General features: G+C 44.6%; 1 protein-coding gene across 1 annotated transcript; it reads right to left on the bottom strand.

The window, feature by feature from the left end:
- Positions 1-46,217: 46,217 nt before the first annotated feature.
- LOC146867289 (group IIE secretory phospholipase A2-like) lies at positions 46,218-102,507 on the bottom strand. Its single transcript, XM_085604046.1, has 6 exons — positions 102,480-102,507; positions 102,214-102,326; positions 73,909-73,957; positions 61,162-61,306; positions 58,108-58,214; positions 46,218-52,450 (listed from the first exon to the last, which is right to left on the bottom strand). The coding sequence occupies exons 1-6, from the start codon at positions 102,496-102,498 to the stop codon at positions 52,113-52,115; spliced, it is 771 nt and encodes a 256-aa protein (XP_085460172.1). The 5' UTR covers positions 102,499-102,507; the 3' UTR covers positions 46,218-52,112.
- Between the last annotated feature and the right edge of the window lie 41,672 nt (positions 102,508-144,179).

The following is a 144,179-nucleotide window of genomic DNA, read 5'->3' as shown; positions in this document are numbered from 1 at the left end:
CAAAAGCATGCTTTGGAGCATGCTATATTCTTATGAGATGCTTGAGCGGAAGACGTGAATTGTGCTTATAGTCAGGATGGCCATATTGGTCATTGATCTTAAGAGATAACTGCAATGAATGTAGCAGCAGGCTTTTGGAGTGTAGTCGTGACCATGATCTCCCTCTGAAAATGTGGGTGAGGAAGGATTGTCGCCAAGGAGAAAACATCATCAAGGAACAGAGGTGGAGTGTCAACTCACAAAGTTTATCAGGTGTAAAAAAACGAAGTACATGAAAATATAACTTAATACAACCAAAAAATGAAAGGATTTTGTACCCTAAACCCCTTCTTTCCCCCTATCTACCCCACCCACCCATCCATCCACCTCACCCCACCCTGAACATTGAATGTGAGGGAGACAACAGCGCAGTGACAACAAACAGTCATGGCATTGCAATGACTAACAAACCAAATGACTAGGCAGTAGGTGTGCAAGCAAGAAAATCACAGTAGTTGCAGAGGTCACGGAATCGGGATGCAAGTAAACAACTAAGGGTCAAAAATTGCACCCAACAAGAGTCTTGTGTAATGTCTCAGTTTTGTGACAAGGAAAGAAAGCATGCCAGGAAGAGATTGGTTTTAGACTTGTGCTAACCACAGGAGACCGCTGGTGGTAGAGGTAATGCGCATTGATGAAGGCTGTCTACAGGTGAACATGAATTGGTTATGGTATCATGGTAGGACAGCCCATGAGGCTGAGGAATATATTGTAACATAGGAACTCTTAGTGCTTGCGGATAAGCATAAAGGAATGGTAGCAATAAGGCGATCTCAATCCTTTTATGTGAAATATATATATAGTGAAACTGATGGCATCCTATGTTGGAGTCATGAAAAAATGGGTACCAGACATGTAAAACAGTGAACAACCAGTGTATTAAAACCAGTAAAAACAAAATCTGACAAACCTGGTAAACCTGGTAAATCTGGTACTTATGGTAAGGTGACCCATGAGCCTGAGGAATATATTGGAATGTAGGAACCCCTAGTGCTGCCTGGTAAGCATAAAATATTGGCAGAAGTAGGTACAGCTCACCCCTTTTATGACGAAACATATTTGTAGGGAAACTGGTGGGATCATATATCCAAGTCCTAGAAAAAGGGTACCATACGTGTAAAAGAGTGCACAACCCATGGATTAAAACCAGTTGAGGCAAAACCTGTAATACATTGTTAACCCTCATGAAGGACCCAAAGGGGCCGATTACGAGCCTGGTCGTCCTCAGACTACCAGACTCGTGGTGGGGCAGTGGTGGCAGTCTTGCGACCTCCAAATTATGACCCTAGTGGTCGTGCTGCCCTGGGACCGCCCACACCGCCTGGGAACCGCTGTTCGCTGGAGGTGGTGCGGTGGTCCAGAGGGATCCATAGGCTTGGCGGGACCTACAGGCCCTACAGGTACCCCTTGTGGCTCACGCCCTGTGGATGAACATTTATGCTCCCTTGTATGCATGCACAGAAGTTCCAGCACAGCATGGACTTTTCAGTCCATGCCATGTTGGAACTGTTTTTGACGTTCCCATGGTGGCGCCTATTTTATAGCCACCACAACGGGTACGGCAAAGGAATAGGCTGCCAGTGACTAAAATTGATTGACTAAAAAAGTCATAATACGGCAGGTAGTTTTCAGGCGGGTTTGGCGGTGCAGCAGTGGGGCGGTCCTGCTGCCACACCGTAAAACTCGCAATCAGCCCCAAAGTGTGCAGAGCACATTGAAGCTCTTCCGCTATGTTAATAGGGAGAGCAAGTGTTCCTAGTAGCAAAGCGAACATGTAATAAAGGAGATGTGCATGGGTTAATGGCATTTGCAGAGCATTATAACTTCGGCTCGGCAGAAGACGTTTGATGGGTGTCCATTAAAATGCCATCCCTTTTATCTAGAAAAGATTGTAGATCTCTGAAGTCACTGAAGATATGATGTCTTTCATCAGCAAAAACTTAAAATTTTGCTGGACCGATGAAGGAGAACTGAAGATTTGAGTTGTTAAGTCGGGGTCTAAGGGCAAACAAACCCTTTCTGGCTTCAACTGTAGGCTTGGAGCAATCCTGTGAAACTAATATGTTATGGCCTTTCCTCATTAGATGGTTATTTTTACACATATGACTGAGGATTAGTTCTTCATGTTGATATCTTAGAGGACGGCAGACAATCTGGTGATGTTCCTGTTATCAGGTTTAAACGATGCGACATGATGCTTCCTTTACAGTTCAAAATCTTTCTTGAAGGAGAAGCCTGTCATTTGTGGTATCCACCTTTCCAAAAAGGCAATGCAGGAGTCTGCTGAGTTCTCTGATCCTTCAGGCACTCTGAAAATACGCAGGTTTCCCCTACTGTTGATGTCTTCCAACTCAGCTATATCCCTTTGTAAGGTCTTGATTCGAGTCTGTAGTCTCTGGACATCCATGGTTGAGAGGGCAGTTTTGTCTTCTAAAGATTCGCAGCTCTGTATTGGTCACTTTGGCGCTGTTAGTGCTAATGTCAGATCTGATTGCGCACCATTCCTGTTGCATCATATCCATGTTAGTTTTGGTGGATTTAGCCAGGTCATGTACCTCAGCTAGTTTTTTAAGGATCATATCCATGGTATTGTTTATTTCTATTTTCCCTTTGATGGGTGAGTCCAGAAGCAGTGACTCCACTTTGGAGAGTTTGTAGTTTGGTTTGTTTTCTTTTTCTGCCATAGTTTTGGCAGTAGAATGACTTTTTAGGGTGCACATCAGGCTTGTTCTAAGTGAAGATTAGGGTCACAGGCGCCAAGTCTCAGTGCTGTTGCAAATGAAGGTGGGACAAATGCAGGTCGCACTATAGAGCCCACAAAAAGCAGAAACCAGTTCCCAGGAGTACCTTTTTGCAAGTTGTTTGGAGTTTGTCAAGGGTGGAAAACTAAAGATCCGGTACTGGAGAAAGTAGTCACATTTATAGGCAATGTAGGCCAGCTGAGCTCAGAGGGACATATGTGTTTAAATAATGAAGATTAGATCAATGTTTGGATTGAATCACAGCCAGACAGATTGAATCATAGCCAGACAGGAAGACACAGGGACCAGCAATTCAAGTGGTGATGCATGGATTAATCACTCCCAGCCACAAAGTGACAGGGACTAGCCTGTCACGAAGAGTCAGGGGCTAGCATCATTTTGTATAAAAAAAATTTTTTAAGATTGAGTTTATTGATGAAATAAAGAAGGGAAGGAGAAGGGAGGGGAACGGGGTATAATCATCATGATAAACATATACAAAAAATAAGCAATTCAATAGAAACTCTCATTAAAAGCAAATATAACAAGCATGAAGCTTACATGAACAGAGCCTACGTATAGGAATGAAAAATACCATATAGTATAGTAGAACGTAATATCATAACAAAAAAGGCATTAAAGAAACAAGAAAATCATGGTGGTTTACGCACCTCAACTCTGTTAGGGTCTGGAGAGGCGTGCGCTGGAGCAAAGGAGGAGAGATAGGATACCAAAGGGAGCCAAATCAGGTCGCGTTTAATTGCTAGGGAAACGGGAGATACGTAATTAGTATCGAGGCGATGATGGAAGCAAACTGCATTCTACCAAGATTGGTAGGAGATATTTGCAGCCTGTTTTCAATTAGAAGTAATGGTATGGAAAGCCACAGCAACTAGAAGGTCAAGTAGTAGATAATGGGAAGGAGATTGCGGGAGTGTCGGTGATAGGGAACCTAGAAAAACTTGCGAAGGGGAAAAGGGAATTTGAAGTTGGAATATCTTTTGTATTTGCGTCCAAACTAGGTGCCAGAACTTGGAGATAGGAGGGCATTCAAACAACATGTGTTTGAGATCTGCAACGGGACAGGAACAGGACCAACAAATAGGGGATGTGTCAGGTGAAAACGGGATAAAGCATGTGCAGTACATAAAGTTCTGTTATAAATGAAATATAAGGTTTGGGTAGTATTAGCAGCTCTAGAGGCTTTATGAAGCTTAGCCCATATTTTGTCCCAAAAAGGTATTGGCCAATCCTGAGAAAGATCCAATTCCCATGCATTCTCGATTTTAGATTTTAGTCTGTCAGTGGAGTACCGGAAAGAGTTATAAATAGCAGAGGCTGAGGGAGACGTCTCCAATAATAAAGAAGAAGCTTTGCGGTCCAAAGGAATATCGGTAGATGGCGCCAAAGAGCGAAGATATAAGATCAGGACTGGGAGAAGGGCATTGTATTGCGATCGAGCAGAAGATGGCAGTGAGAAAGAGGATTGAAGTTCCTGGAATGAGAGAGGGGTATCTTGGGAAATTAATTGAGAGATCCAACACAATCCTCGAGAATGCCATGTCTTCCAAAAGATGGTGCGATTACGAATTTTGAAAAGAGAGTTGTGCCATATCGGTTGTTCGTGAATGGAAAGGAGGGAAGGATAAGATGATATTATGTAAGGGAGAAGGAGAGTACGGGAATGAGAAATAACAGGCGTACGAAAGCGAACTAAAGAAGACGTGAAGGATAAGAACTCGCGAAAGGTAAAGGGGGATAGAAAGGAAGATTCCATACTTAACCAGACGGGCGGATAGTGCGGAAGATGAGAAGAGAACCAACGGGTCGATTGTTTCAAAGAGAAAGCTCGATGATATTGTCTGAAATCCGGAAAGCGCACACCAGACTGAGCCTTATCCTTGCGCAATGAAGCCAAAGCTATCCGAGACCGCTTGCCATTCCATAAGAATTTCAGCAACAAGGAATCAATCCGTTTAAAGAAGGAAACTGGAATGTGTACTGGAAGCATGGAAATGGTATAAAGAAGAAGAGGGGATAACATCATTTTTATAGAATTGAGCGGACCCCACCAAGACAGAAAGAGCTGGTTCCAACGTTGAATAGCCGTGTCCATTTTCTTGAAGACAAAATCAAAATTAAATTTGAGCGTATCAGACAAGAGAGGAGCGAACCAAACACCCAGATATTTGATCCTAGATGGTTGCCAGGAGAAACTCGTTTGGGAAAAAAAATGCTTTTGACAAATAGGGTTTAAAGGTAGAATCTCGCACTTATCAGCATGTAGGCGATGACCAGAGACCGCGGAGAAGGAAGACACCTGCTGGAGAAAAGAGGGAATAAAGGAAACAGGATCAGAGCAGTAAAAAAGAATATCATCAGCATAGACCGAGAGTTTAACCTGACGAGAACCAAATTTAAATCCAGAAATACTGTTGTCCAGACGAATTTTGGTAAGAAAGGGTTCCAAGGCTAAAACAAAAAGTAGGGGGGATAGAGGACAGCCTTGTCGCACTCCCCTGTGTAACGAGAAATAATCCGAGGTCATCCCGTTGACAAAAATGGAAGCCTGGGGATTAGAATAGAGTAAAGAAATAATAGAGATGAATTTGGAAGAAAAGCCGATCCAGCGCAAGGCCTGAAACATAAAATCCCATCCAATCCTGTCAAAGGCTTTCTCCGCGTCTAAAGAAATAGCGCGAAGGGAAGTGACAAAGAGGAAGCCTTGCTAAGTATATTAAGAAAAACACGGGAATTGTCAGATGAGAGACGGCCCTTGACAAAGCCTGATTGTTCAGGGCCAATGAGATCGGGTAAAAGGGGATCCATGCGCAATGCCAAAATTTTAGCCAGAATTTTATAATCCGTATTGACCAGGGAAATTGGTCTGTAATTTTTGCATAACGAGTGGTCCTTATCTTCTTTGGGAATTAAACAGATTAAAGCCTGTTGGAAGGAGCCGCTGGAAGAACCCGCTGCAAGGAAGGATCGGAATAATAATAATAGTTTAGGGAGAAGTAAAGAGGCGAAGTAGCTGTAAAATTCAATAGTGAAACCATCAGGGCCAGGAGACTTACCGTGCCGCAATTTAGAAACAGCATGGGAGATTTCAGAAAGCGAAATGTCCCGTTCTAGGGCAGTAAAATCAACGTGAGAAGCCGGGGGGGGAGGGAAGCGAATGAAAATATGAAAGAAGATCCGTAGTCTCCGGGATGTGTTCGGGGGTATAAAGATTGTCATAAAATTTAACAAACTCAGAAAGAATGTTTTGATCTTTAAAGCAAGAGTTCCCAGTGGAAGTCTTAATGGACTCAATCTTTGTACGCTCCTTTCTTATCTTTAAGTAATTGGCCAAAAGTTTCCCCATTTTGTTCTTACCCCCATAATACCTGGAATTACATTTTAGCAAAAGGTTAGAGGCAGCATCAGTTGTAAACTTATTGAAGGAAATTTTCGCATCAATAAGCTTTTTAAGAGAAATCTCAGATCTAGAAGCATGATAATCAAGCTCTAAAGTCCTAATATTAGCTAAAATGCGTTCGGATTTGGCTTCTCGAAGTTTCTTTCGTCAGGCTACAAAATTAATAATAAAACCCCTAGAGGCTGCTTTAAAAGAATCCCAAACAGTAACAAAAGAGGAATCAGGGGTATGATTGAAAAGGAAAAATTCAGTGGCAAAGGCAGTAAATTCGGAACAAAAAGTAGGTTCCAAAAGCAAAAAGCATTGTTGAAAAGGGGCTAGCATAATTTTGATCTACAGCTTTCATCAGGTGTTCATCAAATGTTCATCAAGGGATCATCAAGTGTTTAGCAAGCGTTCATCAAGTGTTGTACTGTCAAGTGTTATACTTTAATGCTGACTGCGTGTAGGCGCCTCAGATAGCAACTGATTGTAGCCTTCAGAGATATCTTTTAGAATGCCTCGGGCGGCCACCATCTTAGGGTCAGGAAAGGTAAGATAAGACCCTCAGGGAGATCGAGAAGGCAAATAAACTGCAGAGCCTAGTAACATGGGTCATTAGCTGGTAGGTTTTAGGTGATCCTCTGTGGTAGCAATAATTTCCTACAACAGAGCTTACTTGCATAGTGAAGCTCAAGCTTGTCCCTGTGTCAGTACCTGGTTTTGTCCGATACGGCGGCCCCATGAAAATCAGCACATGCTCGTTTCACAGATTTGGACATTAATGGGAGATATTTGCTGGAAGGTAATTCTACAAATGATTGTGCCTCCTGGGTGCCCGCAATGTTCCGACGCTCGGATATGTCCAGGGCCAGACTGGTTACCGGGCTTTCCTTAATAAACAATGCAAAACAAATGTTTAAAAAAGTATGCTTTAAAGCTATTTGTTTTGCATTGTTCATTTAGAAGCACTGGCAGCTCCCCAGCAACAAAATCAGCCCCTCAGCCGTGAACCTGGACCCCACCCTGCCACCCCAGCAAAACCGGTAGCCAGTCCGGCCCTGGATATGTCGCTCTTGTTACATGGAGAGAGCTGCAGACCATGCTATAGCTCGATTACAATCTGCAGTGGCAGGAACAGCACAGTTAAGCTGTCATTCATCGCGCTGTCCAAACCACGACCCTGGCTCTTTTACTTTTCAATAAATATAGTAATGGTTTAAGATAGATTTTTATTATGAAAGGGTTTTGCCCACAAATAATGTTTAAAGTGTTCTACACTCTATGTGCAAGCTATTGACTCACATGCAATAGTTTCGATAGTGGGATATCTTTTTTGAGCTGAATTTAATGATCACTAAACAAACGCTATCTTTTTTCTTTGCTTTTTCTCTCCTCAATAAGCCTACCACACAATCTGTCACAACTGGCATCTGTAGTTATAGTATTTTCATCAGTTCATGACAAATGGTGCAAAGTGTGGACACCAAAAATGGCTTATTTTTATGGTTCCAAAAGCCATACTATGTCTTTCAGACCGAACAACTTCTTTTTCTTGAGCAGACTTCTCAAGGGACAAGTTACCATTGAAAATTCTCAACAAAACGTTAATAGTATTCACAAAGACCCAAATGTGATCTTAATTAATCTTTATTCTGAAGCCATCTCCATATCTCCAATGTCCTGCAACAAATGTTATTTCTGCCTGAGGCTCGGCTCAAACCCACCTATTGGTTCCTGCCCCCTATTATCCATCTTCGTTAACCGCTGCGCGGGACGCGCGCGGGACGCCCAGGACGAAGCCCGGACAAAGGGCGGACAGTCTGTGACAGTCCGGGACAGGAGGGGGCTGGAGGGGGCTTAAGATCATTCATGCTGCTGCATGACGTCTGTCCAGTAGGTTGTAACGTCTAGCATTACTGCCACTTGGTTTGTAAACTGTGTTGTGGACTAATGTGTTTTTCCAAGGAGAAAGCCAACAACAGTTAAAGGAAGTAGGTTTGTGCTGTACACCACGGGGGTTTTCTTGCTATTATTGCATTGTTGAGTCAGGCAACAGGGTTAGGCCCGGCTCATAATGTCCAAAGCCAAAACTGCCCTAGCGACTGCTACTATGGATAACTACTTGGTCAAGATGGTAGACAAAATTAACCAAGAACGGAGGAAGTCTTTGGGGCGGCCGGGGCCCCAAGTCCCGACTCCCCCCTCACCTAATCGATCTATTCCTCTGCCCATCCCCTATCAGGATGCTAGCACTCATTCTAACTATATGGATAGTTCTACCTCGGTTGTCCCAATAGATCAAGTGAGCCCGGTTAGTACAACTTTAGGGGTCTCTAATGACTTGGAACCTAGTCAGGCTATTTCTTTAGATCCATCGATTCCAAGCATGACGGCTCAGAGGTCACAGAGATTATTGCGTTCATGTAGGAACAACAGCAAGAATGTTCAGTTAAAGCGTGGGGGGAGCCGTCCTTTTAAGAGAGTTGATTCTTTATTGACCAGTGCTGTTCGTGACCAAAAAACAGCACTGAATGGTACCACGGTTACTTTAGATAGTGAGCAACTTGACTTCTTGATCAGTGCTATAGATGCTAAGTTTGATTTACTTGTTAAACCTTTATTGATCAAACTTGATACAATTACAGATGATGTAGTCAGACTGGGAGGTTTATTGGAATTACATATTAATGCCTGTACAGGACCCCAAACCAAGAAAAAAGACCAGGGAGTTGTTAAGGCCCTCCCTAAAACTTCTAGTAAGGCTATATCAATGGCTATGTCTACTAATCCTAACCCATGCTCCGGGGGTATTCACGAGGAGGTAATTGCTGCACCTAACCCCCCGCAGATGTCGGGTCGAAATAAATCTTTTTCCAATTTAGCCCCAAGGAATCTGGCTGGACATAGTGCTAAAAGTCCTAATAGCCCACAGCTTGATTTACCACCAGCTTGTGCCCCTTTTGTAGCAGTTTTAACCAACGTCCCCCCAGTTAGAGAGACTGGAAGCAACAAGAGCTATAGAGAATCCCATGCCTCACTAAAGAATAAGACTGTGGATTGGCTCTACCGAGAGTGTGGTTTTCCTGTAGCTTTAGCAGATGATATCTTAAGCACCAGAAGAATCAATTGGATAGGCAGCTCACGTAAGAACTGTGGTGGAGATTGTATAGTTGTCAACTTCCGAAACCCACAACTCACCTCCACTGTTTGCTCAAAGCCGCATCACTCCCCACCCGAGATCAAGGGATCTCTCTACGTTCCCTAGGGTACTTTTATAGGGACCTCTATAATCAACCTAATGTTGAACCTATCAGGGTGGGGGACAGAGATATGAATTTGTGCGCTGGCTTTACTGTTACCACGTCTAATAGATTCCAGTCTCTGAGTGGACTTGATTCCAATGACTGACTGGAATCTGTTTTGGTTAAATCAGGGACTGCCGCTGCTTCCCTAGGAGAAGGGGGGGCAGTGCAATTCCTGGGGTACTAGATACTGTGGGTTTTAGTGGTAACTGTAGTTCCATGGTTAATTCCAATAATGATCCCGGTTGTTGCGAAGCAGGGAGATTGGTCCTTGATGGCAGGGGAGGGGACCTTTTTATTAAGACCACTCTTCCTGCCCATAGTGGATTTACATCTATGACCAATACTTCCAACAAAGGTCTATGTTCGATTGCCTGTTGGAATGTCGCAGGACTTTTATCAAAGGATGCCTGTTTGGGTTGGCCCGAGTTTATCAATACTTTTAATATAATCTGTTTACAGGAAACCTGGTGTTTGGACCCAATTAATTACAATGGTTTCGTTTCGTACCAATTACCGGCTGTGGCCTCCCCTTCGGGCAGAGCAAAGGGTGGGCTCCTGGTTTTGATTTCAGTGGAAGTACCTATCATTGTAAAAAAACATGTATTGGTTGGGGTCCACTCCCAGATTTTATGGCTTTATCAGGAGCAAGGCAGAAACATTCTTTTAATAAATTTTTACAACAACATTTTTGACAGTTCTAGGCACCAGGTAGTGTTTGCTTTGGAGTCCGCATTGGCTGACATTATAATGAAAAATGATATTGATTTTGATTTCATTTGGCTAGGGGATTTTAACACTGTTGCGTGTTCCTCTTCCGCCCAAAGGGTTTGCGGTTTTACAAATAGCTTTGGGGAGGGTGCCCCTCACTTTCCCCATAACCCTTATGGCGATTCATTGAATAAAATCTTGATGACTTACGATATGGAAATGTTGGTAAATATGAAAAGTGCCTCTGGAGTAATTATTCCCACATTCACGGGTAGGAATGCAAATACTGTGATCGATTTTATTTGCATGTCCTCTAGCCTTAGTCCATGGTGTACGGCCCCTGTGGTTGTGGATAATTTACTCAGTGATCATAATTGTATTACTATTGAGGCTATACTCTGGAAGGTGAAGCAGGGCCCTAAAATATGTTCAATTGCCAACATTGAACCGCACCGTCCGAATGGAACCAGAATCAGATGGAAAGGGGATAAAGCGGATATTTTGTCTAACTCCATTGTTAAAAATTGTTTAACTGACAGTATTATCATTTTAGAGAGCGAGAAAATAACAGATGAAATTGTGCCTAAGTTTATTAACATTAATCTTATAATTGATAATAAATTTACCAATTTTTTAAGGGCAAGACATGTCAACAAAGGGGGTGGTTTGACCATGCTAGCACTACTGCGCTCAAGGGGCTTAAACCAGCATTGGCAGCTAAGCAAAGAGATAGAATTGTGATTAGGGAGCTTAGAGCTACCTATCAGGCTGCAGTCAAATGTAGGAAGATTGAACTAAGGCAAGAGGCCTGGGACAAATTTGATCAGGCAGCCGAAACTTCGGATTCCTCTTTATTTTGGGCTACAGTCAATTGCCCTTTTTTAAAGGATGACAAGATGCCCGAATTGACGGCTAACGTTAGTGCGGAAAACTGGGTTTCCCACTTCTCTACGATTTTCGACTCGGACAAACCAAGAGATGTACGCGGGGACGGCTGGCCTGTCGTTCCTCTGGACATTTTCATTGCCGAAGTGCAGTGAAGAATTACTGCTAGTAGGGGTGGGAAGGCCCAGGGGCCCGACGGGGTGCCCGTTGACGCGTATAAAAATGAACCGGAGTTGTGGGGCCCGTTGCTAACTAACGTGTTTAATGCTGCTGTTTGTAAAGGTGTCCCATCTACTTGGGAGGAATCCATTATTATTCCTATCTATAAGAAGGGAGACAGGGGGGACGCAAAGAACTACCGTCCGATCTCCCTCCTTGATTCCTCAGTGAAAATTATGAGTAGGGTGCTTTTGGTTAGACTAGAAGAATGGGCCGAATCTAACAACATATTGGCAAATTCTCAATTTGGTTTTAGGAAGGGACGTGGGACCGTTGAACAGTGTCTTAACCTTGAATCATTAATTGGAAAGTATACGAAGGCTAAGAAAGGTTCCCTTTTTCTCTGCTTTGCAGATTTGAGCAGTGCCTTCGATATGGTGAACCATAACATCTTATGGGCGAATTGCTTGAAATGGGGGCACCTGAGGGCATTGTCTATTTTCTGGCCCGATTATATGCCAATCTAAGTTCTAGTGTTCGCTATGGTCCGGGTGGGGAGCGCACCCCAAAGTTTTAATATTAGGCGTGGCATTAGACAAGGGTGTGTGCTTGCCCCTTTACTTTTTACTCTTTTCATTAATGATGTAGACTCCGTTTTAAAGACTGTTGCGGCAGATGCACCTAAAATTAATGATTTTAACGTCCCAGTATTACTTTACGCGGACGATGCCGTGATCTTGTCCAGGACCCCTATTGGCCTACAACGCCTAATGGATAGGTTTTCCCTGTTCATTAAGGATAGAAAGTTGTTGATCAATAAATCAAAAACGTACGTCATTTGATCGCTCTAAGACCATTAATGTTGTGGCGTGCAATCTGGATAAAGGAAGAGACCTCCCTAAATAGAGCCATCATTAAAGATTGTCTTTCTATTGATGACCATCTAAAGATCCCCTGGATCAAATTTGTTACCTGTTGTTTTTTAGAGATTTATGTTTTCAATTTAAGAGAGGATTGTTACGTTGCCTTCAGCTTGTCTAAAAATGAGATGAAGACTGTTTTTATGAGCCATAAGTCAGAGAGGCGTGGGAGGGTCAGTGGTAATTTAACTACATGTTTGCTCTACGGAAGTTTTTGTGAGACGGTAGGTTATCAACCGTATTTGAGCTTTGTTACCAGAGCATCCCATCAGTTTGTCTTAACGAGATTAAGGTTTCGGATCGTGCATCATTTGGTGGCCTTCCCATGCACTAAAAAACACCCGATTGGTCCATGTCCATGTCCATGTGACAATATCTCTGCACAAAGCACTATGCATTTTTTACTGTTGTGTAAACTTTATGGTAATTTCCGCTCAGCTTTTTTAAAACCTATTTTTAAGAAGTATGTAGTTAGAAATGTACATGATTCTATGAAGCTGTTTTTAAATCCCCCATCTGACGTATGTTTCTTTACCGCTATCAAAGCAAGGCCTAGTATGCTTTTTTAACTGTTTTTTAAAACTTTTTAATTGTATTGTACTTCCCATGATTGCTGTATTTGTAGTGTAAAGGTATGTGCTTCTAGGGATTGTTATTTTTCTTTTTTAAGTTATCAAAGTATTGGCCTAGTATGCTGTCTTATTGTTTTTTTTTGTTTTTTTTTAAACTTCGTAATTTGTACTGTATTTATATGACTGTTGTATTTGTAGTGTAAATGTATGTGCTTTTATGGACTTTGTGTTTAAGCTCCGAATAAAGCCTTATGAAATGAAAATCTCCCTCTTAAATTCGTGTAGGCAGGGTGCACATTTTTTATAAAATTTCCCCAGGCTTCAGTCCATTCCAACCGCTTTCCCTTTTGGAAGTGAATCAATTGCCCTCCTTACATCATCTTTCGTTATTGGTTATCTAACAACTCTTTCTCCTCGAGGGACAGACTTTCCCCTGGCAGGCCCCTTAGATAGTCCTCTATTTCTTTCTCCTCATGATAAGTGTCCTCAGTGTATAACAGCTGGTAGAACCTCTGAAACGAGGAGCGCACCGCAGCAGGCTCAGAAATTAGGCCATCAATCGGGTCTCGAATTTCAGCGATGCCCCCCTGAACTATCTCTTCCCTTGTGCGTACGGCCAGTAAATGACCTACCCTTTCATTGTTTTCATATATTTTACTACGCCAGGCCATAAATCTCCCAGCAGAGTTTTTTAGCTGAAAGATCAATTATTGCAGATTTCCCAACTAAGACTCTAGATTGTGCTTTCTCCGTGTCTCCCCCTCCTACAATTGTCTCAATCAGTTGCATTTCCGCCACCGCCAATTCCTTGTATAGATTTTGCAGAAGCTGCTTCTCCTTTCTCTGAGCCACCCAACCATATCTAGATGTCGCCCCCCTTATCCCAGCTTTGAGGGCATGCCAAACTACGTTGATACTGGCGCTCCCTTTATTGTCCTCTGTGAACCTATGGCTCCAAACCTTTATCTGCTGAATAAATCCCTCATCACAGAGCAAAGCCCTATCAAAAGTCCATCGCGCCACCGGGGTGTGGTTAGCTTGGATGTTCAGTTCCAGTACCAGGGGGTTATGATCAGACATGACCCTTGGATATTTATATATCTTACAGGACTGTACTAGTTCCTAGGAGACGTAGAAATAATCCAGCCTACCATGCACTTGGTGCGGGGCAGAAAAGTAGGTATAGCTCGGGTCCCCTGGTTCTTGCATCGCCCAAACGTCTAAAAGCCCATGAAGCGCATATAGCTGTGATAAAGATTTTAAAACTTTAGGTTTGCGGCCTTGGTATCCTCTTCCCCCTAGTTTATCCTTTTGAGAATTACTATTTATATTAAAATCTCCACAAACTATTAGGGGGAGTGGCAACCCCACTAGTTCGACATTCAGCCACTCAAACAGCGCCGGGTCATCAAGTATTGAGCCTAACACGGAACACAAGGTGAACATACTATGACACGTACTACATTGGGTGTTCACCCATCTTTTTATTTTATCCAAGCTAGATCGCGGAAATCTGGCTATCTGGCTCTCCCTTACGTGCCATGACCGCCAACCCTCTCGTTTGCGTCCCCTGTGAACTGCTAGAGATGAGCTAAAAACCTGCCAGCTCCGGCTACATCCCAAAAACAAAAACAAAAAAAAATCAAAATAGAAACCATAAACACAAGGAATTGGAGGAGACACATTCCTCCCAATTAGCCCTAGCCTCGAAGGGACCTAAGCGCTACTATTTCTCTATATTCACAACATTTCCTGCAGATACTCTTGGGCCTGTATTTCTGAGGAAAAAACCCTGGAGGTTCCCTTATGAATGTCCTTAAGCCGTGCGGGGCTCATTAGATATACCTCACAGCCCAACTTCTGGAAGGGGGTGATTAGCTGACAGAGCCTCCATCTCCTCTCCACCGTAGCGTGGCAAAACTCAGGCCTAACAAAGAACGTGTGTCTCTCTGGTGAGCGCCTGGCTTCAGGTCTAGCTTTATCAAAGACTGCCTGCCGTAAAAGAAAATTGCCAAAAAGATAAGAATAGCCCTAAGTTTGACATTCTGATTGCTCTGCCCCCTTTCTTCTTTCACATCAGAGGGAATCGGTGTACCCTCTTCACCTCCAAATACCAGTCCCAATGTGTCAGTTCTGGGAAGGCCCCCTTAAACAGCCGAAGGACAAATCTGCGAATGTCATCCACTCCTGCATTTTCTTCAATGCCTAGGAGTCTCAAGTTATTCCGCCGTTTACAGTTTTCAAAATCCTCCAGTTTCCGTAACACATCCGTCATTCTGGCTACGTTCGCAGTGGCTTGCTGACTGGTAGCCTCAGACCCTGCCTCCAGTACCACGATCCGCCCTTCTAACGCTGTTGTGCATTCTGTAATCTCAGAGCATGCCTTGTTGACTTTTCGAATAGCTCCCTGCAATTTTTTTGTCGCCAAATGAGCCCTCTTGTGCTCTTCCGACATTCCCCATTTCTTCAGCCTCTATCCCGAAGTGAGTAGTTGAATAGCCCCACTTCATCTGGCTCAACCTGCTATTATCTGAATCTGACCCCCTGCTCTTCCCAGCAGTGCTTTTCCTTTGTTTCCAGGCAGATGCGCGTTTCTGTGCAGTTGGTTTTATAGCAGGACTGTCAGTGTCCCCTTCAGAGGTTTAGAGATCTTTATCACCATTCTCACTGCTGCTAGAAATTTCCAATTCGTCCATGAGGGAATAAAATGTATTCCCTTCAGGGGTCCCTACTGCCTTCATATGTGCTTGAGTGCTATTCAAAGTACTTAAGTCTAGAGAGTTTGCAACATGAAACTCTCCTTTTGTCGCCGGAGTTGTTTGCATCAGCTGAATCAGATCTGCCCCCAACTTCCAGCCCATTTCCTAGCGGTAGGATCAAGGGATTTGTCTTACTGCCTGCCCCCTTTGGTGTCTCTAGCGACAGCGTTTCTTTGTTTACAGTGCTTCGTAGCATGTGTTCACCAGCACTCACCGATTCCTTCAGAGCCTTAGAGCTTGCCCCGTCCTTGTTTGTCAGTTTCTTTCCCCCACCTGGTCTGCATCCTGAGAACATCCCAGGGACCGTAGGTTGCTTGGGTCATGCCACCAGCTCGGCGGTACGCTGTTTACTCACTTTCAGTTTGCAGCTTGTCTCCTCCTCCTTGCAGCCGGCAGTGTGAGCAGCATCTTCACTCTTCCCATCAGCCAGCGTCTTCCGGGCAAGCAGCAGCCCTAGAGTTCCTCCAGTCGCTCCGGTCTCCGTTCGCTCCTTCAAAAGTTTGTTTTGTTTTGAGGGGTATTTTGGTAAGCAGCGAGAAGAGCCTGTCTCTCACAAGGGGAGCCAGAAGCTTAGCTACGCTTTGAGCCAACAGGTATGTTCTTTGCTTCGTTCCTTCGATGCCTCGATATAGTGCCAATATCGGCAACACTCACCATCCCCCATACAGCAATCTCCTAGAGAATAACCAGACAAGACACCTTCTTTGTGGAGAAAAGTGCTGCAGGTTTATTAGCATTACAAATATGCCAACATGGTGGGTTATCTTACGGGCTATCCCAAGGCAGGCAGTCCCTCGCCGCCTGCCACCTGATGAGCCAAACTACACCGTGGCCCTAGCCAATCGGTGTTTGCCACATGTGGGGGAGGGGAAACCCCTCCCACCGGTGGACTGCCAGTCCACCCCCCTGCTCATGCCCCAAAAGGGGGCGGAGCCTGCCAGGCAACCCCCGGTTGCTCAGATCCACAACCGCCCGTAGGACTAACGGGGCACCGTCGCTCCTCCAGGGTCCAACACGAGGACCTCCCAGTGGATATTTGGCCTTTGCACCCTTGTTGTGCTCCTGCAGAGGGTACCCATATGTACTTTACAGCCTCTGGATCGCCCTGTTATTCCGCCTGCAACACAAAAGAATACATTAGATACACAAACCCCCCCACACCCTGCCTGTACGCCGGGTAAGCTGGAGGGAGTGAAACGGCGTCAGGGTAGTGGGCAAAGAGGGTGCCCAGAGGGCGGGGAGAGGTATAAGTACCTCACCGCCCACCCCCTCTACCCAGCAGTGACGCAGCGCACCGGACCCCTGAGGGTTCCAAACGCTGGGAGGCTGCCTCCTGTGCCCTCTTGTGGCACTAGGGTGGCCGCCCTCTTAGCGGGTCTCCTTCGTGGACCCTGGGCAGTCGGCATAATGCCAATATTGACAACACTCACCATCCCCCATACAGCAATCTCCTAGAGAATAACCAGACAAGACACCTTCTTTGTGGAAAACCGGTGCAGGTTTATTAGCATTACAAATATGCCAACATGGTGGGTTATCTTACGGGCGATCCCAAGGCAGGCAGCCCCTCGCCGCCTGCCACCTGATGGGCCAAACTACACCGTGGCCCTAGCCAATCGGTGTTTGCCAGATGTGGGGAAGGGGAAACCCCTCCCACCGGTGGACTGCCAGTCCACCCCCCTGCTCACGCCCCAAAAGGGGGCGGAGCCTGCCAGGCAACCCCCAGTTGCTCAGGTCCACAACCGCCCGTAGAACTAACGGGGCGCCGTCGCTCCTCCAGGGTCCAACGCGAGGACCTCCCTGTGGATATTTGGCCTTTGCACCCTTGTTGTGCTCCTGCAGAGGGTACCCGTATGTACCTTACAGCCTCTGGATCGCCCTGTAACTCCGCCACAGCTCTGGGTGTGTCCACCATCACCCCAGAGCCCCCTACCAAGATAGCCTCCTTTCCTACACCCTGCTGTCTCCAAGGCATCCCCCAGATCAAGTAAGAATAGGTCCATACCCACATGGACAGGTGTACCCCATCTTCATCAAAACACCCTGTGGCCTTAGTGTGCAGTAACCCATCACGGATGAAGCAAAATCCCCTTTGCTCAATGAATTTCCTCATCTGCCGGGGGGTTATCTCAGACCACCATATTTCACCGGTCCCCAGCTAGTTGCTCAACTTATACATTGTGACCGTAATTTTTTAAAGCAGTGCCCTTCTCCCCAGAGATGCCAGGTCATTCCCTCCCAGGTGTAAGACCAACACATTAGGAGGATGAATCCCCCCCAGTCTCTGCTGCAGCTTCTTCAGCAAGCAGGTCCAGCACATGCCTGGGTATCCTAGCCAGAAAAAGTCTGTGGCCGTGAGGCCGTGCCTCCATTTCCTACTTTCAGCCTACCCTGTGGACTTGGAATGCAGCAAGCCATGCCTTAAAAGCCAAACCCCACTGAACAGGGTATTTACACCAGTCACTGTTAGCTCTTTTGCACGAGGTGACCACCGCCTCCCCAGACCGGGCTCCTCACCACCCTCAACGAGGGGTATTTCTGCCCCCCTAACTCATATGCCCCCACATGGGTGCTACTTATACCTGGCGGACTTCATTTATTGCAACTGATCCCTCTTCCCCCCCAGAGAATCAGAGCAATGCCTCCCAGGTGTCGGACCATGATGTTGTGAGGGGAGACCCCCCCATTCTGTGCTGCAGCTTAATCAGCAAGCTGTCCCAGCACCTGCCTGGGTGCCTCACCCTGTTGACCTGGTGGCAGAAAAGCCCTGCCTCCATTCCCTGCTTTCCGCCCATCGTGCTGCTCACAAGACGCCCGTATGGCCAATCAGCCAGATCAAGATCCTGGCAGAAAAGCAACGCAAAGTTGACAAACCCTTTTCTAGACTCATTGTAAACAACACATACTACTCCTTACACCTGGAGGAAATCCTGCTTTGCAGCTGTGCCCTCCTACCCTGGAGATTCAATAATTGCTTCCCAAGAGAGTGCCCAAAATATTGGGAGGGGAGAACCACCCCCTAGCCTGTGCGGCCGCATTCACAGTAAGCTGTTCCAGTGCATGCCAGGGACCACCACCCAAATTAACTCTGTGGTGGAAATACCCCTGCCTCCATTCCCGTGCCCCTCTGGAGGCGCAGGAAAGCCATTCAGCCAGACCTTTGATCCTGGCACAAGCAATGCCGGGTTGCCACACCCATTCACAGAATCACTGCCCCGCCTTCTATCCCACAACTAAAGGTTGCCATAATTTCACGCACTAACACTGCACCCCACGAAACCTGTGAGGCCTCACTGGGTTGCCTTCGGTAAACTCAAAATTCACCTTGTACATAACTCACCGAGCCTATCCTACGGCCGCACCTTTGGGCGGCTTACAGACGGGAGTACCATTGCACTATGTTCCTTCACATGGTCCCGCCCCCTCATATAAGATGAGCCTATCTCCCGGCCAAGCTGGGCTGGCTAATTGGGCAGGGGAAGATAGTAACTGAAGCCACTTGTACCCTGGCCTCTGGCCTGTCATAATGTATACTAGGGCTTAGTCAGTGGGCGGTGAGAACGGGCGAACCGTCTGAACAGAATCCCATCCCCATCCAACTCTCGACTATAACTGGATGCTGTGTAGCCGTACCGGTGCCCTCACCTCGGTGGGATTACCAAGCACCCAGCTTGGAAGTATTGCTGGGGTGCCGGAGAGGAAAAGGGGTAGCTGCCCTACCCTTGTCAGCAGGCGTCCTCCCTCCAGTGTACCCCACACCTTGAGGCCCTGCCCCCCCTATAAGGGTCAACCAATCCTACAACCCCTGGCAGGCCCAGCTATGTGGCAATAGTCTCATAAGAGAAGTGAAGTGTTCCTTCGGTCCAGATTACCTTGCCCAGACCCCTCCTCTGCCCTTGGAGGTCACCATAAACAACCTGCAAGTAGCCCAGAGGTAGACACCCAGTGGGACCTGCCACTTACTGGTACTAATTATATCACCCTCACTGAGTGAAAGAATGCACTATCTCCTTATCCCTGAACATTACAGATAGGCTTTACAGCAGGCACCTACCCCAGCGAGCTCTCTTGTTAGAAAAGGACCTTGACCTGAAGAATCCATCTCAAACTCTCTGCCAATTGCAAGAACTCGTCATGACATGTACTAGTATTCAACTCTGTGACCTATAGATTATGCACAGAGCCATGCAGGAGCACATGACCCCTGTCATCAACTTTACAAGCCTTGAAAGCAACCTTTGATGGGTAACCACAGATCTTTGCAGTGCACGCCTTAACCCACTGAGCTCTTACTAAATAAGTTAACACAAGGAGACCGAAAATCAAGTGGCATATAACTGGGCATTTGAAGTCCTGCCAAATAAAAAAACCTCTTTTACAGATAACATACATCAAATAAATTAGAGGCACAGTTTGAAAGACCCTCCCCCATCCCAAGGTCTCGAAAGGCCAGATGGAAAGTGTGAGTCGGATTCGATACGCCGACTGCTTATTTAACCAATCCTGTAGTAAGATGGCCAGCTGAGTCCTGGGAATAAACCTAGGGACAGCTTGGCGCCTTGCATCTAGGGCAGGGTACCATCTGTTACACCCGGCTCTGGGGGAGCGGGAACAAATAATGGACAAGGGCAAGTCAGACAAAGGCCAATCTTCCCTTCAAAATTACAAGACGTACAGATTAACACGGCATCCATGAGACTAACTCGTACGGATCCTACACCAAATACCACCATACTAAAAGGCCTAATTAGCATGCACAAAACAACTGTGCTACCTGCAGGTTCAAACTTATGGAGTCATGCCCCTTGTGGCACTTCAACCCCTATTGCTCCAGTTAATATACAATGAGCGTACGTGTCCATCTTCCCTGTGGCACTTCATCCCCTATCGCTCCCGTTCGTAAACCTTGAGTGTATATGTCCTTCTACCGTGGACCCAAAGACATGTATACGTTAGTGACTGTCTCCCACAAGATCATTGCCTGCATAGCTTCAGAAGCAATTCGGAACAAGTGGCCTTGAGCAATGGAGGTCTTGCAATGGAAACCATAATAAACCGCAATGACCCAGGACATGTCTCTAAATGTGTGAGGTGATGTTATTGGGGAACCCAAGACAGGCAATATGCCAGAGACTGCAGATGCCAAGCAGCCATCCAGGTAAGGAGGACCATCACTCTGGAAACAACCCCTTTGAGGTATACGAAAACCACCCCTTTGAGGTAACCCAGCTGCCCCAAAATCTGCTTCCTCCGGATCCTGAACTGGAACCTATGTATTTGGCTATAGATATACATTGAGATGCAAACACTGACCAGCAATACAACAAAAATAGTCTTCATCAGGAGTTCCAAAAGAAGGCTTCCTCTCACATACTGCCCGTTAGGACAAGGGGTCATTGAAACAATTTGAGCTTGTACAGATTGGTTTTAGTAAAGAATGTCATGGAAAGTGGGGACCTATTGTAGTAATACTGTATTTTATATGTTTCTATTTAAATCGCTGGTATAGTGCAGAAAACAAGGATAATCCATTTAAAGGTCTGTTGATGATCTGACGAGACCCGGGTTAAAAATTGTTCCTAAATTAATTGGAGGAAAAAATATGATACGGTGAGACCCAGAATCTTCGAGCTTGTAATTTGGATCAAAATAATAAGGCACTGAAAGCGAACTGTGATCATTTTTGATGTGTAATGGTTGTAGAAAACTAAACTTTTTTAAAGAAATTATTTCTCTTTAATTCATTAAAGAGATTTGAAGCAACCTTAATGTCCTCACCTTAATGGGAGAATCTGCATATATTTTTTACGTTTTTGAGTTTATATAGCATGAGGTGAGTGCTTATTAAAAATTGGTTAGTGTATCAAATTACAGATCATCTGTTTATTGGTATGTCGATGGGTGTGGTAGATTTTTGGAACATATATAAAATACCCACTTTTTATCTCCCCCTTAATCCGAAGGGGAGTAAATTTGCTAAAAAAACAGACAGCAGTATAGAAAATACGGGATTAGGTGGTTTGGTAGTGAGGTAGTTATAAGAGTCTGAAAATATCAATCAAAGATGTCATTTTAAACCAACAAAGCCACTGAAATTCATCAGTTATAGTTACTGAAGTACTATAACTCGCACACCCCCATGCACTACTAATTACTTCTCAAATTACATCACTCATGACGTTCTATGAGATCAATGATAACATCACTGCACCATCTGAAATTACATCATTGATGACAGCACTGTGCATGGCGGGGCATGAGTTAAAGTTTCATTAAAGTATGAGTTATAGTTACATGAGATAATTATAAATAGTGTGAGCGATGATTTTATGAAAAAGTAAAAGAGCCCTACGTTTTGAGCTTGTGCTAACATTAGTTTGTGTTTACACTGTCTCAAAGTCACAATATATCACATGAGGACTGTTGTTGATTCTGTTTCTACACAAAACTCGTCTACTTTTCACCTGAATAAGCAGAAAGTGTTCTCAGAGAAATGTCCTCCTTGTACTGAATCAAGAACAGTTCTTACTGCCCCAGCCTATGTCAACAATGTATCTTCTTAACTGTAAAGCTAAAACTGTGAGAATGGGTGAATCTCAATTTCCCCCCATGCAGAGAGAATCTTCAAATGTATTCTGTAGTAAAATGTTTCTTCGAGAATGTTTCCTATTGGTCCAATACCATGGGAATCATGTACTCCCACAGAATGTATGAACATCTTTCTCTAAAGCACTGTATAAGAGTGTGGATTTTGCTAGCAAGGGAGACCCCCTATTCCCCATCTAAGAAGGCAAACCTATGCCAAATTTCATTTAGAACTGAACTGAGTTCGTTGTACTTATGACTTATGTTTTTCTGCTAAACTTGCTCATTGCACCTTTTCTGTATTTTGCCGATTAATTCTTTTATAAAGCATTGAAAAGAGAAGTTTTGTTTGTCATTCTTATGAGAATGTTTTCCTAACTAAAAATACGGTTCCAGTCAGGGAGCAACAAAGTCCATATCAGGACCACACCACTCCCATTCCTAGATGTTGGCACGTCCTATGGGTTAGAAAGTAATATAGATTTCCACGCTAACGGTTCTGGTAGCAAAGGTGATGGTTCGGATTGGAGCCGACCCATAGCTTGAAATGAATTGGCTGTAGAAATGGCTACAGTACCTTCATGGTCCGGACTGTTCCCCTGAGATTAAATTAACCAATCCGATCCTGGTTTTAGAGAGGCAAGGTGGCTGACAGAAAAAAAACAAGCATTGGCATAGCCAATAGATCTCGCCTTTGGGACCTTATAAGTGTTTAGTTATCCAGCACAATATCCTTGGTGCAACAAAATCAACTGTTGCATGGCTGAACACTTATGAGGTCCCAAAGGTGAGACCTATTGGCTATGCCAATGCTGGTTGTTCAGGCTATGGAGACAATGGCCGAATGGATAGGCAAGGATGCAATGTTTTGGGGAAGAATGAGTTGTTCTTTATGCGGATAACCTGCTCCTTTTCATTAAGCACTTTACTTAGTGAGTCCCCATGTCTCACAGATACTGTCCCAAATGAAGAGGCTTCTGGTCTGAAGGTTGGCTGTAGAAAATCTGCTCCGATATTCTTAGCAGGGAGGTTGAAGAGGCACCATTACAACCACAACTGGGTATTAGCTCATGCAGAAACTCTCCCTCCACCCCCACTTTCTCCCCAACTAGAAAGAAAACTGATCTGAGGAATAACGGTGATGCCTGCACCCATACAAGACTATGCATATAATAACAATAAAACAATTCCTAAGTCATACTATGGAAAATATTACAAGATATTATGCTACCAGTACGTGTAGTAACGTTTTCTCCAGCCTTTACACTGCTTGTGACATTTGCACTAACCTATGCATACTAACCCTACCACACACCAATGCACTGCAACATGAACATATTTAAAGACATCACGTTCAAAACATTTATTCCCACCCTTTCACCATTGATAGTTTTACAATCTAATTCAGTGCATGGAGCGTGCATTAAGCCTGTACAAATACAAAGTTGTGTGCAGGGTAGCCTTTGGATACATGTGCATGGCACCTTCTTCACAAGTCAGATCTACTGACTCTTCTTTAATTCTGTTGTGGCTTGTGAGAGGTAGCGATTTATGCAAGGGTTTACCAACGACAAGGAGTGGGAGTCCCTAGTCAGAGCGCGATATAACAGCTGGATGAAACCAACTTCAACAACAAGCACTAACACACGCTTTTTGGTGACTAAGAAGTCCGTGACATTCTACTGAATACCTTCTTAACGTTAACACTGTATAGCTAACCCCCAGCTATACAAATTTGTCAAACCACATGCTGCAAAACCAACCTGAATAAATTACATTCTAAAGTGCCATAGTCCATGTGGGTGCCTCCACATTCAAGTTTAGCAAATAATGACCGAGTTACACATTCTAGCCAGCTTACAGCCAACACACCAAGAACTCAAGTTGGCCACTGCCTTTGTGTGAAGTAGCATCAATCACACAAAAGCGGTGGGGGGGGCATGTAGTTACATCAAAAGGACCCACAAACGTAGTCTTGTTATGAATGCAGGATCTGTGTGTACACAGATTAGAGAGGACATGGAAGAGCTGAATCAATCAAAAGTGGCGAATGAAAGCTACTATGAATAACCGTATTGGCAAAGCTAATAAGTCTGGGTTTAATGTGCTAAGAAAGGATACCTCATTTGTGCATGCCTGTGTCTTCTCGCATCAGCACATTAAAGCAAGAACCATTATATAAACGCATCTACAACAAGGACTAAAGACATACAGTGACAAAACACAGCTGGGCACCCACGAAGCCACATAGGCACACACAGAACACCTATATAGGGCATGAACATTCTGTAAGGTTACCACGCATAAGGAAGAAGGAATGGGAGGGTGGGGTCAGCTGCAACACTTAAGGCCATTGTTAGAGCAAGTATTTCCACTGAAGTCACGAGCTTTCGCTTGGCGTAGTACTCATAAATAAATGGAGCTCAGGAAGAGACCACAGGAGGTAGGCGAATGCCTAGTTATTGGGGTATTCATTTAGGGCTGCAGACAATTGGTGATGGGTGGCAGGACGCAGGTAAGACAGACAAAAGAAGAACAAGCGGCCAGTGGCAGGACGCAGGCAAGACTGACAAAAGAAGAACAAGCGGCCGTGAAAGTAATCGCGGTCAAGCGCGGCGCGTGTGCCCGCGCACATGCACTGTAGCTCTAGGCTGGCCTGGTAGCACTTTTTGGAGCCCTCTCAATAAGTCTCGCCAGACCAGCGCATGCGCTAGGTCAGGCAAGACCTAATGACATGAGTATCAATAGGGACTGCATGTTAAATGAAGGGATGAAGTAAGAGGCACAGTGTATGCTGGAAGTTGTAGTAAGCATACAGACTAAGGAATACAGTGGATGATAAATGAGGACAAATTTTGTGTTGCTTGGATTGTCAGATTTGTTGGAGTTATAAGTATTGCGGTTCTGAAGATGCTTTTAAATTTTTGACAAGAGGTACCTCAAGTTGAATACTGAATCAGTAAACTTGCCTGTTAGGGGAGGTGTACTGTGAGGCGCTATCACATACACAAAATTAGAAATTTCACTTTCGTGTGTAAATGTAGTAACAGAGCTCAGTGGTGATTTGTTCCTTAGTGCAAAGGTAATGGACATGCTGAGTAGTGGCTTTCGCAGATCGAGAGCTCGCTTTAGTGCAAGAGGAGGTAGCATTCTTGTTTTTAGAAAACATCTGTGTAGTAGAAGCAGGCAAACAGAATAAAAGCTCAAAATGGGCTTCAGAGCGATTGGAGTATTGAGTCAGTACAGAACCACACTGCGATTGGCTGGTGAACCGTGAGTCTGCGTTGTGATAGGATGTCCTTTGACAGGGACGCACTAGAATTGGTGAATGGATTAGAGTTATTGTCAGTGTGAGAAGTTTAAAGCCGGACTGCTTGCGATTGCTGTTATAAAAAGAGAGAAGGATGTAAATGAGATAGAGAGGTTTCCTACTGAAGGCACCCCAGCTAGGGAAATGGTGGTGAAGCAATGGTTACACACACATGCATGTGACTTAACCAATGGCACAAATATATGTCCAAAGATAGGGAGCTTCAATTTTCCCTGAGTGTAACCTTTCATATTCTTCAAATAGAGAATCTGAGGAGAAGAATGTATGATCTAAAACTGCAACACAGACTCACATAATTGGAGCCTGCGAATCTTTGGGAACAAATGGCAAGTAAGAAGAAGAGGAAGAAAAGTAAATTTAAGATTCGTAGTAGGGTTCATTCATGGAAAAAGGAGCAGGATGAGGAAAGGCCGAGAAGATGGAGGGAGAAGGTCATTAAAAATGTAAGAGCCTAACCTTCTTTAGAAAAGGAAGAAAAGGAAAAGGAAAAACCTGACAAAGAACCAGATATAGAAAGTCAGGCTCATGGATGAGCTTCACAGTGTTAGAGAGCCCCCATACAATGCCATAGCTCGGGAAGTGCTGCTGCACCCCTGCTGCCTGAGTTTGCAGTGACCCCAGGATCCTCATTGGAGTCCCACGCACCCCCGAGTTATACAGGGACATCTGTTTCGTCCTCTACTAGGACCTCGTATCAGTCACAATAAGTACCATACCCTTGCCGAGCATGATTCCTGTTCCCCTATTTGAGACCTCCTCTAGCTTATCACAGAGACAACCTGCGCCAAGTTTACCAAAAGATTAAACACAAAGCACAGGAAACATCGCTATAGTTCCTTATCAGGGGGGAAGTGTGATTGACAGTGGCATTTTGGGTCGGACAACCACCTCAGACTTGTCAGTTAGTTCACCCCGAGCAGGTCAAACCATCCCAAGGATAAACTTATCCCAGTTAAAGACAGAATTTGAGGAGCTGGCTTAAGCAAAATTGAGGAAGGGATTACTTAGGGTACTATGGAGAAAAAGTTGCTTTATATGTGCAAGGAAGCAGATTGGCAAAAGAGGCCCATGCCAAAATGGAGAAGGTGGTGGATGAATGTGGTATTTATATAACACAGCGAAAGATGTTACGAAAGAATGCTAGGATGGATATGAGTGAGAAGAAATTGCAGATGTTGAAACTGAGAAGTTTAAGAAGACATGTAAAAGAATTGATTGAAAGCCTTAGAGAGTGGAGTGATACCAAGAAGCTCAGAGAATTGTGGTCAGAGAAGGAATGGGTCAAAGTTAAGCAAAGGGGAAAAGAGGGGGAAGTCATAGTTGTTCGGGAAGAGGTAAAGGAGTTTCCCTTACGAGAGGTACAAGGAGGAGTGCATGTACATATCCCATGGTCTCGATCAAATCTTTTCCATTTGATCAATTCCCTTCCAAAGCTTAGAGAAAATCCTGATAAATGATACAACCAGATGGAACAGATTATGACCATTTCTAAAATGTTGTGGGAAGATATGGATGTGCTGTTTAAGGTAGCAGTCCCAAATAATCGGGGGTGGAATTTAAGAGAGTTGCTGAATGGTCCACACAGGAACCTCAGCGGGTGCCAGGGACTAATGCTCTTCCATCTATCATGGGGACCAAATATGAGGAAGTTATAAGACACCTAAAAACTAAGGTTCCCCAAAGAGAGATTAATTGGGCTAAGATTTAGCGCAAACTTCTCAGGAGCCAAAGGAATGGATGAACACGTATTTTGAGAGATTAATGCAGGTGTATAGAGAACACAGTGGGATGAATGACCCCTTAGGTGAAAACATAGGAGGGTTTCTTGCCTCTTTTGTAAATGGATTAAGGCAAGAAATCAGCATCCAACTTATTCAAGGCATCCCCTGTTGACATAGTAAATCAGTTGAAAAGATCCTATAGTATGCAAAATATTGCAATGAGACTTTAGAGGCTTAACAAAAGGGAATGAAGGAGAATTTTATGATTGCTCTAAACCAGATGTCACAGAACGTAGGGACTTTAGTGCCTGTCCTAAGGGTTTGAATTAGATCCTATTTCAGGATGTTAATGCAAGGAGTTTCCCTGGATTACAACATGAATGTACCTGGAATGGGGAGAGGTCGGGGAAACGTGGCAGTGACTAACATAAGTGCCCTAAAGAATGTAACACAGTGCCATATTTGTAACAGGGTAGGGCACTGGAAGAACAAAGTGTAGAAGCAATTTAGACTGAATTGCGACAGAATCCCAAAGGGTGACTTTGATAGACCAGGGAGAGTATCCCCCAGTACCTAAACCCCACTTGGGTATTCTGAAGGTTTAAACAACTGGAGCATTGCCCAATAACCTTAACCCAATGCCAATGTAGGGAGGTGTCCTACTCCCGCAGCCAGACCCCACGGTCCCTCAATATCCAATAATGCTGCACAGAAACCCTGTCCCCATGTTGTTTCAAACTTCCATAGATCAGGGTCAATTACATTGCCGGAGGGAGCAGGAGGAGGAGAGCATACTTGGCGCTGTCCAAGAAGGTGATCAGAGTTGACCATATGTGGATGAAGAGGTAAACAGACATCCTGTATCTTTTCCAATAGACACTCTATTCCAATAGACACAGGAGCCACTCGTTCAATGGTTAGACCAGTTGAGGTCCCTAAGCTACCTCTCCTGGGAAAAGAAGTCCAAGTTGTAGGCCTGACAAATCAGCAACGCACTAACCAAGTTACTGCCCCAGTATCAGTGAAAATAGGAGACGTTAGTGAGAAGCACCAATTTGTAATCCTGTAAATATTTTGGTCAGAGACCTTCTCTGCAAGCTTAACTGCTTCATATATTGTCTGTAGGATTGAGAGAGAATTGAGACTGAATCGGCTGATGCTGAGTTTAAGTTCCTGTCATCAGAGCCCGTTGTTAGGCTATACCCAGTCCTCACTACTGAGGACTTGCCAATAGATTTAAGGGAGACTGCCAAAGAACAGCTTTGAAATTTTACTGGAAAAGAAATTGGGCTAATCAAGGATGCCAAGCCCCTAAAGATACGCCTACAGCCTACTGACATTTTTCCTCAGACTCGCCCATGCAAGGTGACCCCCGAAGCCATTATAGGGATTACCCCCTGTCATTGAGAACCTGATAGAGCAAGGGATATTGAAGGAGATTATTGGAAGCCTTTTTAACTCCCCTATTACCGCCTTACAGAATTCAAATAAAAAGTGGAGGTTCGTTCAAGACCTCCAAAAGATTAACCAAAGTGTTGTTCAATGCTATCCTAAGGTACCAAACCCTGCCATGGGCCTATTCAAAATCCCCCCAGAAGTGGAGTGGTTTATGATCATTGATCGTTGTCAGGCATTCTTCTCAGTCTCATTGAATTAAGAGAGCCAGTTGCTCCTTTGTGTTCGGATTCCAAAGGAAGACCCTTGTGTTGTGTTGCGCCTCACAAGGGTACACCGAGAGCCTATCCTATTTCAACCAGGTTCTTAAAAAGAACTCAGACTCCTTGCAGTTGTCATGCAGCTCAACACTAAGGAAGCTTTGAAATAGGACACCATTGCTTTACTAAATGATTTATCTGAGAACGGACATAAGGTCTCGCCTGAAAAGCTGCAATACTGTCACAGGGAAGCCATGTATCTTGGACACCAAATAACAAAGGGAGTGAGGATTGTGTGTAATGAATGTATAGAGACAGTTTTTAAAATTTAGTTCCCAACTATTCAGAGAGAAGTGAGTATATCTTTGGGCATGGTTGGCTACTGCTGACAATAGATACCAAACGTTTCCTTCGTGACAATGCCTTTGATAAGGCTCATGCACACTATTGTCGTTGACCCAGTACCAAAGGATGACAAAAGCATGGTAACCTTCCAGGAGCTTAAAAATGTACTTTGCTGAGCACCTGCTCTTGGAATGCCAGACTATAGAAAAATGTTGTGCTCTTTTGTCACAAAAGAGATGGATGTGCACTGTCCATACTAACACAAGCTTGTAAAGTCACCAAGTGCCCCATCGGCTATTTTTCAGTAACTCTTGATCCGGTGGCTGAAGCATTGCCTGGTTGTCTCAAAGTGGTTGCTGTGGTTTGCTTTAGCATTCAGCTAGCTGTGGGGGATCTGATGGGCTATCCTTTGCTTATGATGGTGCCACACTTTATCAAGATCCTCATGACTCTTACCAGAGCTCAGTATTTCATGAATAGCTGCCTAACCCCCTATGAGAATCATTTTGACAGCTAAGTATGTTTCAATCCGGCGATCTAACACACTAAATCCAGTTTCCTTGTTACCAACTCCAGAGGGAGATGATGAGAATGTCTTCGACCATGACTGCATCCGTGTAACTGAGTTGTACACAAAGATAAGGCCTTTTATACTGGATGTCCTCCTTGCCGAACCTGATCATACTCTTTTTGAAGATGGCTCATGTTTGAGAGACCAACGTGATATCTTAAGGGCTGCTTATGTTGTATGTACTTTGAGTGGGATAGTGGAAGCATCTTACTTTTGCTATGTTACGTCTGTGGAAATTGCTGAATTGATAGCCCTTAAAAGAGCATTCTGTACCTCAAAAGGATCGCAAGTTATAATTTACACTGACAGCCAGCATGGGTTTGGAGTTGTGCATGATTTTGTTCATGTATGGTCACAGCAGGGATTTTTGACTTCAACCCGTACCCGGATCCGCAATGGGTTGTATGTTTCAAATCTGTTGAATGCCCTGCAATTACCAACAGAGATCGCCAGAGTGAAGTGTGCTGCACACAAGAGCGGCAATGATTTTGTCAGCAGGGGTAACCGCTATGCAGATGAAGGCACCCGACACTGCGGTCTTGAATACGGTACCTTTCACCTAGACTAACTGTGTAAAACAGAGGGAAAGACTGTGACCAATATGCTATTAAATACTGTACATATATTCAGTGGGTTGAGGGAATTACCACATGCTGCCTCTGAGATGGAAAGGCTTAGGGGGAGAGGGTGGGTTGCCCAAAGGATGCCAGTCACATCTGGGTGCCAAATGAAGGAAAGCAAGTTCGCCATATTCTCTCCTACAAGCAATGATGAGACACATGCATGGTTCAAATCATGTGAAAATAGATGGAATGGTGTCTACTTTCGTTCTCACTGATTTAGTCCATGGTTCAGAACTAAGGCACAAGATTTATGCCTAAGATGTATGATCTGTCAAAAGCAAATTGTGGGTAAGAGAGTTGTGGTGATTATGGGTCACATGGGAAAATCTGATGGTCGATTTAATCGCCTTCAGCTGGGCTTCATGCAAATTAAGGGTGGGCAGATTTTTAATTCCACCAGCGTAATTGGAGGAATTTAGTTTTCCCGCGTTACTCTTGAAACATAACATTACTAATGAGTTAGCCACTCCACTCCACCGGCGGAATTAATCATTCAGCACAACTTCGTACAATAGTAAAAATACAAATCACAATAGGTCAAACCAGGCAGTTTGAATAGGGGCTCCACTTTTATTATTATAAAGGAAGAAGTTGTATACCTGGGCACATTCTTTGATCACTGCTTGTAGTGAAGCTGAAAGTTTTGTTAACCTGGGCTCTTTTTTCCAGTTTGGTGTGCTGCAATTTTTCATAGACATAAGCAGTGTGTCTCTGGGTTCTTCTTCCAAATCAGGTGCTCTGTGTACAAATCTGTCTTGGGATGGTAACTCTCGCAGCGGGCTCATGGCGGACGAGCGATGACAACCAAAGATTCTGCTTTATGCAAGCAGCACGGTTGAGGACAATAAGGGTTGTGTGCAGTGGCAGCTCCTCCGCTCGGTGGAGGAGCTTCGCCCCACTGCTTTCAAGCAGTGAGAGACTCATCATTTTATGTTTGTTCTGCTTTGCGGGCAGGAACGGGAGCTGCGCTGCTCTGCTCTCGAAGCAGGGCAAGGGAGGAGTGGTTTTCCCACTCCTAAGTGCGCAATGACTGTTTGGTCGGCCCTCTAGGGTCGACCAAACCACACATGCGCACTTTTCCCATTCTCCATGCAGATTGTATTACAGCCTGCATGGTGAACATGCCCAGTCTCCCATTCCCTGACTGAGCGTCCAATCAGGATGCTCAGACCAATCACAATGCTGCACTGCAGCACTGTGATTGGTCAGGGAGCCTGGGTGCTTACTAATCACAACACTGCAGCGACGTGGTACCGGCGGCAAGGCAAGTTATTTCTTTTTTGTTTTGTGCACTCCCTCCCACATTTGCTACCTCCTCTACCACCGTAGCCCATGACTCATGCCGGCTGCCACTGATTGTGTGGTGTTTTCAGTTGCGGGTTTGGCTTATGTAGTAGAAAAACTTCTATCACAACGAGGAGACTGCCTGCAGAAACCCCATGCTGAATATGAAGCCAAGGCGCCATTGAGGAGAAAAAGGGTGAGTGCTGCTATCTATTTTACCTAACATGTGAGCAGGGTTAGTTTACATATTAACGGATGTGATGCAGCGTGATGGTGCTCTTCCCTTTGTACGAGTGCTTTATAATCATGAGTAGTTCGCAACTACATTTATTCTTTTGTCATGCTAACATGTGACAGTAGAATGTGTACTGTAATAACGTGAAACGTGATGTGCTTGGGATATTTTTATATAAACGAAATGACTGTCGCAACACATGCTTGTTTAGCTGAAACATTAACGTGTAAAATTGCACTAGACTCTTGCAGAGATTCACGCATCTGATGTGGTCATGTAACATGTTGATTTAGAAACGCTCAGTATAAGAATGCATTTAATGTATGTTCATGAGGCCTATGTGCTATTCTCTTATGTTGGCCAATTTCTCTAGCCCTGAAATGCATTCTCCATGCTGCTCTCAAGTCATGGAGTTCGTAGCTAAATTTCAAATTTCTTATGCATGTTAGATTTGTTTCTTTCTCATGTTTCTGTTGTAGGTGGAGAAACCTGTCTTTGTTACACAAGAAGGCGCTAACAACCTGGGATGGTGTTCTTTCTCACTGGAGAAGGCCTGGGAATCAATGAGGAGAGAAGGAGAACCAGAACGAGCTCTGTAGCCTTTGGCTACTTGACCCATAAAACGTGAGTGTACTTCTAAGGAAGTCTTCACGCGCTCACACCTATTCCTGACTTGCCTGGGAAATGCTAAGCAGAGATGTCACGTTAGTGGTAGAGTAGTGACAGACTAATGCTTTTTACCTACGAACCTCCAAAAAAGACCGATCCAGATGTGGGGGCACTTATTGCCTGTGTTCTGGTTTTGGAATTTGTCATTCTTTTCATGTTCCAGATGCTAAATTTCGGTCGTAGGTTTGGTTTTGTATTAGTCCCAATGTATTTTTACAACCTTGTCTTGAGGTATTTTTGGCTTTGTAATAAACCCACTAAACTTGACAACCTGGAGTCTGTGATTCTTTGGAGTCCCGATTCTTTGAGCCAGTGATTCCAACTGAATGAGTTATTTTTCCCCTCTACTTCTTTCAAAGGTCTTCCAAAGGTCCATCGGCGGAGGGTTCCATAATAAAATCAAGAGGGGACTTGGCTCTTTCAGATGGATTAATGGAGGCGAAAGAGAGACTGACAGCTAACTTAACCCGAGAACACATGTGGTGTACTCTGATGAAGATATTCTGTGATCTTTGTTTTTGATTTCAGGCTGTTACTCTATATTGGTGTGAACTCGTACAGGGCACCACGTGTGCTCAAGCACTTCTATGCACATGAACACATTGCTTTCAGGTGGCCATAGTAACATGGGACTCATTTGTCCAGTTCTGACTGCATGTCTACATAGTTGAACCTTTTTTAGGTCTCGCCTGAGCCAGCGCATGCGCTGATCGGAGAGACATTTAGTATACGGGTTATGAAAGTGCTGCCACAGCCGGCCTAGCGCGCAGCCACCATCTGCCTCCCTTCCAGCGTGATCACTGCTGCGCGTGCACCACTCGCATGATTAAAGTGTTTGCACAGCTGACTACACGTGCTCACCACTCGCAGGCTCACCCCCTGCTCCCCCTCCCGCCACAGAGTGCGCCTCGCGGCCGCGCGTTGAGCTCCCGCTTCTTCCCCACCACATATCGCGTATACATGGACTTGTCGGCCTTTGCTCCCTCCTCTTTAATTAGCCCTCCTTGCGCCCCATTCCCGCTGCAACACACCGACCTCTAATTTATGGTTCCCCTCACCACATATCGCGTATACATGGACTGTCGGCCTTTGCTCCCTCCTCTTTAATTAGCCCTCCACGCGCCCCATTCCCGCTGCAACACACCGACCTCTAATTTATGGTTCCCCCACCATATAAGAATTTTGCGCCCGTAGTAACCACTCCTGGAGCCCCGCTTACTCTACGCCACTGTGCACATCAGCGGTAACTTGGAGAATAACTTTAAATATCATAAAATCGCCACATTCTGTGTTGTATGTGACTTTGCTAGCCAGGACTTTTCAAGAAAAGAGACCCAGTTCTCAAAGAGAAAGTTCCTTCATAATGAACCTTCTCCCAAAAAAGTGTACTTTGCCTTTGCTTAATATGCGCACCCTCACCAGAGAATAATGTGCATTCAGCTCAAGAGCATCTTAAGCGAAAAATGCACATTTTACACACCTATGAAAGTAGTAGTGAGCACTTTGGGCGTAGCATTTTTAAGAATCTGCAATAATGCTAAACTCTTGCACTGACATTGGTGCAAATTTGACAGTAAGGCCAACGAAGTGACAGGTATAAGCATCATCTATCAGCACTAGCCTTTCTGAGGACTTAAATACTAACACTTCTTGCTGCTGGGAGCCATCAAAGAAGACACTGTAGCCAAAGTGTTCCCACGATAACTGTTAAAATTATGCATTGAAAAATGCCTTACACAATGCTCAATCCACATACGGGTCTTTAAAATTCACAAGCTGACTTTCCGTAACTAAAATCTGCAGTCAGTCTCTTTTCTTGTTCGTCTGTTCAATTTCCAAGTGTAAACTCGAGAGCATTTTCATCCAGACAGCTGTTTAGGGACTATCGGACTTTCAGCCCAAAGTTTCTCTTACCTGGTTCAAGTCCCAGCGTCGGCTCAACATCCTGTGATTCTGGGCAAAATACCTAATCTCCCCGTGCCTTAAAAAAACCTGACTGCAATCTGGTCCTCATGTAAAGTGCTCTAATGCCCTTGAGCCAAGTTCACATTATATAAAACTGCAACCAAAAATATGTATAGGGCTGGTGTGTTAGTGGTGCAGAAATGATACCTGAGCTCTACAATTATTGTGAATCAGTCTTGAGAGCTTTATACACGTAATCACGAGGCTGTATTACGAAAAAGAGACAGCCACACTCAAGCAAGTCAGCTATAAATGCTTAGGATTGAAGCAATATACTATACTCATGAAGTGGATGCCTGTGTGGAATCCTCAAGCTATCTGTGAGGGACAGTTTTCACAGTGCACAGGGATAGTTACCGGCACTGAGCAGTATACCAAAAAGCTTCATCACTTGCTATACATCACATGACAGAAATATTGGATACACTGCATCTCCTAATAGTTGTATCACAATGTAAGCCTAGGTAAGCAGATGTGAAGTCAAGAATGGTAATTAAGTACTTACCTTGATGAAGTAATGGATGCAATATTTTTGCAGGTTGATATTATCAAGATTAATGTAGTGTGATGCATCCCATTGAGACAGTGAGAGAGTAAACAAAAAAAGTGATAAAGAGAAATGCTTGCAATAAGTATAACCACTGGCAATCGCTCTAGGTAGCCTTCCAATGCATTGATCTTTTACCACCTTGGTTTCAACCCAGCCATATGCAAATCAGTCTTGACCATGCACCAATAGGAACAATCCAGCTCGAACTGCAAGGCCAGGCCCTCTCTTAACCAGCACACATGCAACCCAAGCCCATACTTTCACTTGCTCTGCCTTTGCTACCTCCTCTTTAATTAGCCCTCCTCGCGCCCCATTCCTGCTGCAACACACCGAGCTCTAATTTATAGTTCCCCCACCACATATTGCGTATACATGGACTGTCGTCCTTTGCTCCCTCCTCTTTAATTAGCCCTCCTCGCGCCCCATTCCCGCGGCACACACCGACCTTTAATTTATGGTTCCCCCACCACATATCGCGTATACATGGACTGTCGGCCTTTGCTCCCTCCTCCCCCTTAATTAGCCCTCTTCGCGTCCCATTCCCGCTGCAACACACGACCTCTAATTTATGGTATACTGAAATATATTTTTTAATTTTGCGCCACCGTTGACTGCGGCTGACCCTATGCGTGATCTTGGTGTCTGTGGCGCTGACACTCTGTGATATTCGTCTAACAGTGTGTGATCTTAGATGAACACGGCACCTCTCCCCAGCCCAGCACAGCGCTCAGAGAACATGCAGGGTCTCCTCCAGCATGCCTCCACAGCGACCCTAATTTTACTCAGTGGTGTAGCAGATACAATATGAGACTCTGCCACTGTGTGTGATCCTGGTGTCTGTGAATCCGCCTGTCTAATCTCTAACAGTGTGCTCTGTCACTGTGTGATCTTGGTGTTTGGTGTTTGTTGCTGTCTGTTCCTGGTATCTATGCGCGTTATACCGTGCCTGATCTTGAGTTCTGTGCAGCTGACGCTATGATCCTATCCTGTTGACAGTATCTGTGATCTTGGCATCTGCACGTGGTCTTTGTCTAGCAGTGGGTGATCTTGGCGTTTGTGACCCTCACTTCGATTGCCCTTGTGTTTTCTATGTAGCTGACGCTATGTGTGATATTCGTCAGTATTGCTCTAACACTGTGTGATCTTGGTGTTTGCACCTCTGTTTCTTGGAAACTGTACAGCTTACAGTATTCATCAGTGAAGCTGACACAGCGGGTGACCTTAGTGTATGTGCAGCTAACACACTACATTTGATCTTGGTTTTGCAGTGTGTGATCTTGAGTGTCTGTGACTCCCACTGAATATACTCACTTCTATTCAGCTGCCACTCTGTCTGATCTTGGGCTGAGATCTGCGTCTGGCTGTGTGTGATCTTGGTGTCTGTGACTCCCATTTTTATACTCATTTCTATGCAACTGACACTCAGTGTGATCTTGGGCTGAGATCTGCATCTAGCAGCCTGTGATCTTGGATGAAGCCAACACCTCTCCCAACCTGGTACCGCGGCGCTATGACAGCACATAGATCTGACCTGCTTGCAGTACCGCAGCGCTATGACAGCACACAGATCTGACCTGCTTGAGGTACGCATAGCCAATAGGTCTCGCCTTTGGAACCTTATAAGTGTTTATTCATGCAACAGTTGATGTTGTTGCACCAAGGATATTGTGCTGCATAACCAAATACTTATAAGGTCCCAAAAGCGAGACCTATTGGCTATGCCAATGCTTGTCCTATCGTAGCCATAGGCATAAACGACCCAGTGGGTATGACTATGAATATGGCATTTCTATTTCCTTTCTGTTGTAACCTGGTGATATCAAACGTTTCTTTTTATTCCTCAGTGCACCATATCAAACTACAAAAAGTCTTCATTCTTAAAATGAACAATGGCCATTAAATGTATATTCTTATTTGTAGTCTCTACTTGCTTTAAATTACATGCACTAAAGATTTTTATTTTTTTGTAGTTTAATCATTTTCACGGAAAGGTATATGGCTTTCGAATTTTGATGTTGTTGTTCCTTATTCATTTGTGTAGTTTTTAAACCTAAGTAGAATATTTTACACAGAACTGATTGCGACCTGGCATGCACACACAGGCACAAACACAGACGTGACATACAACTATAGGTGCAGGTTCTCTTTCACTGCTGCCTTCCGCTGCTAGTCCGATCAAGGTTGATAAAACAGAGGGTCCCTTGGTTATAGCGATTTAACAATAACTGAGGCGTTGTAAAGGACCTTGGCATCTACAGAGGTTGCAATAGAGGAGAGCAATTATAGGAGCAGGGTTTTAAACCTTTGGGTTTGGGACAGGAACAGTAATTTCCAAAAGCATCACGTGATGGGTGAAGGCAGAATCTGGCAAACATGCTACATTGTGAGCAGGAGCTGGATTCTGCCAAGCCTGCCTGGCATGAAAGCATCTTTAAACCGGTTCATGCTGTTCGCGGAGCCTCCGACTGACTTCAAGATGGAATCAGCGGCGCCTGCACCACCGAGACTAGCTCAACGGGTTTCAAACAATTCCAACTGGCACCAACAAATGTGGACTGATCTGTCTTTGGGCTGCCGTAAGTGCTGCTGGCACAGTTTGCACAGCACCTGATCAAGGCACAGTTGTGTTGTTTACCCTGTCCTCGTAAGTTAAAGCATTATGAAGAGAAATAATTTGCATGAAAAGGTAGTGTTGCTATAAACCAGTGTCTTGCTGACACTGAACCCCTTAGAAATGGTTCCTCAACTCCGCGATATCACAGTTGGAGCCCGGGGAAATTATACTGATATCGGAGCCACATGGTGCTGTCTTTAAAAGAAGAGAAAGAGCAGAGTAGCAACAGAGTTTAAGTAGAAAGATTTGGGCAGAACTCTGCGTAACCTCGCAGAGTTTATATGTAACTCCGTGGAATTCCACAGAGTAAAACTCCGCGAGTTCCACTGACCCCTAGTGGATATACCACGATGTAATCAGATGAGGTATACCCTCGTCATTGTGTGCGTGTTTTTACTACGGGTCGAGAATTATCCTATTCGGAGATATGACAGTCTAACAGTTGCCAAACTATTGTTGCGGGAATTAGTACAACATTTCGGGATGCCAGCTAGTCTTGAATCAGATCAAGGGACACACTTCAAGAGCAAAGTGATGCAGTTGATATGTACAGCTCTAGGAATTGACCAAAGATTTCACTGTAGCTACAGACCAGAAGCATCAGGAATTTTAGAAAGATGAACAGGAAAATCAAACCTAAATTGGCTAGAGCATGTGCCTCTTCATCGCTTAAATGGCCTCATGCCCTTCTTTTAGTGCTCATGAGTATCCGCAGTACCCCATGTAAAAGAACTGGATTATCGCCAGACGAAGTGTTAATGGGAAGAGCTATGCACATAGCCTCTGTCCAGGCAGCTGCCCTTGTGAATATCACACATGACATGGTCCTCAAGTACTGTAAGGGCTTGTCTGACATGGTGCGTTCTATCTCCCATCATGTCGACATCACTACTCCAACAGTCCAAGAATCCGCAGGGTATGACTTGAACCCTGGTGAATGGATCCACATCAAGAAAAATGTCCACAAGTCTTGCTTGAAAGAGCTCTAGCTGGAATCTATCAGGTGATCCTGGTTACAAACACTGCTGTTAAGTGTGCTGATCTGCAGAATTGGACACACCTCTCCCACATCGAGAGGGCAAGGTATGAAAGTGAAGATGCAGAGCCAACATCTGCCAATTCCTTGAGTCGCCCCAGGTTTGAGGTGTCGAAGCTTCGGCGGAGGACGAGAAGGGTCAGACTGGAGATTTGTCATCTACATCAAATTAAGAGCCTGCAGAACCAGAGAATGATGGGCATGCTGTCAGTCCAGCAACCACTGTAAAACCCACAAGTGGACTGAGACTAAGTATACACCAAGAATTCATGGAAGGCTGAGACTAATCTACTGCAACAACATTCCCGAGAACAGGAAGCTGCTGCTGAACTAGGAGACTCCACCTCAGGGAGTGAATCAGCCCTATCGGAGCCAGAAATATCAAGCACTTCGAAGGAAGGTTGGCCAAGAACAACTTCTCATAGAAAAAGACTGTTGACACCTAAGATGAGACCTGAGACAATTATGGAAGATAGTGAATTAGAAGATCAGAAATCAATCGGACCAGATTGACGTTCATGATCTTGACTTGGCGCTGATCAATACTAAGCAACCTAAGAGCGAAACAAATGTGAATCGAAAGTACTAAAGTCGAGACTTGATGTACCTCACCAAAACTCAGATGACTGCCTGACAGATTCAGACAACCCTCCTTGAGATCAAAAGACTTAGGATGACAAAGATGCTGTATGCCAACAACTGACAAAACATTAAAAGGACAAATAGGGAGCAAGGGTAACGGTTAGAGGATGATAGCCATCAGCTGACACAGAATAAAAATCCTGGTAGATTTTGAGATAGGGTCGAGACAATAGGATAGCAACTAGAGGACTAATTCTTTATGAAAGGTTCCTTGATTTGCTTTAAGTTGAATATGGGGCAGTCACACTGTAAACTTATGATTGTGAGTTTGGCAGTTGCTGTTTCAGTTTCTATGTTTGAATGGCTGTTGAATGTTCACTTGCTGGGAGGGGATAACTTTCATGGTCCAAATATTTTCACTCTTGCTCCCTAGACCAGACCTCCTTTGCTCAAGAATAAGGTTTCACACCTCCTACAGTATGAGAGTGTATACAGCTATAATTTTTACTATCTGATGTTGTTTGAGTATGTAAATGTCATGGTCTTATCTTCCTGCTTCAGCAGCTTACTTTCATCTACCTTTGTCCTACTATTTCTCTTGTTCTGTCTTGTTAAATCTCTTTTACAACTAAAATACAATTCAACTGCTTTATTATGATTGTGATGGTTCTTTAACCCCTTCGCCGCGGCAGGAATTCCGCTGCGGCGCTGGGGGGGTTTGGGGGCAGTTGCGGGTCCGCTGTGCTCGTGACGGAACCACTCCGTCACGAGTCACGGTTGAGCTGTGCTCATGACGGAGTGGTTCCGTCACGTCTCCGCCCACTGCGCTATTCGCCCGCACAGGCGGGGAATTAGCGCCGCGTGGGCGGAGCGGCCGCCAACGGCCGCAGCATGACGGAACCACTCCGTCATGAGCACAGCGCAACCGTGGCTCATGACGGAGTGGTTCCGTCATGAGCGGGGAAGGGGTTAAAGAATGTGCCTATTGTCAATGGAGAAAATCTATCTATGGAGTATTAAACACATTTCTCGCCCTCACAAAGGGTCAAAATCAAGGGATCAGCATGAGTATGTGATGACATTGTTTACCCCTGTGACCTACATGAGCAGTACTAATCATAGCTTGCATGATGTAACCTGCAAAGTTAACCAAGATGAAATGATATTTGTAGATGAATTGAATAAAAGAATAAAATTTGATGAAGAAAGAGGAGAAGGTAAGACGAGTACAGAGCATTGTATTGGGAAAGGAAAGGAGATCTTAAAAAAACGCCCCCTATGTTCATCATTGAAGCCTCCAAGAAGGGAGAATTGTGCATGATATGACACCCAGAAGGGAATGAAATATTTGAAAGGCTGGGATGAAGAAAGTGTGAACATAATTATTTAGTAAAATGAAACACTTTTTTTAATCTAGATGTCAGCATTAAGGGTGTTTACTATGTAAATCGGTTTATTTACAACCACCGCACAATTAGGTAGGTAGCTGCTATGCAGCCTTAGTTTTCCCCTGGACCTATCATACTAATGAGATCGATTGTCCTCTTGAGAACTATATTAGGTGAAGTAATGCGAAGCTTTAAGCAGATTCTTAGCAATATTTGTGGAGCACTAATAACCTCCATAGGTGTAGCCCTAAATGATGTGAAGATTAGAAAACTGTCTACTTTAGTTGATTAACTTGCAACTAATACGGTGGGTGCATTGACTGTGATTAGTAAAGAATTGCTTGAAATGAGAGCTATGATTATACAAAATTGCCTTGCATTTGACTTTCTCCTCGCAGAACAAGGCGGAGTTTGCAAAGTCATTCATACTCCTGAATGCAGTACATACATTTCTTGTATATATAATCCAACTTCTCAGATGTATTGCTAACATTACAAACATAACATATGAATTAGCTAACCTGGAAGAAACAGGTGCCTGGGAGGAATTAGGATCATTCTTTAGCTCCATTAGTAAGGGGTTTGCTTAGATAGGAGAGTGGCTGGGTATTGTGGGATGAAGAATTGTTAAGTTGCTCTTAACTCCTCTTTTGATCATACTAATCAGACATTTCATCACTGAAGGGAACCAAATGAATTGAGAGTATAAGAAGCTGTCAGCATTGAGAGGAGAATGAGGAAGAGACTCGACGTAAAGGTTAAAGAAATGCAAAGCTAGCTTTATGACACCTTAAAAGATCTAGGAGAGAACTAAGCAGAAGAATCCAAAATTGATGACTGATGTGTTGTAATAAAGAATTTGGGTGATGAGTAAAATCATCAGAGATGGGTTGTGAGCGTTGATTTTTATGTCAATAAAAAGGGCACTCCGAATTGAGCTTGTGCTAACTTTAATTTGTGTTTACACTGTCCTCCATCTTGCCTGAACATCACAACATATCACTAGATCACTGTTGCTGATTCTGTTTCCAAACAAAACTCGCCTACTTTTCACTTGAATACGCAGAAAATGTTCTTAGAGAAAACTTTCTCGTATTGCTGAATCAAGGACAGCTCTTACTGTCCAAGGCTATGTTAACAATGTATCAGCTTAACTAGACAGCCAAGACTGTGAGAATGGGTGAATATCAACGTACCCCTTTGCTGTGAGAATTTTCAAATTTATTCTGTAGTAAAATGTTTCTTCTAGAATGTTTCCTATTGGTCCAAACCATGAGTATCTTGTATTCCTACAGAATGTATTAACTTATTTGTCTAAAGCCCTGTATAAGAGTGTGGCTTTTGCTAGCAAGAGAGACCTCATATTCCTCATCTAAGAAGGCAAACCTATGCCAAATTTCATTTTAAACTGTTCTGAGTTCTTTGTGCATATGATTCATGTGCTTTGCTGCTAAACTTGCTTATGCCACCTTTTCTGTATTTTGTCGATTCATTCTTATATAAAACGTTGAAATGAGAATCTTTGTCTGTCATTCTTATAAGAATGTTTTCCTAACTAAAGAGACGGTTCCAGTCAGGGAGCACCAAAGTCTGTTTCAGGACTACATCGCTCCCGGTTCTCTAAAGAACTAGGAAAGTACTAGGTTCACCCCAGTGGAGCCTCAGCTGTCTACGCCATCATAAACCAGCCATCATAAACTGGCCATGGGGCGGTCAGTCACAGTTACAATTGCACCTCCCTACTCAGAAATGTGTGAACATCACTAGATTTCCCTGTTCAGAACCACCATGTTTTGCATGGTGCTTTGGACAGGGAAATCCATCAATGTACTTTAAGTGTAAGGAGAAAACCTCCTGTATGTCAAGGACATTTTTTTTTCATGAACAAACTCCAGCTTTGCGAGTTTTTCTTGAAAAAGTAAAAAGCTTAAAGAGTAGGTGCAAAAAACATGGAGCCCACTCTGCAAACATTTCTGCCTTCAGAGTCACTTCCTCATCTGCATTTGCTTTGATGAGTTTAGAAATCCATGTCAGGTAGGCAGTGATCTCTATATCTTTGTAGGCAGTCATTCATTTGGGGATAGAAGACACATAGTCTTGAGTAAGGCCACGTACCAAAGTGGGCCTATTTAGATGTCTGAAACATGTTGACTTGGGTGTATTTGGAAACAATAATAATCCCTTAGATTGCCAATTATTATTTTTAATATCCCACAGCTTCCGACCTCAGAATAGTATTCATATTAACGGGTATCTTTGCAGGGATGTTTATGTACATACTGATCTCCACTGACCTCACCAAGAGGTGAAATACAAAATGAAACCTAGGTGGATCAAACCCATGCACCCCCCTACACAACTGTCAGGTGATGAAGCATGACATCTAGCTTGGTGTGTAGGGTTATTCTAAATTTTTCATGACTAACCAGGCATACACAATTTTTTGTGATGGTCCCCATACCAATTTATTTGTCCTAGAGAACCTCTGTGTCACATGTTAGACACCTGAGGTAATCATATGTTTTTGCTACTTACAATATGGAGACTGTTATCTTGGGTAGCCCTAATCTTTCCCCCCCTGTTGGTTTTTGGATGTGATTAAAGACAGTTCCCAGTTAGGACCTATACAAATATTAGAGTGGAGACACATGCTACTCAGAAAGGCTTAGGTGTTTGCCCTTGCATTTGTTTTTTGTGTGCAAGAACCTGTGTGGCCACTGAGGGCACTGTGGTGCTGCTACATTGACTCTATCACGACTCCAGGCTATGACAGCACTTGTAACAGTGCAGCTTGTGGATGCAGAGAACAGAAGGGTACCTACCACTTGTGCATCCGCTGCAATGAACCGGGTCCTGGGTGGAGGGAGTGGCATTCTGCCTTGCACCAGCTGATGTCATTTCCCAGGCTGTCTGTTCTAATGTTTACCTTTAGACAAAGTGCATGTCAGGGGGCTTGACTGTGTTTACTTTTTAGTGGGGGGGGGGTACAGAGGGAGTAGAGGATAGGTGAACAATAAAGAAGAGAGAGGAAAGGGATGAAAGAAAAGCAGAGGTTGATAGAACATGGAGGAGAGCAGGAAATGGTGACAGAATGGGAGAAGGAAATAAGGTTGAGCAAGAAAGAGAAACAAGATAAGGATGAGAAAAGAGTGTATGGGAAGGAGAACAGAAAGGAACCAGAAACAAGGTGAGAATTGAGGGAGACAATTAGGATGAGTGAGAGACAGAAAAGTGAGTTGAGAGAGGCTGAGGAACAGGATAGAGAGGAGAGCATTTAATGGATGAAGGACATGAGAGGAGAATGAGGTGGGGATAGGAAGGCAGGAAAGAAAGACAAGTAGAATGAGGAACTTGGTGACCCTGTAAATTACGTTGGTGTAGCAGGTGCGTTGACACTGGGATCCAAGGGTGTGATGGTTGCCCTGCACCTCATTTATAGGCGTGTTTTAGTACTAGCTTCGGGGGGGGTCATTTCTTTGCTTGCACTAGGGCCCATGATTCCCCAGGCTATGCAGCTGTCAGAGAACTGAGAGTCTGTTGTTGTCTTTGACATCAGCAGCACAGGGAGAAACATGGGGCTCAATTCATCTACTATTTCACCAACTACTGTTAGATCCAAAGTGTATTTTGTTATTGGGACCCATCACACAACTTGGAAATGTTATTTTGTGTAGATTATTGCCCATCTGGCCCTAAAGTTCCTCCTCTCCAGAGATGTAGTTGATGCGGCCGAGCACACCAGATACCTTCTAATCTGGAGAGGAGAAATTATTGCAGGCTGAGTGTCACATGCCATAAATATGCTATCTCAATGTAATTTAATTACATTTATAATATAGTTACAACCATTTATTCACCATGTTCCCGCATGACTATTTAATTAACTGAGACAGTCTAGCATGATGCTTGCTAATTATACTGACAGCAGAGATAAAAAGGGTTCCCATGTCCTTACCTTGAGCTACTTTGCTTGTTTTGGTGCCTGGCTTATCATCTATCATCAAGATTGTCGTAGGTGTTGAATCAAGACACTCGTTAATGCATGAAGACAATATGGGTTGTGAATGGAAAGTTATCTGTACAAAGTCATTTGTAAAGAAGTATGTGCAGTTTGCACACTGAGGATCAGGTGTGTCAAAGGGTTTTACCCATTCTGTGTCTATGGGGAAATGAGTTGATTCAAAGGGCCCAAGTGGTTTGTGATTAGGTATGCAATTTGTGCAGTGACCTCTGTATTAATAGGCCACTTTTTAAATTGCAGGTTCGCAGGGGGGCGCAAAATTACCTGCTTAATGAATATTAGTTAGGCTGCAATTTACGACCACCTGTGAATGCCTGCCAAAGCTGGGATGGTGGGCTGCAAAGGACAGAAGACCACTATTCTTGCATTTACTTTACCAAATGAGAAACGTTTTAAAGAGCACCCATGTCCATTAAGGGGACACATGCTTCTTTTAGAAATAAGTTTCCCACTTGGAAACACATCAAGCGGTGCAGTCACTGGTCCCTGGTTGTCTGGCATTTTGCCCAGAGAGGAAGCTGAGCCTTTTGGACAACTGCCCCTTACAGACGGGATGCCACCCACAAATGTGGTCACAAAGCATTGGCACATTTGCTGGCTTTGCAGTTGCAAAAGCGGTTTATGCATGAGGCTCACAGTCTTAACTTACGAATATGACTTTGCAACCTTGAAAACGCCCATTGCTTTTTGGACAAAACACAAGTTGGCTTATTATGTTAAACATCCATGCTAAACATCCATTAGGAGTAAACTAAACCAATGATCTATGTAGAAAATAAATGGAACTGTTTTATATATTCATATGTGCCAGTGGTGTCCTGCGTATTAGAATGTCATATTCTACCTCACAGTATCATAAAAGGACATATTTGGAACTTTTGACAATTACCTTAAAATCTTTCACTTATGAACTCTGTCAGTGCCAAGCTTTGGTTCTGACCTGATGTCAATGCCAAGCTTTGGTTCTGACCTGATGTCAAATTAGGGCTGCAAAAGCAGGGCTGTGATAAGAATGAAGGCATGTCCTTTAGCAGGGCTCAGTCACCAGTAGAATTCCAAGTCCAGTTTCCAAATGGGAAACATCTACAGAAGTTTACTTTGGTATAAAAAGTTCCTCCTCTCTGTCATAGCTGAGACTAGTGTTGCTGCTTCCACGTTTCATTTTGAGTCACTTGGCTTAGCACATCAGTCACCATGATAGCAGAGAAATTTGCCAAGGAGGTTAGAGTTCACACCTTCCAGAGATTCTTCTATGAATCTGTCAAAACCTGGGGCAGGGGCCTCAGTGAACTAATGCATCCACTCCAGGAATCTGTTTGACCTCCTGCTTGCGGGTTCACACATTATTCACAGGCCTAGATAACGAGTGTTATTGAACAGCCAAAGACACCAGCTATTCAGTGCCCTAAGGTTTGAATGTGTGCTTTACAAATATACTTTATTTTAATAGCACTACAGGTACTAAAGGTAGGGAAACGTGACTTGAGCTATGTAGTTTCACACATATTAAAATATCCTTGTAGTTTAGTAAAAGGAAGATTGTCTACACCGTTTCTTGATGAAAATTAATACATTTATTATTGCCACAGTTAATGTCCCACTGGACCTCTCTCTCCCTCCGGTGCTAGCTTCTTCCCCACAGAGTTCACTGGTGTTGGCAAGTAGGCAGGCACTGGTGCTCCAAGCTCCAGGGGCAGGTGGTTTTGGATTTCCCTGGGTGATGCACCTCACCCAGCTGGGAGACTAACAGGCCTTGGCCCCAGTCCTGGTCAGAGGCAGAAGTCTTGCAGAGGTTCCCCTACTCACAGAGCCCATCTGGATGCTTGGCAGTTGGCATTTGTTAGAAATGGGGGTCTCTGCTTGGCAGTGGCTTCCACCGTGTACAAGTAGGGACCCTTATTCTAGTTAGGGTAAGGGATAGCACAGCTAAAATAACCCCTGCTCACCCCTTGGTAGCTTGGAAGAGTCGTCAGGCTTATGCCAGAGGCAATGTGTAAAGCATTTGTGCAACACACACACACACCAGTGATACAATAAATACATCAAAAAGGAGACTCCAAACAGTATTATATAAAAATACATTTCAGAATTACATATAAACATAGACCAAAACAACATGAACCAATAATTTCTTTGCCTACTAGGCAATTGTCATAACATCACAATCAGTGTAACAAGATTAATACTTTTATGTCACACACGTCATGAAAACACCCTCACTGCTCATACAAATGCAAATTCTGAAATAATACTCGATATACAGACACTGCAAGGTAAAAACGACACATATCTTAATATCAATCAGAACATATAATGCAGCAGTTAGGTTACTAGGAGAAAACACACGAGTCACCTGGTATCACCATCAGTTCTAGTTAACACCATAAACAAATCAGCAACAATACCACCATACAGGCCAGAACCCCTGCGCTCCTATTAGCAGGGTTACTGTGGTAATCCTTGTGAGCCTGATTGTAAAAGAACAGATGGCTTACTGATGTTACACATAGGTCGCAGGAGCACATGCACGCCTACTACTAGGGATATGGTAATTTAGGCAGTTTTCCTAATATGTGGCAAGTTTACAATCAGGGGCCTTCGTCAAGGACTCACCAAGTAATGCCACCATCAAGAAATTAGTGCCCCCAAGTACAGTCCAACAGGGCAGGGGCCACCTGCACACTGCAGGATCAGTGGAGAGACCTTGCTGAGTCCCACACGTTTGAATTAATCAAATGTAGCTACCCGTGAATGCGCATTCTAGCTATTAGCAAAGTAATTGCCCAGTACCGGGAGTCCGGGATGTGAGGCGGGGAAAATCCTTAGTATTTCCCCAGGGTCCACTTGCCTTTCTTGACAACTGCAGAGTCACCAGGGAAGGAGAGCGGGATGGCTACCATACTCCCCAGGGGCCGAATCACCCACTGCTCACCAAGAAATCTGAATCCAAGAGGAACACACCAAAGAAGAATGCTAGCAGGCGGGCCTCTGAAACGGGGCCCGCATTTGTGGAAGGTGGTCTTATTTACTAGCACCAGACTGGATTCTGTTTGGGGTTTGTCTGCGTCCTCAGCTACCGGGCCACGTTGCTGTGTGCTGTCTGCTGGGAAACACAAACAGGAGTGCTAAAGCGGATGCCGGCTTGTGCCCCGAGGGCACTAACTAGTACTTGTTTCGTCTAGAACGTTTATTCCAACAGAGGCACATCGAAGGGGGAATTAACAATGAGGCGCTCACCATGCCCTAATGTGAGAAACCAGGAGCCTGACACATTGCCCACCACACAGTGCCCACCACGCTGATGAAACAGAGGAGCGCTCACCACACACTGTCCTCTGGGGGCAAAAGAGCAGTCAGAAGCCAAAAGCCAGGAGCGAGTACAGCGCTCACCATGCGCTGAGCTCCTGGGAGAGCACTTGGGGCACAAAGGACCAGGAAAGGAGGTAGACAGGCCAGCACATTCAGGGCAGATGCAAAGTGCCAGTCCCTTCTGCAGCCCAGCAATTATTAGTCAGAAGACCAGCTCAACAAAGCAAGTAGTCCGTATGGCGGTTCTTCCTGGCAGCACAGCAGTCCCTTTGCAATGTGCAATATGTAGACCAGCAGCATCTGGTTGCAAGTCCCACGCAGTGTCTAAAATCATGGGGTCAGGGGCCTCTTTACTTATACTCAAAATGCCTTTGATTTGGAGGTAACTTCAAAAGATTCTTAGAAGTGCACAACACCCCCATTCAATCCCAGCCCTGTCTCCAGACATCAGCAGCGGGTAAATGAGGGGTTTGACTGAGGGCAGGGTCCAGTCTATTCAAATGTAAGTGTGTGATGGCTGTCTGGAAAGCATGTGCAAAACCCAGTTGTCACTCTGCCCTCGACGTGGATTGGAGTCAGGCTGCAAAGCACAAAGAGTCATAAGCACAAAGGAATACCCACTTTCTAAAAGTGCCATTCCCCCAAAAAAGGAATGAAAAATCCACCTACACCAATACACAGGATGTATCACCACTATTCCATACATAGCAAACATGGCAGCACTATTACTTTCAGATCAGAAATTACCACAGAAAGAAAATATCAGGGAATTACCAATGCAAACCTATAAGAGGAGCAGTACTCACAGCAGTGAGAAACCGCATAGGCTGTTTGTCACTACCTGGACAGGCCACACAATGAAGGCCCATGTCCTACCTTTTACCTACACAGCACCTTGCCAATAGGGCTACCTAGGGCCTATGTTAGAGGTGACCTGTATGTAGTAAAAGAGAGGTTTCAGGTTCGGCAAATAACTTTAAATGCCAAGTCACTGTGGCAGTAAACTGTGCACGCAGGCCCTGCAGTGGCAGAGGACTGAGACATGTTTGAAAGGTTACTTCTGTGGGTGGTGCAAGCAGCGCTGCAGGCCTACTAGTAGCATTTAGTTTACAGGCCCTGGCTATATGGGATACCACTGAACAAGGGACTTACAAGTAAATTGAATATGCCAAACAGGTGTAGATCAATCATACCATGTTTAAAGGAGAGATCACATGCATTTTAGCGTTGAATAGCAGTGGTAAAGTGCACAGAGTCCTAAAGCCAACAACAACAGGTCAGAAAAAAATACAGGGAAAAGGCAAGAGGTATGGTAATAACTGTGCAAAAAGGACCTGGTCCAACATCAATTGAGGGGGCCTCAAGCTCCCCTTCTTATAGTTCATTTCCAGACACCAATTGTGATTTAGGGTCTGAGTCTTTAAAGTTTTTTGTTGGGGGGCTACTTTCTTTGAAGTGTCACTTGGCTTGGCGCATCAGTCACCAGTGATAGAAGGGAAATTTGCCAGGGAGGTTAGAGTTCACACCTTCCAGAGAATATTCTATAAATCTGTCAAAAGCTGGGGGAGGTGTATCAGTGAACTAATGCATCCACTCCAGTAATGCATTTGACCTTCTGGTCTTGGGTTCAAAATGTGGTGGGTCCACTGATCATATGCAGACCCGGACAATGAGTATCATTGAATCCCAACAAACATCAGTTATTCAGTGCTGATATTTCCCAAAGTTTGAATGTGCGCTTTACAAATAGACTTTATTTTAATAGTACTACAGTAGTTAGAAGGTAGGAAAACTCGACTTGAGCTGTGTAGTTTCATACTTATTAAAATCTACTTGCAGAGTAGTACAAGGAAGATTGTTTACAAGGTTCCTTGATGAAAATTAATAAATGTATTAATGCCACAACTAATTCCCCATTGGACCTCTCTCTCCCTCCAGTGCTCACTTATTTCTCACAGAGTTAACTTGTCTTGGCAAGTAGGCAGGCACTGGTGCTCCTGGCTCCAGACTCTAGGGGCAGGGGGTCTTGGATGTCCTTGGGTGATGCCCCTCACCCATCTGGGAGACTAGCAGGCGTTAGCCTCCAGCCCTGGTCACAGGCAGAAGTCTTGCAGAGATTCCCCTTCCCGCACAGCCCATCTGGCTGCTTGTCAATATAGTCCATTTTGAGACACCAAATGTAATTTAAGGTCTTAGTCTTTGAAGTTTGGGTTGGGGGTCTGATGTTATTTTAAGTTCCTTCTCCTCTGCCCTGCCCTTCCTCCATAAGCATTCTGTGCCAGCAAGAGTGACTCTAGGTCTAATACCCCTCCAACACAGGCAATGGGAGTGACTAGAGGTTCACACCTGGATGTCAGCCACAGTGAAATGTGTATCAATAGGTTACCACAGGGCCTTTGCCCTACTTTTTATGATTCTCTTTATCAGCCGATCTCCTTCCTGAGATGTGTCAAGACCCCTCTCTAGTGACCTCTCTCTCTGAATCAAAGAGCACCATTTGAAAGGTGCTGGGGAGCCTTGCTGTGCTCCCTCCTGTGTGGGTCCCACCCAGCTCACAGGAATGCAGCAATCTACATATCTGTCTGGGGGGATTTCTCAACCTCCTTGTGCTCCTTAAGTCAGCCCTGGGTCTCCCAAAATGAAACACAGAATTTCCCATGGATTGTACCATTCACAGGTACACACACACATGCAAACACACACCCAGCTCATGCATACAATACACAAGCACTGCACAGCACCACATACTAACTAGATGTTGTTGAAGGGTGAGTTAGGTACACTGCAGCAGAACCTAACATGAGTGAGCCTGTAGGCCTCACTCAAGTAACAAATGTAGAAAGGCCTGTTCACTCCTGCTGCCACAATCACGTTTATGCTGCTTAACTCCTAACAAAGGCAGTAAGTAGCCTTTCGCCACTATAAGGATAGAGGTTTGCCATGACAACAAAAATCAGCACCAGGTATCTCAACATTGATGCAGCAGGGGCACTCGGGGCATGGGTGCACGTCCATCATCATGCAAGGAACGTTTCTGTCACAACAATTTGACCATTTTACTCTCTCTGAAGAAAACAGCATGTTATGGGTACATTATATGTCAGAATTTGCAATTCTCCTTCTTATAGAATGCTAGTATTATTTATTGTTTGTTTTGGTAATAAAGAGAGTGTATAATGCATTCAATCTCATCATTTGTAATGCAATTATGAGCAAATCTACATTGACAATGAAACTGAAGCAGAATAACCAAAAAGGATTCAATATAGAGGGCTAAGGAATTGTGGAGATAATAAGAATCTTCCAGATTGTAGTGGAGGGTGAGATAGAATACATTTACTTGGAGTAAGAAGAAGTCAAGTAATAGAATGGTGGGGTCAAAGAGAACACGGTTAAGGTTGCAGGGCAAAAGGGTGCGGTCAAAGTACAAGAATATAGTGAAAAGATAGATAAATGTTAAATTGTTTTGTGAAAGCATGCAAATCTTGCCCAAAATCCCAGAGATATCTGTTTATAACCTAGAGCTGGAATTGCACATACTGAGGACCTTATTTACAGTTTGGTGCATGGGATACTCCATCATAAACGTGATAGATGTCCTGTCTGCCATATTACATGTGTATTATAGCTTTGGCACTTAGAATGCAGCAGACGGGATATCCGTCACGTTTTGCCAGAGTTTTCAGCATCCAGTCTGCCACGCTCCAAATAAAGCCCCAAATCTCCTGACTTGATGGAAGGCACCTAATTGGCCAAAAATATATCTATTTCTTTAAATAATTTCCTTTCTAAAATATAACTTACTCAAGTCAGTGGGTAATTAATGTGCTTTTGGCTGCAGAGATCTCATCTTTACAACATGTGGAAGGGCCCATCCTTTATGAACAAAATATTACTCTGTGACTAGTATGTGTGAAATGGAACAGTCCTTAGGGAATGTAGGTCCTATGTATCATGAAGCGTCATCAGGCACTCATGTAAAGGAAGCTCTCTATATTGGGGAAGGTCAGTCTTACCTCACATAAAGCTGGACAGGCCGTCATGCGGAAGAGGGGTGCTCTGTAAATCTGAGATGTGGCCTGGGAACAAAATTTATCAGAGGGTCACCATTATTATGGGAATGGGCCACCCTGGCTTTTATGGGATGGGATCTTTGACCAAGGAGGGATGCTTGATAAGGTCTTCATGTGGAGGTGGAGGTTTATAATTTGGTGTTATGTCCTGTCCATCTCCTTTAAAGGTTATTGAAGCAACTGTGTACCCTGGGTTAGGTGGGAGGTTGTCATTGTCATTATGTGGGAAGGGTTCTCGAGATGGGGGCTGGCCTCTATATGAGCATTGTGGTATGCTTCCATTACAATATTTTTTGGGAAAACTAAATTTCTTCTGGCTGTACGTGCTATTGTTCTTCGCAAAGCACAGAGATGCCAATCGGTCACATTCGCAAGCCTTTTGCGCACAGGTTTTCTTGTTATCTGAAATGACATAAAAGTACATGTTACTCCACGAACTTAGGTACCCCTCCTCTGTCTTGTACCACTAACCCCCAGTATCTGTCAACCGATAAACTGTGGTCAATGTTCATCTCAAAAGCACCACTCATGAAAACCTCTTTCCACCCCAAGAACTCAGTAATCACTCACATGTTGCCTACTACTTCCTGAAAGTCACATTCAATCCTTAAACTATAGGCATTTTTAACTGCAAAGCAGCTGTACTAAAAGTAGTTGTTCCTCCATACACACAGCTACCACCCACAATGCACTGCCACCTCATAACTAGCAGTACCATGGTATAAAAACAGGTGGACTAGTCTACTAGTACCACACTGCTTATAGTCATATGTATATTTCTAAGGAAGGCTAACAGTAGTTTTTATTTAAATGCATGTCACTCATATGTGTATTTCTAACTGTAGTGAGTGCAGTTTGTACTTACTAGCATGACATTTCACATGTTTGAAAACATGTTTCTCTCCTCTTCAATATATACCGGTTTATGCAAATTATAGGTCAAAGGGATACAAGGGTAACTAATAATTATTGCCCCTTGAGAAAGAATGATAATAGGCCCCAAAACAGAGACATACCAAAACTGCTGGGTGACCCACTATCAGCCAACTACCCCTCTCTTTCATAGGAAGGTTCTTAGCCTGCAACCCTTCTGGCCCACCTGACCAGTCAGAAGCACTGAAAGGTTTGATTCTACATTGGAAGCTTAGAAAACTGCTGAAATATTCCAGATCTTCCATTTTCGAATCCGGCCAATCCACACTCTGCTCTGATAGCTGTACAACCATTCAGAAGAAGGATAAGGTTCCTTTTCCACGTAGTACATAGTGCACCCTTTCTCAAGTTTACACAGTTAAAGATGGACAAATACAAGAGCAACATCCTTTTTTGGTCCTTATTGCACCTGTAAACAGTCATGGCCTGCTTCTGGCTTGGTAGTGAGTCATAACCATGTACCTACTCTTATGTTTCCCCAGCATAAGCTCACTCTAATCCCTCTCTAACTCAATAGCACCTATCTGGCAAACCCACCTTCTCTGCAAATTTCAGAAAGCTCATAATCAAAACACAAATGCAATACCCATCACATAAACAGGGCTACTATCCAACTTCACATATATTCTCCAACACATCAGAACCTGTCAGTGGACTTCTCCCTTTGCTGCACAGCTCCGCCTGGTAGCTGCTGCCCCCATAGCTGCTGCTGAACCTCTGGTCAGTGGTTCGAGGTCCTCCTCCACCTGCAGAAGCCCACCTGCGCCTCATCCCTGGTGGTCTAGTGGTAGAGTGTCTGCTCCACTGCTGCGCTGCCCTATGTCTCTCTGCTCTGGGTTCTTCTCCTTCTTCTCTCTCTTCCTCCATGTCACTGTCTTTTTGTCACCTTTTCACTCTGCCCTGTTGCCACTTTTGCCTCTTTGCCAATTTTGCACATTTTCTTCTCTGCTGTTCCCCGCCGCTGTGATCCCCCGCAGACCCACCCCCCTCCAGTGCCACTTTCCCGCTCCTTGCATTTCCTGCCTCCTAGCTGTTCAGCCTCCCCTGCACACTACTTAATGGTGGCCAATGCGTGCCCCCCGGTACACCAAAGGCAAGCTGTCTGTGCCTGTCTCACCTGGACCATGTCCAGCACCAAGGAACCTGGTCCTCGGACCCTCCACCACTACGACACCAGCACTCTCTACGCCCTCAACCCTTGATGCCACACTGACTTTCGTCTCACAACTCCGAAAGTCATCCATGCCCCTTCTCCTGCTGTCACTGCCAACGCACCTTCACCTACCACCGCACTCCTGCACCTCCCAACACTCAACGACCAACACCGGACCTGACCGCTTCAGCTGTATCCTACTCAACACTTGCTCCTTCCGCAAACACGTCATAGAGATTTGGGACCTTCTCGACTACATCTCCCCTGACATCGCCTTACTCACAAAAACCTGGATGAACCCCAGCTCAGCCCCGGAAATCGCCACCACCATCCTTGACGGCTACAAGATCATTCACAATGACCGCACTAACCAACTAGGGGGAGACATTGCCATCATTCACAAAAACACCCTCTGCCTGACCACCTACTCAGATGATCCAACAACTAGCATGGAGCAACTCCACTTCCAGATTTAGACCAAACCAAACACCACCCTCTGTGGCACTCTCAGCTACAGACCTCTCACTCCCTGCCCACCCTTCAGTGACACCATCATCAACTTCATCTCACCCGATGCTCTTGCATCCACTGACTACATCCTACTCGGCGACTTCAATTTTTACCTGGACAACTCCAAAGACCAGAACACTGCATCCCTACTAGAGAACTTTGCCACCGCAGGACTCACACAACTAGTCACCTCTCCAACCCACTCAGCAGGACACACACACAACCCCGTCTTCTCTGCCAGTGACAACATGGACTGACCACCGCTGCATCCACTTCTCCTTCACCAAACCCACCGTACAATACCACGCCCACTACTTCCCCCGTAGAAGCTGGAACAAGGTCACCGAATAACATCTCACCTTTTCCCTCAGCAAACCCCTCTGCTGATATCCACAAACGCCAACGCCTCAGCACGAAACCTCCACCGGTGGATCTTCAACTGTTTCGACACTCTGGTCCCCTCAACAATGCCCCCTGCTAGCAACACTCCAAGAAACCAAGCTGGTTTATTACCACCCTTCAAGAGTTTAGGCACACCTGCAGACGGCTCGAGAAGGGATGGCGGAGCAACGAAACCCCAGAAGCCCACGCAGCCTTCAAATCCGCCACCACTTCCTCCTCAAAACAACAAAGAAAATGGCCCTTCAAGAAAGATTCAATGCCAACGCGCACAACAGCAAAGAACTCTTTGCGTAGTCAAGGTGTTCACAAAGCCCAACACCAAGACTACAGACATCCTACCCTCCCCAGACCTCTGCAATAAGCTCAGCACTTTCTTTCACCACAAGATCAAGCAAATCAATGACAGCTTGGACACCCAAGACCCTCCCACCACACCCACCATCACCTCACACAACAACGCTGCCCCCACCAGCTCCTGCTCAACTGGACCCCCTTCACCATAGACGACACCCAGAACATCATGATGAGCATCCACTCCAGAGCCCCCTTGGCCCCTTGCCTTCACCACATCTTCCACAGAACCACCTCCTCCATCGCCCGAGCTCTGCCTCACAACCAACTGCTACACCGAGACCGCCACCTTCCCTAAAGACTTGAAACATGCCGAGATCAACCCCCACTGAAGAAGCCCTCTGCCGACCCGACCGACCTCAAAAACTTAAGACCCATCTCCCTACTGCCCTTCCCAGCCAAGGCTATCGAGAAAGCCATTGACGCCCAACTCTCCGAGTTCATCAAAGCCAACCACATCCTGGACCTCTCGAAATCCAGCTTCCGAAGCAACTACAGCACTGAAACCACCCTCCTCGCCGCTTCAGATGCCATCCGCTCCCTCCTCAACTGATGCAAAATAGCAGCCCTCATCCTCCTGGACCTCTCGGCCGCCTTCGACACTGTCTTCCACTGCAGCCTATGCACAAGACTCCACGATGCCAGCATCCACGATGAAGTCCTGCAATGGGTCCGCTGCTTCCTCAGCAGTGGAACGCAGAGAGTCAGACTACCACTGTTCCTCTCAGAACTCACAGAGATCAGCTGCAGAGTGCCCCAGGGCTTCTCCCTGAGCCCCACCCTCTTCAACGTCTGCATGGCCCCGTTTACACCCATCATCAGGAATGACAGACTCAACATCATCTCCTATGCGGATGACATCCAGCTCATCCTCTCCCTTACCAACAAACCCACAGTCACCAAGCGCAGCTTCCACAATGGGATGAAGGCCGTCACCACCTGGATGAGAGACAGTTGCCTCAAGCTCAACTCAGACAAAACTAAAGTGCTCATACTGGGCCTCACTCCCTGCACTGAGGATGAGTCCTGGTGGTTTGCCGCACTAGAAACATCCCCCCAAACCCACGGATCACGCACAAAACCTCTGCAGCATACTGGACTTCTTGCTCACCATGAGCCGCCAGTTCAACATCATCTTTTCATCTGGCCTTCAAACGCTTCGCCAGCTTCAAAAGATTTTCTGATGGATCCCCACTGAGTCCAGAAAGATGTTCACCCACGAGCCAGCAGCAGATTCGACTACAACAATGCTCTCTACACCAGCATCACCCGGAAACTCCTCAAAAAACTGCAGAACATTCAAAACGCTCTAGCCAGACTCGTCCTCAACATCCACCACTGCAGCCACATCACCGAACACCTGAGAGAACTCCACTAGCTCCCAGTCAACAAAAGGGTCACCTTCAAGCTCCTCACACACGCCTACAAAGCAGTCCTTGACGCGAGATCTGCATACCTCAACCACCCCCTCACATTCCACGCACCCACCAGACACCTCCGCTCCACCCAACAGGCCCTGGCTACCGTCCCTCAGATCCATAAGACCTGGGCCAGAGGTAGATCCTTCTCCTACTTCGCTGCTAAAACCTCTCCACCTCAGGGAATCACTGCTGCTTCCCCAGTTCAGGAAGGACCTCAAGTGTTGGCTCATCGACTGAAACACAGTGCCTAGACAGATCAGCAGCCCCCCTGCCCCCAGGTGCCTTGAGACCATTACGGGTGAGTAGCCGCACTTTACAAGCATTTGATTGATTGCTTGAGAATGACTTCAACTAGAGGACGATTGGCTGATGTTAACCCTCCTGACTTCTATAATACACCATATATCTCAATCTCCGATATTGTTACCTCATATCTAGTTTATAGATTGCATGTTTTTAACACAGCTTTCACCTGTAAATGTACCGCCTCTGTTACTACCACAGCCATAAATTAAATTGAGATGTTTGTCTCTGAAATCTCATCCTTCAGGAGATTCAACTAACAAAACCATGACTGAAACCCACTGTAGCCCCCTAAGCACTGTTAACATCAAACCTCATATCTCTGGTCGCATTTTCACTTCCATGCAGATGTTGCCTGCCTCCCTCCAATACCACTACGATTAATGTCTACCTCTTCCAAATGGCACATGCCCACTACTATCCAATCAAACAGATATGCTGATTCTCGTAGGACTTCCCCATAAATGCACCCCAATAAAAAAAAAGCATTGGCACAGCCAACTGAGCTCGCCTTTGGTACCTTATAAGTCTTTTGCCATGCAGCACATTATCTCCCACTTGCATGTCCACATACTCCAACAACACATAGCATGCTAGGACCAGTAGGGCCAATTTTATAAGAAGAAATGTGAACAGACAAGGCCTAGTTTTGTTGGCTACAAATAATAGAACTGGAAGAAGTACATCATCAGACATGGGTCAACTTAAAATCTATGCAGTCTGCAGAAAGAAAAACTGTCTAAAACGGTCAACAACCCCAGACACTATATAAATATATAAATGCTCCTGTGTGGGACAAGTCTAGAAAAAGAAAGTCTTGAGCAAGGGGCTGATCCAAAATCCACTCTATGTATTTGTGATGGATTGAGAAAAACAGCAATGACCAACAACAGAAATCTAAGGCTGTCTGTGGCCTACACCTAAAAAGCTCGAAGCATTAATTGAACAAATGGCCCACAACATGTTACTGTGTAGTTTGTACTTACTGCATTGTACATCACACTGTGTTAACGTGAATTGATAGTTGTCCCAGTATGGTTGACACCCCTTCTTCAGCAAGTCTTCATAGCAGCAGTCATGAGTGTGGCAGCACCTTCAGATATAAATCCAAGCACACTGCATCAGGATATATTAAAGTGCGCTCAAATACAAAGACCTAGTTTAGTCCAACCCCCACACACCAGGATCTAGGCTTAAATGCCTTACACATGCCCCTCTTAGTCGAATCCAGTACTCTGAAATGACCCAAAACATTGCAAGCCTAACAAACGGCACAAGGGCTCCATTCACTGCTTTCCACACTTAAATAACACAAATTGAACTCATCGCCCTTCCTTCACCACAAAAACCTACTGCCTCCCACTCACACATGCGACACATGACTACACCTACTTACTCAACTACAACTTCCTTCCACACACCGAGCAGAGAAAATCCCTGCTGTTTTAATGCCTTACACCTTTCTGAACACAATGTGCACGATGGAGAACCCTCTACATTTCTTACTGTCCAACTGACCGCACTGCCTTTAATTCACCCCAACTCCAGCTAAACGAGCTGTTCTTCACGCCACTTGGGACATACGTAGGTAATACCAGGCTAAACACAACACACTCAATCTACCTCAGAGAGGGCACATTCTAAGGACCCAGGGTTCTCACCTTCCCCAGCAAACCACTGCACTTATTGCGTGCATTCCATATCCACCTAAAACTACTGCTTCCATCCACCCATGTATGTCAAACCATGCTGAAGCCAAATCCATTCACTCAACAGCAACTACAGTCAGCTAACCTACTCAATATTTAACAGACCCTGGTGAAGACATTGATAAACTCACTTCATAAACCACTGTCCTGCACACACCACAGGTAGCATATGTAACTGTACCCAATGATCTCTCTCATCTCAAACCACCACACACTTTATTTCCTGCTAATTCCCTGGCAAACCACTTCCCATGTTGGGGTCTCATTGACCATCCAGGCCTTGTCTTCTGTTTATTTTGGTCGTTTATAGGCTTGATCAGTGCTTTTGGTGTTCACTCTTACAAGAAAGTGGATGGCAAACATGGAGCCTTGAGTCTGGACCTAGCGAGGAGGAATCATGATGTGGTGCCGTGGGTGCCTTATAAGTGTCAAAATCTGGACTCGATGCAATTTATCATACTGATGACAGAAGAAAGCGCGGTGGGCAAAGAAGAAAATATGTTGAGTTATTTTTCCTGTCTTTGCTGATGAATATCTGGATTTACTATTGGTGAGCATTTTACTCTCATTCTCTAGGTCAGTCCAGGCCTTCAGCCACTTTATTCTGTACTTATTTAATAAATTTACACTCTACTATTCTAGAGAACCTCAATGCTCCCTCCTCTTGAAGAAGCAAACAGTTTGGTGAGACAAAGGTAGGTTTCCGTAGCCAAACAAAGAGCAAATCTGGCCTTGGTGATAACATTGGGGCACCGAAATATTACTTCTTCTGAGCTCAATGTCTTTGGAAGAGGGAAATATATCAAAACAGTTCTTACTGGTGTCCACAACATGGGCACTGCCCTGCACTCTCAATGGCTTGGTACAAATGGTAGATGGGATGCCTTCTTGGACTTGGTCAATTCCATTGCTGGGATTGCCGGAGCTCAAGAGCCAATTACGTATGTCAAACGGTGCAAACTCTTTGTATACCAGCTAAGCTGTATGGGGTAGCAGCCATGGCACTTTGTTGGCACTGAACTCCTCTGAATTCTTAAATTCCATATCTACCTTCCAAGATTGCGATGAGATTACACATTTTCAATCTCACAAGCGAATGCCAAGGACGTTATCCTATAAAAACAGGTTCTCTTTAGGTGCAGTCTAAACAAGGAAAATTGAGGAAAAGGTAGTCAATAGTGATCCCCAGTCTATCTATGCTGAGAAAGAATCTGTGACTGTTACAGGAAGTCACTTTGCTGCTTAAAATTGAATATTAAATTCCATGCGTGTATGTTGTTTTCTACTCATTTTTGTAGAGCTCTTATAGATGTTAATCCCTTTCTTAGATTAGGGAACTTGAGATTTCAGACACCTCTTCCTAAATCTAAATGAGCTGCAGAGGTTGGGGGTCACTCCCGGCATCCATCTCTTGGGCAGGTGAGGTGCCATTCTGTCAGTGGGGATGCCCAGTGATGAAATGAGAGGGAAGCCCTCAAACATTTCCTCCCATTGGCCCATTTCTCGGGTACTAATCTTGGGGTTTAAATTAACACACATCCACACACACACCCTTTAGCCATCAAACTCCTTCAACCCAGAATGCCATGCCAGCTCCTTTTCCTTTGTTCAAGGACCATAATAAGCACAAGTGCTCATAGATACAGGATGGTGTAAGGGTACTTTTCTAGCATCAAAGTAATGGTAACAACATGTAGGAGCTCCTGTGCCAAAAGTCGAGACGTACATTGAGAGGTGCTATATGTGCAATATGGCTCGCCCTGTGTCTGGCACCTCTTCTTAATAACGAAACTGGCACTTTTCCACTGTAAAAGCGAAAAGCAAGGAAGTGGTTCTGAGACTGGACTTAAGATAGAGGCTGATTGACATTCATGCAACAATGAGCAGAGTGCATGGCTTGGCACAGCGGGCTGCTACTCTATACCTTCCCACAGGGGACAGAGGACACAGCAGCCCCAAGGGTGAAGTTCGATAGCCACAGTAGGGTGAGTATTCACTGGAATCTAAGTGTGCTGAGGGAGGCTGTTGCCACCACTGGTTCAAAGCTGACACCAATACCAGTTTCACTAACCCAGAAAAAAATATCCCTTTTTGGCAGATCACACTTACTTCCCAAAGCAGGAACAAGCCCTCAGAAAGTAAAAGATGTACACAGAAAAAGTATCATGGCACTCACATGTCTTGCATCTAAGTCTAAACAGTAACACTTGGCCAAAGACATAATGGCCCAAAGGTATCACCTTTTTACAAATGACGGCACGTTCTGTCAAGACCCACTAAGCTCATCAACACAACACATGACGGAAACACCAAGAGGTGAAATACAATTACCAGTCGGTGGCATCAATGGGCTGCCCACGGCCTCCGTACCCACAGTGGCATCCATAGTCTTTGTAGACAAGCAGGGAGTTCTTCCCAGTGATGCCCAGGATCATAAAGTGAAAGTTGAAGAGGCTGGTAGATACAGGAACCACAACTACAAACAATGGAGGTAAACAGAAGAAAACAAAAGAAAAAGGCTGAAAATGTTATTACAGCTGTAGCCTTATGCTATAATATTCACTAGTGGGCGAGTAATCCCACTTCTCCGTGCATATCTCTTACTGGCCTGTTTGATAGGATAGGCAGAGATCTAAAAAGGACTTAACCTCCAACCTCATTGACCTGGCGAGGAACAGGGGCTAATCACATTCTTCTAGATTGCTGCAGGTCAAGAGGAGTGAGTCTGCTGGCACCCTCGCATGTGCCCTGTGAACAAGCTAAAGTCACTGAAGGGCTGTAGGGACAACGCAGAGTGGCATATAGTGTGGTTGGAGGCGTGCATGTGGTGCAGAGTCGATTTTGTAGGGAAAGTAAGGGAGTAGGCAGAGGGGCTGCAGAGTGATGGAGGTGCACAAAGTGAACACACAGGGATTGCGAGTAAAATGGGGAATGCAAAGGGGCTGCACGGGGCCAGCGGCCACAAAGAGTGCATTCAGGGATCACACAGGGCGTAATACTGAGGGCCTGGAGAGGACCGAGGGCATGCACAGATGTTGCAGGGTGTGTGCTTCGAAAGGGCCTTCAGGAAGGTGCAGAGGCACGTAGGTGGCCAGAAACTCATGGGCATATGTACAAGCCCCTATCTCCACCACAACGTCACTCTTAGTGACGTTGTGGTGGCAATAGGGGCTTCACCTTATTTACAAGGCAGCACTAAGCCACTTAACGTGGCTTAACACTCCCTTGTAAATAAGGGCCCCTTTCACGCTATGTTTAGCGTGTAAAGGGTGGGCAGTGGGTGTTTTTACAAGTGCAGTGTAAATAGGAGGCAGTGCCAAAATTAAAACCAAGAAAACCTGATCTTAACTTGTCAAAGCGAGCAGAAATGCTTTATTTCTCCTTGTTTTTGCTTTTTCCATGTGTGCTGCCTTGTGCAGCACACATGGAAAGAGCAAAACGCCTTGGATGGTTTATGTGTAGGAAGGTCACCCTTCCTACACATAAACAATCCTTAAAAAAAGACATTTTGTAACTTCCCAGTGTGCTGCATTAAGCAGCACACATAGAAGTGACAAAATGGCATTTCAGGATTGTTTATCTGTAGGAAGGGGCACCTTCCTACACATAAACAATCCTCCCCTGCACGCTGAAACCCTTGCACTATGGTGCAAGGGTGCCTGCATTGGCGCTACACTGCTAAGTGTAGCGCCAGTGCAGCGGGAAACGCAAGGCAAAAACAACAGTTGCACCATATCCTTGTAAATATTGTGCAGCTTTGCGTTTCTGAAGTGGCGGACTGAGGCGTTAAGCCATGACGGCTAACGCCTCACTCCACTTCTTTGTAAATATCCCCCTCAGTGTGTTGCAAGGGTGATGTGGCCACACATAGTGGCTACAGAGTGGAAGGGGCATGAAGAGCAGATTCAGAGGAGGTGGGGGCACACAGAGGACCTGTACGGGGCAATGGACCACCCAGCAGTGGGCCACCCAGAGGGTGTACAGGGGTAGGACATGGTAGCATACAAAGTTTGCAGTGGCAGGGGCCGTCAAGAGATACAGGGGCCCGGGGCACCTAAGAAGGCAGGGTACACAAAGGCACTATCGAAGGGATGGGGCACTAGAACCACATCTTCATATGGAGTCGATAATGTAGAGTCAACCCTTTATTAACCATAACCGTTCGGTGCTTTTGGAGATACTGAATAAAAGCCAAGAAAATGTCTAAGTTACATTTGAAAAATTATTTATTGTTCAATTTTGAACACCGGAAATTGCAAATAATAATCCAGGGGAACAAAATATTACTTAAAGTACTCTTAGATCTAATTTCGCAAATTAAAAAAGCACCCTCAGCCTTAGCATATTTCAGGATGTCTAAAGATCTGCATCATCAACCAGGAAATCCTCTGTCATAACTCCGAGAAGTCCGTTCTGACAGGATGTGGTTGAGCTCATATCTGAGGTCTTTTGGAAAAAAATAGCGTGCATTTACATTTTCACATACACTGCAGTGGGATTAGGACTGACTTTGTTTCACCAGAAGCTCCTCTACAGAAAATACTACTGTGCAAAAAAGGACGAGACCTGCTAGACATGCAAATCTTCAAATCATACTTGGGTCATACGTTTTTCATGTGTTTGAGAGTTTACTGAGTTATGGTCTAAAGTTATGGAGTTGCCATGGCCCTGGAACCTAAGGTCCCAGGGGCCGATTCACAGAACTAATTTAAGACAAAATCCTGAACTTACTACTTACGGTATTCACAGAAGTTAGGATTTTGTGTTACGTTTGTCTTAAGACAAACTTAAGACAGACTTAAGACAGACTTAAGACAAATTTAAGACAGACTTAAGACAGATTTAAGACAGACTGAAGACAAATTTAAGACAAAATCCTAATTTAAGTCTGTCTTAAGTCTGTCTTAAGTTTGTCTTAAGTCTGTCTTATGTCTGTCTTAAGTATGTCTTAAGTTTGTCTTAAGACAAACTTAAGACAAAATCCTAACTTCTGTGAATACCAAAAGTAGTAAGTTCAGGATGTTGTCTTAAGTTAGTTCTGTGAATCGGGCCCGCACTATCTAAATATGTAAATATTTGTATATATGTTTACCCTAAGGGCAAATCTTTTGCTACTTCCCAAGCAATCCATATCAATCCCTTTTTGTTTGCCAGATCAGTTCTTCTCTCCCCTGGCCTCCTAAACCCCAATTAGGTTTTATTTGCATAGAGCTCCAAGCCCAAATGGTGTACACTGAAGCATATTGATTACAGCTAGCTGGCACTTCTGCATATTAAGCCAGCCTCTGTTGGATACTGCAGATGAGTGGGGTTGCAATCGACAGGAGACCCAGCATTACTTGGTTAATCAGGGTAACGAATCCTGATTGGTTAGTGTCTCGGGGGTCTGATCTCTTGTGTGCCTGGAGCTGTTAAAAGGTGGATTGGTCTTCGAGGGGCACATTTAGGGCAGAAGTTAACTGTGTCTCACATGGATGGGTTGGATATGTTTAAAAAGTGAAGTCACCCCCATATACTGGAGGAATGAATCTCCTCTCAATATACATGCTGCAAATAGTGACTAGTTGTGATGCTACCGCTGGTGAAAGGGGAATTAGAACACTGTTAGAGAAGGGCCCGGAAGCGAATATAAGGGGCCATTCATGACATGAAGTCTGGTCACTTCCTCAGCAATTTGTTTGAGAGTACTCATCAGTTTAGGGGGCAATAAGTAAACAGGTGGCAATAGGGTCACCCATAAACGGGTGAATTTTCAATGTTATGACTGGAAGGTCTAAATTTGCTAATAAAAGTATGCCACACTAGCTTTATGAGCAAATCATTCTACTGTATTTTTAGATATTTAATAATTTTATAATATGGCAAAAGCGTTATTTGTTGTTGGTTCATTGTGAGACTGAACCATTATTTTCCTTATTCCAATCTTGTAGTTTTCCTTCTTTTCCACTTTAGTCTTTTATCCTTTTAAGTATCTTCCATCTGAAAAAAAAATCATCCATTTCCCCTCCAGATTTCCCCAGACCTCGTTCCCTTCTTCATTTGTGGTGTAAGCTACTGGTAACAAATATATTTGATGTTGCCATGGTCAGCATATTAAAATTGAAAAGCACGTTTTTGGATAGCTTTAGTGAGGAACACTATGATCGAAACTGTGACGTAATTATATCCTCATTCCAAAACAACAGATTGAACAAAGTTGTCTACAGACAGATTAACACATTTCCTAAAGGGCTTCTGCTTGTCCTGCCTTGACTGTGGGAAGGTTGAACTACAGAAAAAGGTAGAGAACGTCTCGTACAACAGTAAAAGGACTCTTTAAGGATGAGGCTGAAAAGTTCAGAAATTAAACTCAAAAACATTTTTACCATTAAGAAAAGATTATGGAACAAATATGAATATCCTCAGATCCTCAGTAGGTGTCATTGCCATTAGCGTAAAGTCCAGGGCTGGCTTTAGGACAGTGCAACCGGTGCAACCGCACCTGTAGAGGGGGCACTGACCTCAAAGGGGGGAGGGGGCGTTCTGTTTAGCAATAACTTATAATTGGAGAGGTGAGGGGCACTTTTTCCCGGTAGTAGTGGGAGAATCGAGGAGGCAGTCATGGGGTGTGGGGACGACAAAAATGATTTTCACACCCTGTGCCACCAGTGCTAAAGTCAGCATTGGTAAAGTCCATTTTATACTGGCAAAAGATCCAATACTTTTGACTGAAAGACATTAGAGTGAACAATGCTTGTTCACACTCGCAATGATGGGTGTTATCGTATAGCAACAGGAAAAAGGAAAGAAATGCCCCCTCCATGTTGTAAAGTGGAAAAGTACGTTACAAATTAATGTTATGTCGATGAAATCGTGGTAACCAGTCTTCCCTGCTTATAAAAAAAATTAAAATGATAGAGTTTTATATAGCGCAAACTACATACGAGACATCGGGTATCAGAGCGCTTTACATGAGCACCAGTTTGGTTAAATGAGGACACATTCATTTTTGTAAGGCACGGGAATATGAAGTGATTTGCCCAGAATCATAGGATGTAGAGCGTTGTTGACGAGACTCGAACCCGGTTCCCCAGCTTCGAGGTCGACCGCACTAGCCTTTATGTTTCGTTTCACCTACAAACTACAAATGATCAATCATGGACTTCTTTAGTTGTACAAATTAAAAGCTATTTCTCTCTAGGAAAAGTTAATGAGATCTATAGTAAATAAATGAATTACATCATGAACAATGTTCTTTCAAAGAACCAAGAGAAAGTATGGTGCACAGAAAACTTTCATTGAAAATTCTCAGTGTGTGAGGATGAGGATTTTACCACAGATGATGATACTTGATGGAATGAACCTCCACTGTTGCTTCCAATGATGTTGAAAGGAAGAGGTGCTGAATATCTTTACAAAATCTGTTTGATAACTATAATCTTTGTCATTTAATCAGTAGAGTCAAGCCCGTTAAATTCAAGTTTTCAACATCATCATAAATTTCTCCAACCCAACTGCAGCCACCAACATCTTACCCCTTCACAGGACCTCTGCAACAGCCTCTTTTGATTTCTTCGACAACAAAATACTCAAGATAGTCAGTAATTTTTTTACCCCACTCCACCGCAAAAGACATCATCCCACAACACCTGCCTTCACCAAGAACACCTATCATCTACTGAACTGGAGCCCCCTCTGCAAAGAAGGCACCACCAGAATTATGAAGACCATTTACTCAGGGACCCCATGGACCTCTGCCCGCACCCCCTTTACAACTTGGGCAGAACACTGATCAGCATCAACCTCACCACCACCATCCACACCTCCATCCTCATGGGAACATTCCCAGATAGCTGGAAACATGCAGAAGTCACAGCTCTCATGAAGAAACCCTCAGAGGACCCAAAAGACCTCAGCAATTAAAACCCCATCTTGGCATGCCATTCCAGTCCAAGGTCTTGGAGAAAGAGATCAACAGGCAATTCTTCTCTCTCTTAGAACATTGCCACCTCCTGAACATCACTCAGTCAGGATTCCGCAACAACCACAGCATAGCAACCACCCTCCTGGCACCAACAGATGACATCCAGTATATCATGGACAGAGGTGAAACCATCATTTTCATCCTTCCCAACCTCTCAGCAACCTTTGACACAGTCCATGGCACCCTCATCGCTAGACTCCATGAATTCAAGAGACTGCCCTGAGATAAATAACTTCCTTCCTCTCCAACAGAACTCAGTAAATCAGACTGCCTCCTTACACCTCCGAACCCAAGAAGCTCATTTGCGGATCCACTTTAAGCCCAGCTTGTACATGGCACTCCTTACTCGCATCATAAGAGACCATGACATCAACATTGTCTCCTACACCAAAGACACAAAGCTCATCCTTTCCCTCGCTGATGAGAACAACACCACCAGGACTAACTTCACCTCCTGCATGACCAACATTGCCAACTGGATGAGGGAGACCTGCCTAAAACTCAACATGGACAACTCAGAGATTCTGATCTTCAGAAACAAAAGCTTCCCATGGGACTCCTCCCTCCTGGTGGGCAGCCAAACTAGCATCCAACCCCACCCCCACAGACCATGCCAGAAACCTTGGAATCTTCCTAGATGACACATTCACTTTTAATAAACAGGTTAATGCTGTGCCTGCATCCAGCTACCTCATTTTCAGAATGCTGCACAAGATTTTCAAATGGCTCCCCATGCACACAAGACACATGGTCACTCAGGGCATCACAACCAATAGACTTGACTACCGCAACACGCTCGAAATCTGCATTTCCAATCAGCTCACACAAAGACTCCAGACGATCCAAAGCACTGATGCCAGACTCAACCTAGATGTCCCCCGGCGTGCTCACATCACTCCCAACCTCACTGAACTATATAGGCTACCCATCCAGAAACTATGCCAACTCAAACTGGTAGGACACGCCTACAAAGCCCACCACAACTCCAGACCAGCGTACCTTAATGACCGACTTCAACTCTACCATCCATGCAGAGAGCTATGCTCAACCTCTCTTATCCTCACACGTGTCCTCCGCAATCAGCAAAAGCAAGTCAGGAGGGCACCTCTTCTCGTTTATCACTGCCATTACCTCATATTAACTAGCTCAAACATATCAGGACAGTCCCTTCACTACTCAGTTTCAGCAATAAACTGAAGGCTTGGCTGTTCAACTAGGAGCTCCGTCCTGCCTACGTTCCTGCTCTAGCACCTGGATACCCTCACAGGTGTTAAGTTGCGACATACAAATCAACCTAGCATAACATAACATCCATCCAGCTAACTATGCTAGGGTGTGTAGCAATTGTCGATCGGTTCTTGACTGTAATCTCGTATCAGGTGGGAGGTTTCATCAACGCACCCATTGTGAGATGGATCACAGAGAAATAAGTTATCATCATTTACACAACTGCAGTATGCGGTGGTTTAAGGAAATCAATTCATCATGGGAAAAAAGCAGGAATAGCACTGAAATTGACAACTCCATTAACTTGCAGAGTTCTAAAAATACATCAGCGAGAAAAATAATGGAAAGAGAAAATAATGGTGTCAGAATCTGTTAAGGAAATCCCAAAGGAATCTTTAACTATTGAGTTCCTAACCACTAGTAGTAGTGGAACACCTGGTATGATGCTGAAGAGACTAGCAAAAGAAGAAATTGAAGGGGGATTGCCAGAAGTGCCAGAAAGTTGGTGCTATTATTGTCTCTTGGGATAGTGAAAGACATCCGACTGGACAAACAAACAACATCTGACGACCTGGAAACTAAAGCAGACCACAATTGGAAGCAAAAATGACAAAAGGTTCTGGATGCTGGTTTAATTTGGCTAGTTGGATGCCTACGGCATAGAAATTAATTTAATAAGAGACAAGTTCTAGAGAGACCATAGTGTCCATCTGGATAACAGTAGAGCTGAAGGTGACAAGTCGCAACTACAACTTTATCCATCAAGATTTCAGAACTAAAGATCATTTATAACATTAGCAACATGAAAGCATCATCTACATGCCTGAGGGATGGTCATGTGATCATCTAAAATCAACCAGAGAATGGAGAGGTTTTATTTTGAAAATACAGATTGAATGAGTACTAAGATATTGCCACATACCTGAATGATGAAGAGGAGCAAGAGTCATGGCAATCCATAAACAGGAAACGGCAGAGCCAAATGGTCCCTCTGTGCCAGTGCTTTGTGGTCCCCACTGTTGGTTTTGCCATTACCGGATCCTTTTAAAATGTGTCAGCATTGTACAGCCAATAACAGCGACAGGCCAGCTTGAAAGACCATGCCTTATGCTTCAAGAATGGCCACCGCATTGTGTGACACAACGTGGCAACCATCTTGAAAGTATAGAAAACTAGGTTTTCAAATCATACTTTAAAGTATGAAAGCATTATTTTCATATTTTATTTTGGCATCACCACCAAGTATAATGAATAGACCTTCAAGATTGCCTGTCACAGCTATTAACATTGCTAATACTGGTTGCATTTTAAAAGCCACCTCCACAGCAAATCCAAAAGCAGCGGCCGGCAAGGTGTGGGAGAGGGACAGCAGGAGGGAGCAGTGGGAGAATAGTAGGAAAGGGCATCACCAAACCAACCATTCAACGCCATTGGGTGCCACAGAGGAGACAAGCACATCTCTGGCCAGGACTCGGGGGAAGGGTGGGAAGGGAGTCACGTAGCCGAGGAAGTCTAGGGAATGAAGGAAAGAGCCCAAGTGCACTCAAAGTGTTCACAGAGAAGAGGAAGGAACAGGACATGCACTTCAACGGAGAGCTCAATATGAAATGAAAAGTGATATAAAGTGCAACAAAAAAAAAATGAGTTCCATAACATAGATGTGGAAGTAGACGCCGCATCCTATCATAAGCGAGGGTAAAGAAGAAATGCATTAGGGGAGAGATAAACACAAGAATAAGGGAAAAAGTGATACAATCAAGGGCATGCATATAGCCAAGAAATCCATCCATTCATAAGGAAGGTGCAGTCCCAAAATGCGTTTAACGTAGAATTGTGTGCATTGCTGTTTGCGCCAGACAACTGAAGCTGCCTGCAGCGAGACTGCAAAAAGGGCCTCGTCATTATCCAGGTAACTGCAGTTTATTTTCCATGGTCTATCCACCATGCAAAATCTTTTACAAAGCTCTTGAATGGACAAAACATTGACAAGATCACTTTGCTGCTCCATAAAGGTTTTGGAGAGGGACACCCTGTAGCTCACCAATGGAATGACATTCCCTTTGATGGCAAATTGGGCCTGTCTGAGGAGGCATGCTACTGCATAGTGCATGCATAGACACAACTAAAGTGTCACCTGCATGCCATGTGCCAGGTTGTGGTCTGAAAATGTCTATATTTTATCGCAGTTACATAGCAAGATCTAGGCAATAATTAGTAAACCACTAGCAGAAGGATGTTTGCTTTCACGCCCTGTCTTTATTTAATATCTTAGGGGCATATCAACAAGGGCTTTATCTCTGCTTTTTTGGCTTTAAAAGCCAAAAAAGGAGAGATAAAACTAGCGCCCTATCAACAACAGGGTGCTAACATGCAAATTTGCATGTTAGCACCCTTTTACTCTACGCTTCCCCTTGCATCTCTAATGAGATGCAAAGGGGGCGTTCCAGAGTAAAATATTAGGAGAAATGTCACTAAGCGACATTTCTCCTATTATCAAGAATGTCGCTAACCCTGTTAGAGACAAATAAAAGCAGCGCTAACCGCGGTTAACGCTGCTTTTTTACGTCTGGTATTTTTCAGACTTAGCCATGATATCCTATGGAAGGAGGATATCATGGCTAAGTTTGCCTGTCCCTATCAACAAGGTAACGTGAGATTATCACTGGGTTTCCAGCGATAATCTCACGTTAGCCTGTTAGCGTGAGGATTTTTATCGCTATTGAGATAAGCGTTGCTAATAGCACGCTATCTCAGCGATAAAAATTCACGCTAGCCGGCGATAATTATCCTAGCGCTAAGTGCGCTTAGAGATAATTATCGCCGGTTGTTGTTGATATGCCCCTTAATTATTTACTTTTTCTCCTATTTGGGCCCCATCAAAACTAATCCACCGGGGGTATGTCCTGCTACAATCCAGGCATGTTTTGTGAAGACAGTCTTGTTTGTTGGATCATACAGTGGTGGGGTTGCAAGGACTACTGATAGCCTGCCCTTCATATACCAGACAGACTCAGTTGGAAATAAATATTGAAAAAAACAGCCACTTTTGGGTCCTCTAGGTATGATAGCTCTTGGTTAATCGACAACCATAGGTTAGAAACTGTACCAAGTACACATACTTGAGAGCAGTGATCAACAGAAACCTATACTGGGCCTTCAGACATAAGACAGAAGTGATCAAAAACCTGACTAACAGGCTCTTGAGATTTAGTTCCACATATTAAGGTCTGCGTCACGTAACCCACTGGCGCAGCTGTAAAATAGCTCCAGTTGTGCTTTATGGCACACAGATATAGCTCTTGGTCTACATGCAAGTAATTGATATTACCAAAGCTCTTGCCTGACACAAACTACCAGGGCTCAAAGTCTCCTTGTCGAGGAAAACTCTGTATCACATTTTGATTGAAAGCGTGCTTTGTCAACATTTATTGTCTGTGAATCAGAGTAAACCAACAAGGTGATCCTTCTTCACTGGTAAAGGAAAAAGCAGTGCTTAATTTGAGCAGGTGCTTTCCGGTGCTCAGCACCGGCACCTAATCCTCAGCACCGGTGCTTATAGATCCAGTTAAGGACACACTCATTTGGAAAGCACGTGATTTTCCATAGAAACACAGGATTTTGAGCCACGCCAAGACTCGAACCCTATTCCCCAGCTTCGAAATCAGCAGCTCGAGTCATTAGGCAAAGTTCTCTCCGGAATAATAAGTGCTGGGGCTCTAGTCAGGAGGCACTTTGCACAGCACATTTCTCCCGTTAGCGCTGCCTTCTAAGGAGAGCCCCGGCACTTTTTATTTTACAAAATTAACCACTGGGAAAAAGCTTCCAATGAAAAGGCTTAACATACAGTGCCACAGTAGTCTCTAATATTGATCATGTGAGTGTCGTCTCGCAAGGAATTCAAGCTTGTGCACAGATGAACTCATGCGAGAGCTCGCAGCCCAGCTCCAAAAGTAACACAAATGTACACAATTCGTTGAGCAAGGCATGTCTTGGTGCCAAAATTCATGTTGTCGCATCTCAGAAATAGGCACATCTGGTGACCAGAGACACCGTGAGCAAAAAAACATGGGCAGTATGTGTTATCATGAAAAGCGTTATGCTTTTTTATCTCAAACTCCAAAAGAGGAGATTGGACTTGAGTTAAAAAAATTGCCGCATCCACAACTTGTTCAACTGGCAATATATTCCAAGATGCAAACAGTGGCTAGATATTAATGCTGAGAACGGATTCTGGCTGGTAAGGTTACTGCTGCAGTCAAGGATTAAAATTCAATTCACAATATGGTGTCATCAAATAGATCTGCAGTTTAAAACCAGTAAACCATCATACAAGAATTAATTTTCCCTTCTGAAAGAGTCATCACGCTAGCTCAGAAGTACAATCAAAAGAGAAAGATGTTGATTCAGATGAGGTTTACCTCTTTAAAGCACCAGAAATATCTGGTCGATGGCATTGCTTCTTGCAAAGACAGTGTTGCTTCTATGCTTCAAGTATAGAACTGCTCACTCACAAAGGGCACTATTCAGGAAGGGATATCTATGAATGACGGCCGGCCATGGTGATAGCGGTAAGGCGGGCCAGGATGGGGTGGGGGATAGTCGACAGATGATGGGGTAGGTAAAGATAAATTAAAAAAGAAATAAAACCACTTACCTTTCAGTCGCCACATCGCCGATGCTGCGAGCGCAAGGTAAGTGGTTTAATTATTTTTTTTATTTAATTTTACCTACCCCGTTGTCTGTCAATTCCGCCCCTCCGCGCCCTATCCCACCTTACCGATCTTACCTGTTCTGCCCGCCACTGAAATCTATGTGAGGAGATCTGCACTGGGGCAGAGAGCTCCACCAGTGGTGTAACAAAACTTGAGGGGGCCGCCCTGCAAAGTACATGGAGAGAGTCCCCCATGCTCCAGACCCAGTCATGAGCTCTCAGACCAGGTGACCGCTGCCCATGCACAGTACAGGAGGGGACCCTTGGAGCTTGTGGGCCCTCCCCCCCCCCCACACCGCACAGGCTGTGGGGGCCAATGTTACGCCACTGAACTCTGCACGTAAAAGATAGGGCAGGCGTAGGGAGAGATTTTCGTACAGAGGTTAGAGAACTAATTTGCATTCTCAAAAATGCTTTAGGGAATAGGCCCCTTATATTCTTATATAAAGGTAGTGGGGGTAGGAAAACAATCACCTCCTTTGATTGATTTTATGCAGGAAGGTGTCCCTTCCTGCATGAAAACAATCACCCCTAAACTGCAGACACTCTTGCACCATGGCGCAAGGATGCCTGCGTTGGCACATAGCAGCCATTTGTGGCCCAGCGAGGGGAAAAGGACATGGATGCACTGTATCTCCTAGATATGGCACATTCCCGCCCTTTTCTTTTGATGTAGGACAGTGCAGCAGGAAGGCTTGAGGCGCAGCCCTACGCCAAAAGATTGTACATGAGGCCCTGAGCATCCACAAGGAAGCAGGCATGTTAAATGTTTTTGCGGAACTTAGGTAATGAAACTAACGCAGGGCCCTTCCTAGGATAAGGACCTGTTTCAAAGTTTAAACAGAAGTCCAGCAGGGAAAGATAAAGCATGTCATATTCAGCATAGAGCGTCCTCTAGTGGCACTTCCTCGTCATTAATAAATAGGGCAGCTCTGCTGAAACATCCATAAAGAAATGTTGTTGTACAAGCTCACGGCCTTCAAAAAGTCTGAGGCAGGTGACTTCACTCTCCCCCCATTTGACAGGCCTGACAGGAAGAAGGGAAAACGAGGACAGGGAAAGAGAATGTTCCACAATCGATTATAGTCAGCACATGCCAGAAACTTAGTCAGAGTCAAGATGAGACACAATAGTTTCAGACTTCTGTTAAGTTCTTGTGGCGAACTGTGATACTTACTGAATGTTAACAGCTGCAGATATGAGGAGGGCGGCATCTCCACCAGCGCCTGCAATAGATGACATTATTGGCTTAGCAAAGAGCTGTTGTTAGGCAAGCACTCTATGCATCAGTGTACCAGACCAGTGATTGCCAAATCCTGAATGCACTAGCATCAGCCAGACATCACAAGCAACACGATTCAAATCAATACATTTTCATTTATCAACATATATTTTTTTAAATGACAAACATTCAAAGGAATTCATTGTGAACAAACTAGGTCTAGCAGCGGCTACACATAGACATGGGGGAGTCAGATCGAACCTGCTCTTGTGCACAGACATTACCTGGAGTAACTCTGCTGTTAAGAAAACATAAAGTATTAGGTAATGCATAAAGGAATTCGATGATATATGGGACACACTGGGTTCCATATTTAGACTCGAGTGGTCTCCGAGCCCATATGGTTAGATTATTCCTATAGGTAATAGAATTAAAAAAGCAAAAAAAGGGGAAAAAAAACAGAAGTGCGTCTGTGGTGGATTCCTGTGTTGTTATTTGATATTGTTAATGATTATGGAATGTTTAAAAAAGGCAATACGTTCATCAAGTAGGAAAGGGTAAGTGGCCGACGACGCTATACTGCACAGGTTTGTATTCATGTTCTCTTTAGACACCACGAACTAAAAAAAAAGCAAAAAACAAATAATAAAAATAGAAATAAAAAGGAATTCAATGAAAATACAGCAATGAAGTAATTTACCACAGCATTTCCACACACAAAAGTTGATGATAGGCTGCTTGCAATAAGTCTAACCACTGGCAATAGCTTGGGGCAACACTCCAACCCATCGTTCTTTTGCTCACCATGCCACCTCAGTTTGGACTCAGCCATTTGCATGACGAGCAGGGTCAAGATTGATTTGCGTCGCTGTTGGACTTGGCCCTTTTTGCAGGGTCATCCCTGAACTTTTTGCCTTCCTCCTGTATTTTGTCTGACCTGTTTTTGTTGGTTTTATGACTCTGGGCACTTTTACCACTGCTGATCAGTGCTAAAGTGCATATGCTCTACCTATTGTAAATTGATGTATGGATTAGTGACTCCATGATTGGCTGATTTGGTTTACTTGTCAGACCCTAGTACAGTGCACTGCATGTGCCCAGGGCTTGTAAATCAAATGCTGCTGGTGGGCTTGCAGCACTGATTGTGCCACCCACAGAAGCAGCCTGCAAAATGTGTCTCAGGTCTGCCATTGCAGATCCTGTGTGCAGTCTGGTACTGCCATGCTGACTGGGCAAGTGCACCCACTTGCCAGTCCCTAAACCTTCCCTTTTCTTCATATCAGACACCCCTATGGTAGGCCCAAGGGCAGAGTGCATTGTAAGTATAAGGTAGGACATGCCCTGGTGTATGTGGCATGTCCTAATAGTGAATTTACAGCCATTTTTGTTTTTCACTATTGCAAGGCTAACTGTTCCCCATGGGTCAGAATGGGCAGTTTGATTATTACATCTTATAATCCTAACTGACTCCGGGAACATGGTAGAAATTCGAGTTTAGTATGCCTGAACTCAGAATGATAAAATACATCTTTTAGTAAAGTTGGTTTTAACATTCTGTGTTTGAAAATACCACTTTAGAAAGTAGATATTTTCTTGTCTAACCATCCAAACCTGCCTCTGCTAGGTTGTGTATTCCTTGTCTGGAGTTTGAGTGGCAGGGGCTGGGGAAATTCTCGGAGGCAGGGTGAGTCAGCACAGGGCTGAATAGGGCTATCTACATGTAGAGTGGTGGGAGGACTTGCACCTGGGACCTGAATAGGGCTGTGCCTTCCCTCCACAATGCTGGCTCCACCTCCTGTGGTGCGTCTGATGGCCCTGGCCCTGCACTCTGAAAGGAAAGAAGGAGTCATGTCAACAAAGTGCTCCAGGACTGACCAGAACTGGTTTGGACTAGGCAAAGGCCTCTCTGCCTTCAGAGAACAAAGAGAAACTGTGTATAAAAAGGGGGACCCAGACCCCAGAACTTTAGATCACTTTGGGAAACAAGAATAAACCTCTGCTGAGGAGAGGAACCAGAGAGACTGAGGAGAGACTATCCCTAAGCTTGAGGGATTGGCCTGTAGTGGTTGCCTGACTGCCAAAGAGAGGAGAAAAGGAACTTTGTGTACTTTATTCAACTTGTGAAGGATCTCCAAGGGCTTGAGAAACGAGCTTGCCTCCTGCTGAAGTCTCAGGGACAACAGACTTCACCCACCAGCTCCCCAAGAGTTCTTTGGAAGGGACTGCGTGTCGCAAGGAGCTGGAAGCATGACTCACGAACAAGAAGCGTGTCGCCGCACTGCCGCTGCCGCTTCACAACACGAAGCGTCTCGCATCGCCGGAGAAGAGGATCGAGGTCGCCGCAGACACTGCCGAATCACCGGGAAGCATGTCGCAGAAGAATCGCTGAGTCATCGCAGGGCAACCGGAGCACCTCACATCGCCTGGGGAGAGGATAGACATCGCAGCAGATGCCGCCGCATCACTGGGAAGCGTGTCGCAGGGCCTGTCGTGGCTCACATCGTGTGGAAGCATCTCGCATCGCCGGAGAAGAGGATCGACGTCGCTGCAGACACCGCCGCATCACGGGAAGCGTGTCGCATCAAGAAGAAAGCGCCATCTTTGTTTCTTTGCACCAGATCTTCGACACATCACCATCCTTGCAGCACTTTTGTTGTCTTGCGTTACGCATCTTAAGGTACATTGAACTCAGAGTGTCACATTTACCATCTTAAGAGAACTAAGCTAATTCTACCATTCTAAGAACAGTATTGTGGATTTTTGTTGTTTGTGGTATTGTGATAAGTCTATATAAAAAATAATTATTTTTGATATAAAACTTGTGTGGTGTCCATCTGTAGTGTTGTCACTTGGTTACTGTATGTGTTCACAAATGCTTTAAACACTGCCTCTGAGATAAGCCTGTCTGCTCGTGCCAAGCTACCAAGGGGGTGAGCAGGGGTTATTTTAAGAGTGTACCCTCTTACCCTGACTAGACGCAAGGGTCCCTATTTGTCAAAGGTACCTACCTCTGCCAACTAGAGACCCCCAAATCTAACAGTCGCCTATCAACCCCTGACCTTCGTTTTGTTTTGAAGAGATTATCTGCTCCTGGTCATTTAGCCTTCAAAACGTAGGTCATATTTTTGAGCCCATTTGCGTCATCCCTGCACTACGCAACGTGGTGCAAGAGCGACGCAAATCAAAAAAGAGATTTATAAAGCCATGGAAGACCACCTTGCGTGGCCCTGCGTTTCATCACTTTGCGCCTGGGAGGGGTTTCCATGGGGGTTGCATGGAAGTTTCCATGCAACATCCATAGATTTTGAAGCATTCACAGATTTACAAGAATAGGTAAACCTGGGTATGCACCAAAAAGATACACCTCCCCAGGAGAGGCGTAACATATAGAAATATCTTTATTCTTTCCTCGTGTTCTCCTCTTTCTATGTGTGCTGATTCTGCAGCACACATAGAAAGAGTAAAAAGCCACTTAGCATAGTTTTTGTGCAGGAAGGTGCACCTTCGCCCACAAAAAAATCCTGCATGCAAAGCAGGCACCCTTGTACCATAGTGCAAAGTAGCCTGCGTAGGGGCTAAGCAGCCTATTGTGCGCCAGCACAGGGGAAAGGGCAGGAATGAACCATATGGCTTTAAATGCAGGCATTTCTGCCCTTTAACAGTGATGCAGCGCAGCAAGGTGATTTGCTGCACTGCACCACTTTTTCATAAAAATGGTCTTTAGAAACTACTTTCACCTGCAATGCTGAATCACAATTTTCCTCCGCAGTAAAGATGTACGGGTGATCTGATTGCTTCAAATAAATCCTCGCTAAATCAAGTATCATGAAATCGTATTTTGATCTTCTGTTGCTCGTAAAAGATTACTGTATCTCTAGTTCATATCGAATTTCTAGCAATATATAGGATTTAATGGGCACCTACCAGAATATTTAAGTTGAGCTTCTGGAATTGTAAAGAATGGTGGGTCTGGCGATACGCAACATAGGATGACCAATATAAATATGCACTTCCCCTGTAGAAGAACATTAGATCATACACAGAAATAAATACTACACTTTCAACTGAACATTGATTTGGTTACTGCCGCAAACGTTGCAAAAGCAGAATGTCCACTTGATATACATTTGTAGAAGCTGCTCCTGGCTTAACACTGGGCATCAAACCATCCTTCCTGATGGGAAAACTGCAGCCCATTTTTAGTGATCATGGCTTTGTTATATTCACAGTGCAGATAACACTATAGGGATTAGACGTCTAACCTTTCCGCTTGTTATGGTTGATGTTATCTGAATGAGATCCATCGCCAACTCCCAGTTCACGAGGGCTGGTGGTTAGTCGTTGATTGTCACTGGTGTAGTTTGGCTTTCACATCAATATTGAACAAATTGTATTAGGTAACCTTCGCATTTGTGATACGTAAACATGCCTTTAATCATCAGATGTATTGTTGAATCTTTCATAATAATTCATTGACTTCTTTGGTTTTACTGTTTGTTTTCTTTGGATATCGAGGTGGGTGGATAAGCTCATCTGGAGTCCATCGTGAGTAGATGTTTGTGCATTTCTTGTATAACCACATTGCATCCTTAGTTCTTAGTCCTACTCACATATTTTGCCAGGTGACCAATAACTTGACTATGTCAAAATATATGTACCTGTATATTTTATTCTGACAAATCAATAACGCAATTAAATAACCCTCAAGAAATACAGTTGCAAGCATGGACATCCATTGAATTCACCATTAATACTGTTCACAGTCACTGACAGATCACAAAACTGTGCTATTATCATAGCAATTCAACACCTTCTAATCTACTGCTGGCAATCACTAAAAGTGTGTGATCTCTAGGAAAACTGCAGCAAAAGAACACTATAAATAATGCAACCCAAGGTTAGAAAATCGAGATTCCCATGCAGTAAAACAAGAGCGTGTCAGTGTTCATCGTAAAGAGTTATAGTGCTGGAGATTCCTGCTTTGTTTTCTGTTAAAATGCAAATGTTTACCTGAACTTTTGAATTCAGGCATTTTACGCTCAAAGCTGCCAGCAACAATAGAAACAAGCATTTGCAATGCAATCTGTCTCGCCTTTGGGACCTGATATGTATTTAGCTATGCAGCACATTACCCTGGGTGCTGAAACATCTACTGTTCTTTAACATGGAGGGAAAGTAAGCACCAAACTGCGTGACATGCCAGGTATGGGAACACATGGACCGAAATATTGCCTTTCAGCGGGAAATGGTATAGTCCAAAGCTCTATTTTTAATATAAAATCAGGGCCTTTGGAGGTCATATCATTGAAAATACAAGATTTGTAAAAAATATTATTGTCTATGGGTGCTCGTGGAAGACAATTTCTATGGACTGGAATCTAGAGAATGCTAAAGTGATTCTTGTATTTTACTGACCTCTGCTGGTCGTTTTCTATCAAGGAAGTTAAATAGAGGCAGTTGCCAGAAAAATAAAAAAATAAAGTCCCTCAGCAGAAAACAATACTGGTATTTTACTGACCTCTGCTGGTCGTTTTCTATCAAGGCAGTTAAATAGAGGCAATTGAACAAGCAGAAAGCAGTTTTCATATTTTACTGACCTCTACTGGTCGTTTTCTATCAAGACATTTAAATAGAGGCAGTTGAACAGAAAAAAAAGTCCCTAAACGGAAGCAGACAAGTCCTAGGGCTGATCTCCAGAGCCCACAAAGTGCATACACATAAGTATATACTAAATTATATACAAGAGGTCTCCAATGCTCGGCCTAAAAAGGCTCCACAGAATCTGATCTTTGTATTCAAGATCCCTGTCAGGGATATCTGACTCTCTGGTGGACTGTGATGTGAATACTGGCACAAAGGGCACACTCAAGAATACCATGAGATCTCTTAAAGTTTCTGGTTCTAACATGCAAATCCAGTGTTGTGTCTCTGGTTAGCACAACATGTTCAAGGGACAATCTTCTCCCATCTAAAACACTTGTGAAAGACCTGCAACCAGGCTACCTCAATTACATGGATGCTGGTGGGAAAGGGAAATGGAAAGTTTGTGAAGTCCCACAAAGGTGATTAAGCACAGTTAATAACTCAAATTAAATGTGTGTATTCACCTTTGTGGGACCCCACCCACTTTCCATTTCCTGTACCCACCAGCCTCCATGCAATTGAGTTGGCCTGGTTGCAGGTCTTTCACAAGTAGTTTAAGTGGGAGAATATTGTTTAATTTGTCTAAAATAAGTCACCTATCAACCCCAGACCTTCGTTCTGTTTTTAAGAGATATTCTGAATTGGCCATTTAGCCTCAAAAACCTATAAACTACACTCCCTGCAAAGTGAACTTCAAGTATCAGAATTTGGATCTAATTTGAATTGTATGAAAGCTTTACAACAATTCCTGAACAATTCACAAAATCAGGCTTGAAATCGAGAATGAAACGCTACCTGAGTCTACCTGCTCTATTAAGAGTCTTTGAAAAAAGAGGTACACACGTACTCTTGAGAGATTTCACTCAGTTACTGGGCAGTATTTACTAATAAAATTACAAACAACGGTCCCTCTGGCTTCTCAGATGATATAGCAACAGCATGTTGTAAGAAGAAGTTTATGACAATTAGTCAAAATATTCTCACACACTTTTTTTTGATTGAAGTTTAGTAGCTGCCATTTGGAAACCAATTATAGTCAGGTCCCTCTTGATAAGAGCTGTATTAAATCCTGAAACACCAGGTAATTACTGCCTCGCTTCCTTGACAGGACCCACGAAAATGATCTTCAGACTACAATCTCCTACTGATGTCAATACACTAGTGGGACCGCTAGTTGTAATCTCTTCCTGGCATTTGTATGCTGTGACTCTCAAAGATTCAGCATTCTATGGTACAATTAAATACGCCATAGTACAATTTTTCTCCAGAAATGAAGGGGCATCGCAGCACAATTACATGGCAAGGGACGCCTTTAAATTTGTCTTTAGGGTGGAGTATATTAAGACTTGCAAAGGGGTGAAAGACATCTTAGACAGGAAGCTGTTGGGGACTGAGGATGTCATTACAATATTAGAGAAATACTCTCCAAGTAGTCATCTCTCAGCTCTCCTGTACTTGCAGAGGGGGTTTGGGCAGCCCATCTCTGTTCCTTAGAAAGTTATAGAGGGGCTGTTTGCTACTGTGTGAATTTCATGGTTCTGTAGGTTGGCTGGGAGCCAACATGTCCACAGGAAGAGTGGCAGCAGGACAGTCCCGTTGTGATACAGCAAAGCCTCAAGCTTAGTCCATCATTCAAGGAAGTGGTTAGAATATAATGCGATGTGCAGGAAACACCTCAGCATGGTCCATGGAGATCTATCAACTGCCAGCTTCTGTTTGTTGATGGGGGCCTTCAGCTTACATGCTCAGCCCTCGGCACTTGGGTAGCAGCCCACTGCTAATCGATGTCCTGCATCTAAAGGTCACAAAATCCAACCAGTCAGATTAGAGACATTTCTCGAACTGAGGATGCTGTGAGAGCGGCCGTGTCTTGCCACCAGGATACACTGCGGGGCATGCGCCTATGTGACATCAGTCACATGCATTCTCCTATTGTGAAATTTGGCGCAAATCCTTCTATAGTCATTCAATACTGACTCTAAGGACAAAGAAGCAAGAACCAGTCGTGGCCGGCATGACTCGTGGGTGGGGGCGTGCGGCGGGTCACGCAGGTTTGCGGGGGAGGCTGGACGGGTTTAATTAAAATTTTAAAAAACGTACCTTTCCGGGTCCCGTGCCGCCTCAGATCCTGGCAGGGTCCCGCATTTTCCTGCCATTTTCCTGTTGCTCTCCTGAACAGGAAGCAGCCTAAGGCAGCCTCCCTCCCCTCCCCTCTCTTAAGCCAATCACAAAGAATGCAATGGCAGTGTTGTGATTGGTGGGGACGGCACCCAGTCGGGTGCCTATGGTGAGCCTATTTTCTCTATGTAGGCTGTATGCAGCCTACATAGAGAAAAGGCATAGTTCGCATGACTAGTTTGGTCGGCCCCAGAGGGCCGACCAAACAGTCAGGGCCCACAGCATTGGGAAAGCCACTCCTCCCGACCCGCCCACTCGCCCGCCCCCAACCAGGCATACCCTTCTGCTTTCTCGCAGTGCGAGAAGCAGAAACATAAAATGGTTTCGGTAATGGAGAAAGCAGTGGGGCGATGCTCCTCCGCCCTAATGGAGGAGCCGCCCCTGGAAAAAACAAGCTGAAAGAAGAAGTGGGGACTATACTGTCCCTGTCGATTCTCAGCGCACATTCTCCATCGTGCATTTCCCACAAACAACAAGGTACTTCCTATCATCCAAGCTGGACCTTAATGACAGGTGCTCCAAAGGTGATCAAGTTAATTTCAAATTTTTCCAATATTCACAATCAATAGAAAAATTTGAGTTGAGATCTTTCGAGATATTGGTTTGTTACAAAATCTTTGACCATCAGTGTTAGGCCAATCTCTGAGGTCTATAGGACTCAGGAGAAACTGGGAAATCTTTGTGACAAGTATTCACTGTTCCTAAAACCAGATAATACTGAAGTCTCTGGGAATTGCAAGTGCCTACTTTTTAAGCTTCTACATTCAGGTTGCATTGAAGCTGAACAGTCTAGGCGTAATCTTAGAGCGTAGTTAATGGGGTGGAAACTCAGATACAGTAAGAATTGAATTAGTAAATAATAACTTCTCTTGTCCAATCAGGTATAGTTCTTTGGTAAAAAGAATAGGACTTGTATTGATTCAAGTTCAAAAGCTCAGTAGGTGTCAAACAACTTGTAGTTTAATTACATGCCTGCCTATGTAGGGGTTACTGACAGTCTATAAAATAAACCAATCTAGTGCACCGTACACAGAAAAAATTACCAAGCATATGGAACATGCACAGTGAGCACGTGGGTGCAGTCAAGGTACTGTGGGCCAAATGTACCAATATTTTGAACTGAGGTTGTGTCACAAAAGTGACGCAAACCAGCAAACACATTTTTTTAATTTACTTTCTAGTGCAAAACTTGTTTTTGCGCTTGAAATTGCCTAAAAGTCACACAAAGTAGCAAAAAGCGCTGCTATGTGTTACTTAGTATCAAGGGGGCATTACAAGGGCAACACCTGCAACCACCCATGCCTTTTCATGTGAAACCCTACCTATCAAAAACTTGAGACAGGGTTGTGCATCAAAAATGAATGCCATTTGAAAGCAGGCATTAAAAGGAGAAATGTTTTAATTTCTCCTTTATTTTTCGACTTTACATGTGTGCTGCACTTTACAGCACAGATACAAAGTATGACAGTTTTTTAAGTTGTCTAGGTATAGTATTTTGTTACTGGCAGGGTACTCTTCTAGTACAAAACCTATTCTAGACTCATGCACACACCCTTTACTATGGCACAAAGTTGTGTGTGCAGCACTCGGCAGCAAAATTCTGCACCGGCGCTATAGAGGGGAGGAGAGAGCCATATCTCTGTAGATGTGATGCTTTCCTGATCTCTCCTCACGCCACACTGCACAGCATATTTGGCTGATGCTCTGTTTTGCATGAGAATTTAGTAAATCTGTTCTGTGTGGCTGGTTAACTTAGAAAGTTCACATTGTTTTTATAGCTTTCTCTTATATTTACTTGTCTCTTTGGCATGGTATGCTGGGGCAAACAAATTAAAAAGAGCTTTAAGGTCATGGCAAAGTCTTCTGTTGTCTGCCTGTCCATCCTGTGCCCAGGTACATATATACGGGACCAGTGTGCCTGGCAGCAAATGAAAGGAAAGTGGATTAGGAATCCTGCGATTGAGAAGAAGAACCTCAGTTTGCTTCAGTCCAAGGGGAAGTGTCGGAGCACAGACGAAGAAAGGGGAGCAATAATGATGAACTTATTTTGCACTTCGGTGTGATGAGATTCTGGTGGTGCAGCATGAGCGGTCCATTGTATGACAAGATGTTGTGCACAGGAAAGCAGTATAGCACATGATCAGGGAGGAAAGAGCACCTTGGAGGGAACAGCAAATTGGGCAGTATTATGGTCAAGATCATCCTGCGCAAGTAGGTTTCATTAACACTTCCACGCTCCCACTCAAGATCCACTTGCAGTGGAGATATCACTTTATGCAACGGATGATGCAGAAAGATAGTTTATTAATGGATTATGACCTTTAGGATTGGATGTTGCAATGGCAGAAACACCCCAATCTTGGCAGCTCCTCTTCAGTTAGTCAGCAGTCCTCACAGCAGAGATTTATCACAACTGACCAAGGTGTTTCTTCCAGCGAGCTCAGGCACATAATTGGTTCAAAATCATTCTACATCTTTTTCATCAGCAGTGACTCTCTTTATGTCATGGAAATCTCACAACTATCACTAGGTTTGTCATATAGACTTATAGTCAGCTGCCGAGAGCTATATCAGTTTTAAAGGCCCTGAACCCGAGTTATGGGCCTGCAATGACGAAGTGGGCCTCAAACAACCAGCATAGCCTGAGGCAGAAGGGCTGTAAGGCTATTAGAATATTCCACCCACTAAGGAGTTATCCACCAGTCTCCACTAAGGGTAGAATGTTCTAAATGAAAAAGGTAGAAACATGAATACAAACATTGAAATGTTAGAAGCCCCAGAGGTTCTCCATTGGGGAAACATCCATTACAACGCAGTCATTACAACGACCTACCTTTACAAAGCAACTGCTACAATGCAACTGCCTTTACATCGCATGCCATTACAATGCGTCATTACAACGCATGTCACTACAACACATGCCATTACAAAGCATAACATTACAATGCATGCCATTACAATGCATGCAATTACAACGCATGTCACTACAATGCACGCCATTACAAAGCATACCATTACAGCGCATTATAAGGTAAGTAATGGAGATATTTTTAGTATTAGGGTGGGTATGGGTTTTGGGGTACATGGGAATAGTAATATTTACCCCTACACTATCCAACACTTTCTCTACTGTTGCACTCACTGGAGTGGGAATAGTAATGTTTACCCCTACTGTTAGAACTGGGGGTCTCTAGTTGACTGAGGTAGGTATCTTAGTCCAAATAGAGACCCTTGCTTCTAGTCAGGGAAAGAAGGGACACACTCTTAGATAAGGCCTGCTCATCCTCTGGTAGATTGGCACGAGCAGCCAGGCTTATCTCCAAGGCAATTTGTAAAGTATTTGCAACCACACCCCCAGTAACACAGTGATAACACCACAAATGGACACCGCACTGATTTAGGAAAATAGCGGTATCTTTATCAAGAAGAAATATGATGAGACCAAATGATAATAATATCCAGCATATGCGTATTCATAATATTACACTGGGCCGGTTATTAAGCTAACAATCACTTGTAGGTTCTTGTGGTATTAATGAACAGTTCATGATGATTGAATGCAGTCCTAATGCAATGCTATGCAGTTCGTAATGCAGTTCGTAATGTAGAAATAAGACAGTCCTTAATGCAAGTACTAATGCGGATCGTCAAAGCAAGTAATAATGCAGTTCGTAATGCAAGTGCTAATGCGGATCGTAAAAGCAAGTAATAATGCAGTTCGTAGTGCAAGTACTAATGCGGATCATAAAAGCAAGTAATAATGCAGTTCGTAATGCAAGTACTAATGCGGATCGTAAAAGCAAGAAATAATGCAGTTCGGCACCGATCGCGGTGCTAGGGAAGGTCTCTATGCCACTCTTGGCTGACTCGCGGTCAGCGACTGCCAAAATATGCCCCCAGTACTGTTATGAAGGAAACAAAGTGAAGCTCCACAATCCGACCCCGGTACTGCCACTCCTCGGCGAGTACGGGCCGTGATACTGACTTGAGCGGAGGCTGCAAAAAGCACATGCACACAGCGTCGCTGAGACACACTTGGAAACTTTTATGTTCCTGAGTTTCCACAACAGGGAGCCAGCTCCTCTCGGGCCCTTGGAGACAAGTTACTTCAGGACACAGCACACAGCAAAGTCCATTCAAGCAGGGGGACACACCACACAGAAAAGTCCCTTGTCCTCTCCTTAGTCAAATCAGCAAACTGCAGGCCAGTCCCAGAACACACAGCAAGGGCATTCCTTCTCTTCAGTCTCTTCAGCTGTTCTTCTTTGGCAGAGGTTCCTCCTGATCACAAAGTAGTTTCAATCCTTTTTCAGGCTTGAGTTCAGTCTTGAGTTCAGGAGTTTCAGCTCTCACATTTATACCCCTAAATGCCTTTGAAGTCTTTGTGTTCAGGGGGCACTGAGCCCGGTCCAAACCAGACCTGGGTGTCTTCCTGCCAGTGCACATCTCCTTTCTTTGATAGTGAGGGTCTGGGCCTCAGACACTCCGCAGAAGATGGAGCCATTCTTTTGTGGCAGCAGCACAACCCTCTTCACATCAAAGGGGCTACTCCTCCCACCACACCAAATGCAGGCCAGTCTGTTGCTGTCTCACCTACTCCTCCCTGGTGTCAGGACACTTCCCGGACCCTGTCACATCCAAACCCAGACAGTCAATACACAACCAGGCAGAGGCACTCAGGATGGTTGGGACAAGAAACCAAACACTTCTAAAAGCATGGTTTCTAAACACACAATTTAAAAACCATCTTCACAAAAAGACGTGTTATTAAATTCTGAGTTCAGGCACACTAAACTCTATCTCTCCATCTTTTGCCTATGGGAAGATATGCTGGAAACATGTGACCCAGCATTCCCCATTCTGTCCTATAGACTAGATTGCCTTGCAACAGTGAAAAACGAATTTGGCAGTATTTCACTGTCAGGACATGGTACACACCTCAGTACATGTCCTGCCTTTCACATACACTGCACCCTGCCCAGGGGGGTACCTTGGGCCTACTATAGGGGTGTCTGATGTGCATACAAAAGGGAAGGGTAAGGCCTGGCAAGTGGGTGCACTTGTCAGGACAACCAGGCAGTTAACAAAGTGCACACAGGCACTGCAGTGGCAGGCCTGAGATCTTTTTTAGGGCTACTTGTGTAGGTGGCAAAATTAGTGCTGCAGGCCCACTCGTAGCATTTTCATTACCAGCCCTGGCACACACAGTGCACTTTACTAGGGACTTTACTAGTAAGACAAACATACCAATTATGGACAACCAATTACCATAACACTTTATACAGGGAGCACTTGCACTTTGACACTGATCAGCAATGGCAAAGTGCCCAAAGCATCTAAGTTGGCATCACAATGTCAGAAAAACGTTTAAGGAACTTTAGCCAAAAAGGGCCAAGTCCAACACCTACACTACCCAACACTTTGTCATTTTTACCCCTACACTATCCAACACTTACCCTACTGTTGCACTCACTGGAGTAGGAATAGTAATTTTTACCCCTACACTATCCAACACTTACCCTACTGTTGTCCTAAAAGTATTATGCATTGTAATGGTATGTGTTGTAATGGTATGTTTGTAATGGAATGCGTTGTAAGGATAGTTTTTAAAAATGCGTTGGAATGGCATGCGTTGTAAAATCATGCGATGTAATTGTAGTTGCAATGTAAAGACTGCGTTGTAAAAGCATGCGTTGTAATGACATGCATTGTAACATCATATATTCACTTCATTGTCTTCAATGGAGCTTTCAATCTTCCAATGTTCAAATTTTCTTTTCATCTAAAAATTAATTGCTATAATTTCACATTATCTGCTCAAATTTACACATAAGCTTCATTTGCAGACATATCTTCCTCTGAATTTGAAATCTGACTCTCCTGAACTTAACATATTACCTGCAAGTAATATAATATTAGAGGTCTGTATACTTTAGTGGCTTTGAACGAATTGGGGCAAGTTATTGAAAATTCCTGCTCAGTTCTAAATACTCATTTAGATGAATGGGAAATAGGACAGATGTATGACGTATTCATGCATGCTTTTACAACGTATGCCATTACAATACAATGCGGGCAATACAACGAACGAGTCATTACCACGCGATATATTATAACACAAGTCGTTACAACTACTTGTCTTAGGGAAGTGCTCTAGTTTGGAATAGTATATTTTACTATTCCAAATCCAGTCTGCGCAACAGTCGGGAAGGTGTTGGATTTAAAATCCAACAATGAGGTCCCTAAAGAAAGTCGTTGTAATGACTTGCATTGCTATGGAATGTTTGATAATGACGCGTTTGTTGTAATGCCTGCGTTGTAATGGCACTGCGTTGTTCTGTCTGTGTTATAAGAGATGTTTCCCGAATAGGACTTTCAAAGATAGGTAGCGGCCTCACATTGAGGTTTTGAACAATCTGACTGACTGTGCTGTATTAACACAGTCACCGGCTCATATATAACCAACTTCAAATATTGTTCTAATTGATCATCAGATGGAACTATGGTACTCAGATAGGTACAAGTGGATGGCACTATCACAATAAAACAATCGGATAAAAGTGGAAATGCAGCTATATTTTCCACATATGTTTATGTGAGAGAAGCATATAGACTTCTAAGCGATAAAAGTTATTACGTCAATTCAATGAGAATCTTACTGCTTATCCACAGGAAAAACATCTAATCCTTTAATTGAGTTTTGGCTAAACGATAGGACTATTACTGATCAACATAAATGCTTTTGTGCCAACATCCTGCTGTTTCAGCTCTATGTTTCTTCCCTAAAACACACAAATCATTAATCTCACTCAAGGATGAGCTATTGTGAAAATTGGAAATGAAACCAAGGTGAGGAAACAACCAAAAATTCCAGAGAGAAATAGGAGACTTTAAAATGTGAGAAGATGCTTTGACATGCTTCACATGGAAGACATGAAAGGAATTAGCCATAGGAAAAAAGAGGGTTCACAAGCGTATCTAAGCTCTGACATTAATTCATCTCCTAATAGTCGTCAACTTGAAGCTACATCCCTGACTCAGATATGAGAAACAGTGACTTTTTTTTAGATGAGTTTTGTCGGCTATGTCAGGGTCAAAGACTTGAAAGAGGAGAGAAGGTATAGAGTAAGAGGTAGCAAGCACAAAGTGAGAAGAGTCAGAGAAAGAGCTGCCAGTGAAACAAGTCAGGGTAGAAGTTAGACGCTGACAGGAAGAAATATGGGGCATATTATCAAGAAACGGCGTTAAAATTATCGCCGCTTTAGCGGCAGAAAACTGCCGCTAAAGCGGCGATAATGGGCTTGATAATTTGCCCTTGAGAATTCCAACAGAAGCCCATGTTCTGGTGTCAACATGGGCTTCTATTGGAATTCTCACAGGCATATTATCAAGCCCATTATCACCGCTTTAGCAGGAGTTTTCTGCCGCTAAAGTGAAGAACCGGGGTTTAACCCAGCGGCGTCAGGGGCACGCCTAAGATCTTCGAGTTCACCTGTCTTGGTAAACAGAGACACGGAATACTTCTGGATGGCATCAGAGACCAAGTTTATTAGCTGCAGCTAGTAACAGTGATCCTAGAAATACATCACGGTGTAAATTCTCAGGAGACTGCTCATTTTACTAAGGCGAGATGTCTCCTTTTATACCCAATATTCACATTATAAATGTACACCCACTGCACAAAATTCTAGCCAATAAGGTACATTTTCAAACAAAGTGTCACATAACAAAAACTCAATTTACAGTATCCCAACCCAAAAGTTAATTATTAGGAATGTCCCAAATTCAATCGCCACAAGCTGGACAAACCTATAATTGAAAGCATAACCCATGTAATGAAGAAACATAAAAAAAGAAACGGTAACAGATGCTGAACAAGATAAGGCATGTACAAGGAAACTAAAAGTTAACAATGCCCTGAACATTGATTGGCAATCTCAGACAAAGATCGATCAGGGAAATTGGCTTTGCGGGGTCAGTTTCAGGTGCAGAGGTCAGTTTCTTACAGTTCATTTCAGAGTCAAAAAGAAACCTAGGTAATGTATACATGAACTAAGAAGGCCAGGCCACTTTATTCGCCAGGCTACCTTCACAGGCCTACGTGAGGGCAACACAAAATGGTGGCACAGAACAAAATGGAGTCAGACTCGAGAATTACAGAACCTCAAAAGCGACGATAATTTTAACGCCATGCTTGATAATATGCCCCTATATGTTCCTGTCTAGGTGCCAAAAACTGATAGATCAAAATAATACAGTAGTCAAATGTAGTGAGCAACCAGGATGCTGTTGAATTGTCTTGAGTAGTTTATTTGTAGGTTACATGGAAAAGGTGATGGCTTGGAAGCAGCCAACTCCAACGGACCCTAACTCAAGAGTGCTCACTAACATTCTGCAGTAACTAAGCAGCAAATAGAACATTCCAACCAAGAACAATACATAAACATACATACATGTGAATGAATAAAAGATAATAATATACGTAATCTGACTTATAGATTACTACATTACCTCCCCTTCTTCTAACACAAAATAAAAAATTAAAAAATTTAAAAAAATAACGAAGACAATTTTCTGTAACAATAATTAGTATGACAAATAAGGAAATAAAAACGTAATCCCTATACCTAATAGGTATAACCAACTTAACGTGAGCTCCGCCTGACATCACCTGGTACAGCATCTGTGCCATGCAAAGACTTACCAGTATGTGTGGACAGAAATTGTTTAGTAGGACAATGGATTTTAGCAACCTTGGATAGATTCCACCAAAATCCTCCTACCACTTGAATAGCATTGCCCATGATCTTAATTACTTTCACAGGAGGTCCAAATTTGCTTTCCCCTTTATTACTATGAACGGACTTCCTGATTCTAACAGTGTCACCTACTTTGAGGATAGAAGTCTTCGACCCTTTTTTAGTGTCAAAGCATTTTTTTTGTTTGGCTTGAGTGATTGAAGCATTATCTTTTGCTACAGACATCAAATGTGGCACATCTGATTCTACATCAATCCACTTGGACATCCACCCTGGACGGAAAGATGTAATGGGCTTCCTTCCTCTCATTAACTCAAAAGGAGACACTTTGGTGGACGAGTGTGGGCTGGTCCTATACAACCATTCTCATGCTTTCAAGAGATTTGAGAATGTCCTGATTATTTGCTTTAGCCCATTTAACACAGTCCCCCACCACTCGATTCATCTTTTCGACTAAACCATTCCCTTGAGGATGATAAAAGGAACTTTTTAAATGATTCCCCCCAGAGGCAGACAAGAAAGATTCAAAATCCTTCCCAACAAATTGTTTCCCATTATCTGAAACAAGTATTTCAGGAGATCCCTCTCTAGATCAAACTTCCCTCAAAAAATTAATGATGCTCTTCATGTCAGCTTCTCTAACCAATTTGTATTCAGGCCATTTGGAAGCATAGTCAACTAAAACCAAGCTAAATCTTGAATTTCCGTTGAGTGTCGCATAAGGTCCCATGCCGTCAACCCCCAGTTTGACCCAAGGACGGTCTGGGCATTCTACAGGCATAAGAGGAGGGACTGAAGTTTTAAGAGACTTCTCTGATGAACTGCAAATTCATCAGTTCAAAACAAACTCGTCGATTTCGGAATCCATTCCTGGCCACCAGTATGTGTCGCGAATGCGGCGTTTGGTGAAGGAGGAACCTAAATGTCCCCCATGAGCTCTAATTATGATCCCTCTCCTAAACGAATGTGGAGGAATAAGTTTGTCATTCCGCAATAAAATACCATCCTCCAAAGAAATTTCATCCCCAATCTTAGAGAAAGGTTGTAGCGCAGGGGGCAGGACCTTTTCTTTGGGCCACCCACTCCTAACAAGATTACACACGTCTTGGAGAACACAGTCATCAGAGAATGCGACTCTCCATTCATCTTCGGAACAAAATGTCAGTTCAGGAATGTCAACACCTGCCACAAGACAATCTTCATAATCCTCTTCAATAAGGTCAGAAAAAGAAACATCATCCTCTTGAACGCTCATGGGCGGAAAACAAAAAAGAAAGTATGCTCTCCCATTCTTACCCCCAGAGATGTGTCTGATATCAAATTGATATTGTAACAACTTGGTAACCATTATCATAATTCTGGGAGTGCAACATTTACTTAAACTCCCACCCAAGATATTGACGAGGGGCTTGTGGTCAGTCCGAAGCAAAAAACGCTTTCCCCAAACATATGGCCGAAACTTTTCAATAGCCCATGAGCAGGCCAAGAGTTCCTTCTCAATGACTGAGTATTGTAATTCAGGTAACCTTAGGACTCTGGACGCAAACCCAATTGTTTTCTCAACTCATCCTCAACTTGTGTCAGCATAGCACCCAACCCTACTTAACTGGCATCGACTGCGAGACAACAAGGTAAACTTGGGTCAAAAGGTTTGAGTACAGCACTGTTGCCTAGAAGATTTTTGACTTCTTCAAACGCGGACACATATTCATTACTCCAAACAAATCTAGTGCCTTTTTTGAGGAGATTACTAATGGGACGGACTATAGTAGCATAGTGGGGAATGAACCTTGAGTAATATTCACAAAGGCCTAAGAGGGATTTGACACCCGTTTTATCAGTGGGAGTGGAGGCATTAGTAATTGCTTCCAAAAGACCAGGTCTGGGTTTAACGCCAGCCTGATTAAGAATGTGCCCTAAGCACTCTACTTCAGTACAAAAGAATTTGCATTTTTCAAGTTTCAAGACAACGCCATGTTGCTGGAATAATCCCAATACTTTGTCAAAAATGAGGTCATGTGAAGGAGCATCGTTGGCGAAAATCAATACATTATCTTGAAAAACTCCGTCAACCCCTTTAAGTATGTTGGACATGACTCTCTGAAATACCGACGCAGCCGATGCTAACCCAAAGGGCATGCGTCGGTATTGGATTGTGCCTAGAGGGGACACGAACGCTGTGAGATGCAGAGAATCAGGGTGCAACTCAACCTGGTGATATGCACAGGCCAGGTCAAGCTTGGTGAAGAATTTGGCAGCTCTGGTGAAAGCAAATAGATCATTGATTTTGGGAAGAGGATGTGAGTCAACCCAGATTTCCTTATTAAGTGATCTCAAGTCAACACACACTCTGAGTTGACCACACCTCTTCCTAGCGACGACCAAAGGAGAAAGCCATAGGGATGACTCTGTTGGCTCAATCACACCCTTCTGACATAACTGTACTAATTCTTTCTCTAAATCATCCCTGACACTATAGGGTACCCCCCTGAGTTTGTGTTTCACTGGTAAGGACCCCTCCTTGACTATGATTCTGTGTTTAAAACCCTGAATTTTCCCTAATTCAGAGCTGAAAACTGAAGGGAATTTGTCTTTGAGTGATTGTATTTCATCGGAACAGCAAACGACAAGGACCTGTTCTTTGGTTCCCGGCTTAAGTATCATTCCAAATAATCCTTGGTGAAACCACCCTAGTATGTTTAACCCTTTAACAGCAACATAGATCTTCCCTTTTATTCTCCTTCCTTTAAAACACATCTCTTCTTCAAAAAAACCCAAGAGGTTGATTTTACGACCTTCATACGACACGGGTGTGCGATCAGGGGGAAGGAGAGGTTGAGTACCTTCCCAAGTTAAATCAAAGAGTTTCTTAGTGATCATGGTTATTTTAGCACCAGAATCCACCAAGAGTTTGATGCATTTAGTCCCAACAGAAATATCAACAATAGGGTCAACACAAGATTTGGGATCACCTTCAATGACATCACCAGTAATGTAATCAGAAACAACAGAAACTATCTCAGAATCAGAGGAAGATTCTGACTCAACTATACATACAGTAGATTTCTTTTGATTCTTTTGTCCTTTAAGCTTAAGACAAACTTTTGCGAAGTGACCAATTTTTTTGCAACTGTTGCAAGTGACATTGGAAGCAGGACATCGTGACCCTTTAGAATGAGGTGAGTTCTCACATCTGATACACATTGTAGGCTCTACATTGTTTGTATTGTTAGCTGTAGAGAATTTACTGACATTACCAGCACCGCTTTTAGACTTTTTTTGATAGATTTACCAGATGCATTGAGGTTAATGGCATTAACGGGTTCCACAACTTTATCCTCTAATTCTTATAAATGAAACCATAGAAATTTCTATACTTTTAGCTAACTTGATAGTTTCATCGAGAGACGAATAACCCATGGTAAGTAAGTTGTTGTCTAATATTCTTGTCTCTGCAATGGCATACAAATTGGTCCCTGATGAGTTGGTCAGTAAAGTTCTCAAATTTACAGTCTGCTGCTAATCTACGCAACACAGAAATGTAAGAATCCACATCTGCCCCTTCTGATTGTTTTCTCTTAAAAAAAGTATGTCTGAGAACCATGAGACTTGGTTGTTTATCAAAGCGAAGTTTGAGTTTAAGAACCGTTTCTCTGTTCATCATTAGGTATGGCGACATCTTGTGGTAGATCAGGCAAATGTTTAAACACAGATCAACCTTCAAAACCTAGAGAATGTAGCAATAAATATTTCTTTCTGTCTGCGCTGAATCTTGATGCACCTATGGCTCCTAAGTAGGTTTCGAAAGCGTCATGCTACACTTCCCATCTGATAGGTGGTTCTCCAGGAGAGTCCAAAAATGCAGGAGGTGGATTGACAGATTGGAGGGTACACATGTTGGAGATCACAAACTACTAAGAATGTAGGAGGATAAGACTAGAAGTGGTCAGAAAATATAATAGACTCACATAAAGTGATTTTTGAGAAAAGAAAAAGAAAAAAACTATTGGCGAGGTGAGTATATCACCGTGATATGTAAACCAGTTTGAGAAAAAAATGAGGTGTGTGTGTCACCGTAGAGTGCACACGTGGACAAAGAGTTATTGAAGGTGTGCACATTACTGTGACATACACAAATTAAAGGAGAAGGTGTGTGTGTCACCGTAGGATACACAGAGAGCACTGAATTCTTGTGTACGTATAAATAAAAAAATTAATAAATCACAGGTGTATAAGCAATCCAAATGATGAAGGAGATAAGCTGTGCGCATCAGCGTAGATTTAATACATTGTGCGTAGATAATCTCAAGCAAGATGAATTGTACATATGCTGTTGCTTTGAAGCAATAAGGATTTACTGTGAGGAAACAGCTGTGCGCATCAGCGTTGCAGCGTTACAGTCTGTGCGCCTTGTTCGCGGTAGTGTGGTTGCTAGGAAACGTGGGACGCAGGATTAATGAAATCCGAGCCAGCAGGAAGTACAAAGGCGGCAGTCATGCGCACTGGAATTGTGACGCATAGCCGTTCTTACGTACTGACGCTCATCTAGCGGGAATGATGAAGAGATCGTTCGGGAGCAATGGTGACAGAGTTGCCCGCACGCGATGTCATCACACGCCAGGTAAGAATGTTTAGAGCGAGGCGCTTTTGAAAAATGCGAAGACAACATGAGTCCAAGTCAACTCGAAGCAAACCAAACTTAGACCCTTGAAGAGCAGCGCAAAGGTTGGGCAAATAGTAGCAAAAATAAAATATTAAGACGCTCGTCCTCAATAACGACGGGGAACGAGGGAGGACTACAAGCGAGACAACCCAGTTCAAAAGTGCTTGAGTCAATTTGATAAAACGTCTTAATAGGGGTAGTAGATTAAACAAAACGCCCTACCGTGTTGGCCGAACAACGTCTTGCGCGATAAACAGTTTACTTATGTTGAAATTTGTCTTGTGGCTTCGTAGAGTAGCTTTGATGGTAGATCATGAAGACAGGGATGTTTGATGATTCATGAATCTTGAGCAGTAGGAAGTAGCTTGTCATGAGTTGATCCGCTTCTTTCAATACTTGCACGCTGGGTAGTCCATGTAACCAGGATCGTCGCCAATTAAATGTAGTAAGCAACCAGGATGCTGTTGAATTGTCTTGAATAGTTTATTTGTAGGTTACATGGAAGAGGAGATGGCTTGGAAGCAGCCAACTCCAACGTACCCTAACTCAAGAGTGCTCACTAACATTCTGCAGTAACTGAGCAGCAAATAGAACATTCCAACCAGGTACAATACATAAACATACATACATGTGAATGAATAAAAGATAATAATATACGTAATCTGATTTACAGATTACTACACTAATCTATTACAGAGGGGCAGATTGACAAAGACGTCCTCAAATGCAGCTGAGCAACCAAAGATGTAAACGCTGCATTGCATAAGAAGGAGCGAGCAGAAAAGGGCTAATCCTAAAAAGATATGGCACAGTCCTGCTGTCTCCATAGTGCTAATGCACAATGAGGCTGCCTCGAGCCATGCACACATGTTTGCACCATAGTGTAAAGGTGTGTGCCTCATGTCTAGCCTAGGGTTTTTGCTAGAAGGGTACCCTTCCAATTCAAAATACAATGCCTAGACAAACTCTAAAACCATTCCCACTTTAAGTGTGTGCACACATGCAAAGAAATTCCAGTCTGGAAGATTAAAAGCCCTTCTCCTTTTCACGTCTGCTTCAAAGAGGTGTTATTTTCTGGTGAGAAACCTTATCTACTATAGTTAGTAGAAAGGGCTTTGTGCCACAAACATTGAGCGGATGCATAGGAACGCCCATGTCCTAACTATGAAGCACCCACATGACGCAAAATGATACTAAGTAGAGCAACTCGCTGCTTTGAATTATTTTCAGGCAACTTCCCAGTTCGAAACAGTATTGCGCTGGAAAGTAAATTTAAAATAAACATTTTGAGCTAGTTTGCATCACTTTTGTGATGCATACCCGGAGCAAAAATGTGTAAATCTGCCCCAGACTTTTGAATAAAACTGAAATGAAAGTGCTTCACTTAGGATTAGTTTTCTGCTCCAAATCTACTTCTGATTAACCTAATTCTAGAGTAGATGTGTATAAACAGGTAAGAAAATCGAAAATTTGGACATTTACAATTTACCCACACTAGTTGAACCACAAGGTGAAGAATTTGTAAATAGTTCGGAAGATAAGTGGGACCTAAAACGTATCTATTCAGATATGAACCAATAGTGGAAGTAATTTTAATCCACATTCAAGATACATGCCACGTCACCTCTTTTCATGAAGTAGTCATAGATGCTTTAAAAAGTTTAAACAGAAATGTAAAAATATGTGAGCAGAAGGCAACATATCAACTGTGGATAGAAAATACTATAGAATCGTTAAGAAAAGATTGAAGTATAATTATAAAGCCATGATAAAGTGGAAAATGCAGTGGTGGGACCAAATGACAATATATAAACAAGGCTGAATACCTACTATCTTGTTATGGAGAAATGGACAAGAGTGAGTCTTTGGAGTATCAATACTCGTACAAAAAAATGCTAAATAGATGGAAAAATGAGGGCCTTTTATAATATGAGGAATGATAATTCCTAAGGCAAGATACACCCATTCCATACCTTCTACCAAACACGCTTAGTGTATTTCTAAATAGTCTAGAAAACCGATAATATTGGCTGTTGGAAGTATGTTATAAAAATACATCTATATATATCGATGACCTTTTGTGACCTCTAGGGCCTCATATTTTACCATCTTATGAACACGATAATACTGACTTTCTTAGAGTATTTTATTTTGCCTGCAATCATCAATATCTCTTTGTGACAATGGACTTGAATTCCTTGCTAGCATTATTCACAAAGATGGCCTGAGGGCAAGTAAACTTTTCTTAAGTGTCTGCTTTCTCAATCAGCTAACCATGTATACGGTTAAATAGATTATTGTACATTGGCATATAAAGGCCTCGCCAAAAAAAACAGACAGGCTGCAAATAGTGCAAAACGAGGCAGATCGAGTGCTTAATTTGTGCTAGTTTTTTTCCAGTGCTCGGCACTGGCACCTATTTCTTAAGAACGGCACTTTGATATTCTACCAGATAGTGGCGCTGTCTGATTATTTTTTCAAGTGATCACATCAACACAGTACTTTATTTAATACTTTAAAATATGATACCAGTGAATCCAGTCCATTTTTCAGCTTTGGGTGTCCTGGAATAGTTCAAACTGTTACATTGTTAGTGGCTGGCACCCGAACTTACATTTGGAAGGGCTGGAAGTGCAGTTTGCAAAGGCCTCCTGAGAAATGTGATGGGCCCTGGCACTTACTGATTTACAAATTAAACACTGCTTAGCTGTAAGCTTAAAATGAGAAAACATCAGCATTGTAATGAAGGCACTGGTTTCCTCTCCCAAAAGCATAATTGAGGCCATAGTATGTTGCTTCATTGCCATGGTCTTCCCAGAACAAAGGCCTTCACGTTGACCCTTAACATTCAAAATTATTCACCAACAAAAAAAAAACAAGCACTTAAAACATAAAGGCGGTGAACTGCATGCAAAGTTCCAAACTGAAGAACACCCTCAGTGTGTCAATAAGAACATAACCATTCCATCTAAACTTCAGGAAATATGCTAAAAAGTTACCTGTTTCGGAAAGCTCAGCTGAGTTGAGGAAAAGTGTGACAGTAAACGAGAAAAAACACACATACCGGAACTTGACCCACATTTCACACCACCAAATGGATTCTTCCTCCCGGCTATACCGCCCTACTCATCCCCCTGAATCTCCACACCAACCCTTTTTACATTCCCTGTCTGGAGGAAGCTTTACCAACTGACTTCCGCCCCCTACTGCACTAAGTTCCTCTTAATATGTCCATTAAAGTACATCCCTCCTCTTTCCAAGCTCCACGCATGACATGTATTTTTGCATGAAAGCACACTGAAGTGGCTGCACTGCGAAAGTATGTGCTGATTTATAAACATCCTTAAAAAAGAAAACATTTACTTCAATGGCACTGCACCTATTTCTTTGCCCCAATGGCTGCTGCCCAATCCCATTGACCAATGACACTGTGGGCGTCTCATGACCCCAATGGCACTGCACCCATCCCAACCGTAAAAGGATTCTTCATTCATCCCATCACAGTCAATAGAACTGTAGCCATCCCACCCACAGATGACACTGCATTCCTCCCGTCACACTCAATAACACCTCAGCCATCCCACCCACAGATGACACTGCATTCCTCCCATCACACTCAATAACACCTCAACCATCCCACCCACAGATGACACTGTATTCCTCCCATCACACTCAATAACACCTCAGCCATACCACCTACAGATGACACTGCACTCATACCATCACACTCAATAACACCTCAGCCATCCCACCCACAGATGACACTGCATTCCTCCCGTCACACTCAATAACACCTCAACCATCCCACCCACAGATGACACTGCATTCCTCCCGTCACACTCAATAACACCTCAGCCATTCCACCCACAGATGACACTGCATTTCTCCCGTCACACTCAATAACACCTCAGCCATCCCACCTACAGATGACACTGCACTCACACCATCACACTCAATAACACCTAAGCCATCCCACCCACAGATGACACTGCATTCCTCCCATCACACTCAATAACACCTCAGCCATCCCACCCACAGATGACACTGCATTCCTCCCATCACACTCAATAACACCTCAGCCATCCCACCCACAGATGACACTGCATTCCTCCCATCACACTCAATAACACCTCAGCCATCCCACCTACAGATGGCACTGCACTCATACCATCACACTCAATAACACCTCAGCCATCCCACCCACAGATGACACTGCACTCATACCATCACGCTCAATAACATCTCAGCCATCGCACCCACCCGAATACACCACACTCATACCATCGCGCTCAGTAGCCCTTCAGCCATCCCACCCACAGATGACACTGCACTCATACCAAAACGCTCAATAACACCTCAGCCATCCCACCTACAGATGACACTGCACTCATACCATCACGCTCAATAACACCTCAGCCATCCCACCTACAGATGACACTGCACTCATACCATCACGCTCAATAACACCTCAGCCATCACACCCACCCGAACACACCACACTCATACCATCACGCTCAGTAGCCCTTCAGCCATCCCACCCACAGATGACGCTGCACTCATACCATCATGCTCAATAACACCTCAGCCATCCCACCTACAGATGACACTGCACTCATATCATCACGCTCAATAACACCTCAGCCATCGCACCCACCCGAACACACCACACTCATCCCATCATGCTCAGTAGCCCTTCAGCCATCCAACCCACAGATGACACTGCACTCATACCAAAACGCTCAATAACACCTCAGCCATCCCACCTACAGATGACACTGCACTCATACCATCACGCTCAATAACACCTCAGCCATCGCACCCACCCGAACACACCACACTCATACCATCACGCTCAGTAGCCCTTCAGCCATCCCACCCACAGATGACGCTGCACTCATACCATCACGCTCAATAACACCTCAGCCATCCCACCCACAGATGACACTGCACTCATACCATCACGCTCAATAACATCTCAGCCATCGCACCCACCCGAATACACCACACTCATACCATCGCGCTCAGTAGCCCTTCAGCCATCCCACCCACAGATGACACTGCATTCCTCCCGTCACACTCAATAACACCTCAACCATCCCACCCACAGATGACACTGCATTCCTCCCGTCACACTCAATAACACCTCAGCCATCCCACCCACAGATGACACTGCATTCCTCCCGTCACACTCAATAACACCTCAACCATCCCACCCACAGATTACACTGCATTCCTCCCGTCACACTCAATAACACCTCAGCCATTCCACCCACAGATGACACTGCATTCCTCCCGTCACACTCAATAACACCTCAGCCATACCACCTACAGATGACACTGCACTCATACCATCACATTCAATAACACCTAAGCCATCCCACCCACAGATGACACTGCATTCCTCCCATCACACTCAATAACACCTCAGCCATCCCACCCACAGATGACACTGCATTCCTCCCATCACACTCAATAACACCTCAGCCATCCCACCCACAGATGACACTGCATTCCTCCCATCACACTCAATAACACCTCAGCCATCCCACCTACAGATGGCACTGCACTCATACCATCACACTCAATAACACCTCAGCCATCCCACCCACAGATGACACTGCACTCATACCATCACGCTCAATAACATCTCAGCCATCGCACCCACCCGAATACACCACACTCATACCATCGCGCTCAGTAGCCCTTCAGCCATCCCACCCACAGATGACACTGCACTCATACCAAAACGCTCAATAACACCTCAGCCATCCCACCTACAGATGACACTGCACTCATACCATCACGCTCAATAACACCTCAGCCATCCCACCTACAGATGACACTGCACTCATACCATCACGCTCAATAACACCTCAGCCATCACACCCACCCGAACACACCACACTCATACCATCTCGCTCAGTAGCCCTTCAGCCATCCCACCCACAGATGACGCTGCACTCATACCATCATGCTCAATAACACCTCAGCCATCCCACCTACAGATGACACTGCACTCATATCATCACGCTCAATAACACCTCAGCCATCGCACCCACCCGAACACACCACACTCATCCCATCACGCTCAGTAGCCCTTCAGCCATCCAACCCACAGATGACACTGCACTCATACCAAAACGCTCAATAACACCTCAGCCATCCCACCTACAGATGACACTGCACTCATACCATCACGCTCAATAACACCTCAGCCATCGCACCCACCCGAACACACCACACTCATACCATCACGCTCAGTAGCCCTTCAGCCATCCCACCCACAGATGACGCTGCACTCATACCATCACGCTCAATAACACCTCAGCCATCCCACCCACAGATGACACTGCACTCATACCATCACGCTCAATAACATCTCAGCCATCGCACCCACCCGAATACACCACACTCATACCATCGCGCTCAGTAGCCCTTCAGCCATCCCACCCACAGATGACACTGCACTCATACCAAAACGCTCAATAACACCTCAGCCATCCCACCCACAGATGACACTGCACTCATACCAAAACGCTCAATAACACCTTAGCCATCCCACCTACAGATGACACTGCACTCATACCATCACGCTCAATAACACCTCAGCCATCGCACCCACGCGAACACACCACACTCATCCCATCACACTCAGTAGCCCTTCAGCCATCACATCCACAGATGACGCTGCACTCATGCTATGACACTCAATAATACCTCAGCCATGGCACCCACAGATGACACTGAACTCATGCTATTACCCCAATTAAAAGCGCAACTGGCACTTTATTCCCAGTGACACTGCACTCAGCCCACTGCTCCAGTGACACACTATTCATGTTGCTTCAGTGACGCTACAGTGACCAATGTTGTTATTTCCAACCACACCACGTTCACCCTTTTGCTCCCACTCATTCTGCGTTTCCAGTGTCACACTGCGTTAATGGTATCGCTCCGCACGACACTACAATCCCCCCTGAATGGAAGTGCCCTCGTGCCAGAATCTCGCGCGCTCACCAGCTCTGGCTGCAGGGCCTCGGCGCGGCCTGCGTCACGGTGGGGGCAGCAGACCGGCTTCTTAATCCGCAGCAGAGTGCAGGATCTCACTTGCAGGCCTTCCGCTCTGTTCTCTGTGAACGTCAGCAAATTAATAATACCAGTTTATGAGGAAAGAGAGAAAGATGAACAGGAAGGGAAGAGTCACTGTTTGTATTCCTTGGAACTGAGAACAGGACTTGGGCTCGGTCCAGGATCCAGGTTCCTATTACTTTACTGATACATACCTGCCAGCTTGAAGAACATTCTCACCGTGTGGGGAGGGGGCGGGGCGGGGCTCCGTGCCAAAAATACCTTTTGAACCCCACCCGCCCCTAGCCCCCTTCTACTCCTCCCCTCCAAAAAAAAAAGCTTTCCGAGGCTGGTGCGGATGTCCTGGGGTGTTTTCACACCCCTTAATACACGTCGGTATTTCGCCTCGAAAAACGAGATAGAAAAGAAAACCACTCCTTACAGTGGTTTTCAGCTCGTTTTCCCTTCCACCATGTGATATCGGCTCCTCACCGGAGACCATGTGATGGGAACCGATGCCGTGTGTCACATGGTGGAGAGCTGTGTGAGTTGGCAGGTATGACTGATATTTAGCAACACAAAGGATGGTGACACGAGGCTTCAGCTTTGGAACTCTCAGGGGTGATGGGCTTGTGAAGGCTCTCTCTCTCAGGGCTGATGGGCGTGTGAAGGCTCTCTCTCTCAGGGGTGATGGGCTTGTGAAGGCTCTCTCAGGGGCGATGGGCGTGTGAAGGCTCTCTCTCTCAGGGGTGATGGGCTTGTGAAGGCTCTCTCTCTCAGGGGTGATGGGCGTGTGAAGGCTCTCTCAGGGGTGATGGGCGTGTGAAGGCTCTCTCAGGGGTGATGGGCGTGTGAAGGCTCTCTCTCTCAGGGGTGATGGGCGTGTGAAGGCTCTCTCTCTCAGGGGTGATGGGCGTGTGAAGGCTCTCTCAGGGGTGATGGGCGTGTGAAGGCTCTCTCAGGGGTGATGGGCGTGTGAAGGCTCTCTCTCTCAGGGGTGATGGGCGTGTGAAGGCTCTCTCATGGGTGATGGGCGTGTGAAGGCTCTCTCTCTCAGGGGTGATGGGCGTGTGAAGGCTCTCCCCGCCGGTTGATAAGTATAGGGACATTCACCAGGTTCGTGGGGAGGGTCGAGGCAGGCACTTTGCAAGCCAAAAATGCGTTTGACAATGACAGGGAAGTGATCAAAAAATGAGAGGCGTGGAAAGACCGATTTGATTACAGGTTATTTGGCACAATTGTTCTATCCTAACAGTTGAAGCGTTGCCAGGGACCATTGCTTTAAGTGCGATAAGGTGAGATCGGCTCCTGCAAGGGCCGTATTGTAAATAATGTCTCTCCAGGTCTCACAACCCAAGCAGACACCATCAAGTGAGAGAACATTCCAGAAAGCCCACAGTTGGTGATTGTTGCAGATGCCTGGCTGGGTGAAGGGCACTGTTTGTTTCTCTACACTTGACTGCCCCTTTAAAGAGGTGTGGCCTAAGATGCATGACTAATACCCCGCTACAAGTGTCGTGGCTCATAAGTATAGGAGGCACAGACATTCTGGTTTTTGCCATAATACCCTCAATACGTTAATACAGACCAACCCAAATGGCCAGTTGGCTTAATAAAGCAATTTGTAAGTTCCTATGACCATGTATCACAGGGCTCTGAAGTACAATAGCTAACATGCGATACACTTATGCAAAAAAATGACAGTTCGCAAGTATGTTTTGTGGCACTAAAAGTACAATGCGGGAGGAAGATAGGATGCTATTGCAGCGAGAAGGCATTTCTGGAATAAGCTCACACTTTACACATCCTCTGTCTTCTCCCACTGAAATGACACTGCCCATGGACCCTGACACTATCTGGCCTCCTAAATCTGTGGTTATTCATTATTGGAGTTATTTGACACAGCTAGGGTCTGAGAAGGGACTGCAAGAGCACGCAGGCACTATCTGGTATCCCAAAGTCAGCAATGATCATTGAAGCTCATGCTACTTGGTACTGATTGGATTGAGAAGGCAAGGCGTAAAGACACTGACAGTGCCGGAGCCCTTAGAAGTCACATCGTAAGCACCAAGACTGCATTGCTGGGGGAAGGCCACACTTCTGATGCACAATAGCAGTAAAGTGCCCTTCTGGAAGAGTCTCGCGCTACTATAGAACTCTACACCTGAACATGCACAGTTTGCACTTACTATGGCGGAGAAGGTGCTTGTGGTACAAGCTGTCAGTAGCTGAAATCATAAAGTACTAAGAAGGCACTACTTGAAAAAGCTTATGTTGCTGGCCATCACGAAGGTGCTGCTGGAGGCTTCTAAAATTAGTTTTCCCTCTCGACCTCCAAGCTGCTGTGAATGGATGTGATATATCTGGGTGCCAGCTGCCTGTGGTATACTGGTTCACGCTGATGTGCTCGCGGGCGCCTCTGTTCCCTCCCTTCCTCTCTGGGGAGCATTATGGCAACTGTAGAATAGAGCTTGCCAGGGCCAAAGAAGGTAACCCTCCTTCCTCAACTGGAATGGAGGGTGGTCCAATTTGAAACAGATTGGCTTCATGCCATTATTTCCGGTCTAGTTCACAGCCATGGTGGTCGCCTGAACAGCTCTAGACCAGGACATGCTAATTCTCAGATCCCAGCAACAAGGACTGGAGGTACAGAACAGTCTCGACTTGGACTGGCCTGAATGTTGCACTTGCTTGACTGTGACTTGGATGGACTTCATTGTCAAGACCTGGATGTTGAGAATGTCTTTTGAGTCCACTTCTTGATTACCCAGGGAAAAGGTGTCAAACGCAAGTAGCCATGGTTCCACCCTGCGCAGAATACCACAAGTGCAAGGTGTCAATAGGTGTTGAGAGGGTCCCGGTTAGGAGTAAAAAACACAAAATGGACAACGCCCCATAGCAATCTTGCAGCTCATGATTAAAGATGAAGATTTATATTAAAAATCGGCAAGGCACTAAAGTCTCCCTGACATCAAGAAGGAGAAAGGAGCCAAGCTAGATCTCCAGGCAAAGAATCCAGAAGAATAGCAAACTAATAGAGGCAAAAATATACGAACAAAATAATAGTAATGGAGTGAAGAATTTAAAGTGATAGAACAAATGTGTTCCAATGCACATTACTCTTGGGATTGTCTCTTTTATATGTGATTCAAATAAAAACTGGCATAATAAAAAAGCACCCTAATTTATCCTAGATTGGGAACCTCAAAATATATCCTATGGACAGATGACCATTTTGGGAAGGATATGTCATGAGGCTTGTCCACATACCTTTTCAGAAAATCTTGGCATTTGTGTGGTAAACAATGAAGCCATGATTGACACCCTTTATTTCCATGCAGGATTCCAGTGTCTCGCTGCTGCTCTTTTTTGCGTGGTGCTCCTGGAAGTTTGGATCACAGCACCAGAGTGGCTCAGGGGGCATAGATATTCAACTATGCGCTGAGTGCTGTGTTTTGGAACATGCTGGCTGCATCACAAAGAGTGATTCTACCCTCTTTGAATGTTGTAAGTTTGCCGAACATGAAATTAAATGCCTCACTCCGGCAGCTTTGGACTTATCATGGTGCCCTGGATGAACTGAAGAGGCATTGTCCCAAAAACATTCATTTAAAAAGCTTTCTTGTGGATCAGAAATTAATGAAGACGGGGGCGTGACTTTGGAGCCGAGAGAGATGGCCGCGAGTCTCGGGAGCTCTGTGTGAGGGTGAGACGCTGGGAGCTCTCCAGCCTTAATTTTTAGTTGCGTGACCTCCGCAATCACAGATACTTAAATCGGAAGTCCGGCCTCAACTGCAGTGCTCACGGGTAAACGGGGTGAGCGAGCAATATGTTTATTTTATTTTTATCGCCGCCTACGGCCCGCGACTGAATCGCAGCCGCCATTTTGTTTTTCTGCTGCATCTCGTGTCTCCCGCGAGACATCCTGACATAGTGTACTGTCCTGCCAATATGTTAAATTGCAGATAAATCAGCACTTTTTCCACTTTTTACCTGCTATTAAGTCCCTACCTACCTGGAATTTGCTTGTTATGTGGGACTTTATTTGATCTTTCAGACTGCCTCACAAGTCTCATTATACTATTTGACCGCCATTTTAGGTCCTACTGTTTTCCTGTCAGCACTTCCTTCCTCTCATACCTCCAATGGCTACGTCATGCACCAACCGCAATAATGCTCAACACTAACTGTGCATCACTGGAGGACAATAACCCTTTCAGTGTGCTTCAGGGCAATTTGGAAGAAGTTGTTAATGATCCTGTTGGAATAAAAGGACCTTCTTCTAATTCTTCACGTTCAGGCTCTAAGGTTAATTCCAAAATACCCTCCGCATCTATCTCTACACCAGGCAAACGAGTAAAGACACATCCTTCTTCTCCTCCCAGCTCTTCCTCCTCAATTTCTATGGAACTCTTGCTTGAGGAAATTCGCTCGCTTAAACCTTATATGGCAGAAACAAATACTCGATTTCAGAACCTTGAGGATAATTGGTCTCACACTGAACAGAAAGTTGGAAATCTTGAACGACAAGTTGCTTCGGTTCAAATAGTCACTGACCAAGTTCCAGGGTTACACAGAGAAATACACTATCTCAAGCAGCAGGTTGAAAATTTGGAGAACCGCAATAGGCGTAATAATCTACGCATTTATGGCCTTGCGGAAGGTCTCAAAGGCTCTAATCCTATATCATTTTTTCAATCCTTTCTGCCTAATCTTCTTGGTCTTCCGGATTCCCCTGCACTGAATATTCAGCGAGCTCATCGATTGGGTCAGAATTCTCGCTCTTCAATTTATTCGTCCTCTTCAACGAAACCTAGAGGTGTTATCCTGTACTTTCTAGAATACACTAATTTACTTAAAGTCATTCAAACTGCCAAACAGAAAAGGAAAATCATTTGGAATGGCTCTATCCTTTTCTTCGCTCAGGACTATGCCAAAGTGTTAGACCTGTCAGCCCTTTGGGTGGTCCCTCCTCATCATTATTTATTTTGTCCCACTTTTGCCTCAAACCCTGTTTGAATTTTTCCTTTTTGGGAACCACCAGACTTTTTCGTGTTGCTGCAGATTCAGGGAGCCATTTTAGCTACCCCTGAAACTTCTGTCTGGAGGCCTGAAGCACAAAATGGTGGCCACCTGTGACATCACCAGCATCCACTGGAACCTGCTAGCACCTTCCAGAACATTCCAGAACCCTGTCACAGTTGGAGGCGGTTTAGAATGTTGGGAAGCTAAGAGAGAGAGTTGGCAGTTGGAGCTGGCAGTTGGCACCTGACTGGTGAGGAGTGAGCAGCAAAAACGTGAAGGAGGAAGGAGTGAAGCAGCAGGGGTGGAAACTTGTGCCTGGAGTGGGGTCCATAAACCCACCCTTGATACTAGTCCCTACTGACGGAGCCCAGCCTAGAGCCCTGTGTGGGAAGAAGTCAGAAAAACCATCCTGAGGACCTGGACAGCAGGAACAGGCCTTAGAAACAAGAGAACAGCAAGATCCTGACCTGGAAGCTGGTTTCCCTGGAGTCCGACGTCGAGTAGCCTAAGACCTGGAGCCCGAGGTGGAGAAGCGGCGCTGACTGGAAAAGCAGACGTCGTGCCCGGAGCCGCCAGAGGTCGAGAGAGGGCGCCGTCAGAGGTCGGGAGGAATACCAGAGGTCGAGGAGGAAGTCACCCGAGGTCGAGTGAGCGGCGTCATCGGAGGAGTGAAGTCCGCCCTCCGGAGTCGTCGGAGACCGAGGTGAAGGGTAACGGAGGTCGGGAGTGAGGATCGCACTTCGGAGTCGCCGGAACCTGTGAGAATCGTGCCGGAGGTCGGGAGTGGAGGTCGCACTCCGGAGTCGCCGGAAACCTGTGAGGAGCACCGGAGGTCGGGAGTGAGGATCGCACTTCGGAGCCGCCGGAAGTCGACATCGAGGCAAGGCCGGCCGACGTCATCGAATCCGAGGTCGCCATCGGACCGGAGCCGCCCGAAGTCGACATCGAGTAAAGACTGCCCGACGCCATCGAATCGGAGGTCGAGGTCGAACCGAGGCCGCTGACATCGAGACCGGATCCGCCTGCCGGCGTCGTCAAAGAACTGACATTGTGCCGAGGCCGCCGACATCGAACCGGAACCGCCTCACGGCATCGATACGACTCCAGCGGCGTCGGAGCATCAGAAAAAGGGCAGTAAGTGGAGTAGAGGGCGCCTAAGGCCCTGTGGAGACCTGAGAGACTGCTCTAAGGTGCCAGGGGTGAACTGGGACTAATCTAGAGAGGTTGTGTGGAGAGAGAGAGCCAGGTCTCTGGTATTTCCCCCCTTTATCTACCTCAGTTTAGGCCTCAGCCTTGACCAAGCCAGGGAGTAGACACCCCCAAGCCTTCCACATCCCTACAAGCTGTGCCTGGGCCAAATCAGCCCTTAGGAATTCAAAAGTGATCTGAATCCATGAGTGTCACTGTCAGCTTTTAAGTATTTATTAGGGGCACTGTATTTATTGTATTTAACCTATTTATTGTTCCACTGTATTTATTGGTCCACAGTATTTATTGATGCACAATATTTATTGGTTACAGTATTTATTGCCTCAGAATATTTAATTGCCTGTCTGTATTGCACTTTTATTTATGCCTTCAGTATTTATGATCACCCCTATTTATTGAATCATTAAGCCAGTATTTATTTGTCCTGCACTTTCTAAAAAGTTTGTATATTGTGATTGTTATTTATTTTCTCCAATCAGCAACTAAGAGAAAAAGCAGATAAAGAAAGTTATTTTCATAATTTTTACGGTGTAGAGTCGTTTTTGGAACGGATGCACGCATGGTTATTGTTTGGGTATGTTGTATGCTTAGCACGGAGCCTGATTCTTGACCACTCGAGCCAAGCTACCACAGTGTGTCCGGAAGACCACCACCACCCCTTCTAGTGTGGGAGTGGTTTTCCAACATAAATTGGTGTTCAGCGGTGGGATAGAGCTGTGCCTACGCATACTCAACAATAACTGTGGGTAGTCCATAGGCCTACACCGGGAGTTTTCTCAAGAGCGGCCTTCCTAATTGTGGGTTTTTGTTTTTTCCAAATTTACTCTGGTGGTGGGAGGAGGTATTATTAAAGGTACCCCCCTGCATAGTTACTGCACAAAAACCTGTCCTCTAACCTGAGTGGGCAAGATGGAGTTTGTCCTAGAAAATCTAGAAGCGTACACTGTGGCCCAACTCAGGGAGTTTTGCCAGCGGGAAGGGGTGTACTGTCCCCCAGGAGCAAAGAAGGGTGCACTCCAAACCAGCTTAAGGGCTTGGGGGGAGGCACGCCGAGAAAGCAAGGCTGAGGAGGAGGACAGGGATAGAGAGCCTGACACCGAGGGGGCTGAGATGTACCAACCTGAGGTGGGGAACCTGTCAGCGGGGCCCGGAACCATTTCTAGGAAGGGCAGCAGTGCCTCTAGCGGTGGCTTGTCTGAAGTGGAGTTAACAGACCGGAGGGAGAAAAGACAGCTCACATGGGACTTAGCAAGGCTGGAGAAGGAGAAGGAGGAGCAGAGGATGGCCCATGAATTGCGACTGAAAGAAATAGATCTTCAGATCTTGAGAATCGGGGCACAACCTGTTCCTAATGGTGGCAGCCAAACCCAAGAGATCACCAGGGAACCTAAACCATACCTGCCAAAGGACATAGTAGCTAGCTATGGAGTGGGCGACGACATCGCCAAGTGGCTAGCGGCCTATGAGGTCTCGTTGAGGGCCCATGGGGTTCCAGAGAAGTACTGGGGAGGGGGATTGTACAAGTACATGCCTCCAGCTGGTAGGGATGCTTTATTGGCCCTCGAGGAGGATGAGCAGACCCACTACCCCACCATGAAACTGGCGCTCATCAGAAAGTTTGGACTAACACCTGAAAAGTACAGACAGAAGTTCAGGGGTAGTCACAAACTGGGCACGCAGAATTGGGTGGACTTCCTGGACTATGCAAAGAAGGCACTTGAAGGTTGGATTCAGGGCAGTGAAGTGAGGAACTACGAGGGGTTGTTTGACCTAGTACTGAAGGAACACCTGCTCGAGAAATGTTTCCCTGAACTGCGGCAACACCTGGTGGATAGCAAGCTGACCAGTCCCCGGAAGCTTGCTGAGGAGGCGGACATTTGGGCTAGTACCCGGGTGTCCACAAGGGGGACTGGAGGGGATACTCAAAAGGCCGGACAGGGCACCCCCCAGAAGAAAGAGGGAGGGGAAAAGAAAAAGGAGTTCTCCAAAGGCCCCCAAAATAACTTCCAAGGGAAGGGAACAGGATTCACCCCTAAGGCTAACCCGCCCAGAAACCCTAATCCTGGCCAGAGTCAGCAGCCAAGGGTTGTCCATTGCTATGAGTGCGGTGGCGTTGGACACTATAAAGGAGATCCGAAGTGCTTGAAACGACCACCCCCTCCCACTGGAGGAAAGACCCCCGGAGTAGCTAGTGTAGTGCTCGGGGAGGAGATGCCCTTAACTAAGGGAAGGGAGTGGGCGGGTGTCACTTTAGTGTCCCTGGGAGAACGGGAGACGGTTCCTAAGATCCAGGTGCCCGCAAATACCGCAAAGTATGGGCAATGGGTCACCATCAACGGCCAAAGAGGGGAGGCTCTGAGAGACACAGGAGCCAGTATGACTATGGTGCGTAGCCAACTGGTGTCTCCAGAGCAGGTAATTCCCGATGTACTCCACCCAGCCGCGATGGCTGACGGCAGAACAGGCCACTATCCCGTGGCCGAGGTTCCCTTTGAATGGGGGGGGGTTGCAGGTTCACTTCGAGTTGCTGTAAGCCCTGCCGTGCCAGTCGATTGTCTGCTGGGGAATGACATGGAGCACAACGCTTGGAAGGAGGTGGAATACCGGACTCACACCGAGATGCTGGGTACACCTGACTGGGCCTGTGTTAGCACAAGGTCCACGACTACCCGAAGAGGGAGTTCATTTCGGCTGGAGCCTGGAACAAAGGCCCAGCCAGCTGCCAGTCAAGGGAAGAACCGAGGACAGGAGGAGCCTGCCTCGGCGTCCCCACCCCGTAGGACGGATAGGCCACCGGAGGTGGTGGACCAGGAGTCTGCGGTGGGGGACGTTACCAACCTGGAGGACCTACCCATCCCGGCCGAGTGGCACGTGGAGGGAGGCCCGTCCAGGGAGGAATTCTGCCAGGGCCAGAGGGAGTGCCCTACCCTTGAGGGGCTAAGGCGACAGGCCGAAGCCCAGGCAGCAGGGAACGTTGAAGGGAACTACAGTGTTTACTGGGAGGATGGCCTCCTCTACAGTGAACCCAAGGCACCCCTACATGGATCGTCACGAGCCTTGGTGGTTCCTCAACGTTATCGAGCCTTCCTTCTGGAGTTGGCTCACGAGATCCCCTTGGCAGGACACCTGGGGCAAGACAAGACCTTCGCCCGTCTTGTCCCACACTTTTATTGGCCTCAGATGAAAGTGTCGTCCGATACCTACTGCCGGACATGTGTGTCTTGCCAAGCCAGTGGGAAAACAGGGGTGAAGCTGAAAGCTCCCCTGGAACCACTTCCTGTCGTTAGCACCCCCTTTGAAAGGGTGGGCATCGACATTGTGGGTCCGTTAGATCCACCGACTACAGCTGGTCACAGGTTTATCCTGGTTCTGGTGGATCATGCCACACGGTACCCAGAGGCAATACCTCTGAGGACCATAACAGCACCTGTTGTGGCTAGGGCCCTGATGGGAATCTTTACCCGAGTGGGTTTTCCCAAGGAAGTTGTGTCCGACAGGGGGACCAACTTCATGTCAGCGTATATGCGGGCAATGTGGAAGGAGTGTGGAGTGACATACCGGTTCACAACTCCTTACCACCCCCAGACCAATGGTCTGGTGGAGAGGTTTAATAAAACCTTGAAGGGCATGATCAGAAGTATGCCTGAAAGCCTGCGGAGGAAATGGGACGTCCTCCTACCCTGTTTACTTTTTTCCTACAGGGAAGTGCCACAGAAGGGAGTGGGCTTCAGCCCCTTCGAGCTTCTGTATGGGCACCCTGTACGTGGACCTCTCAACCTGGTGAGAGACGGATGGGAAAGAACTCCCAGAAAGCTTCCCCAGGATGTGGTGAGCTACATGCTGGCCTTCCGGAGCCAAATGGCTAAGTTGTGGAAGCAAGCTTCTGACAACTTGGAAGCCAGCCAAGCAGTGATGAAGGCGTGGTATGACCACAATGCTCACCCGGTGGAGTTGGAGCCTGGCCAGAAGGTGTGGGTGATCGAACCAGGAGAGCTTAGTGCCCTCCAGGATCGCTGGTCAGGACCCTTTGAGGTGTTGGAGAAGAAGGGTAAGGCTACCTACTTGGTGGACCTGAAGACCCCTCGTCAGCCCCTGCGGGTGCTGCATGCCAACCGCCTCAAACCCCACCACGAGAGGCCCGAAGTCATCTTGATGATGGTGACTGACGGAGGAGAGGACGTGGAAAGCGAGCCTCTCCCTGATCTGTTTGCGTCTCAAGAGAAGGATGGGTCGGTGGAGGGAGTGATTCTCTCCCCATCTCTAACTCCTGAACAGCAGGAGGACTGTCGCCAGGTCCTGGGGCAGTACTCCTCGTTGTTCTCCCTTGTCCCGGGTAGGACTCACCTGTGCGTCCATGACGTGGACACAGGAGACAGCCCACCTGTGAAGTCCAAGATCTACCGGATGTCAGACAAGGTGAAGGCCAGCATTCATAGTGAAGTCACTAAGATGCTGGAGCTAGGAGTGATCGAACCTTCTAGCAGCCCCTGGTCCAGTCCGGTGGTGTTAGTACCAAAAGCTGCACCACCGGGTGCCCAACCAGAACTGAGGTTCTGTGTGGATTATCGGGGACTGAATTCAGTGACCAAAACTGATGCTCATCCGATCCCTAGGGCGGATGAATTGATTGACCGGCTGGGAGCTGCCCAATATCTAAGTACCTTTGACCTTACTTCTGGGTACTGGCAGATCTCTTTGACTGATGGAGCAAGGGAAAGGTCAGCCTTCTCCACGCCCAATGGCCACTACCAGTTCTGTGTGATGCCCTTTGGGCTCAAGAACGCACCTGCCACGTTTCAGCGCCTGGTAAACCAGATCCTCACCGGAATGGAGAGTTTCTCTGCTGCTTATCTGGACGACATAGCCGTCTTCAGTAACAGCTGGGAGGATCACTTGCGTCACCTGCAAGCTGTTCTCCAGGCCCTGAGACAAGCTGGATTGACGATCAAGGCCAGCAAGTGCCAGATCGGGCAGGGGTCGGTAGTGTACCTTGGACACTTGGTGGGTAGGGGAGCGGTGCAACCCCTCCAGGCGAAGATCGAGGCCATCATGGCCTGGGAACCCCCCAAGACACAGACTGAGGTCCGAGCATTTTTGGGCCTCACGGGATACTACCGCCGCTTCGTGAAGGGGTACGGTACCATCGTAGCCCCCCTCACGGAGCTCACGTCCAAGAAACAACCTCGACGGGTAGTCTGGACGGAGGCTTGTCAGCAAGCCTTTGAGAAATTGAAGAAAGCCATGTGCGAGGCCCCGGTCTTAAGGGCCCCAGACTTTTCCAAGGAGTTCATTGTCCAGACAGATGCATCAGAACATGGCATTGGGGCAGTGTTATCGCAACTCAACGAAGAGGGTCTGGATCAACCCGTGGTCTTCCTATCCCGGAGACTACTTCCCAGGGAACAGAAGTGGAGTGCAATAGAGCGTGAAGCCTTTGCAGTGGTATGGGCTCTGAAGAAGTTGCGGCCATACCTGTTTGGCTCGCACTTCCTAGTTCAGACCGACCACCGACCCCTTCGTTGGCTGATGCAAATGAAGGGGGAGAATCCCAAGTTGTTGAGGTGGTCTATTTCCCTACAGGGAATGGACTTTCAGGTGGAACATCGGCCTGGAGTGGACCACGCCAATGCAGACGGTCTCTCAAGGTATTTCCGCCTTAGTGATGAGAACTCCCAAGGGGTTGGGTAGCTCTCCCCACTTTCAGCTGGGGGGGACGCGTGTTAGACCTGTCAGCCCTTTGGGTGGTCCCTCCTCATCATTATTTATTTTGTCCCACTTTTGCCTCAAACCCTGTTTGAATTTTTCCTTTTTGGGAACCACCAGACTTTTTCGTGTTGCTGCAGATTCAGGGAGCCATTTTAGCTACCCCTGAAACTTCTGTCTGGAGGCCTGAAGCACAAAATGGTGGCCACCTGTGACATCACCAGCATCCACTGGAACCTGCTAGCACCTTCCAGAACATTCCAGAACCCTGTGACAGTTGGAGGCGGTTTAGAATGTTGGGAAGCTAAGAGAGAGAGTTGGCAGTTGGAGCTGGCAGTTGGCACCTGACTGGTGAGGAGTGAGCAGCAAAAACGTGAAGGAGGAAGGAGTGAAGCAGCAGGGGTGGAAACTTGTGCCTGGAGTGGGGTCCATAAACCCACCCTTGATACTAGTCCCTACTGACGGAGCCCAGCCTAGAGCCCTGTGTGGGAAGAAGTCAGAAAAACCATCCTGAGGACCTGGACAGCAGGAACAGGCCTTAGAAACAAGAGAACAGCAAGATCCTGACCTGGAAGCTGGTTTCCCTGGAGTCCGACGTCGAGTAGCCTAAGACCTGGAGCCCGAGGTGGAGAAGCGGCGCTGACTGGAAAAGCAGACGTTGTGCCCGGAGCCGCCAGAGGTCGAGAGAGGGCGCCGTCAGAGGTCGGGAGGAATACCAGAGGTCGAGGAGGAAGTCACCCGAGGTCGAGTGAGCGGCGTCATCGGAGGAGTGAAGTCCGCCCTCCGGAGTCGTCGGAGACCGAGGTGAAGGGTAACGGAGGTCGGGAGTGAGGATCGCACTTCGGAGTCGCCGGAACCTGTGAGAATCGTGCCGGAGGTCGGGAGTGGAGGTCGCACTCCGGAGTCGCCGGAAACCTGTGAGGAGCACTGGAGGTCGGGAGTGAGGATCGCACTTCGGAGCCGCCGGAAGTCGACATCGAGGCAAGGCCGGCCGACGTCATCGAATCCGAGGTCGCCATCGGACCGGAGCCGCCCGAAGTCGACATCGAGTAAAGACTGCCCGACGCCATCGAATCGGAGGTCGAGGTCGAACCGAGGCCGCTGACATCGAGACCGGATCCGCCTGCCGGCGTCGTCAAAGAACTGACATTGTGCCGAGGCCGCCGACATCGAACCGGAACCGCCTCACGGCATCGATACGACTCCAGCGGCGTCGGAGCATCAGAAAAAGGGCAGTAAGTGGAGTAGAGGGCGCCTAAGGCCCTGTGGAGACCTGAGAGACTGCTCTAAGGTGCCAGGGGTGAACTGGGACTAATCTAGAGAGGTTGCGTGGAGAGAGAGAGCCAGGTCTCTGGTATTTCCCCCCTTTATCTACCTCAGTTTAGGCCTCAGCCTTGACCAAGCCAAGGAGTAGACACCCCCAAGCCTTCCACATCCCCACAAGCTGTGCCTGGGCCAAATCAGCCCTTAGGAATTCAAAAGTGATCTGAATCCATGAGTGTCACTGTCAGCTTTTAAGTATTTATTAGGGGCACTGTATTTATTGTATTTAACCTATTTATTGTTCCACTGTATTTATTGGTCCACAGTATTTATTGATGCACAATATTTATTGGTTACAGTATTTATTGCCTCAGAATATTTAATTGCCTGTCTGTATTGCACTTTTATTTATGCCTTCAGTATTTATGATCACCCCTATTTATTGAATCATTAAGCCAGTATTTATTTGTCCTGCACTTTCTAAAAAGTTTGTATATTGTGATTGTTATTTATTTTCTCCAATCAGCAACTAAGAGAAAAAGCAGATAAAGAAAGTTATTTTCATAATTTTTACGGTGTAGAGTCGTTTTTGGAACGGATGCACGCATGGTTATTGTTTGGGTATGTTGTATGCTTAGCACGGAGCCTGATTCTTGACCACTCGAGCCAAGCTACCACAGTGTGTCCGGAAGACCACCACCACCCCTTCTAGTGTGGGAGTGGTTTTCCAACATAAATTGGTGTTCAGTGGTGGGATAGAGCTGTGCCTATGCATACTCAACAATAACTGTGGGTAGTCCATAGGCCTACACCGGGAGTTTTCTCAAGAGCGGCCTTCCTAATTTTGGGTTACTGCAGATCGTCGGAAACAATTTCTAGACATGACATGAGACCTGCTCTGCGTACCTTGAATGCTCGATATGGCTTGTTCCACCCCTGCCTCTTCAAAGTGACTTATAATAATAAAACAACAACTTATGAAGATCCTGCGCTTCTTCAATTCTTCTTGAACACTTGCAGAGATGAATCCATGGACGTTTCCAGACCATAATTCTCCTGATCAATTTAATGTTGGCTGCTGTTCTTTGTACACATCATCTTTCCCATTGTTTTTTGTTATGTCGTGAATTCCTCAGTTAATATTTTCTTTTTCCTTCTCTCAGGTGCAGTTCTGTGGTCCCTTGATTTATGTCCCCTCTTTTTATTTCTGGAGATTGCTCACCGCTTCGCTTCCTTCTGGAGTCTCCCGTCTGGCGTGCTACCTCCGTTATGTGGCTCCACCATCCCCACTCTCATTGTCTTTTTGTGGTATGTCTTTTTGGGTTTTTTCTTTACCAGCAATTGTTTGATTTGTATTGTATTTATGTTTCTCGTTTTGTTCTCTTCTTCTTTTGTTCTCTTTTATTTTTCTTCCTTCCCCTTTCTTACTTCTCTCCTATTTTCATTCTCATATTCCACGATAGCTTTCTCACTACTTCCCCCTTCCTCTTTTTAATTCTCAAACTCCATTTTATCCTTTCTTTATCTATCTCTTTTCCATTTTTCAATAGTAATTTTGAATTTTTTACTGTTTGCAAAATAACTGTTCATGTTAAAGTTCATTGGTTACTTTCAGGGTTATTACATGGAACGTTAAGGGAGTAAATAATCCTATAAAAAGACAACGGGTATTAACTCATCTGGCCAGATTAAATGCTGACATTGCATTGATTCAAGAAACCCATCTATCTGATGTTGAAGCGTCTAAACTGAAACGTTGTTGGGTGGGTAATGTTTTCTCTTCCCCAGCTCTAGGTAAGATTAATGGAGTATCAATCCTTTGTCATAAGAAATATCAGACTTCAATTATTTATCAAGAATCAGATTCAGAGGGTCGTCGGATCATTGTTAAACTCCTCATTGATCAGATACCTTTAGTTCGATGTTTGATGATGAGTATATTATATTTGGCGGCAATTGTAATCAAGTTTTGGACCCCATATTGGACAGACATTCTTCTGTTCAATTCTTAAAAACCAAGATGCACTCACAATTTATGGCCACCATACGCCGTAAAGCTTTAGTTGATTTGGAGGCTTTGTAATCCAGATGTTCGAGAATATCGTTTTTATTCCCCTCCGCATCACTCACAATCCTGAATTGATTACCTCTTCTTTAGTAAATCCCTATTTCAACAGGTTTCCCATTCTGAAATCGGCTTTATTTTAATATCAGACCATGCCCTAGTATCTGTTGATTTTGAGTTACTACCTTATACTCCTCATGCAGGTAGATGGAGTTTTAATAATACTTTATTATCTGATCCTAATTTTTCAAGCCAATTCACTTCCTTTGCTCCTGAGTTCTTTTCTTTAAACTCTACTCCGAATTCTTCTCCTGTAATGATCTGGGACTCCTTCAAGGCTGCTGCCGGAGGTTTTATTATAAATTTTGTCTCACAAAAAAAGAAATCTTTTGAAGCCCAAATTCCCAATTACTTGTCAAAATTAAGCAACTCGAGTATATTTACTATCGCTCGAATTCAGAATCTTCGTTAAAAAATCTGATTGACGCAAAATTTACTTTTAATAAAATATCTACTGAAGCTGCATCCTCTTATCTTTTAAAAAGTAGTTCTCGTTATTATGGGGGCCAAAATAAAATGGGGAAATTACTAGCAAACTATTTGAAAATAAGACGTGAACGGACTAGAATAGAATCTCTGCAAAGTAATACCGGTACCTCTCTTTTTAAAGACAAAGATATTCTAGACGAGTTTCTTTCCTTTTACAAGAATCTATTACCCCTGAAAAGCAACCATCCTTAAGTTATATATCTTCTTATTTACAATCTATTGAACCTTCCCTTTCCCATAATACTGATTTTGCTTCTTTAGAAACCAACATCACCCTACCCGAAATTATGCATGCAGTCTCCGTATTAAAAAGAGGAAAAGCTCCAGGCCCAGACGGTTTCACTATTGAATTTTATTCACACTTTGCTAATCTGCTTCTCCGCAACCTTTTACTACTCTTTAATTTGTTTATAACAGCTGGGTCTTCGTCTGGCACTTTTCAAGAAGCTATGATATGTTTAATACCTAAAGAGAATAAAGATCCCTCTCTTTGCAAAAATCACTGTCCAATCTCCTTAGTTTATCTTGACTATAACATTTTTGCAAAAATTCTTGCTCTCCGTATTGATCCTATTATATCTAATCTTATTGGCCCTGAAAAGTCAGGATTTGTAAAAGGCTTCCTCTCTTGACTATCCCATTGCGGCCGTAGCATTAGACGCTGAAAAAGCTTTCGACAGAATTGGATGGGACTTTATGTTTCAGGCTCTAAAATGGATAGGGTTTCCTCCAAAATTAATATCCCTCATTTCTTTATTATACTCAGGTCCTAGAGCTTCCATTTTTGTTAATGGCAAAATCTCGGACTATTTTCCCCTTTTTAGGGGAGTACGTCAAGGTTGCACTCTATCTCCTCTTTTATTTATAGTGGTATTAGAACCATTTTTAACCAAAATTAGACAGGATGCTCAATTTACTGGCTTTCAGCTTGCTACCTCTCATGTCAAAATGTCTGTTTATGCTGATGACATTCTCCTATACTGCTCCAACCCTTCCACGTCCATTCCTTCTTTTCTTTCCCAAGTTGAATGTTTCTCTCAGTTATCCGGCTATCGGCTTAATTCGGATAAATGTGAAATCCTTCCCCTCAATGTACTTTGCCTCAAACAAGACTTCAATTCTACTGGTTTTTCTTGGCAACCCTCTAAGATAAAATATTTAGGCCTCTGGTTTTCTTCAAACATTCCAGACACACTAAAACTAAATTATGACTCTATTCTTAAAACTCTAACTGACTCCATTGATCGCTGGCATCCACTTTTTCTTTCCTGGTGGGGACATATGAATTCCATCAAGATGATGCTTTCTCCTTTAATTTTGTACATTCTTTCTATGATACCGGTGCACATTCCTGGATTTTATTTTAAGAAAATTGACTCTCTTCTATCAAAATTCCTCTGGAAAAACAAATCTCCCTGGATAGCCCTATCAGCTTTGAAAGCGGACAAAACTTCTGGTGGTCCTAGGTTTCCTGACTTCAAGTCATACCATTGTGCTTTTTCTTTAAAACAATCTTCTCGTTGGCTCTCCTCTGATCAGTGTATCCATCCTCCTATTTGTATAACTCCAGAAAAATCTTTTATCTCTCCTTTTGATTTTAAAGAATCTCTTGCTTTTACCAATAATATATCCTCCTTTCGTCACCCGGTTATTTCCCATACACGTAAAACTCTCTCCCCTCTTTTTCCCTCCTCATATCCTTCTTCTTCCTCATTAGATCAACAACCTATTTGGCATAGTAAACAATTATGAATTAAAAATCGCACATTTTATTGGAAGTCCTGGAGACTCAAGGGATTGCTTTGGATCTCGCAACTTTTACTTAATGATGTTCTTTTATCCTTTTCCGATCTTCAAATAAAATTTTCTTTACCATCCTCCTGTAAAGCTCAATATAACCTACTATCTTCCTCTCTTTCCCAATATCTTTGCTCTTTACCGTCGACCCCCTCTCCTTCCTACAGTTGTTCCACTCTCTCTCCCTTATTGTCTACTTCCCCTTCAGCCTCTTCCCTATTTAAGTGTTTAATTCTTTCCTCTGTTAGGAAGAAAATGAAGGCTGAATTGGCTTGGGAAAAGACTTAGCATACTGCTGGCCGATACCTCTTTGGGATAAGCTGTGGCTTAAAATCCACAAAACCTCTAGAGCTGCTAATACTTCTCAAACCCTTTATTTTTATTTATCAATGACTTTTATTTACTCCTGCAAAACTAACCTCTTTTTCTGCGAATACTTCCCCTACCTGCTGGTCTTGCTCCTGTATGCACGCAGATTTAAAACACATGCTCTTTGATTGTCCTCCTATTTCATGCTTTTGGCAATTTGGTCTTAAATTAATAAAATCTTTAACACCAACATATCATTCTCCCTCTCTAATATTTTCTTAGGCTCCTTGTCACCTTTCTGGCCTCAAACTCCCTCTAACTTCAAATTAATAGATTTATTATTAGCAGTTGGCCTCCATTTAATAACTTCCAATTGAAAACAAGCCGATAAAGTTACCTTTAAGGCATGGTGGAATGCTTTCTGTTTCCATCACAGACTCGATACTAGTCATGTCACTCCCATTTCTTAATCCATTAAAAGGGATCTCTTATGGCTCCCTCTTTCTATTTATCTAACATGCATTGCCTCAGCTATTGCTCCTCCAGTCAATACGTCTGATGAAGTCCGAAAACAGCCATAATTCATTTGTTGTCTTTTTATTTTTTTAAATATGCTTTTATTCCTGCTCCTTCTGTTACTTTCCCTATTACAATATGCTTTTTACCTTGAAATGTTTTTTTATACTTACAGTGATTATTTCCTTGTGTTATTTTCTCCGTTACTGTTATAATATTATAATGCATTTTCCTTTCCCTGTTTCTTCCCCTCCCTGCCTCCCCCTCCTCCTTTTCCTTTCAATATATATATATATATATATATATATATATATATATATATATATATATATATATATATATATATATATATATATATATATATATATATATATATATATATATATATATATATATAACATGTTCTTTGCTAATGATTATATTCTTGCTGTATTGTACTTGTTATAAGTTATTTTTCCTTGTACCCTTTGTTACTGCTTAATAAACTTAAACTTAAAAAAATAAATTGATGAAGACCTTCAAACATCAGAGAATCACAAATGTATTTATCCTCATATTCTGGTAGCCTTTGTACCACAACATGTGGAGGTTCCAATGAAAGATACTGATAATAATCAGGAACATATGGCTTCAGCTGGCATGAATGAAATATTGAATGAATTTTACTACTAAGAGGCGATTCCAATCAAAAGGCCACACGATTGTCCTGATGAGTGATCACAAATGGTGCCAAAAGTTTGACTGGCAAGGAATAGACACATAAGAAGAAAGCCAAACCTTTGTCCCGGGGCATAAAGACCTGAACTTGATCTTGATTCATTTGCATTTTCATTCATTTTAACCTTAGAATGGCACAGGCTTTCAGAATTAAGCTTCCCATGCTTCTGTTACTGTATCAACTAATCAGTTGTCCCAGGGCCCAAAGGATCAATATGAGAAGCAGATAGAAAAACTTTTGGCTGAAAGCCTTGCATAAAAAAGCAAGGTGAAACATTTATGGTACAATGAGTCACATTATTGTAGGAAAATTCAGCAATTGTTGAGTAGGAACACCAATTATCTTCAGTTGCATTAAAATAGCACAGCAAATATTACTCCAATCTTTGATTTTTTGCTATTGTTGCCCATTAGACTTGAAATGATAGCCAGAAGAAAGAGCTTGTTCAACTCCCAAGGCCGTACACAAGGTGTTACAAAATTATGACATATATTAAGGGTTCATATCAGAAATGGTAGTAAGAGGAAAATCATCAAGATGGAAAAAATGTGTCAAATCATTTGACCATTTCTTTAGCTGCTGATAATTTGGAGAAAGGAGAAACATTGGCTATATTTTAAAACAGGTGTCTACAGTGCCCTTTAACACTGGATATCATTCTAAAGGTGGAACATCAGTTATGAATTCGGCAGAAGTTGTATGCCAAGTTTCAGAAGCTGCTAGTGAGAGCTGCAGATATCCAAAAGACTCAGAATGTATTGATACCACCTTGTTCAAATAACCCTAAAAAATCCCAAACCCCTAGAATGGTGTGCAATGTCAAGACTACAACTATCAGGTACCCACCTATTATGTAAAAGGACCGTTACCCACTCCATTAGTGGCGTGCTTCTGGCATGCTTCAACATTCATTCATTTCTGGTGTACTAAATACCAAGACGGGATGAACCTCAGTGTAGAGAGCACTTTGATACTGTTTTGTTGTAGGGGGAACTAATGATGGTTAAAAAATACGTCGAGGCTACCCCGGTATCCCTTTATTTTTGTTACTCTTGGCACAATTAAAAATAGGAAAATGTTTATGCAGTTAAAAATTATTTGCCCAATCATCCTGCTCGTTAACCAATTTCAGCTCATGGGTCTAAGGCTTTGACCATATTGTGCTTTTTGCATTAGTACAATGCACATTTAGACATTTGCTCCCACAGGGTACAATGCAAACTGAATTGCTTCCATGCACTCTTAAATATTTGACATATCATCTAATGGTGGAACAGGCATGACGTTATTTGACCAATATCATATATTTAATAAAATGAGGGAGATGGGATTTCAGCTTGGGTCACCCATTTCCAAAGCCTGAAACTTGTGAGCTACACATTAGAATGCCACAGACTTTCCCCTAAATGTGCATTTCACAATAATTGTGGATGTTCTTTTCTAGTGACTGTAATGCAACCCTTGCTGTGTGAGCCAGCCCATGTCCATTTCACTTCCTGCAATGGTTTGATATGCTGTCTGATACCGATGCCCATGTCTTCATCAGGGCACTTCTAAGCACTGTGGGATGATGCACAGGGTGCAACAGAGGCTTCATGTTCCATGTTTCAAACATTAACTGAAAAGTAGTAGGTAGTCTAGAAAAATATTAGGATCCACTGCACCAGACATTGCTAGGAGTCGAGAACGATCAGACCTTCAACCCGTCGTAAGTGTCTAGTTGATTTTATTCTCTGACATTGGCTACAATAGACTTGGTGGCACTAATTGAAAAAGTGGCATTTTACTTCACTCTATATGATCTTGCTTTGAATGTGAAGACTTGAAATTGGGAGATTATCCACCAGATCTTTAGAACTTGCAGTCGGCTATTTCAGAAGAGGAGTTACTACTGTATACTTCAGATTATGGGAACAGTTTGTGAAAAAGAATGCACGTATGAACACGACAATATCAGAGCTAGGGTGTGAGCGTGGGTCCTGGCAGTTGTTGCTAAACACTTCTCTTTTGGAAGGTTGAGTACATTGATGTTTCCTTTCACAAGAAGGACTTAGGGAAAGTTCACTACTGTGAGGGTAGTCAAGTGTGGTGCACTCCTGGTTAATGAGACGGAACCAGGTACATTTTACCAGTTTGTCCTTACTGGCCTTTATTTTGAAGATCTTGTCTCGAAGAGGGACAAACGATGTTCACTATGCTTGGGGCAGGAAATAAATGGAACATTCATTGTTTCCTCTGCCGCTTCTCCAAAATCTTTAAAAACAAGCGTTTTTTTTACACCCGGGTAATCTGAAGCGCTAATCCTTAAGCAATGTCTTATGATATCCTGCAGCATATGTGCTTTCCAGCCATTATTGTAATTCAAATGTGTGCATGCACATGATGTCTAATACAACAGATAATTGATCTGAAACTTTTTAATTAGGTCTGGTTTGGGCCTTATTTAGATCTTGGCATAGGGCTACTCTGTCACAACAGTGAAGGATATCCCGTCCGCTGAAATATAAATCCCATAGGATATAATGGGATTTTTATTTCGGCTGATGCAATATCCGTCCCTGTTATAACGGAGTAACCTGTCTGCCAAGATCGAAATCAGGTCCTAAATGCGTCTAGGGTGATGGTGAATACAGGATCCAGGGTATTTTGCTCTCTATAAGGTGGAGGTTAACCTGGCGTATTCATAGGAGCCCAGATCGTCAACTATTCAACTATCCTAGATTCTTTTTTACTGTTCATTATACCTGCTCAGAGATCCCGCATCAATAGGCCCCCTTAAGATAGAAATTGAATAGATGTGGTAATGGAAGTGATTTCTTTGGTTGAAGGCAGGACTGTATTGTGGCTTCTAGTAAACTAGATTGATAATGAAGAAAAGCTATGGAAACACTACTCAGTCTGGAAATGCTTCAATCAGGCTGCCATTTGGACCCCCACCCCAAAGTCATATCATAAAACCTCATGACTCTATTACACCGCCTTCTCTCATAGCCTAAATCTATCTTTAGTCCCTTCCATTGTTCCTTCTTGTATTAAGCATGCCATTGTAGTTCATCTGTTGAAGACTTCTTTGGCAGACTCATAGGTCCTTTCCAACGTTCACATCATTTCTCTTTTTCCATGTCCCACAAAACTGCTAAAACAAAGATAGTGATTTGTTGACTCCCTAATTTCCTGGTATCAACACTGGCTGTAGGCCTTGCACAAGCTGGAATTCATTCAGCCCAGGGCGCAGAGGTAGTACTGTCAGCAATACTGCATGATACTTGTGTAGCACTCGATGTTACGGCAGAGATGTTTTAAGTTATGAGTAAAGTGAGCGGTCGGACTAGTGGCGTGGGGAAGAGTCTGAGCACCGGCAGCACCCGGGACGAACTACAAGCACCAGGTGAACTCGCTGCGGCAGACGAAATTCCTTTGCGCCCAGAGGTGGCCTTGAAAGCCCTGCAGTGGGTCCAGCGATGCCGGCCACGCACGGGCCATGCCCGGGCGTGTCCTAGGCCAAGACCGGGAAAAGAGTGGGCCCGTCTGCACCAATCCGTGGCCGGCCGAGGCTGGGCTTGTACACCCCTCTTGGCTCTGCTTCTTTGCTCTCCATCGGCAAGGTGCTGTCATCACTTTTATTTGTACTTTGACTGTTTTCATTTTCCCCTAAAGTTCCTGTGGGATCAGGTGTCTGCTCAAGTGGCTCTGCTCAGGCCCTGTACAATTGACGCTAATGCAACCTAGTCTGTGGATATTGCTACCAAGGGACCACAAGTTAGGAGTTGTTAGATCTGGGGGTCTCTAGTTGGCAGAGGTAGGTACCACTGTCCAAATAGGGACCCTTACTTCTAGTCAGGGTAGGGGGGGATACACTCTTTAGATAACCCCTGCTCACCCCCTTGGTAGCTTGGCACGAGCAGGCTTATCAAAGGCAATGTGTAAAGTATTTGTACCAACACTCACAGTAACACAGTGAAAACACCACAAATGGACTCCACACCAGTGTAGATAAATAAAGTACTTTTATATAAACTACACAAGACCAAAACGACAAAAATCCAGCATACACAGTTCAAGAATATGGTTTCAAAAGAGTTCTTAGCTTAGCGACAAATTAATCCACCTTAGCGTCGATTTTAGCCAACAGTACCTGGTGATGCGATAAAAGTTCCAAGTGGCGCTCAGGCGTCGAAAAACAAGCAACATCGTCAGTCCTGAGACCCTGGTGAGGCGATGCGATAACCCCGCTGCACGCAGCAGGCGTGTGCGATGAATCCGGTCTGTATGGGGAGTGAGGTGATACTTGTATGGATTTCAAGGCGTAGTTTCTCCGGTAGAAATTTACTTGCAAAGGCACGATGCGACGATCTTCGATGGTTCTGCAACGATGTTTGCAGCGACGAAATACGGCCCGCTAACGAGCGGTGCGATGATCTTCGATGGCTCTGCGACGATGTTCGCAGCGACAAAATGCGGCCCGCTAACGAGCGGTGCGACGATCTCACTCAGCGGCGGCAGGCTCTGTGACGATACTTGCAGCGACGGGAATCTTCCTGCTCCGGGGGCGATGAGCTCCGAAGATGAATGCGGTGTTGACGTTGCAGCAGCGACAGGCGCTGCGACGATCTTCGCGGCGACGGAAATGTTCTCGCTAAGCCGGCGGTGCGCGAGAAAGTTGCAGATCTTTTACTTCTTTTCTTTTGGTCAGCTTCCCAACAGCAGGCACAACTTCCATAGACCCCACAATGGATCAAGCACTCTAGGAAGGGTAGAACTCACACAGCAGAGTTCAGGGGGAAGCTGGGGGTGAAGTCCTTTTGTTCCTGGGACTTCTTAACAGGAGGTCAGCTCTTCTCAGGCCCTTGGAGATTCCTTCAAGCCAGGGGACACAGCACACAGCAAAGTCCTTCCCCTCTCCTTGGCAGCAAAGCAACTGTAGGTCAGCCTTACAGCAGGTCAGTCCTTCTTCTTCAGTCTTCCAGCTTTCTCCTTGGCAGAGGTTCCTTCTTGATTCCAGGATGATCTAAATTCTTGGGATCAGGGTCCCAATATTTATACCCCAAAATCCTTTGTCCTCTGAGGGCAGAGGGGCCTTTGCCCAGTCCAAACCAGTTCTGAAGCACTCTGTTTACATGACTCCTTCTTTCCTTTCACAGTGCAGGGCAGAAACATCAGACGCCCCACAGGAGGTGGAGCCAGCATTGTGGAGGGAAAGCACAGCCCTGGAGCACTTTGTTGACATGATACCTTCTCTCCTTTCACAGTGCAGGGTAGAGACATCAGACGCACCACAGGGGACGGAGCCAGCACTGTGGGGGGCAGGCACTGTCCTATTCAGGTCCCAGGTGGAACTCCTCCCTCCCATCTAGATGTAGATCTCTCTATTCAGCCCGGTGCTGGCTCACCCTGTCCCCGGGAATTCCCCAGCCCCCTGGAATTCCCCAGCCCCTGTCACTCAAACTCCAGACAAGGAATACACAGCCTAGCAAAGGCAGGTTTGGATGGTTAGACAAGAAAATACCTACTTTCTAAAAGTGGTATTTTCAAACACAGAATGTTAAAACCAACTTCACTAAAAGATGTATTTGATCATTCTGAGTTCAGGCATACTAAACCAGAATTTCTACCATGTTCCCTGAGTCAGTTTAGGATTATAAGATGTAATAATCAAACTGCCCATTCTGGCCTATGGAGAACAGGTAGCCTTGCAATAGTGAAAATCGAAAATGGCTGCAATTCACTACCAGAGCATGTCACCCACACTAGTACATGCTGTACCGTTCACATACACTGCACCCTGCCCAGGTGGGTACCATAGGGGTGTCCAATGTGTATAGAAAGGGAAGGGTTAGGCCTGGCCAGTGTGGACACTGGTCAGGGCAGCATGGCAGTTAGCAACTGCACCCAGGCACCGCGGTGGCAGGCCTGAGACACCATTTTAGGGCTACTCATGTGGGTAGCACAATCAGTGCTGCAGGCCCACTAGTAGCATTTGAATCGCCAGCCCTGGCACACTTGGTGCACTTTACTAGGGACTTCCTGGTAACACAAATATGCCAATCATGGATAACCAATTACCATAACACTTTATACAGGGAGCACTTGCACTTTGACACTGATCAGCAGTGGGAAAGTGCCCAAAGCATCTAAACCAGCAAAAACGAAATCCAGCACAGCGTAAAAAATACAGGAGGTAGAGGCAAAAAAGTCATAGGAAATCACGCCAAAGATGCCAGGTCTAACATGAGTACTCTTTAGTTTTTGTCCCCCCAAATGTGAGACGCCGTGGGCAAAAGGAGGATGAACACAGGCATGTCTGGGGAGATACTATTACTACCATAAACTCCTTTTTGGTCAGAGCAACACGCGTTATCTCTAAAGAGATACCTCTGACAGAAAGAAGACTCTCTCTGGAGCCGGAGAAAGGTACCCAGTGGACATATCCTCCTGTTGTCCTAGAGCAGAGGTCTTCAAACTTTTGGATGCCGAGACCCCCCTGTCAACATTTTGAGGCGTAAGGACCCCCTCCTGACAAAAATGTCTAAACCTGTTGACTAAATTGCGTGGGATGAAAATGTAAATGAGGTTATGTGATGCCGCGTATTTTGGGATAGCATTGCTTCATTATTTTGATATTTGTTACACACAGTAACGCTGAGGAAAGATTTCACCCAATCAGTACCCATTTATAACCAAAATACAGCAATTATCATCAGAAAGATTTCAAGTCAACCTTTGTGAAGGGCCTTCCACTCTGCAGCAATACGTGCTGCCACATTAGAAGCTCACCTGGCCCTGACCGGAAGAAGCAGGGGTCCCTTAAAACCCTGGCGGTTGTGTGTAGAGTTAAGCCGTTTACCCATGCAGCTTTCCTCTCACCCCCTCCATTCCATCCCTCTCTCCTCTCCTAACCCCGGATCCCTCTCTCACTTTGCAGGTCATTTTCTATCACCCCTTTTTACAACTTCTGAACTCTCCCCATTCAACCTCTCACTTCACCTTTAATCACCTCTTGCCATTCTGTCCTTTCACTGCCCTCATCTCTAACAGTCTCTCACATTTATCTCATGGCCTCTCTGGTCCTGTCACCTCCCGTGCCCCTCAGCACTTCTCATTCACCTCGTCTCTTCATTCAAATTTTTGTCTATTTGTATCTTACACCTCTCCAGTCCCCCTATTCCTCTTTCACATCTCCCCTTTGTTTTAACAGAAGCCCTCACCTTTGGATCACACTCACTTCTTGCGTGTCCACACTTCTCTTCGGCAATTCACATTTCTCCTCATCCCTGACCTCTTCAATCAAATTCTCTCACTCCCTTGCTGTCCTCTCTCATTTTGGGTGCGGATGCAAGTTCAGAATGGGATGAATGAATGTATGATTACTGATGGGATTGTTTGAGTGAGTTGCATATTGAGTAGTGAGGGGGACAGGTGAGTGAAGTGTCACATGAGTGCAGGATGAGTAGTGTACTCGTGTGACTGCAGGTTGAGGTATAGTGTGAGCAGGACAAGTGCATTTTGGATGCCGAGACCCCCCTGTCAACATTTTGAGGCGTAAGGACCCCCTCCTGACAAAAATGTCTAAACCTGTTGACTAAATTGCGTGGGATGAAAATGTAAATGAGGTTATGTGATGCCGCGTATTTTGGGATAGCATTGCTTCATTATTTTGATATTTGTTACACACAGTAACGCTGAGGAAAGATTTCACCCAATCAGTACCCATTTATAACCAAAATACAGCAATTATCATCAGAAAGATTTCAAGTCAACCTTTGTGAAGGGCCTTCCACTCTGCAGCAATACGTGCTGCCACATTAGAAGCTCACCTGGCCCTGACCGGAAGAAGCAGGGGTCCCTTAAAACCCTGGCGGTTGTGTGTAGAGTTAAGCCGTTTACCCATGCAGCTTTCCTCTCACCCCCTCCATTCCATCCCTCTCTCCTCTCCTAACCCCGGATCCCTCTCTCACTTTGCAGGTCATTTTCTATCACCCCTTTTTACAACTTCTGAACTCTCCCCATTCAACCTCTCACTTCACCTTTAATCACCTCTTGCCATTCTGTCCTTTCACTGCCCTCATCTCTAACAGTCTCTCACATTTATCTCATGGCCTCTCTGGTCCTGTCACCTCCCGTGCCCCTCAGCACTTCTCATTCACCTCGTCTCTTCATTCAAATTTTTGTCTATTTGTATCTTACACCTCTCCAGTCCCCCTATTCCTCTTTCACATCTCCCCTTTGTTTTAACAGAAGCCCTCACCTTTGGATCACACTCACTTCTTGCGTGTCCACACTTCTCTTCGGCAATTCACATTTCTCCTCATCCCTGACCTCTTCAATCAAATTCTCTCACTCCCTTGCTGTCCTCTCTCATTTTGGGTGCGGATGCAAGTTCAGAATGGGATGAATGAATGTATGATTACTGATGGGATTGTTTGAGTGAGTTGCATATTGAGTAGTGAGGGGGACAGGTGAGTGAAGTGTCACATGAGTGCAGGATGAGTAGTGTACTCGTGTGACTGCAGGTTGAGGTATAGTGTGAGCAGGACAAGTGCATTTTGAGTGCAGAGTGATCACTGTGAGTGCAAGGTGAGCGGGTGAATGGTGCAAGTGCATGGTGATCAGTGTGAGTGCATTGTGATCACTGTGAGTGCAAGGTGAGCGTGACAATAAAGGGCGAGAATGAGGAATGAGTTGTCTGAATGCAGGGTGCATTCCCAGACCCAGGAAGTAACTCAGCATGTTATTGACGGGGCGTAGACTTTAAGATCTAAGTTAAACTATTGCGGCATTAATCGGGGATCGAGGGTGAAGGAAATAAATAATGTGCTGATCCTGCAACAAACTTCCAGTCCTATGGTTAGGGTTACCAGCAGATTATTTTGATGGCCCAGTCGGTACAAAAAAAAGCAGTCCCTAAAGCGGTATTTTCAGCGCTTATCTGTGCATACTTCCCAGGGCCGGCTTTAGTGCTGGTGGTGCCCTGTGCGACAATGTTTGTTGGTGCCCCCCCAATGACCACCCCCACCACGGATTCTCTCACTAGCACCCTTTAACAGTGACCAAGTCTCCATAACCCCACACTCTCAGATGCATTGAATTAGTTATATAGTGCCACTCATAGCAGTATAGGGTGTCCGAGCACTTTGCATCACACACACATTACACAATCAATCATAAGTGTGTAAATCAGTGTATAGGAAATGTTACATAAGCCAAAGGACTAAAAGTATAGGAGTCACATGTCATCCATACGGGGAACAACCTTTACAACGCAACTTTTACAACGCACTACACTTACAACGCATTTTTTACAACACAAAATCCATTACAACGCACTACACTTACAACGCATGACACTACAACGCATTTTTAAAAACTACCTTTACAACGCATTCCATTACAACGCCTACCATTACAACGCATAATATTACACTACACTATCCAACACTTACCCTACTGTTGCACCCCCTGGAGATAGAATAGTAATTTTTACCCCTATACTATCCAACACTTACCCTACTGTTGCACCCCCTCGAGATAGAATAGTAATTTTTACCCCTATACTATCCAACACTTACCCTACTGTTGCACCCCCTGGAGTTAGAATAGTAATTTTTACCCCTATACTATCCAACACTTACCCTACTGTTGCACCCCCTGGAGTTAGAATAGTAATTTTTACCCCTATACTATCCAACACTTACCCTACTGTTGCACCCCCTGGAGTTAGAATAGTAATTGTTACCCCTATACTATCCAACACTTACCCTACTGTTGCACCCCCTGGAGTTAGAATAGTAATTTTTACCCCTATACTATCCAACACTTACCCTACTGTTGCACCCCCTGGAGTTAGAATAGTAATTTTTACCCCTATACTATCCAACACTTACCCTACTGTTGCACCCCCTGGAGTTAGAATAGCAATTTTTACCCCTATACTATCCAACACTTACCCTACTGTTGCACCCCCTGGAGTTAGAATAGCAATTGTTACCCCTATACTATCCAACACTTACCCTACTGTTGCACCCCCTGGAGTTAGAATAGCAATTTTTACCCCTATACTATCCAACACTTACCCTACTGTTGCACCCCCTGGAGTTAGAATAGTAATTTTTACCCCTATACTATCCAACACTTACCCTACTGTTGCACCCCCTGGAGTTAGAATAGTAATTTTTACCCCTATACTATCCAACACTTACCCTACTGTTGCACCCCCTGGAGTTAGAATAGTAATTTTTACCCCTATACTATCTAATACTTACCTTAAATGCAATTTTATATTATGCGTTGTAATGGTATGCGTTGTAAAGGTAGTTTTTAAAAATGCGTTGTAGTGTCATGCGTTGTAAGTGTAGTGCGTTGTAATGGATTTTGCGTTGTAAAAAATGCGTTGTAAGTGCATGCGTTGTAAAAGTGTGCGTTGTAACGTCATACATCCCATCCATACTGGTAGGCAGTATAGTTCAAGAGTGCTTGGTGTGGAGAAGCACAAACTCAGAGTCGAAAAAGAAACAGCATAGTTGGGAGTTTCCTTTAATAATAAGAATCAATTTCTAGCCAAATTAACCCTTTTTGCAACATTAATCAATGTTCTAATAATGTATACTTTGCAGTGTGTATGCTGTTCTAGGATGAAAGTTAATAGCTCACTATTCTATATTAGGACTTTAAGTTATAAATTGCAAGTAACAAAAGGATGTCTCTTTTGAAAGCAGTAACCTGCTGATCTGTTTACTTCATATGCACTCTGTAATCTACTTGGTACACGTTCTTTGCAGCAGGCATATTAACCCTCTGCACTAACTTCACATAAGTCAAAACCTCAACTATACAAAATTCTGATCTCTCTCCAGGAAGATAATTAATCACAGGAGTTATCTTGACATTTATGTGAGGCCTGGTAATTGCCGGTGAAAGAAACGCTGCAGCAGGTGCTTCAAAAGCACAATAAACTTTCACACATGGCGCCCCCAGAAAGCCAACTTTGTATTCCTTTCCATGAAATGCATTCTCACACTACAGCAGTGAATGTAAAATCCAAATGTAAGGAATAGGCACAGTGGGGACCCAGGGGGTACTGGAACCAGCAAAAAAACCTAAGCCTCTGTAACCAGTTTACAAAGGCATGTTAAAATGCAAATGGTCTTTAAAGACCTGTGAAAAAACACGGGGGTGCCGGAGATAGGAATCCAGACACTGCCCAGCTGAGCCCCCAGCAGCTCAAGTTTCACTGCAGCAGCCCGGGCTGAGACACAGGACGGGGGAAGTGTGGGGGGGGGGGCTGAAGCCTTTGGGCCTGGGCAGAAGTGTGACTGGGAAGGCGCGACCCCCTTTGCATCACTCCACGGCCCCCCTGGGGGTCGCGCCCCACAGTTTGAAGACCCCTGTCCTAGAGGGAGCAGCTGGTACCTCATCAGCAGTTTTGTCATTTCCTGTAGTTACGCATGTCATGGAGTCACAAACAGATGATAACACCATGCTTATTGAGCCCTCAATTAAAACAAAGAGGTGGGAAGAGAGTACCAATGTCGCAAAAGAGGATGGCTTCGCCAGTTACATGTGTCACAGATTCTGACTCAGACAAAGTAATGAACAAGTTATTTTCCAGGATCAAATCACTGCTTAAAGGTTTCTTGTCCCCTATCCAGATGGGACCTGAAGGGATAGAAGCTAAGGTTTGTTTGATGTCATTCCCAGACTTGATTGCCCCTAACAGTATAGCAGCAGCCACGGTCAAGGGATCTACTTGTCATGTTGGGCCCTCACCTGTGAAACTTTTTACTCAAGAGGGAGTCCCCACAGAGCCCAGCAGCAGAGTGCCCAGTAGTATCATGCCAACTTCTCAAGGGGGAGTCCAGGTGACGAGGCCAAACTGTACTACACAGGTCGCTGTATACCCTAGTCAAACGGACTCCATCAGGGGTCCATTGCAGCTTACCAGTGGTAGTGCCAATATACACACACCAAGTAGGTCCCCCAAGGCATGAGTGGGTAATCATACTTCTTTATACTTACCTCTTGAGTCAGTACCTTTTGTTGCAATTTTGAAGGGGGTCCCACCCATCAAGCAAGGTATGAAGGAGTCCACTGTAGACCTCATGCATAAGGTTAAACATTGGTGTGACACAGTAAAAGGGCACCTTTTGTCCCCACACATCATAATGGCAAGAAGAGTGGGCTGGGTGGGCTCCAGGGTCAGGAACAATCTCGCAGGAGATTGTGTAATAGTTAATCTAAGGCATCCCAGGTACACAAAAGCCTTGGTACAGAGTAACCATCCTCAGGATGTAAGGTTAATTATCAAGATTGTTCCCCTTAATTATTCCCACCTTCTTCCCTCTTGAGTATTAGTGGTCATGCCATCCCCTGGCTTCCCGGTACATTTCAGGGCGAGTTTGGCAGAACTGTCACCCCACTTGATAACACGCTTACACCCCTAATAGGGCTAGATGACAATGATTAACAGATGATGCAACAGGACAGGTCACCAAGCCCTAGGCCAGCAGGTCCCATAGATCTGGCAGCCCTTTGTCCTAATTGTGTAGTTGGCATTCCCCCCCCCCCACTACTTCTTTTATGAAGGTTATGGCTTGGAACATTGCGGGCCTGAGGGATAAAAGAGATGATGCAAGATGGTTAGATAAGTTTGGGAACTGTCCTATAGTCGCTTTGCAGGAAACGTGAGATACAGAGAAACCCTTTTACATGGATGGATTCTCCTCATTTTTTAAGGTTGTGTTCCTTCACTTGCAGGTTGTGTCAAAGGTGGTCTACTTGTCTTGGTGTCCCTCAAACTTCCATGCACACCTTACGAGGTGGAAACTGATTCCTCCAACCTCTTGGCAGTGGAGCTGGTGTTCAAAAACAATCCCTCTCTGTTGGTAGTAAATTTGTATAATTATTTATGTAAAGGATCAGACATTGAACACATTGCTGCCTTAGAACAATTTATGGAACACTATGGTGAGATGAGGGCCCCTTACTATCAAGTTATAATCTTGGGTGACTTTAATGTACATTAGTGTCAAACAGAGCCCACCCCTGTGATAGCCCCTTTGGATGCAACCCTCATGGTCACCCATTTTGAGCACACTGATCAAGGTCGTTGTTTGGAGGAGCTCATTGCCTATAACAATTTGTGCTGTCTAGAACAGACAGGGGTAAGCAATCTTATTCCCTCTTTTTCTGGTAGGGGTTGCTCATCTATTATTGATTTTATTACGTTATCTGTCTATTTTCTCCCTGTTGTTATTGCTGTAAAAATTTCCTGGAATAACTTCAGTGATCATAATCCCATCATGCTATATCTGGCCTGGAATTTAGACCTAAACAGGCAGGTGGGCAAGAGTATCCCAAACTCTTCTATCAGCACAAGGGACCATGCTCGTAGGCTTAAATGGGATAAGGTGACACCTGAGACCTTTTTAGAGAATGTATTTCTTGTAAGGGCTGGTAGCATTGCTTTATGCCTGGATAGTGGGACACAGGACAAACAAGTTTGAGATGCTTTTAATAAAATAACCTATCAGATTGCCAAAAATGTGACTGCCTGTGGAAAGACCAATGCTAGTAACGGGGAAAGGTGGCTTGACAGGAACTGTTCAAAATCAATTAAGAATTTAATGGCTGCAAATAAGCAGCAACCCAGGGACGAGAGTAGGATAAGGTCATGTAGGAAAGCTTATAGAACTGTGATCCAGCTGAGGATAAAGTACATTAGAGAACAGGCATTGGAAGGTCTGTGTGAAGCTAGCGTGCTGGTTGACAGTTTTCCATTTTGGGAGATAGTAAATAGCACTTTTTTCTCCGGTTCAGCAAATTCTACAGTGGACTCTACCATTGCCCCAGAGTTATGGGTTCAACACTATGAAGGAATATATGGTGGGGAGTCCCTGGGGGTGTTTAACACCTATTGGGAACCCGGAATATAAACCTTACCTTTAACTTTTATTGTTGATGAAGTGCTCAAAGCTCCAGATCTTTATAAAGCCGACCCCCTGACTGTGGCCAAGGAAGATCTTGATATGTGTTTTTAACGTGGTCTGTAAGAGTGGCTTTCCAGCCTCTTGGTCCAAAGCCATCATTTTACCAATTTTTAAAAAAGGGGGAGGGATGACCTAGTCTGTTATCGCCCTAGCCCCCTCCTCAATTCTGCTGCTAAAATCATGGGGAAGGTTGTTTTGAAGTGAGTAACTTGTTGGCAGGACAATGTCATTTCGGAGCTTCAATATGGTTTTAGGCAGGACAGAGGGACAGTGGACCAGTGTGTCAACTTACAATTGATAGTGGGAAAATACACCATAGCCAAGAGGCGTTGCCTACACAGGGCCTTTATGGATTTAACCTCGGCATTCAATCGTTTCAATAGATCTAAGCTTTGGCCAATCCTCCAGGAGTTGGGTATGGATGCAGACTTGGTGGCCTTCCTTCATATGTCTTTTTTAAATGCTTTTATTGATTTTAAGGATTCCCTGGATCTTTCCGCTAATTTTATCAAAACTCATTCAATGACTATCAGGAGCAGTAAGGCCACGGGGGGCACATTTCTTTGCAGAGGCTCGGAGCTTACTAAGGTGTCAACTTTCCCCGATCTGGGAGTGCTGTTTGACGACAGGGGCTCATGGGTTGCCCAAAGAACTCTTTAAAAAAATACTTTGGCGTGGGCGGTTGGTGCCACTATGGATTTTTCCAAAAGATTAGGGGCTAAACCTGTGCCTGCACTTTTAAAGGTTTTTAAAGAAAAATGTATCCCTATGGCAAGCTATGGTTGTGATGTGTGGGAGTATAAAGATGTTGGTGAACTACAGTCAGAAGAGACCACCTTTTGTGTAGACTCCTTGCTGTTCCGATAAGTACCCCCACATTTATTACTCATGAGGAGCTAGGAGTGGGCTACATATCTGACCACATCGCTGTGGCGCCAATAACACACTGGCTGAGAATCTGGTCATGTTCTGCTTCCACTCTGAATCACTATGTTTTAAAGGACTGTAGTGCCTTTTTAGGAGCCCTGCGTATCCCGTGGTTAGGATATGTTCAGGAGCAGCTGATGAGGCTTGGTTGCTCGGATTTGTTCACTAACCTCAAACCTTTATGCCCAAGTGAGGCGCAGGCCATTAAATGCATGTTTTTGGCCAGGCAGCTTGAGGAAAGGGAAGACAGGGAACTTATGAAACCCCCAGTGTGTCGTCAACATGCTCTGTTGACAACAAGCTTGAGGGGGGAACCCTACTTGTCATTTGTCAATAATGTTCCCCCATTGTTTTATATTGACCAGATTTAGATTTAACTCTATGCACTGGTTCTTAACTGTCCTACGGGGATTGTCAAAGCTAGAGGCCGTGAAACCTTACCTTTGTGATAATTTTTCAGAACAGGACATTTCGCATTTTATATTTTTCTGTGATTTTCTATTCTGCCATGAGGCATAAATTTACCATTCCGTTGGTAAGAAACAACCAATTTGTACAAGTAAGGTGTGCTTTGTTGTTATTTGCAAACCTTACCCTGCCCTATGATTTGTTTTGGGGCTGCAAGATTCCTTTCAGGTGCCCTCGTATTGAGGAAAAAACTATTTAAGGACTAGAAGGATCCTCTACCAATATCATCACACAGGGTAATTTTGTACTTATTCAAAAATGGAATTTTATTGTAAAACTTCGAATTTGTTGAACCTGTCTAAGATAAAGCACTGGGGTACTAGTACTTTTAAGCACACTTTGTAACGTTTTTACTTTGCATTTGGTAATAGGCTTTTTACATTTGTATTTATCTTACCCGATGAAATTGTGCTTTTAGTTTGTATCTATTCGAAATGTATGATTTTATGTGCTTTTATGCTCTATATTGATCGAATAAAGATTTATTGAATCGAGTAAAGTGGGCAGTTGCACAGGTACCCCACTTTCCAAGTTGCCCCCTCGTAAAATAACTTTTTCTCTAGCTCACTTCTGTGTATTTCTGTATCTCAGCCCTCATCCTATACTTCAATATTGTTAGGCAATTAGCAGAAAATGGATAATACAAGTCAAAGTTATTCCAAATAGAGGTCCCCAAAATAGGTTTGGCCCAGGAACCCCAAAATCCTTAAGATTACACGGTGTTAGAGCCATGCGCCATCTAGGTCATTCATCTGTGTTTGACATCGCTGAATATTCCAGTATAGCTGTCAGTTTCCTACAAAAGGGAATTAAATAGTATCCATTTGTATCTCAGTGACTTGCTCTCAAATGGTTGCCATGCCACATTTTCAGTTTGCTCTCTTCGTTCCTAAATACAAAGCCTCACCATGTTCACCCTCTAGCCTTGTTGTGCCCAATGGATATAATACACGGGTGAAAATTCTCACTCTATCTGCCGGTGAATCGGTTTGCATACGCGGTATAACTGTGGTCAGATAACACCCATAGGCTCACCTCAGATAAAACAGAGGTTTTGGTCTGCGGTGGTTCTCCTTCTGTTGTGGGCCTCTGAATTGTGGCTGGCAGGCGTAGGAAGAACCCCAGTCTCACCCACTGCTATTCACAATCAAGGAGTCATTTGTGGTCAGTCCATACTCTTTACTCTCCCTCCCACACCCAATCCTCCCTCCGCAGAAAAGGGAGGCTTCGGTTTGCTTCCTTCTCCTCAAACCCCTCATGCCATTTCTGTTGGAGGATGGGAAGAGAACAACGATTCCAGTACTTGTGTCTTCATACTTGGACTAAGACAAGCAATACATATTTCGGATTTCCAAAATGTATCTTCTCCCAGCTTCAGTCGATATAGAATGTTGCAGAACTCCTGCTCCTGACCTCAGTCATCGCACTTTTGTTTGTGCCTGTCTTGCAAACGTCATTGCACAGAAAAGCAATGCACATTCTTCAAGGTTTTCTGCTAGAAACATTGCAGCACCACTGTTGCTTCGGAATCGTTTCCATCCGTACTCTCCCAGCTGACGCTAAGATCCGCTTCTGTAACCTTCCAGTAAATCCCCAGAACCCATTACATTCCTATGTGGGATTTCTTATGTTCTCTTCGAACCAGACGTTTGAACCCAACGGTCGTCTATACTATCTCCGATCATATATCCTTTCATTATGAAAAAAAAAAGGCACTTTCTGCCATAGGTTTTTCAAAACTATTTTTTTAACTATTTTTATTTCAGTTTTGAAACTTCACATCAAGTTTTCACGATAAGCAAAACATATAGACTCTATGAGAAAAGTGCACAATTTGCAATTGAAACAGGACAATAAAATAATCCCAGATTTTGTGAAGATATATAACCAGTTAAAGGATGATTATGAAGGAGGTTTCAAGGAAACAGAACAAGTAAGAGGGGTGTTTTTACTCTTAAGTGAAAAGTTCCAGAAAGTCACACCAAATCTTTCTGGCTTAGTTGCTACAGTTTATGTGGGGGCAGTGTAGCCGAGTAGGGTAGCAATATGGTTTACAAAGGTGGCATTCATGTATGTGACGATAAAGGTCGCCTTAGGGCTTGTGGGACATTTGTAGCCATGGGTTTGAAGAAGAGTTGTTCCAAGCATGTTAGACTTTCCTGGCGACAACTGCCCCTGAAGTAAGGGTCTTTAGAAGTAGGGGATGATTTGTCTGTGAACCAAGACTGCAACATTGCCTACGATTGGCAGTTTGAATGTTTAGAACCCAACGATTCATACATTAGGCTGGCCTTGAAGGCATCATGGCTTACGCTGGTAATAACAGTTGGGAGCTGTTGGTGAGAGTGGAGAGGGTGAATGCAGGATAGAGATCTGGTGGGTGCCGGTCAATAGCTGTATTAATCTGGTTGACAAAGTAGAAGATGGTCGCCTGGGTAAGGACTAAAAACGTCTGAAATTGTCAATTTTCCCTCGTCATCGTCCATCAACCCCCCCCCCCACCACACCCGGCCCTACCGTTCTTACCTGCACGGGCCGCGGCTGCTTTGAACCGAATGTTCAAATTAGAGTGACCATACGCTAGTGATCTGTAGACTGCAGATAATGAGTGAAGTAGTAATGAGTGTCATTAACACTTTGCTTTCCCTCACCAGAGCCTACAGCATGGGGACGTGGGTCAGCCTTGACAGCATTTTGTTCTTGCACATGTGCTCATCCACCTAGAAAGTAGTTCACTTCAATGCCAGGGTTATAGTCCATGCTCTGCTTTCATTTGATGTTTTATTTTACTAATATTTGCAATGGGTCATTTTCACTTGCTTTTTGGCAAATATATGGGTAGCACCATTTACAATTTCTCCATTTTTACTTTTGATTACATTTTGTATTTGTATTGGTGTGCCACTTTTAGTACTTATTGCATATGTTTCCAAATAACAAATAAAAACAATTTGCGGGTCTGTCAAGGCCAAAACTGCTTGTTTTGTCACTGCTAGCTTATTCATGAATTTTACAGTTGTGACTTCCAAAGCTGCCAGACCTAAAAAGGTTCACTAATAATTCAGAGCTCGCTGTATAAAATATATAAAGTTCCTATAAAGAATTGCTTGTTGAGTACTTACTAGGCATAGACAAATTCCAGTGAGCAACATTTGTGCTCTGTATCCATCTGGCTTTGGACAGGTTCCATTTGATAACATTTACATAGACCACAGTGGTTCGAGGTTGATGATAATGCAGTGTACGTCATTTGATTTTATCACTGAGAGAAGGTTAGTGTGACTGAAATTTTGGCAGGGCTTTGCCCCAAACCATTAGCGTTTGCCCTTCCTGTTTACCCTATACTAAATGGTGTGTTTGCTAATAATCTTACTCATCTCAGAAATGCACCAGTGATTAGGTTCATGAAAGGTTTATCCTCAGAACTGAGTTTGTTTGCTCACCAATTGTTTGATGTTTGTCATCTGATTGAGGAAGAGAACTTGCCACATTGTTGAAAGACCTGTTCAGGAATTTTACCTGTTAACTTAATTTACGTTATGCACTGCAGGAGCTGATTTGATAATGATATCTCTGCTTTTAATGGTGCCGCCATTTCCTTGAGTTGGCCTCTTACTTCCAATCTCAGTGCTTGAACGTGGACCAAGCAAAGAGACATTTTATTTTCTGGCACGCCTTCAATACACTCCATTTTCAGGGTCAGATTGGGATCACAATTTGGCCCGGGCACTGCCCAAAGAAATGCCCCACATTCGCGGGGCATGCACTTTCATGAAACACCATTTGGTTAATTTCAGAGGTCTCATTTGTAGAGAAATGCATTTTAAAGCTTATAGAGCCAGTAACATTGGTAAAGACTAGGAGCACTACAGTTCTGAAATCTGAATCCTTACTTGCAGTCTTAACACCCTTCACCATGTAGTTAGATACTATTTCCCAACCAGCTATGTCCTTGACTCTGATAATCACATAAACCAGAAATCTAGTGCAAAGTCAAGGTGAAAGGGTAAGACTAGAATCTCTGGGAATAGAACATGTAATAACAATAGTAAGAGGAAGAGCAGCTCTGAGCTTCTGGCTTTGGAGAATAGAACTTCTATTGACAAACAATAAAGAAATACATTTTGCATACCAACTATAAAAACATTTTGCAAAACACTGAAAAGAAATTAAATCTAGCTCACTCACACATTTTGCACTTTTCCCTGAATGTAAGTACCTTTTACCACCTTATCCTACCTCCCCTCTTTCTTTGTGTGCACTACTCTAGTTAGACAGTGATCCCCAGTTCTTATGGGTGGTTCCAACTGGAATGCTGGGGGAAAAGAGGAGGTGAACTGAGAGATAAAGAGACAGCATAATGAGAGAGATGAAGTAGAACTGGAAATCAGGTAGTGAGAGGTGTGACGGGGAGAGACATAACATGGGATAATCGGGTAGCCAGAAGAAAAGGTACATAGCTATAAATAGAGGAAGAGGTAGGTAGATAATAAGTATAAGAGATATAGGTAATATTTTATGGTCATAGTAAAACACATGCAAACCTGCAAAGTGAACCTCTTCACTTTAAAAAAATATATATTTATCAAATGCCACACAGACCTCAGAAGAAGCAATAAACACCCTGTGTTCTCAGAATCATGGTTCACGTGACCTAAAGACAACTAGTGATATTGGTTTAAATATTCCATCGGTGTAACAATCCCTCACACTTCTTCACATGCACATCCATGTGTAAGACACATGCTGTAGTACCAAATCTGAAGCACGTTCTGTGGGTCGCATGCATGATAACAAAACAACTGGCCCTCCTCTTGAAGGCAGAATAAAGCCACATGTTTGGGTATAACAGGGCCAAAGCCCTTAAAAAGACCAGAGGCAATTATCTTACAGAATAACTCCTCTAAGGATGGCAATAACCATGAAAAACGTAGAAAATCAGCAAAAACGACATATAACCCCAACATGTTGGAAAAGGCAATCCTGCTGCACAGAGAAGTGTCAAATTAGCTAATTTTGTTTAGGCCTGGAGCATGGCCTAGCTTAGAATGAGGCATCAAACAGTTCTCTTTTGAGGAAGCACATTACACAGTCTTAAACAGATCCTGAAATTAACACACACACACACACACGTTGCCACATTCCGGCTTAAGACCGAAAACAGAGTCCAGTCAGAATGACCTCCAGACTACAGCCCAAAACAAGCCAAAAGTTACTAATTAATATTCCTGACATATGGAGAAATAAGTCCATTGTCTGAATTTTGGATGAGGCCTTTAAAATATAGCTGAAAGGTTGACTGGCACACAAATGAATCAGTGTAATTGTACAAACAATTGGTAAAATACATCTATTAAAAAGGTTCCTACCTGTTCCTTCGTGCTGCAGAGGAAGGGATCTGCTAGCAACGCACTGCATTTCTGGGTGCTGGATGTAGTAAGTCAGTAAAGCTTTGGGGCAGACCAATTACACTGAGCCTAATGCAGGATTTTCTGGATGTGGTGGAGCCACGATTGAGGAGCACTTGATGTGTCCTTGATTACTGCTTTACTCCTGCCCTCTGTGTCTCAGCAGTTGGATGGAGGAGCCAGGAACTACACTGTCGTGATCACCCCTTTTTTCTGTTATCAAGTGCCTCTGTCCCCACCTGTTGCCACGTGTGTGGGGGCAGGTGTGGCCTAAATGACCTCCCCCAAAGCCTTGATACCCATTTCCCTCTCAGCTACTGATGCAGGCCTGCGGGTGGGCGCCCCCTGAGCAAGCAGCATGTTGGGCAAGCACTACAAAGGGCCTGAGGTTAGCTGCTGCATTGCTTTAACGTGGTTCCGACCCTGCCCTTGCTCACCTTGCCACTGGATTCAAGCTAGCCTGGCTGATGAGGGCTGTTAGCCCTAAACCGGTTCCAGGATGCTTGTTTCCGGTCCAGGTAAGACATGGCTTGGCAGTTCAGGCTGGATTGCTCCCATGAGACACAGGGTCAAGACTGATTTGCATATAACTGTGTCTGAACTGGCAAAGTGAGCTAAAGAATGATGATGGATTCAACCCAGATCTGTGACTGGGGGTCAGTGTCTGAAAAGTTTCAGCGCTCCGTCCATCATCTCCTGTGTTTTCTTTTCTCTGAGGCTCAGCAGTTGCATAAATTCCATAGGGGTAAAGCCACAGTCAGGCAAGCCACACCAATAAAGGCAGTAAGCGACTGTAGGCAGGCAGTGAGTACACAGCCTTATATGGTGCAAATGTGGTGTGGCTGCTTTCACAGTATTGTGTCAGGTGCTGCATACAGGTTTTTTTGTTGCCTGTTTGTGGACTGAACAGGCAGTGGCTAAATACCCAAGTTGGTCAGCAGTGTGACAGAAGAACCGTGTATTTCACCACAACTGCTGCATGCACATTTGAAACATACACTACTTAGGCAAATCACAAACCAGGCATTCATACACAAACCATACACATATTTGTCCAGGCTTCTCTGTGCCCCCTGTGCCTCGTTCAGGCCCTAATCCTTCCTGAACCCTACCACGTCCCGTTCCTGCCCCTCTTTCCTGGAGTCTCTGTCACTCCTTACACTGACTAAATCTGTCTACCACCAAACCTCTCTCTGGACCATTCTCCTGGTCTGTCTTCCGACGACCCTTCCCTCACCCAGAAAGTGCCAAAAGCATCTAAGCCAGTAAAAATGAAATCCAGCACAGCATCACAAAATACAGAGGCAAAAAGTCAGGTGAAACCACGCCAAAGATGCCAAGTCTAACAATACCACTGTGAGGGGATGTCTTTGGAAGCTTCTTGTTTATTTTTAGTTTGTCATCTCCCTCACACACTACCTGTTGTTTCCTCACTCCTACTCCACCCACCCACCTTTGCTGCACCCCCATGATTATTCATTTATTTAGGAGAGCCTGGTAGCAATTGCCAACAACGGCTCAACATTATAAAAAGCGCTTTCCACCACATGGAATTTCATTTGTTTTTATTTATTTACCAATTTATTCATTTACTTTTTTATTCCACCCGTTCACCTCTCTTCGGACGATGACTCAGTGGGTTAAACGCACTTTGCGGAGGTTGGAACCTGGAGCCAGCTAAATTTTGTATTCTTCCAATGTGGATGAAATGGCACTGGTGCAAAACACTACTGCTCTCCTAGTACATATCCCTTCATGGTATACGTACAGACAGCACTGCAGCCCAGAACAGTGCTCTCATGGGGTGCACCTGAATGGCGTCCATGCACCCCGCAATGCTTGGAGTGTATTGTAGCTCCCAGGAGCACCCTTTGTAGATGCAAAGTTTGAAGGATGGTTAAGCATTATCATTCCACACAATTCAGCAACACACCACATAATTCAACGTAACAACACATTTACAAAACACACCACAT

This window comes from Triturus cristatus, chromosome 1_2 (genome assembly GCF_964204655.1).
Source record: "Triturus cristatus chromosome 1_2, aTriCri1.1, whole genome shotgun sequence".
Lineage (NCBI taxonomy): Eukaryota > Metazoa > Chordata > Amphibia > Caudata > Salamandridae > Triturus > Triturus cristatus.
The sequence above is the reverse complement of the archived record's forward strand: the minus strand, read 5'-3'. Positions and strand labels throughout refer to the sequence as shown.

Bases quoted from the DNA above. Each gene is read 5' to 3' on its own strand.
- LOC146867289 (XM_085604046.1), bottom strand. The intron at 73,958-102,213 runs GTGAGCGCGCGA...CATCTATTGCAG, and splicing joins AGGCCCTGCAGCCAGAGCTG to GCGCTGGTGGAGATGCCGCC. The intron at 52,451-58,107 runs GTAAGTACAAAC...ATGTCATTTCAG, and splicing joins ACAGTGTGATGTACAATGCA to ATAACAAGAAAACCTGTGCG.